Source organism: Coturnix japonica, chromosome 3 (assembly GCF_054131305.1).
Source record: "Coturnix japonica strain WE chromosome 3, WE-NBRP24, whole genome shotgun sequence".
NCBI lineage: Eukaryota > Metazoa > Chordata > Aves > Galliformes > Phasianidae > Coturnix > Coturnix japonica.
Window position 1 is genome coordinate 54766795 of NC_140665.1, and position 124631 is coordinate 54891425.

Here is a 124631-nt window from a genome sequence, read left to right on the forward strand (position 1 = left end):
ATCTGGCTGAACTTTAGTTTGAATTGGGAGACTGACAAACCTATATTGAGTATTTTTCACACTTGTCTTTCACCTACTAGTATCCAACAGGTTGGAGCTACTGTCTTTGAATTCCCTCAGTATGTACAGAAAGAAAACCCTTCCTTCCATGTTTAAACTAAAAAGTGTAAGTGCAAGTCATAGTCTTGGAATGCTTGTTTTATTTGTGTTAAAAGTGTACCAAACTGAGGTCAGAGATTTATTTGGGATGAGGAATTATGGAAGATCCTGCTGGTAGCACCCAAATTTCAGTTACCTACAACCAGCTGAAGACCTGGGCTGAATGCCCCCAGCTGGCTGCAAAAATCATCATTTGGGCTGCTTCAGCCTTCATGTACCCCAAGTAACAGGAAATGGATAGCATTTAGCATATAAGAAAGGAGAACTCTGAGTCTGGGTTAATGGATCGACATATAGAGGATTGTCCCTTAAAAGTGCTGAGGTTCTTTGTGTCTACTGACATGACAAAAATTAATTACTTTATTCAGCATTGGCTTAATTTTCAACTCAATAAACTAACTGAGCAGAGCAAGTGCGCTCTTCTAGGCTTTTATTTCTAATTAAAACTAATGAATTGTCAGGAGAACAACACAGACCAGTCATTAATTGAGTCATATACCAGATTTCTAAGCAAACAGGCTATTTGGCTCCCTCTGGGAAAGAGTTCAGCAGCATGTCATTCATAGAAGGTGTTGTACTGACAGGTGACATTGACACTTTTGTTATTCAATATTTAATGCTAAAAATCATAGAATGGTTCAAGTGGTTGTTTAAGTTGTTGAAGTGGTCATAGAATGGTCTAATTGTTTAAATGTTCAAGATGAGGTCAGAGCAGAAGTTGAAATCTATGCAGTTTTTTATCTCCTTTCAGAAGTGGAGGAAAGAGCAGTGTTATATCTGGAATTTCCACAGATCCTGAAGTCAGGCCAAGCCTGCAGCCCTGATTTGACGGAAAATAATCCCATTGTTACCAAAATGGCTATTTTTAGTCAGTAAGGTCTTAGTCAGACTATATTTTAAAAGTGTGTGAGACAAGATTAATGGTTAAAAAGACAAATAAAAAGAGAACAAGCTCCATACCTGTCACTGACAAAATCCTTGGAGGTTTTAATGCAGAGGTGTATTTAACTTGCATCTTTCATGACAAACTCTCAAAACAGAAGAATGGAGATAGAGACGCAATAAAGGCACCAGTGCTGGACTCAGAAGCCAAAGGAGTTCTCTATTCCTTTGTCACTGGACTGCAACATCCCCGGTTCCCCCAGCTGACGATCCAGTTTAAAATGTCACTTCCTTTGCAGGAAAGATCAAAGGTTGTGTTGCAAGAAATTCACCTTAGTTTCTGTTGTGTTTCTCTATGGTACGTTTGGTTTGATCTTTTGAATGCAGTTCTGCATCCAAGAAGAGCTGTGTTCACCATGAATTGTTGACCATTAGCCGTGTAAGTTTGGGGAAACACATTCTGTCTGCATTTCTTGATGGTTGCAGCTATTAGCTGATGCAATATTCTGAACAAAAAAATGGAAAGCTCAATAGGGATTATCGTTTTTGCACTGAGAATCTGAAAAGTGCCAATTTTCTTGTGTATAGAACCATTACTTTTATGTGTATTTAACTACTTTATTTTGCTAGAGTGTAATATACATATGTCTGTGTTCTGGTGATCCTTGCAGAGATCTTTTGGGTTTCCTTTCTGCTTTATTCATTCTTCCTTCTTTTCTGTATTTAATGCTCCTTAATCTTTAGCTTTGTCTCAACCATTTTAACAGATAAGTAAATTTTGGAAGGATACATCAATACAGCCCTTTACTGAAGGTGCAGTAAAATGCAAATAGACATGAACAGTGCTTCACACTGGGAGAGGAACAAGAAGTGGTTTAAGAAGAGAAAAAAAATCTCATTTTCAGGTGGAGAATTCTTAATAAAATGGAATAGAACTATAAGATCCCCTTCTGTTTTTTTAAAGTTAATTGAGTCTATTTTGAGATGTCTCAGACCAAAAGCACTGACAGAACTCTCATTCCTTAATACCTAAATGTCTCTCCTACTATTCAGCTTCACAAGTTTAAAGATGACATTATGCATTTCAGCTACATGTTATCTTCAACAGAAACCAAGACCTGGATACACCACTGGACTATGAAATACCAACACAGTACAGCCATAAAAGAAGTTTCTGAAGATAAAGGAAAGCATTGTCACAAAAATATACAGATAGGAGCTGGCTATTTATAACCACAACATGAAAACTTGGAGATCTGTAAGCATCAAAGCCGTGAAGTGTTGGCATGCTTTCCCACAGGAATACCGAGGGAGAAAACTCCACTTGCGCTTAAAAGCATCATTTGCAAACTTTTCAGGAGGCCTCACAAAGTAACATCATGACTTAGAGACTATGTCCCAGGAAGGTCCTTGGATCCTACACCTCCTGGAGAAGGGGAGACACCATAAGACACCAGCAAAATTTCTGCAGTTTTTTCTCTTTATTATTCCTTTTTTTCCATCCCATTGTCTCCATTTCTTTTCATTCCAGTCTGACTTTTCATCACTTGTTACCCCTTCCTTCCCTCCCTATGAGGCAGGAGTACGTCTGGCTTGAAAATAAAACAGAACGTATGTTGTGATACGCATTGATGTCTGGCATGGCAAGATGCCCCAGAGTGCCAGGAAGCATTGATCAGAACTGCATTCAGCCACATGCAGGCACTGGTGCTGGGCTCTCTCTGTTCTTTCTTTTCTTGGTGGCGAGGAGCCACCTGCTAGCACAATGCCTTCATTGTCAGAACACAAAGGACAAAATGGCATGTTTAGCCTGATTGGTAGTGAAACAAATCACTTGTACTTATCAGATTGCAAGGCTTTTTCTGGGAACAGAAATTTGGAGCTCTTCAGAGCTCAAAAGAAAAAAATAATCCTCAATGAAAATAGCAACATTTGGGTGAGCCAAAATAAAGTGAGCTAGCTCTGCATTTGGAATTACGGTGTCTGACTAGTTGCTGTCACAAATTCATTCATGTAACTAAGTATTACAGAGCTGGGTGACACATCCAGAGAACTAAACTGTAGGAAAGCATCTCTCTTGTCATTAAATACCTGCTTGCAGTAGGTAGATCCTTACTGAGTACAAACAGATTTCTCCTTGTTAGGAAGGTAGGTGTGAACTAAAAATATAGGGATTTTAACCCAGGGCAAGGCTAACCCAGTGCCTTCCCTTAAACTTTTTCATGCCAGAGAAGTTGACAAAAGGCTGTTTCACGGAATCACAGAATGGCCCAGGATGTAAGGGGCCTCAAGGATCATGAATCTCCAACCCCTGCCACAGGCAGGGCCATCAACCTCCTCAACTAATACTAGACCAGGCTGCCCAGGGCCCCATCCAACATGGCTGTGAACACATCCAGGGATGGGGCATCCACAACCTCTCTGGGCAGCCTGTTCCAGCACCTGTTGCTGGTTAACTGCTCTCCAGTGTATTTCTTCCCACTCCCAGCACTTCAGTTACAATGGGTGTCAGATGATGACACACAGAAGAGCTGGATGTATGTGTCTTATTGAAATTTTCCTGGAAGTAACAGAGAAACAATAAACAGGGAATGGCCAGTGTGTGTATTTGTTCTGAAACTGACTAGGCATAGAAGAAAATATATAAGAAGCGGATCACCTGAAGCAGTTGCTGAGATCCTCAATTCAATGACCTTGGCACTCTTCTTTTCTTCCCTCTTGTATTATTTCCAGGCCTCTGAAAACAACAGTTTGATAGTTACCAACTGTCTTCTCCCTGAGTATGCTATTATATGCTGCTGTTATTTTTGTGTTTGTTGGTTTTTTTCCCCCTAAGCTTCAATAATACTGAGTTTTGTGCCAAAAAGCCTCACAAGCAGAAAACTGACAATTGCTCTCCTCGTTTAGCTCCAAAAATAATCTCCTCTCACCCAATGTTTTGCTTTTCTTGGAGTATGGCTTATTTAATGCAAGAAGTTATCTGGAGCAAGTAGATTTAAGACTTCACAGCCTTTTGATAACCATAGTATTCACTAAAAACCTTACATCTAAGTACATCTAAGTATTTTTGCTCTTCAGCAGAGCAAAGAAATAACTACAAGAAAAAAAACAATTATTTTATCTTCTTGTTTAATTTTTTTTAATTATTTTTGTCCTTGACAGTTCTACTTTGCAATAACTCAGTAAAATTCCTCCAGAGTAATTCATAACCATTCTTCAGCATGAAAAAAAAAAAAAAAAAAGTTAATATTTGGATAATTAGGGAATAATCGAAGACTCAATATATGCATGAAGAATGTCATAGTAATGGCTTCCTAAAGACTTGGCTAGGTCCTGCAGGCAACCACTCCTTCTGGCTGTGATGTCTGAAAGATACCTTGTCTTCTTTTCCATCCTGGAAAAAAACATTCTTTACAGATTGTCCCACTGCACTACTTAGATACATTTTACTACTTCCACAAAAAAAAACAAAAACAAAAACAAAACAACAACAACAACAACAACAACAACAAAAAAACTGGTAAGGGATGTGTTTAAACCTGATGGGTATCGTTTTATTTGGCAATCTTCTTATCCCAGCAGCTGAACAACTACAGCCTGAAAGTTTTACTACTGATTTTTACAGGGCTTTGTAACATATAGATCAGTCAGATAGAATGATGTGCAGCTCTTAATCTGTTCTCTGTATATTTGTAGACATGTCTAATGTGTGAAGGATTATCTTTTATGTATTTAATGATCTTTCATAGTAAAAAGACTTAACTGCACAAACCAGGTGTTGATTTCCCCATCTATTCTTGACCACTGACTTGGCAATATCTTCCTCATTGACATGGAAGTGCTGGACCTGGAATAAGCATTTCAGGAGGATACAGAGACTATATAAGCTATTTGGTTTGATTAGGGGGCCACATGAAGTACGTGTACTCACCTGTTTTTATCAGTACACTCACCCCTTGAGGACAGGAGAAATGGGAAGAAACTGTATCACAGCAGTGTGACTCTGACATTCTTCCCAGTCTGCAGGCTCAGTAGTGCATCAGATCTTAGTACCACCACCCTTGCCAACACCTCCAGATTGCAGAAAAAAAAAAGAGAAATAAAGGAGAAAGGATATGAGATGCAAAGACAGACAGGGATGCTCATGCTCTGAGATGCTGCTGCAGAGCCAGGCCTTGGGCAGCTCATGTTGTCTCTATGCCCATCCCAATGTTCCTTGACTGCGGTCATGTGAGATATGAAGAGTGTTGGAGCTGGCCTAGAAGCATTAAGATGGGACACTTGGGACAGCGATGGATCAAAAGGCTGGAGTGAAGGGTGGAGGCAATGAGAATGACTGTGGCCAGTGCCCAAAAGGTAGGGAAAAAAACACATTTGTATGGTTTGATGGGTAAGCCCAGAATAACAACAAGAGTAGTATGACCCAGACAAGAAATTGGTGAAAGAAACAGGACCATACTAGCAGTGCTGTTCTTTAGAATTGGAGTGACCAGAGAAATGAGGTTGGAAGAGCTGAAAAGGGGGGTGTGTGTGTGAAGAGAATATGGATGGCGAAGAAAGGAAAAAAATGAAGCTAGGAAGGGTAAAACTTAGTAAAATTGGGGAAAATACAGAAAAAATTGGGCACAGAAAGTTCATGCAAAAATAGGCTTTCAGTACAGATTAAAACAACATCAAGCCTTGTACTTTTGTCATCAGTGAATAATTACAAATTCATAAAAATATGTACTCCCATCTTCTTTTAACTGATGTTCTTTTTAGCTGCACTGAGATAACCTTTGAGAAAAGCAGTCATTTCATTATCCTTGAGCTGACTGAGCTCACAGTCCCCTTATAACCAGAGTTGAAAGAGCAGGCTTTGAATAGAACGAAGGACACAGGAGAGCAATTTCCAAGCTAGGGCACGGGCTAAAATGAGCATTCAGAGAAATTCAGTGACTGTCATGACCCAGGTTGTATCCTGCATTGGGCTTTTGTATTCATCGTGCTTTTAATACCCCTGACAGTGTAGGTATTTGGGCTGAGATCTGGGTTTAACTTCTTCAGCTGCAGCAACAAATTCTGGTCCCTACTAACCTGATTCACGTTTGAACCAGTAACCCAGAGCTGAGAGGCTGCCTTGCTCATTAAAAATTCCCTGTGCGAGTTTCCTGACCCAGTTCCAAAACCACAGAGAAAGCTGTTTAAGTTGTTTTTCAGAATTCATGTCATAAAAGATTCAGGCAACATATGGAATATTTATTCGCGTAGGGAATTTTAAATTGCTGCTTTATTTAAAAAAAAAAGCATCTGATTTCCAATACTGTCCTTATTTTGCAGCTATTCAGCAGTTACTGAAAGAGCAGGTGGAGGAGGAAAGGGGGAAACTGGGACAAGGTCTTGAGTGCTACTGCAAGGAACTAATCATTTCAGATCTTGTGCCAAGCTGTTTTAATGAAACATTTGATTTTCTACTTGCCTGTGAAAGTCAGAAGGCCACAATTATTATTTCAGCTATATTATTTAGTTCTTTCTGTAGAAAGAACCTACCCCGTTCTCCATACAGGAGTATTTCAAATTAATCAGAGAACAAATTCTCACTTTTTTTTCTTATGCAGAATGTCCTTTATTTTAGCCAGACTTTCAACACAAGTCACCAGGGACCAGTCCATTGAAGACACATTTTCTGTCCTGATTTGTACCAGCTCCAGCTTCACTCCACACTTTAAAAATGAAAATGTACGGAGGCTCACAGCTTCCTCAAAGCTATTGCTCTTGGCTTCAGGTTCTATATAAGTCCCCTCCTATTGCAACTGTAATGCACATCAAAGTCTTCTAAAGGAAACCGAAGAGAAAAATAGAAAAACAACAGCATCACTGCAGACAGACCTCAAGCAGGCTGTCGTCTTGCTCCAGAACATGAGCTATGTCCAGTTACAGGTTCAGACAACAAAATATGTGGGGCATTAGGAGTCATCACATTGGGATTGTATTGTAGACTTATGGCCATAAGCATCTTCACATTTGATAAGGGAGGGTACCTGAATTCTTCCCTAAAGAGAGAAGTGCTAAACAGCAGAAGAGACACAGACAAGATCATAGAATCATAGCATATCCCAAACTGGAAGAGACCAATAAAGTTCATGATGTCCCTCCCTGATGTCCACAGGCAGGTTCAGCTCTGAGGATACAGAAGCAGTGCTGACCCACAGCCACATCCTCCCCATGTTCTGGCAGCCTCCCCACTCTTCCCCTGTTCTTCTGGTATCGGATGACTCTTTCCACTTATTTAACCCTCAATAAGACTGATCTGAAGCCAGAGGGGCGTAAGTTTGATTTCCAAAAATTTTCAGCATGAGAAAAAAGTGGGAGCTGTGCAGTGGACCAGAATGCATTTGTAAAGCTGATGTCCCACAAACTGATCTGTGGCTCAGATATTCCAAAAATAGACTGACTGAAATCATGTCATAATTAGGATAAACATCTACTGCTGTACCATAGGAAAAAAAATCAGCCACGTCGACCAATTTTCTCAAACAAAACAAACACAGCAGTCTATGTCATTATAAGCTTGATAAACTGAAACTTATCCCAGGTAAAACACTTTGCTGCTGATAAGGGAGCAAACTAATAAAATAGTTAAGAAGAGGTGGTATATTTAATTCAGAACAGAGTTCAATTATGAAAAACTAACTTCTTATCTGCTGATAATATGATGAGATTGAGTGCAAAACCTTACAGGGGTTGTTGTAATAGACTCTGCAGGGTGTTTGATGTGACAAAGCATAGCATTCAGATTAAGATGCAGGGTGGATTAAAAACTGGTTGGTAGGTCTCAAAACGTAATGCGGATTTCTGTTTTAATGGTTGCATTTCTGCTGATTCCCACAGAGATCAATTTGAAGTACTATGTTGTTTGAAACTGTTCCCTAACACTCTAGAGAAGTCCAATAGTCTGTTAATTAAAATAAAATGATGATAAAATCATAGAATCACAGAATACTCCGAGTTGGAAGGTACCCATAAGGATCACTGAGTCCAACTCTTAGTAAAATAAAATAATAAAGTAAAACAAGAAGAGATTAAAACATTCTGAGGAAAACAGACCTCTAATACTGAACAGCATGTATCTCAAAGTAGATGAGAAGCAAGTAAAGAGCATTTGAGTATGGCCTATAATGAAGGTATATGTTTACAAGGACTGCGTACTGGGGAGGAGTGCAGGAGAGTCTGGTGGTCTTGGTGCATCATCTGTTGAATATGAGTTTTACAATGATGATGGCAAAACCACCTGATGTTGCCTTTGCTCTCTTCTGATGATAAAAGTAAAAAGCCAAAGTAAAATGAGTTTGTGTTATGCCTACAGGGAGGCTGCTGCTAAAATGTTTGTCAGGTCTGATGCCTGAAAATTCAAGGAGGATGCTGAAATTGTAGAGGATTTAGGAAAAGAAAAATACATTTTGGTGGACTGGAACACGTCTCTTGAGAAGGTGATCAAGGGTTTTAGCTTATTTTGTTTATTCAAAGTATGTTTGGCAGGGTCTTGTTTCCTTATTAAATATTGGGGATTGCAAATTGATGGTCAGTATTCAAGATAACAAACAAACTCAAAAGCTGGAAGATATATCAGGCTAGGTATAGGGTATTTTTTCACATGGTTTCACAGTCTCCACAACTGGGGATATCCCTCCATCCTTCAGTTCCATCCCTTGTTTTCTCTGCTCCTCTCCCACTGAGGCAAGCTTAAAATGTTCAGCATGCTTCAGCATCTTTGCCCAGTTACAACCAAACATACCATAGTGAGGCAGCGGGAAAATCTCAGAGATATGGCAAATCTTTAAGTGCTCTGACAAGAAGAAATAGGGCAGAGTTGTACGGATTGATTTATGCTCTCACACAGAGGAAATCAGCTACAATGATGCTTTATGCCTTGAGTGCAGATGTGGGCTGGCTGGACAGTGCACGCACACAGCCTGGCCAGCCTATGCCCTATTTGGCCTGGATGAGATTTTTCTGAAGGCCTGAGCAAGTGTATAATAACAAAGGCTGAATTGGAGCAGTCCTGCAGCTTGTGTGTCACAGAAGATCAGCAGAGAAAGCAGTGGCAGCAGCATTTCTGCCTCTCACAGCCTCAACATCCACTCAACATCAACACAAAGAAATAAAAGCTTGTGGAAAAAAAAAAAAAAGTAAATGAAAAAGAAACTATAACCTATAGGATTGTCCAAGGGAAATATCCATGTCAGAGAATAACAAGCACTGTGAATGCCTTGCTCCAGCTCAACAGGAGCCACTTGAGTCTGGCTGTGCCCTGTCCTCACTGCTCAGAGCTGAGTGAGCAGGGCTACCAGGGAAGCACTAGAGAGGTGTCTCTGGCATTGTCTCTCCCACAGCCATTTTATCAGGCTGGGTATGCTGTCTGAATAGCACACCAGTGCCTACACACTTTGAGCCCAGCAGAGCCATGGCTTGTGAAAGTTCACTGGCATACATACAGGCCCCAGAAGATACCTTGCAGAAGACCTGTGGGCACCTGTCCTGCCACTGCTGGCTTCTCTTGCACTACCTACCTCTCTGCAAACACCAAAGGGAAAGGGCTGCTGACTCTGTTCCTGAAGAAACTATGGCTCAAAGTGCAGAATTTCACCTCACAGAAGCCCAGAAAGCATGAAGTAAATGCAGAGACCAGTTTCTGTGCAAGGAGAGGAAGATATTTACAGAGCTTGTTCCAGGAAGAAAAGAAAAAGCTCTGGGGGTGGTGCGGGAGAGGTCTCAAAGCACTGAATAAGGTTTTAATAGCGTTATATCTGCCTGAATCAACACAGCCAGCCAACAGTATTGCAAAGTTAAATACCACACTGATTTCCTTCATAACTTTCTCCCTCTGGCCCTGGCCTTTACTCTTCCATCTCTGCCACCTGCTTTCTGTGTTTCGTGCTTTCTTTTCCTACCCAAGTCTGTTCTGCTTTCCCTGTTGTAAGCCCACATGTTCCCCAGAAGAAAATACCAGATGCTCTTTGGAAGTCCAAATGAGGAGTTGTTGGGGAAAAAAAATGAAGCTGAAGCCAAATATTTTGTGACTGCTAAAAGGCACTAAACCCAGCCCTGGAGACTCACTGCTTTGAAGCTCCAGGGCTCCCTTGTCAAAGCTGTCAGCCAAGGCAAAACTTACATTTGTGAAGGAAAGGCTGGTGGTCTGTGTGTCACTCGCAGCTGGGATGCTGCCAGTTTCTCTGTGACTTGAATACAGTAGAAGGCGGTGCCCAAGCTTCACTCTGCTTCTCTCTGGAAGCCAGAAAAAAACTCACATTGTAAGCAGTTATTCTACCTTGTGGAAAGGACTCATCTATGTCCATCTTGGGAGGTGTGTTAGTGAAGGATCAGACCAGGGCACCAACACTTTGCCTAAGTATGCATCTAATTATCTTAGTGGAGTTAGGAAGATTCCGTCACTGAAGCAATATGACGTCTGTGTTGGGCCTCTGAAGGGCTTTGGTGAGGAGGCTTCAGTGGGAATTGAGCTATGCAGCATAAAGCATAACTTCTCACTTTGGCAGCACGGGCAAACTTAGTAGCAAATCCTGTCAGCATTTAAGGATTCAAATCCAGAATCAGGATTTATTATTTAGTTGACAGCACAGACAAAATTAACAGGGATAAAACAGAATTTACAACTGTTACGCTGAAACCTGTATCAAACTTGCTTGTTACTGGAAGCTTAAACTACAAATCTGCCAGGTTGTCCTCCTTTTCATCGCAGAGCAAGTGAGTGGTGTTTTTATAGTGGTGAGATCTAGCATAAGAATAAAGCCTTTTTTGCATTCATCTTCAATCACACTGATGCAAACATGCAGAGGAGTCTGTGTGTTTAAAGTGAAGAGCAAAGAAAACTGCCACGCATGTGTTTTTCTTCTAGACTCCCAGGAGCTATGAGTCAATCACAGCTGAATATGCATAGAAAGCCCCTGATAACCTTGCTGGAATTTCATTACGAGCATTGAGTGAAAACTGCACATGAGCAGAAGTTCGAGCTCTATAAATAAATCCTTCTAACTGTTTCGATGTTAAACATAACGCCAGTGAAAGCAGAACGAGCCTTCCCTCTCTGCCTGGAGGGCTCACAGTGAGGGTGGTCCCTGAGATGCGTCATGCATCAGTCCCTGAGAGGTGCCCAGCCCTTTGGGTGCTGCTCACTGTGTCCCACAGAGCTGCACTGCTGCAGCTCCCCCCAGACTGCTCTGCCCCCTCGCATGGTGGAGGCAGAAGTGCAAAAACATGCAGTGGCAAAAAGTGCGGTGGCACTAACCCAGCTTATGGCTTTAACAGGGTGGTGGGAGGATGGAAACCCATGGAAGTAAAAGAGCTGGCACTGCCTGTGTCCTTGTCCCCTGCTCAGCTGCATGGAGCTGCATTTGAAGGCTGCGTGGTGATTGCACTGAGCTGTAAGCAAATACACTGAGAAATAATCAGCCATCCAGGTTGTTTGGCTGATTTTCTCGTTTTTGCCTTTCCTTGGTGCTAAGTACCATCCCTAAATAGATTAATGAAGCAGAGCCCAGGAAACTCTGCTATTAATTTAGTTGAAAAATATGCCAGCTTCATAAGCCAGTAATATATTAATTAAATAAGTTATTTGGATAGCAAGCCATGTGGATAAATAGATTTATTACTGAGCTGGAATTTAGAAGATATGTGAGTCATTACGTTCTGTCCATAGATATTTCTCCTAAATTGTCATGCTTGTGGGGCACATATATGTGCTATCATATTTTGCCAGGCCAAGTCAACACTGGTACCAGCTTGAGGGACATGGCAACAAAATAAGGCCAGTGTCAGACTGAAAGGTGGCTGAGGGAGGGTAAAGACACCTCTTCCAACACTAGCCCAGCCTTTACTCAGCCTTAAGTTATTTCAGAGAAAACCATTCAGCCAAGCAATGTGAGAGTAGTCATGGAGCTTCCTCATCAAAGCAGTGGCTTGTACTGGGTCACATATTGTACAGCTTATTGAAATAGGTGTCTGAGCTAAACTGAGAAAGTACTTATCTTTAATATACCAGGGCTGCTCAGAAAGCAATGCCTCCTATTTTATTATGTTGGCCCACAGTGTAGAGGTGGGTGTTGGTGATATGGTAGTAGGGACTGAAACTTCCCATGAATATTCCATTAAAGATGTGTAATTGTATTGCTTTGTGCAGGAAAAATATGCCCTATGAAATAATGTTATTGTGTTTTTTGTATCTGCTGTAGTTTCCTCAGAAATAAATAGGAGGCATTAACTTCAGAGCAACTGATGTATCTGGCTCAGAGTTCTTGAAAATGCTATTGAGAGGTTATTTTCAGCTGCTGGCTGAGCAAAGGTGGTGGTGGCTCAAGGGAGTCACTTGCAGAGCAGGGTTTGCAATTGGTAGTGCTGTCAAATGACATTTCCTCCTTTAAATTTGCTCCTTCAACATGTACTATCATATAGACAGCCAAAAATACTATAAAATCTCAGCCAGTTTTTCTACTCTTTGCTGTTCTTCAGTTCACAAATAAAGAGCAGAAGAGCAGGAAGAGAGGGAATAAAGGAAATGAAAGGGGAGATAAAGGACTTTCAAAATGATTCTCTGACCTGCAAGTGAGGGATGAGAAAAGAGTTTTTTTCTCTCATTTATGTAAATTAGCCTGCTGCCTAGATAGAGATAACTCTGCAATGCAACTCCATTCTTGCTGAGCTTTTCTTTCCTTTAATCCTGCTGACTAGAAACAGTCTATTTTTGTACTGTAAGCATCATCTACTTCCACTGAAAAGCTTTAATTTAATTTTTCTAGGCATGACTGTGAGGTGTTCCTGTGACTTTCATTATGAATTGAAAAAAGCCTAAGTACAGACTTTTTCTTTCCCAAATTAAACATGGTGACTAAAGATTTAAGTCCTATGAAATTAGGCAGCACACTTTTGGTTCCCCCGCATCATCTTGAGAGATTCACAAATGTGACTATAGTTTTCTGGCTCCATAGAGAGATTATAATGCATAAATCAGGCGCTGAAGTTCATCTGCATTTCATCTGTTGGGAAGGAGGAATGAGAGAGGAGTGAAACGAATCTCCATGTGGAGATCCATCTGATAACAAAATCAAAGATGAGATGAATGCATAGCAGCAGCAGTTGTGAGATGTGGAGTGTAATGCGGAGTACAAAATACACAAGGCAAGCTCATAAACTAGTGATAATTGGCTTAATTTTACCCAAGGTACTGGAATTATGCTCAGTTTTCTCCACCTGAAAAGCAGAAAAGCAAAAAGCTTTCATCAAGAAAAGTGTGAAAACGTATTTCACAGAGAAATAAATTTTTCTCAGTTGGGAGAGAATTATTGACACAGACTGACACATCACAGACACCTAAATAAATCTCTTCAGTATCTCTATATGAAGAGATGGAGGAATCATTAAATGGTGATGGAGGGGCCAGAGACTCAACACTGCAGTGCTGAAAGTAATATTTCATCATGGGACCCACTGCCACAGTTATCCATGCAAACATAAACCCAAACTGGCTGCTTTTCCACTGCTGCTGTCGGTTTGGGAAGGCTCTGACTGTAACTCACTGATGGTTGGTTTCCCCCCCGCCACTCTGCTGCTTGCGCATCAGTCTCCCAGCCTCTGCTCCCTCTGGCGATATATTTATCAATTTTTAATCTCAAGTGTTTGCTGGAAGTTTCTCAAGCGTCTTTCAAGTTTAGAAGTGTGCCTTTTGTTCTTGTTTTTGTTTTTCCTGCATTCCTCACACAAAGTCCCTCCAGCACCTGATGCACATTTTAGAGGGTGTAAATTATGCAGTTAATGGCCCAATATCGGTTATGGACATCATAGACTTGTCAGCAGCAACACACATGCCTATATCTGTAACATTTATTATAAAATATGGATGCTGCTCATGCCATCACAAGGATCTTATATTTTATGCTTGCTGCTGGGCTGTTTTCATGTGTGGCGGGAGTTCTGGCCTGTTCCTGCACCATGGCAAGGATAGGCCTTGCAGGGCGGCTCAACCTGGCCCCAAATGATGTCCTTTCTTCAGTTTATTTGTAAACTTCCACATGTAATGGAAGAGAGCTGATATCTTGACTGGAGACATCATGGTAGTTGTAGACATGGCAGCATGCTGGTACCTTAATGAGGACTTGGGTTTCAGTCCCATATAGCTTCTAGCGTGTGATTGTTTTGTTAGAGACCTAATAGTAACTGAGAGACAGGAATGTAATATTTCCCTTTCCTAGATCTCTTTTGGTGGACATTTTAGACCAGTGGTGCCCAAGTATTTTTGTCTGCTCACCTTTATCAGTAATATTTTTTGAGCAAGTACACCCAATATGTTTGTATGTGTTTGCCTTTAGTTATGTGCCAGTGTATTAATATAATATGAACATTATAAAACATCAAAAATAAATTAAAAAGTGGATGAGATGAAGGTGAAAAGACATCCTCTCCCTTCTCCACTAGAGACCATGGGTGTCTACTTCACACGTGGTTACCTTCTCCTCCCCACCAGAGCAGTTCAGCACTGTACTGTCTCAACTTTGCATGTTGTCACACTTCTGTTGTTAATCCTGACAACAATACAGCAAATGCCTTTAGAAATCCCCTGCCCTGGGCACCTCTGCTAACAGCTCTAATGCTGCTTGTATCACAATCACTTAAGCAGCAGGAGCTGAGATTTTAATTACATTCACAGTATGTTCAGCCTGTACAACACACAGATGTGCAGCTGGGTGTTTCTGTTTTTTTTTGTTTTTTGGTTTTTTTTTGTACTTGATATACCCATCAGTCCAAACTATTCTAAAAGCACTTAATTCAGAAGAATGAGAAAAACATGAAGGCATGCTCTTCTGATTTTTTGTTTGACTAATGTTATGACAATAATCTTTGTGCCCCAAAATATCAAGCTCCTTCATTACTCACTTCATCCTGACAAAGGAGATCTGCCCACCCTACTTCTGAAAATACTTCTCATTTCCTACTGTAATCCTGAAGCCCCCATCTGACATAGCTCAGCTACAGCCTGCAGAGACCTACCCTCCAAATCAACTGGAAGGCCTAGACTAACACAGCCAGATACTCTCTCCATCTCTGCAGCCCTCAGAGGGAATAATTTTTGTGTCTTCCCAGTACTCCTCAATGGAGTTGGGCTGGGAACTAGTCCTTACCCTGAGAAGAGGGGAGTCCCCTGGCTCTCAGGAGCACTGGCTTTCTTCTTTAACTCGCAGTGCACTACATGATGTTATGACGTGAAATACCAGTTACCAAAAATCATAAAACCATGACATTCAGCAATCCAAATCTTCCATGCTCTCAGATGGAGATATTATTACTCAGGAGCATGAACTAAGAAGAAGTCTGGTACCGTGCACTTTTCATAGCTGTCCAGGCCCACTAAAATCTAATATCTAACCTGGGATGCTGACTGAAGTCTGCAGCACCTGAGGGGCTATGGAGGCAGCTACCTTCAATTTCAGTCCATCTTTTCACTCTTTTCTTAAGGGTAATCTCTGCGTGGATAGACAAGATAATGATTGGTGCAGAAAATCAATAGCTTTGAGAACTGAAGACAGTGCTGGAATTTGGAAAAAATTACAGGAACGAAAAAGCAGGCAAGAAAGAGCAGGTATTTTTGTTGTCTCTCTTTCTGGTCTTCAACGTGTCATTCAGGCCAGGTTAGGACTTCTTTCAACTGGGAATTAGGAAAGCTCTATCCTTGGGAAGCCAGGTTACACCCAGGCAGTAACTGGAAGGGAAAGACTCACAGTGTTGTCTGTGGGGGACAGAATCCTTCATGTGCTGGAGCAAGGACTCCCTCCCTCCTTAATTACTCCAGTTTAGTCTTAGAACCATTTATATGTTTCCCTAACATCAGACAAACTCTGTAAGTCAGTTTCTGTATCAAGATGAAGCTAATGGCTGTTACGGAGCCCATTAGAAAATGACAAGGCCAGGCAGGACCACTGCTATTGATTTTGAAGTTTAGACAACATGTACTGAAATAATTTTCTGGGAAATATAATTTTTTTTCTTTTTTTCTCAGAAATATTTATGAAGAGAATTAAATTTGTAAAACTAAAAACGCTGGTCTCTGACAGAGCTGTATTCTTCCAGTATCTTAGAAAATTATTTTCAGATGCTTTTATAGTGAAACAATATGATTAGTTCCCTGAGTCTTAGTTTCTCAGTCACAATGATAAGGTGATAATCTCTGCCACTAGTAAATGGGGGACAGACTTGCCTCATTCTCTCCCTCTATTGGATTTTGAGGTAACAGTAAGAGTATAAAACTTTCACTGCTTTTATGGTTGGCTGTGCTTTAATAGCTGTGTCATTGAAGAGGGCATTTCTTTTTGGCGTCTAGCTGAAAATATCAAACTCAAAATTCTCTCAGAATGCCCTATTTGTCCTCTGCTGATAGCATTTTTATGGCACGTGTTAATAATTCATGGGGAAAAAATAATCATGGTTAAATTTCTACTACTAGCTGCCTAAAAGCAGTTTATTGACCCTTCAAAGGCTTCAAGGCTTTTCTTTTTCTTTTTTAAATTGACTTATCCATACTTCTTTTGAATGTTGAGCTATAGAGGTTCCTGATGCAAAAACCTGTTTCTTGTTCGTGTAACAGTGGGTAAACTTGAAGTGCCCCAAGTCAAGATAAATTTCAGGAAGGAGAAAACAGAAGCAGCAAACTGAATGGTGTCTCTTAGGTGCATGGAATTTGCTTGAACCAGCAAGCTGAGTACTTCACAGCGGGGGATGCTCTTCTTTCAAGAATGTTTTGGAATCTTTTCCATCATGCAGAAGCGTGTCATCAGAAAAGATGAGCACTGACTGGGAACAGTTTGAAGAAATGCCTTACCAATGGCACTTTACATCCAGAAATATACAAAGACTTCACATACATAAGTTCTTGCAATAGAGCTGTGAAGCACCAAGATTTTCCTAGCTGCACATGAAGGTGGGTACACCGAGCTTCGTTTCCTTATATGAAGCCATTGCTGTGAGTACCCTGCATTAAATTTCACTTTTTGGTCACCCATTGAGATGTCAAAAAGACAAATGGAAAAGTAAAGCATCTCCTCGGTTTTGACAGCTGCCTCATGCTGCTAAGCACACTGATGCATTTTGAACAAAGTTCTGTGGGTCTGCTCCTGAAGTTACAGCTCTGGGTTATTTAAAGTAATGGAACATTACTCCCATGGTACATGGGAGAAGCAAGCACACAAAACCTGATTTTATAATTTTTTTTGGAGGGAGAGATGGGGAAAAGGGGGAGAGAAAGAAGGCATGAAGGAGGACCAGGTAGTCGTAATCTGAAAGGATTTTTTCCTTGAACTTTTCGTATCCTACATGTGATCTAAGGTCACTTTTTGTTTTCCTTCTCTGTCCCAGACTATGCCTTACAAATTAAATAGCTTATGGACTGCCTGTGTAGAAAAAAGGCCCATTAAAAAGCTCCTTTTTTTTTTTTATTCCACATAGAAAACTTCTGGTTCCACTTCCATATTATTATTCATCTGCATGACTGAACAGTAAGGAAGAACTTACTGTAAAAGAACCAACATTCAGATCTGTCTGGGTCTGGAGGAGGAAAATGTCCTGATGAGCCATTAACATCCATGGTACCAGCAGAATTTACACTATCTGATGATCAGTATTCTGCAGTCTGCTCTCAGCATTGTTTTCTTTCTTATCCTTCCTTCCATTTCCCATGTTATTGAAGCCTGACTTGGACAGGGTCCAGCTCTTCCCTGGGAAGCTGGCTTTGCTGTGTTGGAGACATCAATAGAGGCTTCAGGCTGGTATCAATTCAAGTTTTGCTTGTTCTGAATCTTCTTCCATCTCTGTCTTTATAAAGCATAGCGAGGGATGCTGGCCAACAGGAGCCCCACTAACCATGCTGACTGCAAGTTTCTCATAACTGGGTAAGTAAATAAGAGCCCTGTGTGTATAACCCCAGTCTATAGGCGCAAGTCAGTTGTTTTCAGTCCATTCAGCATCACACACACACACTGCCCCAGGGAATTAAGTTTCATTTGTAAGGCTGGGGATTAGCCCGCTGTAAATACACCAGACCCAGCAGTAAAGCTAACTGTTCACAGGCAATGCTGTACTATCACAGCATTAATTCACTAGGCTCATCACTGTTTTAATCACAAGATCCAGGTGGCTTTTTTGAGCCATGGGATTATTAAAGCACAGTGGAATTTCTTATACCCATTGCCTTAATTTTCTTCAATAAGCAAATATTCTGCAGCAACAATGACTTTATTTCTTACAGCAGCTAAATGTTGCAAACTGCTGTTCGTCCTCATTAGAGCATGTTGGATTACATCAAGGTCAAAACTGCAACGGATTTCATAGATCTGCAGTGCAGAGTCCAGCAAAGCAGAGGAGTAAATAGTGATATTAAGAAATTAAAAACAAAATCATGTTTTCTCATGGCCTGGGAAAACATTTCCCAGTTCAAGCAGTAGCATTCTCCCTTTGTACCCAATCTGCAGGCTGAAAGCACCCAGTTTGGCACAGGAGCATAAGGGATGGAAGCGGGAAGACCAGGTCTGACCAGCTGCTGCCAGGTGATGCCCAGTGCAGTGCCACCACTGCATCTGGTGCTGCATATCTACTATTAAACTGGGGAGGAGAGTGGAGAACCATGAAGATGCCATGTGGTGCCAAGCACACAGTGACCTGTATGGCTACAGAACTGTTGAGGAAAGGTAAAACAAACTGATGTAATGATGTGCATCATCTGAATGTGGTCATGGAACCAGGCAGAGTGCAGTTGAGGGTGCTGAGGGAAAAAGGTATCCCATAGCACAGAATTTTACCTAGTCCTCTTCACATTCAGATGATCAGTTAATCTGCCATGGAGAAGAATCCTCTGTATTTGCAGATATTTGCAATGAGGCGACATGTAGACCTGAACAACTTCATCTAAGTCATGATGCTCTGGAGCTCCTTCTACCTGCAATTGTTCTGTAATCCTATAGCTCAGGATAATAGATAACAGGTAAAAAACAGATAAGAGGCAATACTTTTTTAAGGAGATATTATGGTCTCTATGGTTACAGATACTGATGAGAACTCTGAAAAGTGGCAGGGTTCCTCCTTCAGTCAGCAACACCATTGAAGGAAAACCTTCCTATGATCTCTCTCTTAAAAGTCGTATCTCATACTGTGTTATTCTGAAAGAATAAGCTCTTATTTGCATTTTTATGTGATCATATTTTATGGCTTTTCACTGAAGTGCAATACTAGGCACTGATATACCAGACTAAATAAATATGAACTAGAATTTTGGCAGGACAATAGTTAATCACTGAGCCTAATGTTCGGATCTGCTAGAAAAGTGGTTTCATAGGGAAAAATCAACTTTATTGCATCTATTGGAGTGATAGATGTGAAGTGGCCAGACTTTTCCCTTTGGCTTTGACAAAAACTATCACAATTTCCCTTCCATGCTTATAAGGTACTCCACTTATAAGGTACTCCAGTAGCTGCAAGGTCCACCAGGTTCATGATGGACTCATTAAGTGTCTCTGTCAAACACTGTATTATATACCCTATAGATTTAATCTGCCCCTACTATCCCTCTTTTTAGAATATCAGATGTACCTCTAGCCTACGGAGCTTTATAGAACTGAAAAAATTTTATTGACTTAGCACAGAGGAAACTACTGCAAGTCAATTGCATGACCATGGATGAGCTAGAAAGCTGCACTAGGAAGAGATGATGGAATACATGGGTACACAAGAAGGAACAAGCCCCATGAAGATATACAGGCAGTCTCAGTGGTGGTCCTTGTGCCTAAAGACAAGGAGATGCCAGACTGTAGCAAGAACAACATATCTTCTGGCAAACACAAGTGGGAAGGTGCAGACAGCTTAGGAGACTGGGAGCCAGGAAGGTTGCTCAGGCATCCAAGCCCTTTTATTTCTGAGTAGACTTTTTAAGTGATGGTTTCTTTTGTTTCTTCCCATTTTCCCATGCCACCTGGAAGGCTGTGAGAACTGTTCTGCATCCTCTTCATTGAAGGTTTTGGCAGCTCAGGAACCAAGGCAGAGAAAGGCAGATGGGAAGAGGAGGAACTAATGGAGCATAATAATCATAGTCATATATATATATATATATATATATATAATTTAAAAAATAGAAGAAAACAACAAAAAAGTTGCTTTTAAAATGTTTTCTCTGATCTGATCTTCTTCAAAAATAAAGGAAAATAGTTCATGCTTCTGTTTCTGTTTCTGCCCTGGTTTTGCAATGCCTCCATGAGTTTCTGTAGTACCCACACTATTGTCACATAAACCTATTTCAAGAGCAAGGCAAGTGGACACTGTGATTCTGCTTTGGCAACTTCCTGCACTCTCTGCCTGTATCAGATCAACAAATCAATTTCTTTTAATGTGGGCTTTTCTATTTAGTTGCTGTAGACAGAGCTAAACTGACGTTGGTGTATTTAGCATGTGAATGTGAGCCAGCATAATTGTCTTGAGGAGGACTGATTAAAGAAAAAAATCTTAATTGTTCCTAATAAAGTTAGAGCTGCTGCTGCTTTAGAAAATCCTTCATTGGAAAGAAACCCCTTGTCTGAACCCCTGTTTCAGAGCTGAGCACAATCTGCATTTCAGGATATCTGATGGCTGCCTTACATCACTTCACTGCATCAAAAGGGTCAAAATGAAACACTTCAGTCACCATTTTACACTGCTTTTTTTGTTGTTATGAACATATTTTAGATTCCTACTGATGCTAAAAACCTGCTAACAAGGAAGGGGTCAAACATTTGCTTTAAGAATAAAAAAGAAAACCTTTCTTCCATTTCACTCCACCCACAGCTGGGGACTTAGACTCCGGAGCACTTTAGAGATAAGTGTTACTAAAAAAAAAAAAAAAGTAAGAATAATAGTAAAAAGTAAAGAAGCTTATACCTAGACGTGATAATAGTTTCTAGGCAGAGTTAATCTTTCCTTGAATAAAGTAGCTTAGATAGAAAAAAGAAAAAAAAAAAAGAAAAGCTTTTGGATACATAAACCCAATCTTGGAATATTCTGGAGGTTTGGGGTTTCTTTTGTTGGCACCTGGTTCCTTGTCTTAAGAGAATTTAGGAGATGCTTCCCAGCATCCTCTTCTCCTTCCGATGCCTCAGCTCAAGCACTCAGAAACTCATTTAAGAACTGTGTTAGCACATTAAAACAGATTAGCCATATAAATGGTGTAGTTAGAAGGACACCGTTAAGCTAAGTTGTATCTTCTTAAATTTCATGGTCCTTATTAACTTCTGAAGGAGCTCTGCAAAAGCATCCAAGGGCACACTTCAGTGTTTGAAGTGTAAATTTACCCCTCCCCATCCCAGCAGAAATCCCTAGTGTGCCAATTTGCAAAGCCTAGAAGTAGTTTTTCGCATCTTTTTGGTAGTACATCCTGTAAATTGTATCTGCAGTGGCAGCATTATTACCTCTCAAGCGGCAGTTAAAACGTAAGCCACTCACAGACCTGCTCACAGAATGCATCCAGGACACAACCCCAGTGGAGATGAGGCTCATTCCCCTGAGGCTATTGGAAAGACTTGAGAAATCGGTCGTGCATTTCAGTGGACTCTGCAAAGAGTGGGATGAAAATCATCTAGAATTATCCTCACTGCCAAAGGGACTAATAAGGACTGTTGCTTTTGTAATTGCCACTTCATTAGACATGTAATATTTCCATGCCTGAAGAACTTGAGGAGCAAAGCTGCAAATACACTTGCAAGCACACACTCTTTGCTCTCTTCTGCTAAAACTGCATGTTCTGGCAACATTCCCGAGAAGCTGGAGGATTAATAAACCTTTCTCTGGTTTACTGAAAGAAATTTAATACCTCCACCATCACATCCTTGCTCCTCAGCAATGTATGCTTTAAGCTATGTGAAAGAGAAGCTCAAGCACTTCAGTGCTATAATAACTGTATTGAAAACATTTGAAACATAAACAGACAAAGAAAACAGAAACAAACAAAAACAAACCATCTTATGTGCTGAACCAAAAAAAGAGGGGAGCAGCAAATGGAGATCAAGCAGTGATCCTTGCCTATTTCTGATCTTGTTACAAGGAAATCATAGATTTATAGAATCATAGAATTACTCAGGTTGGAAAAGACCTTAAAGATCATCAAGTCAAACTGCAGCCTAACCATAGTACCCTAACTCTAACAACCCTCTGCTAAATCATATCTCCAAGTACCACATCCAAATGGCTCTTCAACACATTCAGGGACAGTGACTCAACCACCATGATTGATTATGTATTTATGTATTATTATGTATTATTGTCTCACAGTAGGAAAACAAACAACAAACACCTAGGTTGTCCAGTGAAGGTCCTGCATTTGTCCCAGTGGTACAAGAGCCAGCCCTCAGCAATGAACTGAGTCTATGAGGTCATATACAACCAGAAGTTTTGCTTCCCTTTCCTTACAGCTGCTCCCAGCTCACCCAAGGCTCACAGCTCTGGGCCAGCTCTATCACACTGGCTGCTCCTAACCTATGTTTCTCCTCATCCATCACCTTGCATCTGGTTGTTCTTCTGAAAGCCCAAACCAGAAGAGAGCTGCTTTCACAGGGTTAGCAGAACATCTCACTCCACATAGCGTAAGCATTATATCACGTTAGATTAATTAGATGGGATATAAGAAGTTTTTTACACTAAAGGTGGTGAGGCACAAGAACAGTTTGCTCAGAGGGGTGATGAATGCCCCTGGGCACATTCAGTGTCAGGCTGAAGGTGCTCTGAGCGCCCTGATCTAGCTGCAGGTGTCCCTGTTCATTGAACTAGATGGCCCTTACGGGTACCTTCCAACTCAAATGATTCTATGGTTCTATGATTCTACGATTATTTTGCAGCACAAACTGTCCAAACTGTCAGCATTGCATGAATTTAGCAGCAAGCCCTACCTGCCTATTCACATCCACTTGCAACAGCAGGACTTGCAATACATGTGGGCAAAGGGCACATCAGAGATGGAAGGATGTACTACTCACCTTACAGAGAGCAGCAGCACTCTGATGTCCTCAGATAAATGCATAAATTCTTTCTGAAAAATACTGGGTACATCAAAGAGGGTTATTCTTATTTCTGAAGACAAAAAAGAAAAAGATATTGTATTTTAAAAAAAGGCATTAAGATGTTAAAATCCACATATTTTTTTATAATACTGGATGTGTGACTGAGCTTTCCTTACTCGTTAGCTTTTTACAGACTAATAACTGTGTTTATTTTTCTTCCCTGAATGGAACCCTGAATAGCTTACTATGAACAGCCAGAAAAGAACACCAGCTCAGCATTCCCCTGAATGACTTTCAGGAAAGGAGGCTGTCCCTGCCCCACATCAGGAGTCAGGCACCAAGGTTCAATCAGAAACCAATTGGAGCCTCAGGCTTCTCATGGCTGCTGTGGCTGGTGTCTGCACACAGCGGCTCCGTGGGGCTGGAGCAGAGGGAGAGAGAAGCAAGCTGGGCTGCCTGATTTTGTCTCCCTGCAACCTAGTGGCAAGGAAGTATTTTGGGAGCACACAGCTGCTGTTACACATGGCACTGGTTCATGTTTGAAAGCAGACAGAGGTGCCTGCCTAGCCCGGGGGATTTCTGTCTGGCAGTGGGAAGATGTGATTTCTCTAACCCTGACAGACATATCCATGGCAATTCATCCATCCGTAGCAGCCGTCCATTTTGATAAAGATCCTTTGCACCCAAAGATGGTTGGGACCCTAAATCTGCATGGCAGTGCTCATTTACGCTCTGGCTCTTACTGCAGAGAGCTGCCACGTGACACTTCTGGCACCATTAGTTCTCTAATGAGGAGCAGCGATTGCTGAAGGTGCTATGAGAGTCAACATCTGGCCTTTTATTCACGCTCCGCTTGCTTTGAATTTTCCCTTTTACCATCCCACCATGCAAAGCTGCTTCAGCCACAGTGCCCTGTTCCCACAGCCTGTCTGGAAAAGATCCCTTACCCAAATGCTCCCAGGTCCTGCTGTTACTTGGGACCTGCCCAAGGATAGACCTGCAGCCTCTAAGGGTTCAGCTGGTGCAGTAAAAGCCCCCGTGGGCTCCACTTGCTGGGTGGCTGACAACCCTCCTTTGAGATAGGCTGGGCTTACACTCGCATCTGCATTGCCTTCACCATCAGGGGGCTGGTGTGTGGGAAAGCAGAAGCTGGGAGCAGACAGGTTTGCCTCACCAAGTCAACTGGTGGAGGCCAAGGTGACAGACAGAGGCACTGAAACGTGGAGCTGATGTTCTCCAGACAGCTGGGCCTGCTGCTATCGGGGAGAGAAGGAACAGGCCTTGGATGCATGCAAATTTAATTGTGAAGCCTTGTAATGGATTTAAATGGGTTTAGCTATTCCAAAGCAGCTTTCATAGATGCCTTTCAGCAGCAGCGTGCAGACCTCTGTGGAGAATTTGACTTCACACAAACCAGCTTTGTTGGTTTGTTTGCGCAAGGATTTTGGCATTTTAGATGTTAAAGGAGCTTTAAAACACTGCTGGCTGCAAAGCAAAGGAGCCCATTGACCAGAAATGGACAGAGGCAATAGCTGATCTGTCTGATAAGAAAGCTTAATTCAAAATGTAATCAGTCTTGCTTCGGGCTTATCACACAAAATACTCTCCCCAATCATCTCCCAAATGCCAAGGCAGGCCTGTGCTCCAGGATAAGGACTACAGAGGAAATAAGTACCTTTTAGGTGGAGGAGGCAGAGAACAATTGGGTCACAGTCTGCTCCGAAATCTTAAACCAGTTGAGTCCATTACAACTTCCAGCAGTGACAGCAGGGAAGGTCTTTTCTGAACTGCACCCACTACCTAAATGTGCCCATGCTGCTCAGCCCCTGCAAAGGCGTATTCACACCACTGCTCCATTTCTTCTCAGGACAGCAACTCCCAAGTCTGCCTGGGAGGCTGCTGCCATCTCAGTGTAACACGAACATCTTTTTCATGCCAGGCTTATCTCTCACAGCCCTGCTTAGGCTGGCAGCTGCATTGACCTTTGCTATGTTTGTTACTGTTCAGCACTTAAGTAGCGCCATAAATTTACACAGCACTTTACAAACACAAATACATCATTCCTGTTCCAGAGAAGGACCCTATCAGTTCAAAAAGGGCTGTGCCATGAGAACAGCCAAACCAAGGTTAATGAGCTATTCAGTCATGACTGGAGAGAAGCCAGAAGCATGAGGACCTGGGTGATTTTATTGACCTCAGCCCAGCCGAGCTCAAACTAATGGCACACTCACCTACTGCCGCCAGGAATAAAAGCTTTCCATAGGAGGCTTTCCCTATTTCCCCTGGCTGTATGAGGCAATGCTGAAGCCCTGTGACCCACTGTGAGGCAGTCCTCAGGGCAGGGAGAGCAGAAGATCTCAGTTTGCTTTGAATTTCTTTGTCATTGCAATAATCTCTATGTAAAAAGCTGCTTTGTGCTTCTGGTGCCCATGTGTTTTGCCTCTGTACTTTCTCTGGAGCAGCACAATGAGTGTCCTGGGCTGAGGCCTTTTCATCGTTCTGGAGCTCAAGCATTTGCAGAGGTTTACTTCAGCTTTGAGAAGGATGTAGTTTTGCTGTGAATATGGAACAGACTATAGTGCACAATTACCTACAAATTGCCATCAGATGGAAGCTGATTACAGTAAATAAGAACTGAAGAGTCTGTACGGAAGCAACCTGAAAGCAACGGAAATGAAGCTCATTTATGTTTTCTCAGCCTGCCTCCAGTAGCTTTGTTGCATACACACTATGTCCTCTACCCTGACTGAGATACAAATTGCTTCTATGCAGGAAGGTCTAGTGAGAACTAAGAATACCATTCAGCTGTAGATTTGGTAATCATGTATTTAAAATGTAATATTCAGACAAAAATTAGGTCATCAAGCCAAGCAGCTTGACCTGAACAAATGAAGGGGAAGCACCTTCCATGAGCAACCTGATCCAGCTGTAGGCATCCTTGTTCATTGCAGGGGAGTTGGGCTAGATGGTCTTTTAATGGTCCCTTCCAAATCAAATGATTCTGTGATCTATGACACCCCTATGGGGGAAGCCTTGGCTGCAGGGTTGGTGTAGGGGAGACCCTGGTCCCTTGCCCAATCCCCTCACACAGAGATGGGATGGGCTGTGCAGGTACCAGAGAAGAAAGCATGAGGAGAGCTACCAGTGGTGAGCCTCAGGCTGACCTTGAGCAACCCATCAGGGCCACCTTCTGCAATTTGCCCTTTTACGGCCTTACTTCTCTAGTGCTGCAGAGCTATGGATGATCTGGAAGTCATTGTTTTTTTGGTTGCTTGCAGTGAAATTGTGGCCATCTTGGTGAGGAGTGACAGGACTAGTGTTACTGGTGAAAGCACCGAGATGCGTCTTCTAAAGAGGATGAAATGTTACAGTTCCAAAAGAGAGGTGGCAAGAGGTAAAAAAAAGGCAGTGGTGAGGTGTGGGTGTCTGGCAGGGAGTAGGTGGGTGCTCCTTAATTTTTACAGTGCAGTCAGTGAGGCAAGAGATAACCCCATGATGCTTTGTTCCACACAGTGTTCCTCATCAGCAATGGGAAAAATGGTGAAGGGCACTCGTATAACTGAAGTTGCTACTTGAGAAAACACCCTGTGCTGCCTGGCATCTGGGTGGCATCTGAGAGAAGAACTCAACTTGTACAGCTCCTGCACATTCCCCACGTTCTGCTCTACCCCCCCTCACCCTTCTCATTCACAGCTGTCTGCAGCCACCTCAGCACTGAGGGGGCACACTCCAAATGTGAGGAAATGCAACACTGCAACAGATATCCTGGAGCAAAACAGAGTCTGAAAGCTGTAGATGTGTCTTGACAAATGTTAATTCTTTTTACTGATAGCTCCAATTTAAAGTGACAGGTTTTAAGAGGATTTTGGATCTGACTTTCAAAGTGGCCCAAGCCATATTTTTTCCCCTTTGGGCCATGACAGATGCAGAAGCAATGCAACGAGTGTTGACTTCAGTCCTGACTCAGGCTTGAGTAGGATCACAGTGGAGACAAGCTTACCAAAAAAGCTGGAGATATTCACAGTGCTTGCCTACAGAAGTTCCTGTTCCCGTTCTGAGGGTGAATAGAAGATCCTCATGTATATGAATTAGCGGGTTTTGCTTATTTATTTATGATCAATTTCCTGGACAATAAATGCCCTGGGAACTTGCAGATTGTGAAGGGAAGATTTCTGTGGAAACATTCAGTAGGACTGCTCCTGCTGAAAGATGAGATGAGGAGAGACAAATGATCTCATAGAGAATCCCCTACACAATGTTTTTTTGTGTTTTCCAATTTGATATTATTTTGCTGTTCTCATACCTGGATCTTATACTGTAATTATGACTTATGATGCCCCCAACTCGTCCTCAGTACGTATTCTGCTCCCTCAGTTGCTTCTGCAGTTGGTGAGTAACAAAGACTACAGCATCCAGCATTAATAATGAAGCAAATGCCAGGAAACAGCCGATGGTCCCTGTCACACCTAGCAAAAAAGTAAATACTGCAGTGTGGGCTGGCCTGTGCTGCTATTCACCATGCAGGAGGCTGCAGTGATGCAGTGGCTCATGCTTGTACAGCCAGGCTGAAAGCGTGGATAGAATAGCCAGGCATGTTTGTTCTGGGAAATGTCACCTGGATTTGTGCTCCAATGTGAGGAGATGAAGGAAGCTCAGAAGGAAAGGGCAGTATGATAGACATGTGTACTCTTTAATTCATAAATATGACCCACATAGCCAAGATTCACAAGCAGTGGGTCTGACAGTTTCAGGCAGGATGGACAGAGCTTTGCAGCAGAGATCTCTTGTGTTGCATCACCAAAGGGGCCAGGCATCAGCTGGAGCCAGCCAGCACCAAACTCAGGTCTCCCCTCATATAGGGGTCTTGTCACAATTTTTGTTACGGGGTCAGAGTGCAATGTAGTCAATGGCTTCATCTGAGTAATACTTTACAGATTTCACAGTTTTCAGGCATTAGAAAGTAAGACCCACCTTCTCTGCAGGCTCCATGTGAGAACTCCTAGCATACTTCAGGAGAGAGATGTATTTGATGCAAAACAAAAAGGGCGCATTCAGAACTTAAGAGTTCCACCCAGCACTTAAATTTGAAAATCACTGTAACCATAGTGAACCCACACAAAGTATTCCCAAGGTGTTGTGATTGATGGGAAAACATCAGTATGTCATATTCCCAAGGTCAGAGCTCAGATCTGCAGTTTAGCTGCAGGTCTTCAAAACACATTATTTGAAACAGCTCTCTGGTCCTTGAAAAGCTAAATAGGTGACCAGCAAGTTGTTTACTCATCCACAGTTATTTAGATAAATATTTCAGAGCACATAATGCTTTTGTGCTACTGTTGCTGTTCCTCCGCAGATTACAAACATTGATCTTGTCACTGCTTACAGGAAATGCAGCTGAGATTTTTTCAGCATAAAGGTATTTTTCTTCTTTTTATTTTTGTTCTACAAAACGTAAGGTCTGAAGGTCAGACACACTTTGCTGTGCATCCCTGAAAGCCCATTGAACACCAGGGTTATTGAATTCCTGCAGCTGTGTGACACAGTGCTGCAGTGCCCAGGGACAGGCGGTGGTCAGCAAATCTGGGTCTGGGAGAGGGCTGGAGAAGAAGCCTCCCAGCACACTGCTCAGGGCTGCCACAATAGTGTTATCCTTGCAATAGAAGCCATTGACTCAGGAACAGCAGGGATCCTGTCAGGGCAAACCCTTTTAAGCGAAGTTAAAAGCATCTGAGCTAAAGTAGGCATCCCTGTTCATTGCAGGGGAGTTGGACTAGATGGTCTTTAAGGGTCCCTTCCAACTCAGGAGGATGATAAACTGATGAGGCATTTATGGCACTGTAGAGATGGTAGCAATGCAGAAGTAATCTGACTATTTCTTGGCTAACTTGATCATTTGAAGAATGTTATAAAAGCGACCCAACTCATCTAACCATTCTGTGGGAGGAATAAACTAAAGAAACCTTAGAAGTCAATTGGAAAAAAGACTACTGCATTTCTTTTGCCCACACTCCCTCTGTTTAATGAAGGTGCTGGATGGGGAGCCTTGCTTCTCTTCCTGGCATCCTCTCTCCACCTGCAGAGTAGGCATCTCTGCTCACCGAGTGTACAGGGCTCCATACATCTCCTGCCCAGGTTTTGAACCTTTCACTTATTTCAGGGGCATAAAGCTAATTATCCACAGGCAGCACGGGAAAAGTTTTCTTAGGGCTTGGCAAAATTTATTTCCTTTTCCTCTTTAGGAGAGAAACCACGTTAGTAAAAGATTACAAAATTGGGTTTCTATGTGTTTTGATTACAGGAAACCAACTGAAAAAAAATCTTATATTACTATATGCTCTATTCAGCTAATATGTTTGTATAAATATTGGGCAAGCTTTCTCTACTTCTCTAATATGTAAAACAGACCAGGAAACAAAAAATAATCCAAAGGCAACTGTCTGTTCAGTGTTCCTGAAATTTACTGTGCTTGCACTATTTTCCTTCTGATGCCTATAGCCATGGTTTGATCCATCACAGTTATGCATATTCAACGATCTGTCTCTCCTTTGATGTTGCTAAATAAGATCTTCAGATATGAATTAAATTGTTAAAGGCCCAAGGGTCTTCTACTACCAGTCAGTTCTCTTCATTTTATCAGTCCTTGCATTGAGTTCAGACTAATACTATCATAATAATTTTAAAAGAAAAAAGGCTATTATTCATGAATAATGCCATAACACACCCTGGGTTAGGTCTTTGCCATTAGAGACAAAAAAAGTACTTCAGTCCAGGTAAGTGGCTGAAGTAGGACTGAGGCAGCTCAACACAGTTTTAAAAACTTCCATGTTCAAAACAGATTCTACTCTGTATTTGGAAATAGGGGAAGCTACCTGGACCCTATTAGGATGCCACTGGAAACTCACAGAAAAGTTAAAAATATTCAGGAAAAAAATAAAGAATCGAGTAGATGTAACTAATCTATTCCCACCTTAAGGGGATTTTCAAAGAAATCTTTTCCCCATTAACAGCAAAGAAGTTCCAGATGATGGAGCAGGGTGATAACACAGTGCTGATAGTTCTTAAAAGACTGTCAGCATGAATAACGTAATACGCCTCAACATGAACCCTAGGAAAAATGATAATGTGAAATAATAATGAAGAATCATTGCTGATAAAATCCGTTCGGTCCATTTCAGCTGTCATACAATGATTACAGCATATATCTTTTCCAGGTACAAAATAAAAGACGTAGAGAACTTCTTTAGTCTATCAGAGAACATAAAACAAAAAATCCTTCCCGAAAGGTAAATCCAGAGGAATTCAATTAGCAATTAGGACTACATTCTTTCTAGTAAAAGCACTTACAGAGACAAGCTGCTTGCAAAAGTGAGGGACCTTCTTTTTCATGATGTTTCCCAGGGCAAGCTGGATGTACCTGCTTTTGGAGCAGGCCTGGGGCCCACAGCAGGCATTGGCAGTGCTAAGATAGAGGACTGCACATGCTTCTGGGTGTAGACATGGGGATTGGCCTCATTACATACCTCAAATTTCCATTTCAGCTGCTCACTGCCTGCACATAACCTGGTCTCTTTCAGCACCCTGCTCCATAATAGCTAGTGCTCCTTCAGCCTGCTGGAAAACAGACAGTTTCCAGACCATGTTAGGGTTCTCTTCTTCCCAATATAGGCCAGAGATACCGGTACCATCACTCTTTAACTATCAGTATTAGCCAATAAATGCCTTTAGCCACCTGAGGAAAGCCTCTCCCTTCCCAGCCTAGAATTTGGTTTAATAGATGCTGGGAGAGAGGCAGGGAGGAGAAGAGATTTACTAAGAGCTCAGTGGAAAAGAACTTGCCAAGCCGGGTAAAATTGCTTAGAACGTTGTTTTAAATAAAACGTTGCTTTAAGTGCCCGTAGGCAAGATTAGTGTCAAAACCATCAAAATGCCATAGAAACAGTAACAGAGTTTGTTAAATCGTAAATAGCAAGAGGAAATGCACCGTTCTCTGCACAGTGGGGAAGAAAAGGAACCGATCAATAGCAGACTAATGAAAGTATTGAACAATTAAATTGCCTCTGGCATTGCAAATGAGGACTGCAGATAAGTATACATCTAAAACTCAATTTACAAGGTCAGAAGAGGACTCATACAGCATACAAAGTGACAGAGATATATTAAGAGTATTATAACTGAACAAAGACTCACATCTTCAAAAACCCATTAAGATCTTCTCTTGGTTTATCAGTATTTTAATCATTTCTCTGGGCAAAGACATATCGTTAGTTACAGAAATGTTACTTTTTGTTTTCAACATTTTTCCCCTCTCACAGGTTCTGTTAAACTATTTGCAAAGTATTTTCAGCCCAAATAGCAATGGAAAACCCCAGTGACAATAAAGAAAACTTCCAGCTAATCCAGCTAGTAGAGTTAGGACTTGGGTTAGTTGCTTATCTAGTCACCTGTTGTTAACTCTGAGCAGATTTTCCAGGATTACTAATTAATGGCAGCTGTGATATCTGGAGGCATAAGCCTATTGCATTTGCTTAAAATTTATGTTGAACACTAAGACAACCACAATCCACAAACATAAGTTCAACATTTTTACTCTGGTAGATGAGGAAGAGCACACTGTGGAGCACGTCTGAATACACAGATTTCTTTTTATCACTGGATAAATCTGTTTCTCCATTAGTGTGGAAAGAATAATCCTAAAAGTACATTTTCAGGTAGGCTTGTACAGAATAAACTTTAGTCAATAAAACTACACTGACATATGCCAAAGATCTGCTCCAGTGCTGAGATCTGCATTTGAAAATAAAACTTCCTTGAATTACTGCAGCTGTTGCTCCTGCCACAACCCTCAGAAAGCTGGTGGGACCTTGAGCCTATTGCGGTTTAAGCTGTCCGGCAGCTCACCACCACTCAGCCATTTGCTCAGTGCCCTGCAGTGGGATGGGGTAGAACCCTGGAAAAAAAACCCAACAAAGGTAAAACTTATTGGTTGTGATAAATACTGTCTAATAGGACAGAAAAGTATTATCATTAATAGTAATGGTAAAAGAATATACGAAACAAAGGTTGCATAAGCAATTGCTCACCACTTTTTGACTTCTGTCAGCCAGTTCCCAAGCAGCAGCAGCCCTCCTGACTAACTCCCACTTGGTAAGGAACATTCCTTTGGCCAGCTTAGGTCAGCTGTCCTGGCAATGTCCTCTTTCAGCATCTTGTGCAACTCCATCTCCTTGCTGGTAGGACAATAGAAGGAGCTGAAACATCCTTGGCTCTGTACAGCACAGTTCAGCAACAGCTACAACACCAGTGTGTTACCAGCCTTATTCTCATCCTAAATCCACAAAATATCAGAATATCAGCCACTATGAAGAAAACTGGCTCTATTCCAGCTGAAATTAGTGCAGAATCTTTCAAGTTCTTCTTTTTTTTTTTTTTTTTTTCTTGCAGTGCCAAAATAACAGGCAGCATTGCCACTACACTTTGCAGATGCAGAAGCAAGCCATGGGGTGAGTCTTGGTTCTGTTTCTGGGGATATCAGAAGGGGATCACAACAACAGGATCCTTGCAAGGATGTAGCAGCTTGCTCCTTAAAGAAACAGAATATCTGGAGAGATAATCTGATATTGGAAGCTCAGTATTTATTCTATCCTCACTATATCATTTTTGTAACCGAATTCTAGAGATCACTGCAACAAAGTCAATGCTTTCACAGCAGCAAAAATAATTCCTGACTGAAAAGTGGAATTTAATAGTGCAAAACAGCTTCAGCAGGACAGAAAATTAAAAAATAGCTTTCTTTTTGAAGGCCAAAATAAATCTTCTTGTATGAAACAGTGTTAAACATGTACCTTCAGTATGTGGGGTTTCCATTCTTCTTAAATTCTGTCTTTCTTATACTTTTCTGTCTCTCAAATTGTCAGAGTAAATACAGTCACTGGGAAATGAGTGTAGACCAGAGCTATTGTAAATGCTTGGAAAATTCTTCATATTTTCCCTCACACAATGAAGTGCTGCCTGGCTTTGTTGCCTAATTTCACCTGTGTAAGCCTTAGCAAAGGATGAAAGGGGAAGAACATCCAATTTGGCTTTCACTGGTAGCACTCTTTTTATTCACAGGGTGAGGACAAGCTCACCCTGCTCGGCAGCTCTGATCAATCAAACTATTAATCTGAAAGAGAAGACACTTTTTTTGGAGGGGAAAATAATGGGGGAAAAAAAAAACACAACAAAAAAAGAGTAAGCAGATTTTCCCAAAATAAAGACTGCCACTTCAGGTGTTCATTAAAAAAGGAAAAAAAAAAAAAAAAAAAAAAGGATGCCAAAAAACTTTATAGAAATACAGCCCAAGATTCTCTTTCTTGTGAGCTCAAAAGTTGGTAGCTGCATATGAGCTCAACTATTTGAGTTTCTCATACAACAAAACCAACTAATCCATATGAGTTTTGTAAAAGTTGGACTGTGAAACCCCGCTACCTGAGTGTGAAGCATTTCTGCTTGACTCAGCCCTAGAATGGTTTGAAATGACGAAGCCATTGAATGCCCCTCCACTCTACTGCTTAAATTACCTCGGATCCCAATGACTGGAATAAAATCAATGTGCTATCAGTATTTCATAATATCCTTCAGGGGAATTTTGAGAATTACAGGAAGTTAAATCTGCCTTCTGTATGGAACAGATTAATAGTAAGCATATTAAAAATTTGAATTAGTGATTTTATAGATAATCATGTAAGTTATAAAGGGAATTACTTTTAGAGTAAAATCTGTTGGAATTATTTGAACATATCAACAAACACAGTTAAGGATGAAGCTAATCACCAAATCACTTTAATAATGTATCTCCTCATAGAGCCTTAAAGAAACTAAGAAATTATGCATATAAAAATCAGCAAATAGAAAATCAAATAGCTGTATAACTCCATAAAATGTCTGTAACTGAACATAAAAAAAACCCCAACAAAACATCAATTATTATGAGAAAACAAAATTTACTGATGATACTGAATTATTCACAGTGGTCAAAGTTAAGTTATAAAGAGTTGTAAAAGGACTTTGAGAGAGCATCAGTAGATAATGCAGTGGTTAATGAAATTCAATCCTGATAACTATAAATTACTGCATGAAGGAAAACCAACTCTAATTACACAGCCACAATAATGTCCTCTAAATTACCTATTACCCAGGAAAAACATCTTGGTATTGCTATGAATACTTCCCCTACTCAGCTGTGGTGAGGATACACCTGTAGCGTGGGGTCCAGTGCTGGGCTTTGCAGTACAAAGGATGACAGATCAACTGAAAATAGCCACCAAGATGATGGTGGCTCATTTGTCTCACAAACTGAAAGCGTAGAGTAGGGAACAGAGGAAGGAGAGTCCTCCTCTGGGCAAGAAGCCCTCATTATTGATGTGCCTGGTTACATTCCCAAATAAAAGAGAAACAGCAAGTAGCTTACTCGTGTTGGTAAAGAGCTCTAAATCAAAATAAGTGGAAAAGGATGAAGAAGGATAATTCTCTGTGCCAGCAGTGGGAAAGATCCTAGTGAGGCGTGAAAATCCCCTCAGGCTATAAAAAAGAAATCTGCACATACATATTATCACCTCCAATAGGCTATCCTGAATTTACTCACTCTACAGTTATATTTTTACAGATAATCTATTTGAAGATTGGTAGTAATGTTTTTTCCTGTAGTACAACAACCTTTCAAACCCCAAGAAGTACAGGTAACAAAGCTCACAGCTTTTACACAGTAGCTGAATTAAAAGGTTAAATATTTTTTTGTTATATGTTTTTAAAAGCATATTCAGTGATTTAACATTTTAGAAGAAATGGAAACACTGTACTCTATTCTTTGTTACTGACACTCTCGACATTTGATAGGAGTAAGACCAAGGCTCTAGAGAGTTAATGTCCTGTATCCAAGGCTGGCAGATACAGAAAAAGAAGTAGAAAAGGAGTAAGAATATAAATTATTTTTTCTTCCATCAATATCCTCCCACCTAATTTTACTGGTGCAGCTTTACTCAATTGGAGATGGTTTCCATACCAATCCACAGAGGATTTCCCTTCTGAGTATTCCTCCAGTAGGCCTCTCGAGCCACGTAAAGATTTTCCATTAGCAAGAGCCTTCTGCATTGGGTTCCATAGGTCAATTATCTGTTGGATGATAAACCCCTTCCTACAATTATTTTGAGGCTCATTTCTGCTAGCTTCTTCTGATGCTACTCATTGAAACACAGTTTACTGCAAGGGCCTCAGCTGTTGAAGCACCAAAGAATAATATGTCCCTAGCTGGTTGCCAAGTGTTTGAAACAGATAATAATTTAAAAGAACTTGAATAGAAAAGGCACATAAGAGGAAAGGAATATGAATAATACTTACTCAGTAATACTTTCTCTCCATTTAGCAGATCTGGTACATGAAGAATCAGACTCTTCTGCTAGCTGTGGTAATGCTATTCCACCCCCAAACTGAGTGGAAAAAACAAAAGTGCATCAGGCCTGAATTTCAATTACAATTAGCTTTCATATGACATTTCTCCTGACCTAAGAGTGCTGTAAGAACATTGTCTTTCAAAGTACAACTGCAGCCAAAAGGCTGCTCTGTGTTAGCTGTTCTGCCTGACATACTACATTTGACCCTCTGGCCTGGCTGAAATGCATTAGACCTGAGAAGGTATAAATTACCCAAACTGTTCACCTGTGATAGGGAGAGCTTGTTAATAGTACCTCATCCATTCTGTGCAGAACAATGTGACTGCTCCTCAGCCAGTGGCCATGGCCTTTGGGTTGTCTGGGTGGCAAGGATTTGAACCTTCCTGTTAGAAAACCAGTGCTGCCCACATCCTCCTTACACAAGAGCCTAATGTTTCTGATCCAGCACGGTAATAAAAAGCTGATCATCTAAGTATTCAAATGCTTTGGATGATGCTTGCTACATGGTGCTAAGGTCTGTGATACAATATGTGCTTTGCCACTTCCTGTGCATGCTGTGGTGGGTACGTGTTTACAGCATATGTTCCCAAATCAGGTCCATCAGCACTTTGCTTTGGTGAGAGTTAGGACGATACCAAACAAAACTCAATTCATCATTGTTAAACAGAATTGCATTCTTCTCTAGCTCATTAATTCCCTTATGCCTCCAACTGTCTTTTATTATTCTCTCCTTATGTCTTTTCATTTTCACTTTTTGTAATCAGACTTGTAATCAAACCCTCCAGCTCCAGACACAAACTCCCACTCTCAGAATCCCTGAAAGGCTGATTGCAGGAAACTGGGAGGATCTGCAAGGGAAAGAAACACTCAGCTGCCACTACTTAAGCAGCTACTGCAGCTTATTGTCACAGGTGGATTTCTGCTTTAATAGAGCTCCTATATTTGTATGAGCAAAGTGTATTTGGAAAACCTGTGATTCGAAACAATGTGTATTTGCATGAGAGCTCAATGAGCAGAATACCTGCTAGGGTAGGGGCTAGATCACATTCTCACTTAGCTCTGAAATGCTTTAGGCAAGGAAACTCAAAAATGAAGGAAAAAACACTTCTCCAGTATTTATTTGACACAGGACTGGGCTGATTATTTACGCAGTTTGGTGCACAATGATTTTTGAGCTCGTTAAAGAGTAATGTCACTTGAGGAATGAATTTTTTAAGATGTCTGCAAGTCCACTTCTCCATCATTTATCTGCGTTTACTGCTGCGGTTCAGAATAGAACATTTGCCCTAAAGCTACTGTTGTTTTTGTTAAATGCCCCACCTTGGATGCCTTTTTCCTGCAGACCATTGGGTGAAATTACCTCAGTTGGGTGACAGTGACAGTTTTTAAGTGTTACTCTAAAGTAGACTGGAATACTACTGCTACTACTGCTAAAAGTCCTCTATTGTTCAGTCAGTATCTCAGCCTATGAACAACTGCCCAATAAATATTCCCTGGTTCTAGTCTGGGATTCTGCCCCTATGCCCTTTCTCTCAGTGCAGAAACCTGAGTGATCGAAGACCCTTTTGAAGCATGCTTTGATTTGAAATCAGTTTTGCTGACTTTGTTGTTTCCCAGTCCATGTTTGTTTGGCTTTTGGGGGTGCTGTCAATATAAGCTTCTTTTTCTCCCTAGCAGAGAGGAGTGGGAAGGAAAAATCTCCTGGTACCTGCACCTTTCTTCTTATAAAAGCCTCTGTCTCTGCAGGGGAAAGTAAAGAGAACACAAGTGAGTATGTGAACATCCATCCCTCAGGGTTTCTGACTGATTTTGGCCCCATGCCCCCTGTGCCATCATGACCGATCTCCTGGGCCCAGCTGCAGCAGAAGGAATCTTCTCTTTGGCAAAGGAAATGGGGTAAGGGAGCGCCCAGTATTTTGGCAGAGCAAAGCACTAAGGGATTTCTTCAAAGGATAATGATTAACAAATGTTAACAGTGCTCTGAAACCTCCTTTCCTAATTCTTACAAGGACCAATTGGAGGCTGGAATATTAATAGTAATGTTAATGTGCTCATGTGTTAGCTAACACAGTGTTTGGTGGAAATGCCTGCTGGTAGCAGGAACAGCTCTGCTTAGTGCCCTGGGCCTGGCTACTCCACTGGCTGCTTTGCAACTACATATGTTCTGTGAAGCAGGAGTAGAGGGATGAGGCCCCACAGTGCAGGCTGTGAGCTTCCCCTGACCCCATGGCCTGGCATGGCTGGCTCAGGTATGTGTGCTGAGCATCAGGCTTGGCTGCACACCTGTGTGCAGATCCAAGCGTAGCTGGCTTTCATCTCAAGTGTTTTTTTGGCTCCCCTGATGGATAAGAGGCTGCTTACAACCAGTCTGAGCTGCTGTACAAGGCATGGTGTGGGGAGATACAGGATCCTGATGGCAGCAGTAGAGACTCCTCACCTCCTACCCCATGCCCACATGATCATTGGCAAAATCTCTTTGTCATCAGTTGAAGATGCCCAAACTGAGGCAAAAGAGAAATGTTGTGCTATGATCTATTCATGTTCACCTTCCCACCCTGGTTGTCTTGTGCTGTTGTAGTAGGTTGTTCACTCAGCATGACAGGACACATCTTTGCTCCTCTCCATGAAGATAGAAGGCCCCTACACAGGGCCCTTTATTCAATCTTCATGACCCTGATAGATTAAATGACTACAGCAAAGACGTTTGCTTTGATCCTGCAGCCTCCAGGCTCTGTTACTCCATCAGATCCCCTAGTGTAAATTATTATCTTACATAAATTATTAATTCACATTGATGATCCAGAAATGCTACATGAGTAAAAGAGCCAAGAGCTCAGCCAGTGATTATGAAGGAGAATCCCCATAGTTATCATGGATATAAATTAAATGTACAATAGTAACAAGACAAAATGACACAAACTGATGTGGGCGTTCTCCACAGGGACCTTCTTTAGTGGGACTCACTAAATCCAGTAATGTCCAGTAATACGTTTAATCTGTGTTATTTTGGAAATAATAAATCTTCATAAACTGGAAATGCAAGAAGTGTCTGGGATAATATTAAACGAGCTAATTCCCAGTCTCTCAAAACAGTGCCTAATTTCATGTCCTTTTATCTTCCTTTAAGGTGCAAGTTAAGGGGGTGTCCTCTGTATTTTAGCCCCCTTGTAGTTAGTTTGATGAACAATAGTTCTATATGTATGCTTGATTTAATACTGAAGGCCACTTCAGTTATGTTTCCTTAGAGATTTTTTTATATTTTTCACATAATGCTACAATAGTCTTTAGATACCTGTCCTGCACTTGAAGTTTTGCCAGGAAGGGTGAAATAATAAATATCTGTATTTACTTAAGAATTAGTCTGCTTTTTTCCTTTTCCTGCCTTCACTTCTGAAACTTTGTCTTCATCTTTGCCATATTATTTTTTAGTACGTTGGGCTGGCAGTTCCATACAATGACCCTTTTTTAGCAGTCATTCACTGCAACCAAGTGCAGCAATGTGTCTCATTTTATAGCATAATGGTCTTTTAATTTACGCAGTTACCATATTTGCCTGTTTTTGTAGTGACTGCTAATTCACCTACCTACACAAAGAACAGACATTTCATTTCCTCTTACATTCTGTACATTACAAGCATATTGTGACACAACTGGCAGCTTGATGCTGCAGTCGCTTGTTAGCATTTGCTTATAAATATGCTCCTAGAGAAGGGAGGGAGATGTGTTACTGCTCTGCTCTGTGCTGCCCTGATGGCTGGGAGCACAGAAACTCTAGGACTGTAAGATCATTCACAGTGAGACTGCACAGCTACCTGTGAACATTTGGGGACTTGGCTTTGATTTCCAAACACAGAGCTTCAGTGGACCTGCACTACGGAAAAACTTTCTCAGTGAAAGAATTTCAATAACACATCCTGCTTCTTTGCTTCTCCGGAGATCCCTTACTTGAGTGTGCAGATTCAATCTCAGACTTCTTTGTCTTGTCTTGTGGGGTTTACCCACAGGATTCCCCACACACCTCACTCCAGTGTTCTGCCAGAGAGGTATTACACAGCAACATGATCAGTCAGCCTTTCCTCGCTGATATATTTGATTGGAAAACATGTCCAGAAACAATGGCATTTGGCTCTACAGTGCATCTGAGTGACAAATGCAGGTGTGTCCCCCTCAGCTGACCAGATGCAGACAACACTGACAGTTTTCTTCATCTCACCACTTATTCTTCCGAACATTTTCGCTCACCAAAGCTCTCTTACTCTGGCAGCTGTTTTGCTGGTAGCTGATGGCTTTTTACCTTGACTTTGTTTTTCTGCTACACCTTGGTTGTCTGAGTTATGACTGAAGTCAAATCATGTCAGTATCTGTTATTTCTTCTTCTCTTCTGAATGTTTCAGAGCCTGAAGTTCTTTGTGTGGCTGAAAAGAATGAAAAAAAGGATTCCAAAAGTGCAATGCTTTCCATGATTTCTAATTCATAGCTGTAATTTTCCTCGAAACCCAGAACCTCCAGAGTAAGCTCCAACGTCAAAACACCCCTTTCTTATCTGAAAGAAAAATCTCCTTTTATTTCAAATAAGCTTCTGCTGAAATCCTGATGTGGTGTTTGTTTCTTAACTCTCTTAACTACCTTAATTCTTCAGGGACTTTAATTTCCAGTAGTGAGGACAGACCCTTGGAAGAGATAGTTCCCCATTCCAGTCTCTGCATTTTGAATCTGAGAATTGCTAAACAAAACCCAAACACAGCAGGAGCAGAAAGCAGACCCCAGCAGTCAGGCACATTGTGCCAACACTTGCTTATCAATGCCAGCATGCCCGCTTTGCTATGCCAGGAATGGCAGCCGTATCCCTTTTGGTTCTCCTATATACTGCTCTAATTACTGCTCCACTATGAGTGTGTTTTACTTCTCAGCCCGGCTCTCTCTCAGGACTGATTTTCATTCTGCACAAATGTTCTCATTATAAAGACTTAACACGAGGAGAATGTAAATGAGAAGATGAGTGCACACTGAGAACTTGCTTACCCAGAAATTGTATTGATCAAAGGAGTGGTGGAGTTAAACACATGCCAGCATTCATGTGCTCCCATTTACTGAGTTCAGTTAGTTTCCTTTCCCATAGGAATGGTGTGACTCTTGGCCTCTGAAGCCAGGCCAATTTGGTGACTTTGCTTAACTGAAAGTACAAATCATTTCTCAAGAACCATTATACTTGCCACTAGTATGGCAAGCAACAAGGAGTTCTTTGCAAGCAAAGTTCCCACCATGCTCATGCATGAAGGTTTATCATTATATGAAACTTCACGGAGGAACTGAAATTCCAAGAGGTGTTCACACATGAAGCCACCAGGTGAGCCTGGCTGGGAACAATCTCCACAAGGCTGAAACATCCATTGCTTCATCTGACAAGCAGCTCTATGGCTGGATTTTGGGATGTGCATCCCTCAGGAGCTGCTTTCATCCAGTATTTTTAGGCTGTCCCTACTGCCTCAGGATCCAACAGCAGCCACCTGAAGAGCAAGACTTCAAGCAAACAGCCTCCTCTGCCCCCTCCCGCCGTGAACAAGATTGGAAGTGGCAAAGACACAAACTTCTTTGGAATTTCAGCATCTACTTTTCCCCTCCTCTGTGGAGAGAGGAACTGCTGAAAGCCACACTGCCAGTTCAGCCTCTCCTTTTCTAAGGCTCAGACAACATATCATTAAGGGCTGGACAGAGGCAGGGGGCATGCGCAGATAAAGGGCTGCTTTGATGAAGACTGTGCTAAACAAAACCTCAGGCGAGGAGCAATGCTGCCCCAGGTGTCCAGCAACCCGGCTCCCTCTGAGGCCACTCCTGGCTTCCATTGGGCCAGCTCTGCCTCTGCAGCTGGTGTCTCATCTGCAGAGAAAAACTGTCAATTTACACTTAATTTCACCAGCATATTCCCAGGCACAACTGAATTTAAAATGTGCATGTGTATTTCTACTGAAGTTCAATTTACAAGCTCTGTTGAGTGTGGTGACCTCAGTGTTTTTGTTTTTCCTGCTGGCAGGTTGTAGAAATGGGTAGCATGTCCTCACGACTTTCACAAAATCAGAATTCTAATGAGAAGACACACATCACATCTCCAGGCTGACATAAAAATGGAATGGTATCGTTCTTGTCACTAGAACAAAGCATGGCTCACATACCTTGACTGTTCACTGACCTGATGTGGCCTTTAGACTGAAATAGTATACATGGAAGTGTGCAGTCAAAATCAGGAACGCCCATAAATACAGAAAATGAGGTCTCTTAAATCCTAACTTCCAAGTCGCATAACTTTAAGAAGCATTTTTACTGAAAGCATCTATGTTCAATAACTCTACCACTAGACACAGTATATTATCCAATGTAGATTCCAGTATCTGTGTATCTGGATACTCCGTGCCTGAATCACCCCTGAGGTTCCAGTCCCTATTTAGATTTGTACCACCCTCAGCCAACACAGAAGCACCACTAATTGTCCTCCTGCACATAATCTGCTGTGTGTCTCCTTGCAGACTGAGCATCCTCGTGCCATGTTCACCTATGCTTTGAGTCATTCTTTCTAAAGCGGTCTCTCTCACCACACCAGTGAATTCAAGTCTGTTGTCAGGACTTAGACATGATTTCAGGACTCAGACATGACAATCCTCATGGACCCCTTGCCTATTTGGGTTACATTATGATTTACTGATCTCCTTCATTACTCCTTCAACCCCTAACACCTCAGTTCAACAGTGCAGACAATCTATGGCATGGCTTGTTGAGGTAACAGAGTATGGCTTCTACCCGGAGCAAGTGTTAATATCAGACACCGTTCCTCAGAGGGTCACAGCAGCCCAAAGAGTTCCAGCCAGACTTGGAAGCTGCTTTGGAACCATCACAGACATCTCCATAACCAGCAGTACGGAAATAGTATGGAGCATGAACCAGAGCTGAAAACAGAACGTGGATGCACTTGCACCATCTGTTTTTAATGCCAACGCTCTCCCAGAATAACCTGTGCATCACTACCTCGAGACATTCTTCCAAAGAAGCACTTAAATAAAAATCAAATCGTTGTCTGAAGATAGAGGAGGAAGGCAACATATTTCTTCTGGTGCATGATGTTATGCTGCTCAGAGCTTCACCTTTCTACATGAGGTTCGGCCTCTGTGTAGCTGCGCTCTGAAGCGTTCACTCCACTGCCAGTGGCTACAGCAAATAAAGAAAGAAAGAAATGAAATCAAACCAAAACATGTCGTTTTTTTTTCTTTTGTTTTTAAACCCTATTTTGAACTCAATTTTGAGTAAATTAGCAATGGCAAAACAAAACAAAACAGAAAAGAAAGAACTTTAAAAGAAACAATGCTTTTGAAACAAAAGCCCTGTTTACTTCCATGGGTCAAAACACCTGAAAACCAAGGGTGGGGTTCACTTACTTTGATACAGACGTCTAGTATGTCTCTTAGATGCTCTGGGGTGGCCTCCAGCCTTTCCTGATCCAGAACACATCCCCCAGAGCCATGCTGGGCCCATACCTGGGCACCTCAAACAATATCAGGTGGCCATTAAGTCCCCTAAGATTAACTCTTTCAAGCTTCTATTCTTGATGATGGCCATAAGTACTGTAAGTGTGTGGAGCTTCTATCAGGTCACCCATCAAAGTGGCTGGATGTAGCTTGACTGAAACATTAATTTCTACAGCATTACTGGAAATCTGTGGATGTTGCGTGTTGTGCACAATGGTATGAAAAGGCACCTATTCATGGCAATGACTTGTGTGGATGAAAGGAAAGTGACAACCTGTGACTCAGACATCATACAGTAACTCGGTTTTCTGTTTTCCTGCTTTGTGTTTCCATTAGTAAGGTGTACTTAAATTACCTGATGCCATGGTAAAGAACTATCTCCGGATAAAGTAGTTGTCAATAGTACGTATCAAATATCATATCAGTTTGTAATGACCAAGATTTTAAACAGAGATACAGCAATTACAGCTTCTCTCTCCAGCTTTAGGCATCCTGTAGAATAAGAGAAAACGACAGGAACACTTGTGAAAGTTTGGACTTTTATATCCAGTAGAATCCCACAATCCAGTGGGGTTTATTTGTTTGTTTGTATTTTCATTATATTTGAGACCATTTGATAAATTCAAACTTAATTTTCTGAAGATTGGAAGAAGTGGGCCTGAAGGAAGTTGTAGCAGCATCTCCTTAAATCTAAACCTGCATCACCTGCATCGGATTTTGAAAGTTTCATCATATAAAATCTTGCCTTGGAAACTTTTCAATGAAATTAGCATTTAAAGGAAGGGAATGTGGGTAACTGGTGGCTTCTTGAAACAGCAATGACTCAGGATTAGCTTATCTGCAGGAATTTCTTCACATGATTTCAGCACTCAGACTCCAGATCGGTGTTTTGGCTCAACACCCATCGTCAGCTTGGTGGAGGTGATTCATACAAGCAATCGTTCTGTCACTTTTATTACTTGCAAAGTATTTCATTTTATTAAATTTCTGTTTGGAGATGGCTGAAAACATACACAGTACCAAGGAAGAAATACTTTATTGTGAGCATGGTTTGAGAAACGTACGACATCTCAGAATATATTGTTATATACTCAGTGAGAGGAAAAATGCAAGCCATGAAACATGAGATAAATGATCAGTGCTTGAGATCAATGAAGAATATGCACACAGCTGTTTTAGCAGCACAAAACCAATACCAATCGCTACATGTATTAAATAGCTTTTGTCATCAGAGGCAATTTTAAACAGTGTTTATAAAAATGTAAATATTGGACCTACTCCTATATTGTACATCCAAAGCTTTTCTGAATCTTGCAGGTGAATGGGAGGAATAATGAGAGCTAATGGACACGCAACCTCAGGCAGCAGAAGGCAGAGATGGAGGAAACATCACAACCCCGATACATAAAACACTGTTGTACAAAAAAAAAAAAAAAAAAAAAAAAAAGGCAAATATCATCCCAAGGAACGTTATTATCTTCAGAAGATCTTAATTGCAGCATCCTGACTCCATTAAAGCCAGCAAGTTTGCCCTTGACATTAGTGGAGCCTGAATTTTATTCTGAAATTTAAAACATTCTTGTGGTAGTGTAAACATCTGCAGAAACAGCCTATCAGCATCTAGACACGTATTCAAGTGCTGTTTAATAAAAATTACAAATAACAGTGCCAACCCAAAACGCCGGTATATATATAAAAGGCAGAGAATTAAAAGACCTTGTTTCAAATACACATTTTAAAGTATTTAAAAGCATCCATTTCTTTTTAAATATCCACATGTATGAGAAAAGTCTGAAGTATCTGCAATGATAAAGGAAGGGCACAGTGTTTGTTCAGATTTATTTGAAACCAGTAGTTTTCCACTTTGGAACTATGATGTATACCTGCACATTCAAAGTGTGTTTCAAAGCAGTGCTGGGGAGTGGTTGTATTTAACGATGAACTGCAATCCTTGTGTGCAAGTACTTCAGCATTATTCCTCATGAGTCGTTTACACCCATTTGTATTTTCAGTTTAAAAAAAAAAGAGATGAAAAGAAAGGAAAATACTTCTCATCTTCAAACAACCTGATGAGGTCTTATATCACAGCAATTTACAGTCACTCATTTGGAGATTCAGAGTTGATAGAACTTCTTTTCTGTTTATTGTTATGGTTGTGCCCATCTTCAAACAGTTCTTTTCTAATTTTCATGCGGACCTCGGCAGTGGATAACAGCTCCTTTATTTGACTCAGCCTGGATAACAGGGCCTGTGTTTCTCTGTGCAAAGCTTCCTTTACTAAGTCTGCTTCGTGGCTCTTTCCTAGAGGAAAAGAACAATATAGCATTTTATAATAACCAATGTCACTTAGAATCATTAACGTACAGAGACAGAGACCAATCATATCTGTTTTGGACAGTGTTGAGTGCTTTTTCCCCATTTTTTTTATATAAAAAGATACTCTGTCAAAAGAAAACATACAGTTTGCATCAACAACAGTTACCAAAAATACAGAACAGAAAGGTGTCGCATTTCAGAGAAACTCCTGCTATGTTACATACTGTGTAATAATATCTGTGATGAGTACCGGTAGTGGTAATTTTTAGCTCGGGATGCCTGCTGCTGACTCTGCAACAGCATGTGCCCTCGCATCCAGCGAGCAGCCCCATGGCAGTGCCAGGCTGTGCACTGCGCATTGTTTCCACTTGTGGCAAGGCCTCTTCGTGCCCATTCCTTACGATCCAAAACGCAAACACAGAGAGCTTAGTTTCTCTTCAAAAGCAAGGAAAGGACTCTTGGTATTAAGAGACCATGGAGGCTGGAACTGTTTCACCATTCTTGTCCTTTTCCAGCATTCAATAGATTTTCAGCAATGCAAGCGCTTATTAGACCAGCGGGCAGTGTCCCTCGATTCAGAACAAACTTCTGATATGAGCCTCTTAGAGCAGAGTGCCTGTCACCCAGCACCACTCAGCAAGTTTCAGCAGGGAGCTGGAACATGTTTTTGCCATTATTCTTGGTGGGATACTCGCTCCCAGTCTTCTGCACAGTGCTCACTTGCTGGTGTCATTGTTGCTCTCATTCTTAGTGCCACTAGCAGCTTCCTCAGCTTTCACAGGGCTCCCATCAGTCTGTCTGGCTTTGTTTTGCGTTTCTTCTAAATACTGCTGTACAGCCTTGAGCACTGCATTCTCCACCAGCCTTTTGCTGAGGCTCACGAGCTCTGCGTCATCCGGCTCTGCCGCGTGCTTTTCACCTATGTGTCACAACAGACAAGAGAAGGAATTCATTGCCATGGAAAGAGCAGCTGGAATTGCATCAGGAGGAGCCTCTGGCTGAGCTGGACATCTAGATTACAAGTTATTAGACAGTTCTAAGTCTGCCTCTTCCTGACTGTAAAAATAATTTCCCCCTCCAGGAGTTCTGAATCAAGTGTTTCATGAAGATGTACCAGTACATCAGACTAAAAGTATTTCATTTCTCATCTTTATTGTAACAGTCCTATATGCCAGTGGCTAACGTTAACAGCACCCGCTCAGCTCAGGAGTGTGCAAATTTCACTTCCTTTTCTCAGTAATAACACGTGCCTCCTGGGCACACACTGAATTTACATGTTAGTAAAATTCTTAAGCCTAGCTGCCCCTGCTTCGTGAGTTTGCTTAATAAATTTGAGAACATCTACCTTTCTATTCACTGCTTAAAATTCACATTTCTCAAGGGAAAAAAATTATTAAAGTATCTTGTCTGAGAGCAGGTTAGAAAATATGCTATTACTACTATTTTTCTTTTCAAATCAAGCACAAAACACGGTAAAACCATTTTGTGCCCCCGTTTCACCCTTCTGTCTTCTGATCTAAAGTTCTGACATTGATGTAAGTGCCAACTCTATTCATAGGTATCTACTGATAAAAGCAAGAAGCTGCCATTTCCCCACACCGAGTTCACAGGAGTAAACACATACAACCAAGTCACTGTATACATAACGAGGATTTACATATTACATATATTTTGAAGGTATATTTTTCCATGAATTGTTTTCCTAATGACTTATGCAGCCTACTACAGCATCCTCCTTTGATGAGGAACAAAATCCAGGCAAAATGCAATTTATTGTCCAATTTCCACAGGCTGTATAATTTGCACTTGCCACTCTGCAATTTCTTGCCCTAGGCAAACAACTGTTTCCCTGCACGTACATTTAAAAGTCGTATCTCTAATGTCCTTTTCTGGAGTTCGCATTCTGTAACCAGTAATAAAAGGCTGCTTAGTCACACACATCTGGTGAAAGAGATACTATTGTATGTTCTCAGTACAAAGCTTTGCACTGTTCAATTACCTACATTTGTTCTCTTTCATATATGTAAATTTATTCAAGTTTGCCAGCACATATAGATTATAGTTATAAAAGACTTTCATTAGTTTTCCTAGGGGACTGTACAACCTATGAGCAATTTCAGTGATAAAACACAGTTCATAGGGGAATTTGAGAGGGAGAGGTACACAAAAGCCTCCATTTCCAGAGGCAACGTCTTTGTAAGCTGTTAGCACGAGCATCCTGCTCTGGAACAGCAAGACAGACCTATGTCCTCCAGTTCTGTTCATACAGTCAATATGGTGCTGTTAAAACAGAACTGGAAGAACTGGGGGCTTCAGCTGAAGAGCAATCAGACTAGATGTGGGCAAAACGTTTCATTAGGCTTTGTAAAAAGATGGGGAAAAGCCTGAAAGATATTCAGAAAGGCATCTGTGAGGGAGGGGGGGAAAGAAGGTTAAATGAGAAATAACAAAAATAAAACATTAAAAACTGATTTTGCAGCTCCAGGAAGACACATTTCAGGTTAACATAAGAGTCACAGATACCCTTCCCAAAGCCACTCAGATGACTACATACCCTCAGGCACATCAGTTACCATGTTCTTCCATTAACTGCATTCCCTGGGTTTAAGTCTATCCTTTAACTTACTTAGAGGAGGGACTTAGTTCAGGCTCTTATCTCTTTGGAGACCTATGATATACATAAGCAGCATCTCCCTTCAGTTTCTATGAGATGATCCCTCAGGCTCCTCTGAATGCAGCCCTTTGATTCCAAATTTCCTCTGCTTTTATTAAAGATGCTCAGAACCGAAGCAAAATGTTTTGGTTGTCACAGTCTATTTATTCATTAGAAAAAATACTGCTTTCCAGTTAAGAGTTTTTTTATTTCTCAGAACTGCCACTGAATCACAGAAATTGTTACTCACACAGCTCTAATGATCTGCCCAAGGAACTCCATAAACAAAATCAATGGGAAATAGGTGCTCAGCAGCCCTGGCACTTGACCTAATAGTATTTAATATGCAGAATATGAGTAGCCAGCGACAGATGCCTCCAGGTAACACAAAACAGTTGTGATTACATTTATTCAGAGCCATTTTACTTTCACTAAATGATGCACTGTTTTTATATTTTATTCTACTTTGCAGAAAAGGACAGAGCTCTTCTCCCACAAATATTACAAATATTTCCTGTATTCTTATAAAACAGTTGTCATTTTTACATAGGTATCGAGTGAACAAATAAATAGCATTTTATATATATATATACATACATACATACATATATATATATATATATATATATGCATTTAGATGCAAGTAGGTGGTTTGCAGTGTAATTTCTGGAGCATGAAAAAGATTTAAAATATCTAAAATGAGCCTTCTAGTGTACACTTTAGAAAGCCACAGAACTACTTTTAAAATTTTATATATTTTTTAATATTTTGAGATGTTCATGTCTTACCAAAAGTCCTGCATTCTAACTGGGAAGATTTGCATAGGATCTGGTTGATGTATGGTACGTGGACATCCCTATATCAAGAGAAACCCTATATTTATCTTCCAGGCACTTTAGTGGCCTGGCACATGGGGCTATATGATTCACTAATGCTCTCTTTATATGTTCAGATTCCCTAAATAGCACTTTGTGTATGTGTGTGCATAATACTGAAGTTCATTGGCAAGGCAGCTGTGTACTCTAGCAGCATTCCTATTCATGACCATTAGCAAAATGAAATAGGTCAGGCAATAACAACAGGTATTGACCATTTATATTTGCTTAAATTGTTAATGTCTAAGTCTACTCCATGTATTTTTCTCCATGCTGCATCTGCTGCTTGCAGGCAAAAGTTCCTTTGTGAAGACTGTCATGAATTTTCTGAATATCAGCAGAAAGTCATTGCTCTTCTGCATGTTTTAGATTTAAAAGGGAGGTTTATGAATTCAGAATTACTTTGACTGTAATCTCAGTTCTGAAAAAGGGAACAGATCTACCACGTGCACTGTTTTTACATCAATATTATGTCTGTTAGTATGGACTACACGGCTACATTATTTTTGTGCCTGTGAATAAAAAAAATGCTTCCCATCTTGTATATGGCTTAGAATAGAAAAGAAATAAAGCCTCCATTTTATCCCAGAGTCTGATAATTTTTGGAAGATGAACACAAATTCTTATCCTGTGAATACGACTCAATGCATGCATCCTTTTAATTATTACCGAAACTGAAGCAAGCCTGTTGCCCTGAAATGGCCACACCTTTTTTTTTTTCCCTCAAAAGGGAACTACCAAGTGCACAGAATTATTCAAACAAGGATTTCTGATCCCACAACGTGCTGCTGCAGTTACGGATGTGAATAGGAGTCCTGAAACCAAATCCAAGTTTAGATTCAAACTCGCTGCTGAGTATCTCTGTGGGATTAGGTTTACTCTCCAGTTCTACACTCCCTGACATTTTTACAAGACCAGGAATTGGATTTTTAAAGATAGTACTGGAACATATCAGATGTGGCTTTCCTGGTCCAGTCTGTGTTAGATACATATGTGAGTACTTCAGGTTTGGAGAGAAGCAAAACAGTCACTTGGATCAACTCCTGTTTATTCTACTTGTCCATTTTTGCAGGACATTTCACCTAAAGAGCCAGCTATACATCCATTTTACAAGAAAAGACAGTTTTACAGCCTTTAATCAGCTACATTCTAAGAAAAATCCTTGCTTTATGGCCTTAACACACCCCATTTTGTTTTCGTTCCAAAAACCTTTCATCACAGAAGAACGTTGCCAGCATGGGGCAAGGAGACTGCTGGTAATTCACATAGGTGGATGAGACGAGCTGGGAAGTATGTTTTTTGAGAGCAGAGGTTACAGGCAATGAATGCCTTGAGGACTTCTGTGGTAACAGAAATGCCTCTGTCTCCCATTAGTTCATCAATTTCTAATACTCTTTACAAAATCTGGAAACAAGAAAAGCCATAAAGGACTCTGGCAACCTTTCAAAAAACTAAACTTTATGAAATTCCTCCTGAATGCTACAAAATATCATTTTTCTGCTTACATTGCACCTCCTGCTGACACTCAAATAGTGAGCCAAGTTACTGTTGCATGTGCACAGAACTTTGTACTTCAGCAAAAGAATCCCTTTCTGTGTGCAATCCTGCAATGACTGAGGAGTCCACTCTAAGTCTTAATAACCACTCACCATCAGCTGACTGGCTTTGGTCCCTCTGTACAGAGGCAAAGGATTCGCTAACATGCAGTATGGTGAGATTGGAAGGGAAGAGACAACCACCCAAATTACTGATGGACTAAGGAACTTTCAGCAGATGACTATAAATGATGTATATGATGGGTTTGGAGCAAACAGAAAAAGGCCAATATGAGCAAAGTCAGACAGATTTCAGCCATGTGAGTCCATGCAGTTTGTGACTTCAGTGGTTGTGTCTTTACCACAGTTCACTATCCCCATGTTACGAGGAGAAGATCTACACTCATGGCATCCATGTAAATGTAGACTACTGCAAGGCTGCCATGCCCTGCTACAATCTATGGAAGTACCTCATTCCTGCTGTGATACACCTTTGTGCCCGCGGAATCTAATTCAAAATTAAATTAAATCTCATTGACTTTAGTGGGAATGAAATTCTCATACTTGCACAAAGAACTGCAGTGTCCAGACCATTGTGCTGAACATCCTCTTTGCTGAGGACTTTCAGATAAGTTTGGTTGGCAACATATTAACAGAACTACAGCACTATAAAATACCACCACCTTCATCCTGCTAAGACAGAACCCACAGTCCACAATGAGATGAATTACAGGCTATGACCACTCACTGGACTGTATGCTTCCCACTCTTGTAGCAGACTGTGAATCATCCAGCACGGTCGAGATCATGGTTTTAAAGCAATGAACACAAACAAGAGCTTGTGCCCATATCTAATCAACACAAAAAGCATCAGCAGGAAAATCACAACCCTAAACAATTTCTTGTTAATCAGGAAGGGTTTCCATGAAATGTCTCCAGAGGTCACTTAAGAAATTGGCACAAATAAAGCAATGAGAGGAAGGGTGAAATTACAATGTTGTTATGACATTATGGTAAGGACACTGAGTTGCTGCATGCTCCATAAACGATGCTAAGCAGCATATGTGATATAGCTAGTTTAGCTCACCTTGGACACGTAAAAAACTTGTTTGGCTTTAAGAATCACAGAATCACAGAATGACCCGGGTTGGAAGGGACCTCAAGGATCATGTAGTTCCATCCCCCCTGCCTGGCAGGGCCACCAAACATACACATTTACTAGATCAGGTTGCCCAGAGCCCCGTCCAACCTGGTCTTGAACACCTCCAAGGACGGGGCATCCACAACCTCCCTGGGCAGCCTGTTCCAGGGCCTAACCACTCTCCTAGTGAAGAACTTACCCCTAACATCCAACCTAAATCTTCCCTCTTTTAACTTAAAGAATGTCTTTAAGTACACATAGAACTGCCTAACAAAGCAACACTAACTCTTCACACTGAACGTATAGGTTTCTAGTTAGCTAATTTATGTGATTTGGCCTACAATAAAATAAAACCATAAAAATTATGAATTTCAAGTGCAGAGGAAATTCAGGCTCTTGCAGCTGTTCAGGGAATATGATGCTTTTGCCAGTTTTTATGATGAAAGCGAGAATATCTGCAAGCTGCCTTCAGTTTGGAAGCTTAGTTAACTTGGCAAGATTTGTTTTGTTTCAGACAAAATCCTGCAAAGCTCAGCGATCTGAGATTTCTTACCATCTCTACTCACAAGTGGAGAAGCACAGAACATGCTCTGTTAAACCTGTTATTTCATCTACAAGCACTGAAGGATGTAATGCAAGTTATGAACTTTCCAAAAGAAAGGAAAAAAAAGGCCTAGTTTGTTAAGCAAATAATTCAGACAATAGCTTGGTTGTAAATAATTCTGTCTGTCACAGGATTTTGGGCATCTTGGCTATACGAAATCAGAGTTGCTATAGTTAAAGAGTAGCTAATAACAGCTAATAACTGTGAAGGTGGGATCACAGTTTGCTAACAGTTAACCTAATTCACAACAGTTCAGAAAGCGTTGTTAGAACACAGTGTAGAGAGATCACCTCATCTAAAAAAAAAAAAAAGGGAAGATCACTATACCATAAAACTAAAATTAATACAATCAACCCTTCAAACAAACCAACCAGATTAGGCTAAGACAAACAAACAAATCACATTTTCCTTTTTTTCTCCTATTTTATGTTCAATAATACATGTATCTTAAAAGTTCGCCAACAAGCATTTAATAATCAAACATAATTTTATTCTAGAGTCTGTTTTACTGTTAAAAATCAAGAATCACTGAGTTTTGACTATTTAAGCCAGTGTGCTTTATTGTTCACAGCTTCCCAATGCTAAAAATGAAGTAGCTGTAAAAACATTTTCTTTGTCAAACAACATAAAACACCTTAAGAATATAACCAATATTCTCAACCTAATTGGAACATTTCCTTCACAAGATTCATTACAGCTCCAAAAATGCACTTGTGCAGCAAAAGAATACTTCTCTCTCTCTTTCCCCCATATTCCTGCTTCCTTACAGTCAGTAATATTCCACTGGCATTTCTATGTAATGAAAAAACGTCAGCAATGACATAAACTGAACTAACCATCACAGCTTTTACCAGCTTACGCTCCATACCACAACACATTACTCACTAACATGCCGCAACATTCTGTTCTCTTTCCTCTCTGTTGTCCATTCTCAAGTGTTATTTTCTACAACTACACAGTATTCCCAACTCTTAGCATCCTAATAATAATAATAATTTTGTCCTTTTAGCATCAGTGGAGAACTGCTTATTCATGGTGGTCCTTTATTTCTGTCTGGTTAAACAGTTCTAGTCTGAAGTTTCATCTTTGCCTCGTCATCCCCTCTTTAGTTCAAAGCAATGTTTTTCACAGTCTTTTGTCAACTCGAGGTAAAGGAAATAAGGGTTTGATATTCAAGCTAAAAAGCATTTTTACATTTTTCTTCACTACATTCAGAACTAGCCTTGAAAAAATAAAGCAGTATTTTTTTCTTTAGTCCTGTTAAAGCAGTGCATTTGCTTCACTATGCCTTTACATTCTTCATGTCTATTTTTGGCTAGAAGGGCTAAGTGAATTTCCATAAAATGAGGATTAGGAAGAAGATGGGCAATGTTTCCCCTTAAGATCAGATCATATCATATCATTCACAGTTTTGGAATTTCCTGCATCAAAAGTGATGATGAAAAGCTATGAGGACAGGCACCTGAAGATCAGCCTGTCCTCATAGCCTGGGTGCAGCACCACGACAATCCAGCTATTCTGCCACTGATGTGAAAACTTGCACTTGGATACATCACTGATGTGAGAGCCTATACTTGGACCCATCTTACCACATAACATGTTTTTATCTAAAGTCTAATCCTGTAATGCCTTGTATAGAGATTATGGCTTAAGAAAAAAATAAAAAAAGGACACAGGGAATTAAATTAATCTTTCAAAACTTCATTTGCAACAGAGTTAGTATTATTATTACTCATCACACTGAAGCGGGCACGACAAACAGTGCCTCGGTGGCCTGGGCTGTGTTGTCCTTGTTGTTCCTGGCACCCACTCCCTATGTTTCAGTTCATTTGTAAGTGCAAACACCCACAGTGCATGAACAGAGCACACAAGAAAGAAATATTTATTTCACTAAATCAGAGCATCAAGCCTTTCAACATATGTGTGCGCTGCATCAGATTTCACATTAGCAAAAAGGATATCCCCAGACTTGAGGAAGGTGTTCCATCCCTGGAACTCACCTCAGTCTCACATTATACTATAAAAACAAACAAAGCCTCTTGCATTCTATTACTGATGTGTACATGAAAAGTAAAGGGAGAGTGGAAAGAAGAGAGGGAGAGAGAGAAACTGTTATGATTGCATTTGTCTACACTGAGTGGTAATGGATTTTTAAAGAGAGCAAAACATGCTTCTGGTTTGCTGTTTCCTCTCAGCCACAGAAGTGCTGCAAAACCTATGCCTGATACTTAATACGGCTTTGTTCAATCCTTGTGCTTTGTACTAAAGTGGAAAATTGAATAAAATGCCATTTAAAAAATTATTGCTATGATGTGAAACGGAATGAGTAATACCATAATAGACTATGACATAATACATTTCTCTTAGCGATACAAGTTTTCCAGTGCGAGTAAATGAATTATCCACATCTCAGTATTTTAACTCACAGGAAATGAAGCAAGTGGCCAGGTGGATTCCACCTGAGACTGGAAGATATTCAAAGGGATTAAGCCATCAGCAAAAATGATAAAGCTAATGGTGGATTTGGAGACTTAGGGGACTGGAATCCAGACAAGATACAAAATAAGGAGCAAGTTTTCTCTGTATCAATTTAAAACTTCAGATTCATGAGGGTTCCACGCAGGGTTATGGGCCTGACAGCATGTTAACATCAGAACTACAAGTCAAAAAGAACCACCCATTGCAAAAGTTTGGAACTGCAACAAGTGTGCCAAGATGTCACACTTCCAGGTAAAGGCCCAGGGATTTAGTCTATACTCAAACGTTTCCTTTGGTGGAGGGTAAACTTTAAACATCTGTGATATTCAGTCCATTTTCCTTTGATAAATGCAGAGTAACATCATATCCCTTTCTCCAGTATGACTTCCAGAGCATCAGCAACACCTCTCCAACACCCAGAACTCTCCCTAAATCTCAGTCTCTTCTGCTAGTTTCACACTTCAAGGTTAAGGGAACGGAAAAGACAGCTTTACCCAAACCTTAGGAATAGCAAAAACAATTAGAAACAGTACTAAACCAATAATAACTAGCTGCTGAACAATACATCACTATACTTTATTACAACACTTTACAAGATTCCTTATTTTCCCTAGTGTGTAACAAGTAGTAACAGGACCCTTGGACCAAGGACCCTTGTTTACCTTGTCTGCTTTGTTTGTCTGCATTCATCTGAAAATCTCAGTCACAATATTGCAAAATGTAGAGTCTGCTCTGCAGCCCAGCATCTGTCACTGGAAGGAAGCGTTCCCCAGAATATATACAAAATGTTCCCTCTTGTTCCTATTATGCATGATGTAATAGAAGTAATCCTGGGCTATCTTAACAGTTGCTTAATCAAATTAACCTCCTCCTGCCGTCTGGGTTTGTAGCTCCACAGCTCCCCAGCCATTTTCTGGAATTGAAGATCCTGAGTCGCTACTTTGCTTTTGGAGTATTACCTTCTGGTGAAAAAGCAACCTTTCTGACTTCTTCCACCTGAGCAGCCCCTCACACAGAGATGTCCTCCAGCTGTACCCTGCTCAGCCCTGCTTTGTGCCTCTGGAGCTTCCTGGACACAAGTGACTCTGATCTTTCCAGGGCAGACTTAATTAGTACCACACGCATGTCCTTTATGCTAAAATGAAGTACTAGGCCCAGTGACGTACTAGCTTGCTGAAGGAAAAAAAGAGAGAAGATCTGGGTTTTGTTTCCCTTCCCAAACATGAATATTTTTTGTATGGATGAAACCTGTTCTCCCCCTTTTTTCAAAAGGAGGCAGAGTACAGCCTCCCTGTCATTCCGGGTCAAAAGTTTGTTTGACAATCTGATGATTTATCCAGATTTCATTATCTAATAAGCCAAAATGAAGTTGTTTTTTTTTTAATTATATGGTATCTTTAAGAGAGACAGTGCAGGCCAGGCTTCTCGCTGTTGTTGTTGTTTTAATATTTTAAGGGTTTCTGGAATAAAGGTTAGAACACGCCTGGCTGTTTCCAAGAATACCACTCTCCACTAGAAAACAAAGCACACAATTAGCTAACATTAAGCATTACAATTAAGATGGAAAAAAAAAATACAAAACCACAACACTCATTTAAAACATCATGTTAGGAAGGAGCAGACAACCACTACATAATGGCCTTATAACACTTTTCCCCTACCAAGTGTGCTTTTCTTCATATGTTAGGATTTCTATGCTGTGACTTACTTTACTCTGAGCTCTGGTGGACCAGGCTACCACATGACCTGTCATTTAACAATACAACTGCAGAAGCAAATGAGTTTTGCAAATTGAGGTAGCTGTTTGTATCTGATAAGAGAGAACAGTATTCAACGTTCAGCATGTCACACTTCTTGTCCAGCCATAATTTAGGTTTACTCACACATCATCTCTGAGCAAAGAAGGAAAGTACAGCTTAGGGTTCTCCTTTGCTATTAGACAAACCATCAGTAACATGAAAATAATTCCCGCAGCCCAGTATCTGATTCAGACACACATGGCTATGTTGGTACAGATGAGCCGTAAAGTGCTAGCATTTGCTGTCTGGCACTAAGGCCAGCTTGGGCCCACACCACCAAAGTGACTCAGGGATGCAAGTTCCTGTGCACTGCCATGCATTATTTCCAAAAGCGCTTCTTCTCCAGGGCCAGATCTGGACCGTTCACCAGCACAGGCAACCAATATTACCAAGAACACTTTCACAATGCAGTGCAGCAGCAGTAATGCGACTGACAGAGGCAGGATTTGGCTTAAGACTCCAATAAAGCTGTGGGAACAACACAGCCAATTTCCTCTTCCATTATGATGTGATCCTTCTGCAGCACTTCTGATTTAATCTTCAGAAGTAAGGAAATGCAGAGGTAACATTCATTTCCCTTGAGGCTCTCTGACACTTCCTACTTTTCAGGGCAGGTCTGAGAGGATTTGAGAAAACATACTGCTCCTTCTTTTGTTTGGTGAGCTGCAAGTGGCACAAATTCTTTCTTTCAACTTGTACAGCAAGAGGAAAGGCACCATACCACAGCATACATACAGCTCAGTAAGCTGAGAAAGGAGTACGTGAAAATTAATAAGAACATGAGAAACAGTAATAAGCAAGGGGAGTTCCCTTAGAATAGGCCATTTGGACACTACTCTCTTGTCCTCACAGGGAACATAAGGCAGTTTCTAACAGTATCTGTGATAGCAACAGCCTCTCATTTACACTTTGGGGAATCAATACAAACACGTCATAGCCTTTGCTTTATGTAATAGTACATTAGAGTGAAGTAAGAACAGTTCTGAGCACCCTGCCTTGCCTTGTCTTCCTTTTGTTGCAGCAATGGTCTTACTAAGATTATCTTAAAATCATCTTAACGGCTTAAAAGAGAGAATATCCCATATCTAAGCATGTATGTGGTAGACCTGGAACATATTTTATCACTTACAAGCAGCACTGTTTGACCAGCACACTTGAAGTATGAGAAACTCAATACAACGCTTTCTCTGTTTAAACGGAACACCTGCACAGAGGACAATTATTGAAGTTTACCTAAAATGTATTTGTTTACTCTGCCGTCCTTCATTCTCCCTTTCAAACCCAAGAGGATATGGGATATCAGTAAACAAACAGCTTAAGGAAAACAGTGTATATGCAGAACATTTAAAGTGGTCTTACTCTCCTTATAAGTTTGCTCTCTTGTCACTTGAAGAACCTGTGCAGGAAGTCTCTTCCAGCAGCTGTGAGCAGAACACCAGCCTTCTTCAAAGGGAGCCTGACATGGTCTGCCTAAGGCTGAAAGAACAGTATTTTTAACCTGTCCTCCTCCTCTTTCTACGAAGCAGATTCCAGATGAAGCTGGCACTTTGTTGGCTTGCCATCTGAACTAGCCCTCCTGATACTATTTATAGAAGGCCAATTTTACATGGTCTTGCTGATATTCCCATCCATCTTGCTGCAGTCCTTGACTCCAGGGGCTGCCAGCAGACTGTCACAGCCATGACACTTGGCAGGCCAGGTCCCGGATTGGTATAAACCAGCACTATTCTTTCTTACAGCTGCTAAGGATTTCACTTGACATTTTCACTACCACTTTATTCATGCCCCAGATAATCTGTCTTACTTTCGTGGTTTTACTTGCATGTTTAACAAATACCCGTGCTGCTAATTAAATACTTTAGCTTAGGTGTCCTTTTAGACAGCTCCTGAGCACTGAAATATCTGAATGGTATATTAATGACATAATTATTTTAAATAAATATAACAATTATTAACTAACTGGGCATTATAATGTACATTGGCAATCTTTTTAATGAGTTTTTATCACTTGTAAAAAGCTATCATTTTTATTGCACAGAAGTAAGCTTGCAGGCAAAAGCACCATGAATACTTACGGTATGCTGTCAATTGACAGACATTAGTTCACAACTAATTATTTGGTGAAAGGATGTTATCCATTCCAGTATAATTAAAGAAATATTTATTTTCTATTCAAGTTTCTATTCTAACTTTATATGGGAGATCTACAATACACAAACTAATTGCAGCTGAAAGATTTTGCCCCAGGAAAGACGATATTCCCCATTCCTTGGTCTGTGCTACTGTTCTGGTGTTTTGAACCAAGCAGCAGCATAATTTGGAATATTAAATGCAATTGTCAGCTGTAATCTGCCATGGCAGCTGCTAGCCCACAGAAATGCCCAGAGCTGCTTGAACTCTACCTCAGCAGAATTTGCTCCTATTGCAAGCTACTGTAAAGCTTCCTTTTTCCTAAACAGCCATACAGAATGTTTCGGATGTATTCTTAGGCATTCTCTGCTTGCTGCCCAGCCAGGCAAGGAAGTGACCTACAGTGGATGGAATTTAAACTGACATCTTCAACCAAAGAAATTTAAAGCTCAGTTCTGTATCTATGAAAGTTTCCTGTTGCACCAAACATTTGCCAATTAACTGAAGGAGTGCTAAGTGTGCTCCGTAGACAGAGAATACACTATTTTTATTTTGCAATCTGTTCTTCCATTCATGCATTTCTTTGAATGAATTACCTACAAGAAACAATGAACAAAACATGTGTCTAATGTCACGGTGAGAAATGTCTTCGCATAAGCAAGTTTCCAGTGCATTACCTCTCCAATTGGACTGCCTGACCCTGTAGTAAAGCGTGCTAAAAAGTTACTTGAGCATAAATTTTGAAATAGAGAGCAAACGTAAGAAAACAAGTGACAGAAATAATTCACTGCATCAACCCACAGTAAAATAAGCATTAGGGAAGGTTCTTCTCCCTGATTGAGGATTCTCTTTTCTGTTCTTTAAAGTGCAGAATATACTGCATGGTCTGTGCTTGATTTCTGCCCAGTAAGAGCTCTATAGTCACAGTGTAATAAATAGTTCATTTTTCCCTATCCGGCTGATGAGTGCACTGAGTAGCTCCAGCAGTGGCATCCTCTGTACTGGCTGACTCAGATCATAGGCTGAGTTCACATAATCTATAAATAAAACAACGTCAATGCCATCTCTCATCTTTACTCAATGAAAAAATCTCAAATGACTAAACAGTAAATAATTTGTTCTTGTATAATTGAATATATTATTTTACCTGAAAATACATAAATGGGTTACAGAATGCTCTTCAAAGCAGAAATGTTTCATGAACTTGCTTCAGTCATTGCATTTTCTTTCATTATTTCAAACACTCCCAGACTGGCAAAACTGTGATTTCTTTCTCAATTAAACCTGGTTCTGAAATTCTCAGACAATTATGGTTTGGAAGATACAAGGAAGATGGAAAAGTACACAAATGTGAAGATAAAATTCTTGTGAAACACAGGTATGATACACCTTACAGAACCTTTAAGCCAGGAGAAGTACAGCACTTTATCTTTGGGGCTGCAGCCACGAAGAAATAAAACTGGTAGGAATAGCAAGAGGGAGACGCACAGTCCATAAATCTCTCAGAGATTTGTCCCTCCAACTATTCTTGTTGTACTTCCCAAAAAGCATTAGAACTACAACCAGTTGTTCTCTCCATCTGAGTCCCATCTGATGTCTATTGCAGAATCACAGAACTTTTAAGGTCAGCAGGGACCATCTGGTGCAATTTCTGCTTAACTGGGCCACCCAGAGCAGGGTGCCCAGGAACATGTCCACCATCTGAAGATGACCAAGGAGGAGACCTCTCAGCCACTAGTTTAATATTTATCCATGAGTATTAGCAGATCAGCCTGCACTGAAGCAAAGCTTAGTATTTTAGACAGTGTAAAATCCTTTTCATTGTGCTAAGGGATTTATATCTAAACATGATCACCAATACCGAGTCCATCAAGAAGACCGCAATGCCTGCACATCCAATCCTTCCCTTCTGCAAGGAACATTTCAGCTACTTGTCCTTGCCAACATCTGTCCTGGCAGCAACACGAAAGCACTGTTGTGTGCACATGTTCACAAGGGATCAAGGCTGCTCATTACTTTGCAAGATCAAGTCCATATACTTCTGATGTAACACAAAGGTATTTTTTAATTGATCCAGTCCTACACTGGAAGAAGTTATACATAGCTGCTTCTTATCATCATCTGCTCCACGGGTTTGGAGAATTCCTTAATTCACTTGAAGGAAAACTAGCTGGGTTAGTTTTGATCAATAAAGGAGAAGTGTTTCACTCCACTTGGGTGGTTTTGCTTTAAAGGACTGCTCACACAATGTGCTCTGCTATGAAATGATATATGGTATATGCAGCATACATCGCCACTGTATCACCAACAATATTGGCAATAATGACCATGTGAGATTGGTAAACACTTCTGTTGGCACTTCTGAATTTAGAAGAGAATGGGGTTTAATGGCCTTACAGCCATTATTGTTTGCTTACTTAACAACTGCCAGGCTAACAGCTTTGTTTCTATCAACATTAAATTGTAACAACAATATTAAAATGTGTTGTTAATAAGCACTGCACATAACCATGTATTTCTTACTAGAACTCACTGTAAGAAAAGACAGCTTCCAGTAATCCACCACAAAGCACTGGCAGGATTACCAACTAGGCGTCCAGTTTTCAACTCCATAGTCTTATCCAGGAGGTGGGCATGCCAAGTATCACACAATTCCTACATCTGGGCCAAGACGAATTTGATCATAATTAAGGCGAGCGTTAAAGGCATTGTTACACTACACTCCATTCTGCCAGTAACTTAAACAGATTTTTGGAAGCTAACACAGCTGTGGAGGTTTTCACATGGAAAGTAGCTTGCAAATAGAGGCTCTTGGCCTCAACATGGAAATCAAACTTATGATTTCAACACTATACAAGGAATCTATGCAAACATTTGTGCAAAATCACACGTGTCATTCAGAAGTAAAAAAGTCCTTATTTTGTCCACATGTTCACAGCAATGATTTGGCAATTGCACTTATTACAAAATGACAGAAAACTATTTACCCATAGATGCTTAAGCTAATGGTCAATGCTGGTACAAAAGACAGCAACAAACTGGCCACAAATAAATCCAGACGGGAAGTTTTGATAGGGTCTTCACCATCAGAACAGACATTTTCTGGAGCAGGCGCCCAGTGAGGATGGTGGAATAAAGAAACAACCAAGGTATCGCAGTAACAGTCTGTGGCACCCAGTGACCTCAGCACTTCTCTCATCTTGCTCTATTGAGTCACAACCACTTGGTGGCTGATTCTCTGATCATACACTTTTGCAATATGAGACCCCCGACTTCATAAAAGTTCATAAAAGTTTCAAATAACATGACATTTTAGCAATCTATCTCATAGTTATCCATCAGGTTTTTCTGAACTTTCTTACTACTCTTCAACCTTTTTCATCTCTTCTCATTGTGATCAAGGAGAAATGTTGATATGCATCCCACACAGAACTAGCCACCTGTACCAATTAGATCATACTGGTCTTCTCTTTACTACAACTGAAATCTCTTCCTAACTTCTCAGGGACATTTCTTCAGCTCCTTTAATAAAGATAGGTTTGGATAAAGGCTTCACTGAGGTTCCTCAGTGTTCAGCAGAAATGGATCGTTGTGGTCCCAAGCGCTTCCATGCAAGGCCTTAGGCTTCCTACACATTTTTATTTCACATATATGTTACATAAAAGGTTTGACTTCTAACCAAATCCACAATTTAAAGTATTTAAAAGCAGTTACAAATTACCCTGGACTTTTTTAGATTATGTACCTAAGAACTTTCTGCCTTTGCTCATGTTTCCACTCAGAAAAGCAGCAGTTCTGCCATATATCTAAATAAACTCTGTAATAAACACTGCTGTTCCACCTCCCACTGCCCCCAGTAACATAATTTAATATCAAGGCAATCACACTTGACTTGATTCATCTCCAGAATTCCTAGTTGTAATTCATTTAACATAAAACATCCTGACAGATATGTGGAAGGGATCCCAACATCTGCAGTCTAACACACTATAAAGTAAGACAGTCAGCTGGACCTTCACGAAATAGGAAAATGTAGCCTAGTTCTAAAAATAATACAGCTCTGTGCTCCAGAATTCCTTACACACAAATAAAAATCGACACAAAAAACTGAATTTGAAAAGCTGATTTCTTCCCATGGGACACTTGCACTTCTAGGACTAACATTTGTACTTATCTTCCCATTAAACATAAAGGGAGATGAAACAAAGAAGATTTTCTCTTTACAACCACAAGTCAAATACAGCTGAAACAACTATGGACAGTAGAAAAAAATTCAGCAACGTGTGTTCACACCTCATAGGAATACTTTCTAAAAGCAGTAAGTAATTATAATCAAATAATAGGGACATTTCAATTTGAGGGAGGACTGCATAAAGGTACAAGGATGCATCTAATGTCATTCTACAATCCTCAGTTTCACAGTCACCTTTAGTTTTACTCTACCATTTCCTCTGAGACATCTTGCAATGAAGCTGAACTTATCAGCATTATTAACCCCCTACTTTACCTCCCGTATTTTCTCTTTTTCTTCACTGATAAGTACAACTCCTCCTGCAGCCTTGGCTATCAACAAGCCTTGCTTAGGCTTTCTACTTTGATCATTAAGCCTAGCATGATGGGCAGAAGAAAAGAGTTTTGTGTAATTTCCAACTCTGACTTATAAGTACTGAACACTTAAGTTTTAGATGAGGCCACCAAATCCTAAAGGCACTAGCGACACGATCATGACACATTGTTCAGCATTGTACTGTAGTTCTTCACTGTTTGAGAAAGTCTATGGGATCGTTGTCTCTCACGCCCATTTTCTTACAGCAGAAAATGGAAGTAATGTTAGAAACCTCATTGTGATCACTCAGAAGCTTTATGAGTGGAAAAAAAGATAAATAATAACAACACCTAATTATGATTCAAGCTGTCATTTTGAGAAACACACGCCCCTTTCCTTCAAGCTGTTTGTTTCTTCATCCACATCATGCGTAACTTTGCTTGCACATATCTTCAGGGTGCAAGTGAACAGGTGTGTAGGAGTGGAAACAATTCTGCATAGAAAGAATGTTAAGACCAAACACAAGCACTAGAGAATGGAAGATTTATCAAGCTCAGCTAATGAGTGTATTTTCATATATAGGGAAGAAGACGGGAAAAGTGCAGGGCCTTCCTGGTATCTGAATGGCCATCACTTTGAGCTTCCAGCAGTTTAAATCTCAGAAAAAGTAAGTGAAAATGTCATGCACCAATACATGTGCTTGCTGGAAACCAGTTAGACAGCTTGGCAAGCATACAAGGACTGTTTAACAACAGAGACTGACTTGCTGTTTGTGGTAGGCAAACCTGTCCTGTTTCTCACGACAAAAGGCTGGACAATGCATCTTCTGTGTGGATGTAGTACAAATACAAAATAATTCATGTCAACCTCTATCCAACACATTAAAAGTTTGGTCAACCTGATTTAGAGTAAGAACTTTCAGAATTAATTTGAGTCTTAAATAAAATGATCACATTTTGTCCACTGACCTTTCACTTACTCTGGAAAACCATCCCCTAGTCTGATGTATTTTGGCAGTTTGGGTCAAACCCAAAAGAGCAAGATAGAGTTTTGCTGGCCTAGCTGCGTATTTCAGCTTCCCTTGTTCCCGCCTACAGAGTATGCAGCCCCAGTCCCTATGTTCATTTGCTTACTCCCACATCTACTTTCAGGTATTATATTCACTCTACATCATAAGTAATAATTTATTGCTTGACAGCTACTATGCACTAAATGCTTAATCTCATTAAATCAAAACACAAGTGCTCAAATTGTTATGCTCTGCCCTTTCAACTTTTACAGTGCAAATAAGTTTCATATTCTACTGTGATGATCATATCACTAATTATCTGATACCACGTACCTAAAAATTAAGAAAAGCTAGTTAGGACATGAGTTATTTAAAAGGGTTGTTTGGAAAGGACTCAGCATAGGATGTGTAGAAGAATAGACATATAGGCAGCATTTTGAGATGCTGTGTAGTATCTCTCCATCCTGACAGAGCCTTTGAGCCTTGCAGCTGTTACAAGACTGTTCCCTGAGACAGTGACACGAATAGGCTGTGCAGACCTGACATGCATCACCTACAGCAGTCCCATGGCTTCACTTGTCCTGCTGTCCCTCAGCCATCGGTTAGAACTGACATTTTTTTTGCTCCTCTGAAGAACACCATGGCTCTTCGATCCCCCAGACACCTTCAGTGTATTGATTTCTCTCAGGTGTAGCAGGAAAACTGCCCATTTAGCACTAGGCAAAGCAAACTGTGTTTGTTAGCTTGACTCTGAGGAAGCACTTCCCTACAGCTGCCCTTTTGCAGTGGTCTTATTGGGCTCCCTGTGCTTGTGATGCTGGGGAGAAGCACCATTCAGATGTTCCAGAACAGCCATTCTTAACATCTTACAGTAACCATGAGGCTTGGCTAAATGTTTTCCAAGGTTGTATCAGCATTTGAAGAAAACTGATATGAACTATACACTGTGTGTGAATACCTGTCTGAGTAACACAGCTCACAGCAATTTAATCACTGGCATTTGTCTGCTGGTTTAACCTGAGGAATGAAATCAGAAACAAGCCTATGGAAAGACAATAATGAATTCTGGGAATTTTCATCTTTACTGTGACTGACACAAGTAACATGGTGAGTGGTTGTTTCCTGCCAAAACTCGCCTTGAGTCAGAGTGCGCCTTGTTTCTAGTGCACAACAACCAGATGATTGCGACTGTCACTGGCCAGGACAACTCAGAGGCAATAAAAAGCCAAGGTTAATTTCCCAGTGCAATCAGTATAAAGGCCATCATGATAGCACCACAGAATATGACATACACACATGAATGCCATTCCCTTCTCCCCCTCATGTGCTTGTAGTTCCAGGCAGGGCTGTCACAGAGCTCTGATCAAGGAAGCAATCACTGACACAGCGGCTATGGAGGACAGAAACACACATGGCATGCTGGGCTCAAAGCCATGGGACATGGGAATCTGCACTGGCACATAGGGAGACAGCTCTGGTTCATTCTCCCCTCTTCACTAGGCTGTGTTGGGCTTTGCTCTCAGCCCAGCACATACTATCCCCAGCACATACTATCCCTGTCAAACACTTCTGCTGCCTTTCTCTTTCCAAGGCATCTCAGCACACCTCCTTCCCACACAAAGAGTGGTGCCACCTCTGTGTTTTTATCCCTGCATCAGACACCACTCTCTTACCTCAGCCATCACCAGATCTCCCTGCTTCAGTTCCCCACAGCTGTGTCCAGTAACAATGGCTTTTCCACCCTCCCCAGGGCGTGTGCTGCCCACATCAGTCACTGCAGGCCCAAAGCTTGCCCTTCCAACGCCCTTCTCTCTTTGCCACAGTGCAATCCCCAAACACCACTGTCAGACCACAAGCAGCTTCAGGTCATGCTGTGCTAAATGCCATACACACTGTGCACTGCTCGCAGAACCCATAGGAGGAAAGCTGGTGCGTGACAAGGGATGCCTGAGAGAAAGCATAAAGGTGGCAGCATGAGAGGACTGAGAGCAGTGGGATGCAGGAGGACCCACCCCTCGTGTATCTTTGGTTCTCTGTCAGCACGACAGTCTCAAAGTACACCTGCTATTGCTGTTTGTGCCCCTCCACTCCGTGCATTAGAAATGAGGAGCACTAGCAACTTGCTTCTCACATAAAGGAAGTCTATACTGGCTATATGACAGAAAAGAGTTATGAAGTATAAAATGTTCATCGCCACATTCCCCATGCAAAATTTATAACAGTTATCCTCATCCCCCAACCTGTTAAGGAAAAACACCTATAAATAGGAAACTCCTTCAGGTTGCCTTCTAGACATACAGCATCAGCGGTGTACACATGATTTTGACTGATGATACCACCTCGAATTTTATTTATGCCTGGACAGCATCCTGAGGAACAGAAATGAACACAAACCAGATCCATAAAATGGGATTCTCTAGCTCTACGGCCAATGCATTATGTGAATTCAGTTAAAACTGATTTCAGAAGGAGCATGACAGAAATTTGGCTGCATCCTCTAGAAGAAAGGTTGCAAATAATTCACCCAACAGCAAGTCAAGAGTGAGAATGTTATTGTGTAACCACACTTAAGACAAACACCATTTTCAGCACATAATTGAATAGAAGTAACACTCCAGCCAAATTAGCCAGCTTGACTCGGTGCACCAAAGGGTGAAGCAATCAGAATTGCTTCCTCTTATCCAACACGGGTTTGCTCAGCCAAAAGCCAAAGAGCAGCGCTGCGCCTGTTGGCCACTCAGACACGCTGGGTGGACGCAGACTGTGCTGCCAACCTTTTGCACGTTGGCTGAATGTTGCGTGGGCTCCCGCAGCACCCACACAAAGAGGACTGCTGGGTGCTGCCAGCCACCGGTGCCCTGCCCTGCAGTCACAGCCTGCCTGGTGCAGGGAGCACTGCCAGCCCTGTGTCATGCTCATAGCAGTGGGACCTCTGAGTCCTGTCCTGCCCCTCGCCTGTTAAATGCTGTTAACAAGGAATACCGAAATGTTCACTTAGACTGCTTTTGCCTATGGAAATGGATTGCCAGAAAGCGAATTCAATCAGATGTAATTACTCAGCTGTATTACAAAAAAATCATAACCTACTTAGCAGAAATATTGTCCAGTCCGTCCCCACCTATTCAGAAAGGTACAAATCCCACCCGCGGAACGCCAGCCGTTCTCCTCTGTTCTAAACTCCCCGACGCGGCAGCACGCCCAGCGGCACTTACTGATCTTCTCCTCGCCTCTCGAGAAGGGGAAGCAGCAGAGCTGCCCCATGACAGCGGCCACGCAGCGCTCCCCACGCCTGTCTGCCTGCCACGAGCTCGGCCGGGCGCAGACCGGAGGAAGCTCCGCCGCCTCCCACCCGCTCAGCTCCCGCGGCCGCGGCGCGGGGTGGGCGGAGGGACGGACGGGGCAGACGGAGCCTCCGCCCATTGACCCTCCCACCATCACCTGGCTCCGCCCACGGCCCGAGCCCGGCCGGAGGTGAGAAATAGCCACGGTGCCGCGGGCCTTAGTGCTGCGGATGCCCCCGGTTTGTAAAAGTTAAGCTCATAGTGCAAGTTCTACATTGATAGAAATTCTCTTCAGCTGTGCAGCTCCCTCATCTGAGGAGATGCTGTCAGCCCAATCAAGAGCAGAAAGAATGAACGTGACCCATATTCTGCTATGCAAGTGAATTAAACATGAATACTACAGGGCGTTCGTGAAGCCAGTCATCAAAGCACAGAGGCTATGTTAAGAGCCAGCGGGTCCTTCTGCACTGTTAAGGATCAAAACCAGAACACAGGCAATATTTTATGCAGGAAAATAAATCTTCTCCATTAGGAAAAGTTAAAAAGAGAAGCATTTGAGTAATACAGCAAACAAAAGCATACATTTTTCATTTTTATGCAGGCATAATCTCCTATACATCCTGTCTATGCAGTATTTGAATGGAGAACTCGGGGTGTTGTCATTATCTTTTGGGTAACGTACAAAGCATCACATGAAGCATGTGGTGTCAAAGCCTTTGCTGAAGTCTAAGTAAACCACATCAGCATTCTTTTTTTCATCCATCAGGCAGCTCATTTGATCACAGAAGATCAGGTTGGTCAAGCAGAATCTGCCTTCTGTGAACCCATGCTGGCTAGGCCTGATCCCCTGGTTTTCCCATACATGCTGTGTGATCTCACTCAAGATCATCTAATGAAAGGAGATTCAAGGAGGGCGCTGTCCAGATCAGCCTGTGGTGCTGCAATGCGCAGGTGAGAGCATCCATGAAGTCACCTTCACAGCTGGGTATGGTCCGTTTAGGTATCGGTGCACATATTCACTGCCAAAAGTGTAACTGATCATATATCAGTGCTTTGGCAGCTTTAGTTCATTCTGTTTTGACACTTCTTGAAATTTTGGTGAGATACATAAAGCTGTTACAGGCACAGAAATGTGACTGGATGTCTAATTATAGCAACTCTAGCCACATGAGGCCTGAGCAGCCACAGCATTATAAAAAGCAAATAGGCCCCACAGTACAGTGCTGTCTGTTTTGTTGAGAGGCAGAGAAGCTGGAGGGGCCTTTGGGCTGTAGCTGATGGGTGGTGTTTCTCCAGGGAAGGCCTGGGAAGGAAGCACCCTTAACAAGGATGCCTGCCCAGACTAGCCAAGATGAGCTGGTGCAGAACCAACAAGAGTAACTGTTGGTCTTTACCAATCAAAAATTGTAAGTTTTAATCTCAGAAAGTGTCTCTTTCAGAGCAGACTGAGAAAAACTTAAAGGTATTCATTCCAGGCAAAGATGATTTCAGCCTTCTTAATGCTTCTGTCCACACTGATCCAGAAGGAACGTAGCAAAGCTTTCTTTTTGGATTATGCTGGTCATGCAAATTATGGAAAAAGTGGTAAAGGAAGAAAAGCTGATGAGCATTTGAACTTAAGACTATTTCTGCACTCAGAACCTAAGCTGTTCCCAAGCCTGGATATCTCTCTCTATGTGTGTATATGTATCAGATGGTCTGTCACTGTCAGTTGTTGTTTTCTGAGAATCTATCAATTCAGGACTACAATCTCTTGTCAAGAAGAAAAAAGCAGAAACAAATGAGGAAGCTTTTAGGACTACATGCCTTCTGTTGGACTTCCTGAAATGCAAACATTTTCCTACTGTGCTTAACACTGCAGACTACACTTTCACTTAGTTGACACGTGGTTTATAATGCAGTATATAATTCTATCAACATTTCCATTGTGCCCTTCTGAAAACAATTCCATTTGATTATTTTTTTTAGGAGAGAAAAAGCTTAAATGACTAAACTAAATTCATTTTAAAGTGTTTGATTTTCTTATTCTTATGGTTTAAGTATATCCCTAGAAACATCTGCTACAGAGAAAAAAAGACACTGTGTTGGCATTTGCATTCTAAAATAGAACTGCCTATTTTAGCTTTGCTTTTTTAAACTACATTAAAATACATACTTCCAGGGAAGTCTCACCACTAATATGTGTTTTACAACACTGCCTTCTAGAGAGAGAATCTTGCTCTTATTCACTGTAAATCACTGCTTCTCCGACTTCCACTTGCTGAACATACGGTACCTTTTCAGCAAAGGCTGGAAACTCAGCCACTGATATGCCTGACTTCTATTTTAAGTAAGTGTAACCTGAAGGCAAGGCTCAAGACCAAATCTGCCAACTGCCCAGATTGCTTACCCTCAGGAATGCATTCAGAGCAACATTTGGAATGAGTCACACAGTTCTTCTGGGTGAAAACCTCAAATTTGGGAGTAAAGACAGCGCCCTTCCTTACAGTGTGCATGTCTATCTGTGGTGCATGCCCTAATGCATCACACCAGCTCTTGTGATTTTGCCTAAGCAGAGGGTTGGTGTATGAGGTGGGCTTCCTAAAGAATGCCAGCATATGTGAACAATGTGTAGATAAGCCCTGTGAGTATGACAATGTGAAAAGCTGGGACAAGGCACACCTCATATTTCAGGCTCTTTCCAAAGCTCACTTTACAAGCCTGAGCCTCTGAGTCCTTTCAAGCATTCCTTTAATCCAGAACTCCTATTGGCTCAGTTTGAGCGAAGGATACATCAGTTACAGACAGGAAAAAAAAAAAAAAACCAAACAAAAAAACCCAGAATCTTTTAGCTTAATAAAAATTACCAAATGCAATGTGAAACAACACTGGAATTTAATTCAGGGCAAAAATGCTTGCACCTGTGAACTTTTTCCTTCTAAGATTTCAAAGGTGATTTGAACAGCTGAGGCTTGAAAAGAGCTATGTTTTTAGCAGTAAGGAGCTAGAGACAGCTATCACTGTTCACTGATGGTTAAATAGGAGTTAACCTGACTATGAAGATACTAAAAGAATTTAAAGAGAAAATAAAGATGTTCCATTTTTTTTAATATATCTGATAAAGTAAAAAGATTTTTTCTACTGTGTATAGAAATTAAGCAAGAGTTTAAAAAAAGACAGTGGTGAGATTCTGAATGGCTATATTCAGATATCTAAGCAAGTATGCCTTCACCTCCAACAAATGTTTATTTGTTGGATAAATAAATAACTTATGCTGTATTTCTTTTAGAGGAGTTCTGATTTATTTGTTTGTTTGTTTGTTTGTTTTGGTCCAAGTTGTGTCTGGAGAATTTGCTTAATTTTCCTGATTATAGCCTTTAAAAAAACTTATTTTAATGAACAGGAAAACTTGGCTACCAAGTTGTTAGATGTTCTCCTATGTCTTATCTTGATTGCATCCAAACATGCCAACTTTCTACATTCAAAATAAAATGCAGTATCAATATGGCACAGTGTGATGTTCTTTGCTGTGCTGACAAGGCCTTCTTGCTTCAGCTATGAGGGGGTGTCATGATCACAAACTCTCATCTTGATGAGGGATTTCACACAACCCAGATATCTGCTGGGAAAGCAACATGGCACACTGCAAACAATCCAGCAGATTCCTGGAGTATGTTGAGGATAACTTCCTGGTCCCAGGTAATGGGCAGACCAACCAGAGGTGAAGCATTACAAAACCCGTGCAGAGGAGATCATTAAAGAAGTTAAGACTGGAGGCAGTTTGGATTATAGTGACCATGCACTGGTCAGGTTTGTGATTTTGAGGAATATGGGCCTGGCAAAGAGCAGTCAAGACCTTGAGCTTCTGGAGAGCATCTTCAGGCTGTTTAAGGAATTACTGGGTAAGGTCCCCTGGGAAACTGTACCTAGGGAACAGAGGTGGAAGCTCTTTAAAAGACACATTTGTGAGAGCACAGGAGCTCTCCATCCCCCAGCAGAAGAAATCAAGCATAGGAGGCAGGAAACCAGAATAGCTGAATTTGACCTGCTGGTCAAACTGAAGGAAAAGAAGGAAATGTACAGTCAGTGGAAGTAGAGAACATGCAGCCTGGTAAGAATACAGGGATGCTGTCTAGACATGCTGAATTGGGATCAGGAAAACCAAGATGCAAATGGAACTGAATTAGAATAAGGATGTGAAAAAATAACAGGTTCTACAGGTACAGTGGTCAGAAGAGACAGTCCAAGAAGAATGCAGCCCCTCTGATAAATGAGAAGGGAGAACTGGCTTCAATAGACTGAGTAAATCAACAGGCTTTTTGCTTCAGACTTCACTGGCAGTCAGGCTTCCAACAACTCTCATGTCTCTGAACCTCTAGCCAGGGGTAGGGGGAGCAAATCCCTCCCACTTCAACAGCAGAGCAAGTCACATGAGACTCAATGCATACATGTCTCTGAAATAAGACAATACTGGTTCGCTGAAATCTAACAAGTGCACAAGCTGTGCACTCTAGTAAACTGCACACCTTAACCAATCTGTTTGTTCAGAGTATAAAGCAATAAATATTTGGAAACAAAAGGATTAACCTTTGACACCCCTTCCTTTGAAACATGTAGGACATTCTATCTATCTCATAGTTTTCCATTCAGATTCTGAATGTGCTTAGCTGAGTTTCAGCTTCCTCCACACCCATGAGGGAGAATCTTCCCAGCAGCCAGACCTCCACCACTGCCAGGGCTTTGACCACCGCCTGCAGGCAAAATATCCTTGTATCACACACACAGTACTGCAGTTTCCACACTGCCTGCGTGTTAATCTATTGGATTCATTATCACAAATAAATGTGTCAGACAGTCTCTGGTAAAAGATCAGAGAGGCAGTAACAACTCATGATTTCCAAAGCAGGAAACTCACTCTAAATAGAAGGTAAAGGAGAGCTTGGAAAGAAGCTTTCTTGGGTGGCTTTGAATAGGTCTCCTTTCAGTTAGTCACAGACAGATTCCTGTAACTACCAAATTACAGAATTGCAGAATTGCTGAGGTTGGAAGGGACCTTTGGAGGTCATTTGGTCATATAGTTTCAAACACAAACACCTATGTAATTTGTAGAAAAAAATGATATTTTGAGAAAAATATCTTAATTCTTAAGGAAGATTTCAAGAACTGGGAGCTGTGACTGAGGCACCTATATAGACACCATAAGCAACTGAGCAGACATTCCTACTTATTTCTTCACCCAAAGATCACAGTGGTATTTATAAAGACAAGAAAAAAAGGAAAGGGATTCTGTACACATTGTCAAAACAAAATCATACAATATCTGTTAAGCAAAATAACAAACCCTTCCTCCCTTCCTCAGTCTACTGAAAATATTCCTTTATAAAATGTAGTCAAGCATTATAAAAAGTGAAATGGTTTCCTCTGCTTTGGATACTATTTATTTGTATAAAATCTTTGTGTACTGTAGAAACTAAAATTGCATTCACTCCTAGAAAGAAAAATCTTGTAGAGATCACTGGTTACCTTTGGTATAAATACCGTTATGTGCTAATTGATGGGATCTGTGTATTTATTTTACTTATAATGCTAAACATGAGCTTTTCATTAATATGCTAAAGAAGCTTCTAAGCAAGAATGCAAAATAAAGCATAGCTTGAAAAGTAAGCTCATATACAAAAGATAATCAAATATGCTCGTTTAAATGGACATTCACAAACATGTCAGTCAAGGAAACTCTGAACTGTTTCCAAGTACAAGAACATTTTAATGAATCATGTACTAACAGTACATGTGAGAAAGAACATCTGGGCTTTACTTAGTCCAAAGCCTGTATGTAGTGGGCAATCTGTAATCCATGTGACTGGTAGGAAGCAACTTTGGTGTGTCAAAGACCATAACAGTTCAACAGTCAAAGAATGTTCAAAAATGCATGCTTATTCAAATGCATTTCCTTTATGCTTTTTGTAACTCTCTCCATGTGAACACACCAATTCTGAGGTTCAGTTGCTTAAAAGATTTCCAGAGAGAAAAGAGCAGCTTAAAGGCAACTTTTAGTTAAGTAAACAGCTGCCTTATGATATACAGACATGCATGCATGTGCACATAAACAAACATGGAAATATACACACACACATCAACCCTGTATGTTGATAATTTGTCTTTAATGAATGAATTCCACTATAAGGGCAGACCAAACAGAGCATTCTGGTATGTCTGCATCCAAAAGTAGAATATAAATTCTACTATATTACATTCTAATAATTACATTCATAAATTCTACTATTATACATTCTACTATAGTCAAGCACTCGTGTAGCAGTACTCATGTTCATTTTGAACAGCCTAGAAATGGAGGCATCTCATTTTGGGACCAAATGTCTGCAAAAGATATTCCTTTCTTTGAATCATAAGTTTTGTTTATACACAGACATATAACACTTCTTCTGTAAGACAGAGTAAGAGGACTTGTCAACATAACCCACCTATCAAATGCAGAGCAGTAGATAACATTCATTCAGTCCATGGGTTGTATTTCATTGCACAAAGGAATGAAAATCTGTTTGGAGAACAGCCCTTAAGATAAGAGTCTGTAGAGAGAATTGTTAATACAAGTGCAGAAACAGCACAAAGTTTGAAATATAGTTGCACTGGTGGACCATTACATTTGAATTTCATAAAATTGTTTGAGTTGTTAGGGACCTTTAAAGGCCATCCAGTCCAACTCCCCCACAATGAACAGGGATACCTACAGCTTGATCAGGCTGCTCAGAGCCTGTCCAGCCTGACTCTGAGCATCTCCACAATTAGTCTGGCTCTATGCAAACGTACATTCAAGAACGTATGTGTGTGACAGAATGCAACACCTTCCATTAAATTAATTGAATTCTTCCATTAAAGTAATTAACAAAGACTAGAGTTCAAACAAAAATCACCTGTCATGATAGTTACATCTATAAAAAGTGAACTTATTAAATATCAGCAGCTAATTCCATGCATTTAAGAGTTGCAACTCATCTAAAAAAGAGGGATTTTGACATACAGTGCTTTGTGTTTCCAATATGATAGATAAAAATGAAGAAGGAAAAGTACAGCGCTTTCCTGCATTTGAAAGATAAGACAGATTAACACTGGCTGGGTGTTTTAAAGTACTAAGTGCCATTTCTGGTCAATTCCATATGTGAACACTCTTATTTTGGAATAAAAGTGCTTTGTTCCTGTTCAGTTTGACCCATTTTCCATGTGTATTTAATCAGGAACAGTTTTATGTGTAAAGAAGCCTTTTGTTTGTTCTCTTGATTAAAGCAGCAAAGCTCAGTACCTAGGCATCCTGACCTAAACATCTTTAAATAAATCAACAAGCTAGGAAAACACTAAGTGGGTTTTAAAACGCGTTTCCACTGTTTCCCTGAATAGATGATTTTAAAATAACAAGGTCTTTTAAACAGGCTTTGGTCAGCAAGTACTTTCTGCAATGATTGGTGGGCTGTGGACAGTTAGTCAGAACAATTGAGAAATACTGATAGTGTAACTACAGAATACTGTTTTTCTTCTCAATGTACGCCCTTTGAATTACTAAAAAGCACTCCATGCAGGTACTGCAGAACAGCTTAATTGAATTACAGTAAGTCAAATATAGCTTCCTGTTGATGTTACAACTATAGAATAAATATGCAGCAACAAGATGTGGCTTCCTAGCTTGGAAAATTGTAATAATAAAAAATTATTATTTTCTAATGGTATATTCAATTGAAAGAACACTAAATATTTTATTTACTCCTCACAACTTAGGCAGTTTATTTATTTCAGGCCTTTAAAATATCTTGACCTTAATATCTTACATATTTGCAACCTATTTAAAACACATTTAATTTAAGAATAAATCAGCTGTTTGGAAACCAATGTCTGCCTGAGGAAAAATGTCGGTAAAGCAAAAATACTTAACACACACACACACAAAAGATTGGCTGGTTGTTTTAAATTGTACTTTACAGCATGTTAGGCTACGTGATGAAAAATCAGTTGTCTGCTATTTACTCTACAAAATTTTCACTATGAGCCACATTCTCATTGATCTGAAATTCACTTTTGTACTTTCCCTCAGATTTACTTCATCAATTTTCTTCCCTTGTCTGCAAATAATTTTGAAAGCTATTTGTGGGAAATCTTATTTTCGCTGTCTCATCTGCTGGTAAAAGCAGTGGCACAAAACATCTCTACTTCAAACATCTTTTTGTTGGAAAATACAAAGACAAATACCAGCGTTTAGACTTCAGACAGCCCTAGAATTTTAATACGATATCTTTCAAAGAAAATTGCAACAACTGCCCCATACAAAGTAAATAATATGTAATCACAGAGTCACAAATAACAATCATGGAGGATGATGAGGTTTTACTTCGAGTGTTAGGAAATGCATGATTGAACACCAAGCATCACGCTCCTGAATTTAAGACTCTCTGTCACCTTCTAATGAAAAGTTTCTTATACATTTGCCTAGGTTAGAGTTCAAAGTTGGGGACATTAGAAGTTGCCCTTGAAGCAATTAAATATCATTCTGAAATGAAAATCTTTTCAAATCATATTTACAATGATTAATTTCATTTCAATCAACTTCTCACCCTTCCTATCTACACACAGTATTTATCACTATAGCTTTTAATCTATAGCTGGTATTACAAAGTTAACATAAAAGTGCTCTATCATTATGAAAAATGCTGTGCTATTGGTTAATGGTTCAATAGCATAAGGAGGAACTGTATACAATGTATAGCATATGTCACTAGAACTAAAGAGAGCACCCATCAAGTTTTAATGTAAGAGCTGAGAAAATGAATGACTGGGACCATTTTGTTCTCAGCAGTGAACAGAAAATATCTGATGTGTACAAAACTACTGGATCACCACTTTCTATCCACTGTCCATAAAGAAACTTGCTTTTAGGTTACAAAATAAAATGTGAGTGTTTCTCTGCCACACTTAAAGGATTCCCTATTATATGTTAGTATTTGATGACATGACACTGCTAACATATAGTGATTTTAAGAAAGAATTTACAAATTAACCCATGATATCTGTTGCTTGATATGTAGGCAAAGAGCTGTTTAGGATATTGTATGCATAAAACTGTAGCAGCCGTGGAAAAACTCATCACAAACAGTGAATGAATTACTAATTACAAATGTTAAAAAATAGCCCCTGTGAAGCTGCCCAAGACACTTTTATCCATTATCAGTACGAGTGCTGTTACTAATTAAAATTTAGGAAGTGTGCCAGAGATATGCAAGAAACACAAGAATGGTTAATCACATCCTAATGCAGCAGAGAAATTAGAAGCTGGCCTATAAATAGATCATCAAGGAAAGAAAAATTAAGAAGTGGAACGATATGAATAGGAATATTCAGAAATTATAGAACAAGAAGAAGGACAGATAACAGGCAAATTCAAAGGACGATTCAGAATTTTAGAAGTGATTCAATGCCATGCAATGATGGAGAGTAAAAGAAATCAACAAAAGACATGCATCGTTTTAAAGGATGTAGAATCTGGACAATCAAACCAACATTTACTTGTTTACCACTGCTGTTTCCAAAGTGAGAAAATGTTTAATTGCTGTATGAATAAAATCAATCACAGCTGGGTCAAACCAGCAGCCTGGCTAGCACTGTAAAATGTAATGTGGAAGCATAAGGTGCACCACTGCATCCTAAACCGAGGCTACTATAAAAGTTACTTAAACAATTCTGATGGCCTAAGAACAGTCATCAGCAAGAATATGTTGTTTGTAACATGTTCTGCTTATAAGATTATTGATCTCCCTCAAACACAAACCTTACAAATATAATGCATCCTTTAGTTGAGCATCTATGTATTTTTGTCTCTATATAATTAACCAGCAAACTAATTATCAAATACAACTGTTTAGATGGTGTTATCTTAGATTCACTTACTGCCCATATTAGACACCTCTTAGCTCTAGCCTGTCTGACATATGTTTTAGGATGGGATGAATGACTGTGCAGGTGTCTTCCACTTCAGAGAGACTGCAGAAAGCAGATTGGACTCCTGCCTTCTACATAGCTCCAGAGAAATAGAGACTGACACACCAATGCTCTGCTGTTTAAATACCCATCTGTTTGAAGAATTATTTGAAAACAGCATTTTTGTACCATATCCTTACGTTTTTATCCACAACAACTAAATGGTTGTCACCTGCTATTTCAATTTCCAGGTTGGTACTGCTAGATTGCAAGGGTTAAGTGGAGCTCTAATAGTACTTTAACCCCTGGCCTGGCACACAGTCCCAACACATGAGTTCTGGTTGGGCAGAAATTGAGAGCGTTCTCCTGAGTGGTTTCCACTAAAGAACAGACAACTGTTGAGGATTTTCTGTCTCAAAGATATCACATAGGAAGTCTCACATTTAACCTTACTACCAGTCACTCAGGAGAACCTTACCACAGTTTACAGGATAAATACAGCCTAGCATGTGAAAGTTTCCTTTGATGTATATATAATTTAATTTTATATTTTATTACTGTAAATACATTTTCTTCAAAACAAAAGTCTACAAAAATCTTAATATACAGATCTTGAAAAATATTTAAGCAGGATACTTAATATCAAAGTCATGTTTAACATAAGAAAATGTAATAATGAACCCTTTGATGACCAGATGGCAACTGAACATCTCTACTGTGACATAAAGAACTGACCCATCATTCCGCTAAGGGAGTACATATCGAGAAGCTCACTTCAATCCAGCATTCACTATTCTTTCAGATTTGAGGTGATGATATACAACAGGTGTCATAGTGAATAGTCTGCAGAAGCACTTTGTGCTGGCCTGCTGTTCTATTTGCTTTAAAGAATAAACTGATCTCTGCTTTGAGAATGAAGCTTCAACCCCATTGTCACCGTCACATCAAATTCTAACTTCTGAATACATACCCTGTGGGGCTAACATGCAAATGCAGAGAAAACTGGTGCATGTGTCCATAATCTATGCTAAAGATATTGGATGTTTCTCCGTAACATACCATCAAAGCTTGTTCACCTGCTGTGCATACTGTTATATCTCAGCAGGTGTTCCAGCTCTGTCTTTATCAAGCTTTAATGCTTCCTTTATTTTTAAATGTTTGTTGTTTTTTTTTTAATGTGCAGCTACCAGCCTGGTATGCGTTGTGGCATTTCTTAGCAATAGCAATGACAGTATGCAGTCCTTTATTGAGCATCGATTTGTATTTCTCTTCCAACATTACATCTGACCCTTTTTTAGATCTTTTCATCTTATTAGGTGCAGAAACTTGAAATTTGGCCAAGCTTTACGAAGCAAAAAGTAAATACTGCTTTGGCATTTTCTGTGCACTTTGAGGAAAAACAGAAGTGCTTGAGTGCATGTTTGCAGAAAGAACAGGGGCTGGGTATAGCTCCCGTCTGTAATTTGTTAGTTTTTCTATTTCTGATGTATTGATAGAACTGCATTGATTCCCACCCACGTCTATCTGAATGCCATAGCTACTTACATTAACAAAAGCCCCTATTCAAATAATATTCTAAAACATATAAAAATACTTAAAATACTGATTTTTTCAAAATTCACTGAAATAGTTCCTCCTTCTCTGAAATTAAACAGTGTCTTGAACTCTGTTCAAATGTAGCCATTTTTCCTCTACTGTTGCCTTTAGATAAATAAGTATTAATGTACACAAAACTAGAAAAGCAAGATGCATATATGTTGGAAAGATGCATCGACCCTCTCAGGGCCTGAGGAAAGTGGGGATCAGAAAGCTCCATTTTCTTAATGTCATGTCATTGAAGAACATCTACCCTCACTGCAAAAAAGACATTGAGGCCCTGGGACACGTTCAAAGGAGGGCAACAAAGCTGGTGAGGGGTCTGGAGCACAGGCCATATGAGGAGCGGCTGAAGGAGCTGGGAATGCTCAGCCTGAAGAAGAGGAGGCTCAAGGGAGACCTTACTGCTCTCTATAACTTCCTGAAGGGAGGTTGTAGTGAGCTGGGGATCAGCTTCTTCTCTCGTGTCATTAGTGATAGGACCAGAGGGAATGGTTTCAAGCTGCGGCTGGACATTAGGAAGTATTACTTCTCAGTAAGGGTGGTCAGGCACTGGAATGGACTGCCCAGGGAGGTGGTGGAGTCACTGACCCTGGGGGTGTTCAAGGAACGACTGGATGTTTTGTTGAGGGACATGGTTTAGTGGTGGGAGCTATTAGTAATAGGTGAAAGGTTGGACTGGATGATCTTTTAGGTCTTTTCCAAGCTTGGCGATTCTATGATTCTATACCCAAATATTACGGCTAGAAAAAGCCAAATGCAGTACTCATATAAAAGCAATTGAGAGAATTCTGTTCAGATTGTGAAAATTACACTTCCCATAAATTCCTTCAGCATTATCATGTTGCAACTCAGTTAAAGCCAAAGAAGCATCTGATTCTTGCTTTGAATACCAGTTGATTCACTGCTGTTAAGAAACATTTAATGAGACTCACACTCAAAAGCTGAAAGACTATCTCATTTTAGCATTCTGAAAAGCTGCAAACACAAAAAGTTCAACAAGTACAGAGATTTAAATAAATATACCAAATAATATTGTCAATATCTACCAAATATACTTCTAAAGAGCTTTTATCTGTAATGAGCTGTTTACCACATTCCTTAATCAGATACAAATTCCAAAACATTCTGAAGGATATTTGTGAGTAGTTGAACCTTACTTTAATCCTGTCAGCAGTTTACGGGCTGTTGAAAATGTTGTACCATGGTAAATAATCTTTTACCTTCCCTTTTTCTAAGTATTTGAAAATATATAAGTACCTAATTGGATGTGCAAACATATGCCTATGTATTAGAGAGATACAGACACATAGACATAGCTATAAATCATCCATAACACAAGTAAAAAATATTACATATAGTAAGAGAGAAAGAGAGATGTATAAATGAATCTAATTTTGGTTTTGACTCATCTGGACTTTGCAATATTGTTGTCGCTAATTTAAAGAGCCATCCTATATATTTTTTTTTAATCTGCACCACATTTTCTGTTTTGTAACAGGAAATCCAAACAAAGACGGCCCAAGTGCAAACAAAAGCATTATCACGAAATAACATTTAGGATTTGCAAAGTGTTTGGCATGCTGAAAGCGTTGTGTTTAATAATAATTACTCAAGACAGACCTGAGGACCAGTAAGAACTTCCACCATCAGTGTTGGAGGATAGGGAAACAAGGTACCACAAGGCACAAAGCCGGTTACCAACCCCACCCTACATGGGTTACTGGAAACACTACCTTTTAGTAGCAGTGTTTATGCAAATCTACTCCAAACAACAGATACTGAATAGATGGTAGTAGCTGCTCATAAACGCCCTTTGTCTTCTCCACTACAGGGTTAGTTTTGACATAGCATGAAGTATTAACAACTTCAGAAATTGAAGAGTAGGTGGAAAACAGCAGATGAGGCATACAAACCCAGTGTAGTTTTTATGGTGATGAAATAATAGTCTTTGTTAGGGAAAAAAATGGAGTATAATGAATTAATCCCATGTATTTCTGTCCATTTCAAGCCTTATGTTGTTGTAGCTTTCCACTGAAATCAGCTCAGACAGAAAAGATGCCTGTATCAGCAGTTTTCTTTTTTGCTCATTGTGCCTTTTTACAGAATTTGAGGATGAATGGACACACTACCTTTGCAAAGTTCCCATCTTATTGCAATTTCTTAGTCTTTAAGGATGCATCTTCAGAATATGCAGAATTTTTCTTGGTCCTTAAATATGAAGTTATGGCTTTCCTTTTGAACTGCTTACAATGAAGATGTTTGAGCTAGAAGGGATGACAGCAGTCTTGAAAGATTTTCCTAATGTACATTTTATTCTCTCTTTCTGAGGATTCCATCATTCCTTGGTCATGAATATTTTCATTAATAATGCTAGGATGTTTTTAAGTTGGAAAGGTTATATACACTGACTTGCTTGTTTGATATCCCCCTGGTCAATTTTTGTTAAGAATATTTCTGCTTATTACCAGAACTCTGGAAAATGCTGCAATGTATATGAAAATTAGTTTATCATAGTCTTTAAGTAAGCATTTTGTTGTTGAGGACACCTGTATAAGATGTTTTATATTTCTTTCTTCTTGTTAGAGGAACTGCACAAGAACAGATGTACTCTTTTTCCTTGAGTATGTCAAAGTGAAGACTTTGATTGAATAACATTTTTTTAAGACTGCCCATATTCTTGTTGGAAAGGAACCACCGCTCATTAACAACATGCAAAACAGAGTTCTGCTCTATTTCTGATTTTCTCATTCTAAAGAAAATACAAAGTTAAGTTTTCACATGAGCTTTTGGCATGAATGTCAGTATCCCACGTCTTCCAACACCACTACATTAAAACTGACATGACCCAGAATATAAAATCAAAGGTATACAAAGAAGAAGCGTAAGTTGACCTTCTAAGACCATGATTTCTGTTATAAACCTCTTCTAAGATTCACATCTGACCCAGCACAAATAAAGATCCTGCCTAATTAGGAAAGGGGGGAAAATTACAGTTAATATTAAAAAATTTAATTTTGCTCTATGACTACTTGCCTGTCATCCCATTAAAGACCTCCAAAGTGTGGGAATGGTGTCTTTCAAGTCAATAAATTACACAGTACATACCTAGATTGAAGGAGTTGACTGTATTTAAGTAAATATCCAAAAGATTTTCTAGGTATTTCACTTAGACTATTTAAAGTCATGTTCCTGATATGACTAACAGCAGTCTCAACCACGCTCTACCATCAGCTAGTGGGAACTAACAAAGGTTTACGACAGAGCCTTTATCCCATAGACTCTCGGTGCATAGACCTTCCGTGCATACTACTTGAAGTGCCAGCTATATATGATTTGTGGCAAAATTAACAAGTCATGCATAGAATAACTACTGAGATGTGAAAGTTCAAATACACAAATGTAATTTCTGGCATTGAAATGATCTACACAAGGTATCTGTACAACTTCAGAAGTACTGATGGTACTCTGAGAAGCTATTAAGTTTGTTATACCATTTACATTCTCTCAAGATATGAGTAAGTGAGGTCACATCTCTCCCATACCAGAGACATTTCACTTATCTTTCATCATCTATAATTACTGTGTCTAATCAAATCTGGTTACATGCACTGCCTTTGTAGTAAAGAGAGAGAAGAGCAGCCCTCACTCATTTTAAAATAAGGAATGGAACAGGGGATGGATGGTTAACCACAAGCTTTAGTTGTCATCAGGAAGCACTACACAGTGTGCCTGGAGAGCCTGGAGAGCGAAGACTTGAAGGACAGACTTCTGTCAGACTCCATGGATATTATTGCAAAAATTTCCAAACATACAGTGCAGAAAGAATGGCTTTTATCATAGATAAATTATAGACATCATTGATAAAAGAGGAAAATGAAGATGTACTTACCAAGAAAAACAGAGGACTCACAGTAGTAGTAGCCGTTGGGTTGCTTCTTTTTCAACATAGAGCAAAGATCAAAGCGATTCAGGATTTCATCTCCAAAATAATGGCTTTTATAATCTTCGTAAAGGCTTGAGTCAATTTTTTTCACCTTTAAATATTAATATAAAGTTCAATTGCAGATTCTGCTAGAAGACTGAATTTTCACATTTATGCCTATAGTTTTCATTTTAACCAGAGATATTGTTAGAATGGAAATTTACTTCCAAAGGAAAGAAGAGTACTGAACCAATGCTGTGCCAAATATTCTGTTTCAGCTAAGCAGTTATCTACTACAGAACTTAAACAAAGGATTAAAAATGTCATTACACCTCCTTTCTACTCATCCCTCTTCAGTCATGTAGCATACACAACACTGCAAGTGCTTTAATTTCAAATGGTTTGCAAGAGTCTTCATGGAACATGTAACTGTAAATTATTCTCCATATCAGCACCAGGCAGGTTATCACAGAGAAAAATCTCAAATGTTTGTCAAGGGCAGTTTGTTGTTTTCAATGTCATCAAACAGGAAAAAATGTACTGGTTGATATTTTTTTCTAACAGACTTGGCGCTGTAGGGACATAGGCTCTGTGATGGATGCACTTGCTGCTGTCCTTTGTTTCTCCCCTTCACCTGCACATTCCTCCATCAGTCTGCAGTCCTGCCAACTCTCTTAATATCCTGGACTCTCAAGGTTTACACAACCAACAGTTGCAATGTCCTGTTTTGCCTGTACTTTCCTAGCAGCCCACCAATTAGTGTCATTGTCAAGGTTTGCATCTTGGTTTCATTTGTGTTACATTTGCCTGACAGCTTTGTGTCTCTACATGTTTTGTTTATGGCTTCCCTCTTCCCCTTATCACCCCATTTGACAAGGCCTTCTATTAGGCAATCTGATGGAAATAAGTATTCCCATACTCCACACACTCAGAGCAATCACTGTGACTGACTAGGTTTAGCTCTTGTTGCTGTCTCCTTAGTCACATTAGTCAGGCTTGTGTCTCTATATGCCACTGTTTTTGGCTTTCTCCTTTTCTCATTATCCCCTTCCACACTGAAAAGGTCCTCCACCAGATGCCCTAAAACAGACAGATGCTCTCTTCTTCCACATCGCTTTATACTATATCCATTCATCTGAGCAGTACACATACTCATTTCTTGCAATCCCATCACAGTTACTCACATGCAATATGTGCTCATTGGAGGCATTTTTACTCAGTTTTTATTTCAATGAAAATTCACTTCAGGAGAACCTTGTTTCTCTAAGTACCTGAACATGTGGTTCTATCATTTGAAGTCTTGTTCAACAAGGTCAGAAATGTCTTTCCAGTTCCTTAATCTCTGAAATGATGACATCTAGTGGTACATGTTTTCTATTTAGGGTGCACAATCTCCTTGCAAGTCTAAGTGTATTCCAAACTCATTTTTTATTTAAAATATGATATTCTATGGCTAAATTAGTTCTTAGATACTAAGGTTATTTTGAATCTAAATCATCAATTGGTGCTCTCTGACTGACAGTTCTTTGAAATACGCTTAGTCTTCCATCAGTAATTTAAAGAAAGACCTTTTCAGCCAGGAGGATGCTTGTCAAAATGTGAAGCCTCAAGTAGTCAGTGAAGAAAATGAGGGAGAGATCAATGGAAGAAGTCACGATCATCATGCTCCAATAAGAAACAGCTTTCACAAGGGGCTGGGATGGTGCTTGTCAAAAACAGATCGGTCACGAGTGAATCAAATGCTAAATGGTCAGGAATTGAGTTTTGCTGTTGAGACATTACTGGAAGATATTTGGAAAACTGAATGATATTTGTAGTGAGTTGGAGCAGCTGATGACAAAACGATGTAACAATGCAGGTCATGATTCATTTACACAAACGTGTGTATGGATCAGCGGAGAAGAGGAACTGTTCCCACATGGTAAAGCTACAGACACTTGATTACGATGATATGCCGTACTTCGGTGCTCAGTGGGGAGGCAGAAAACACCCGGCCCCTGGGCAGCACCACAGGGAGCAGAGGCCTGTGGCGAGGCGCGGCCGTGCGAAGGGCCCGCACAGCACCGGGACAGGGCCGGGCTGCCATCCCAGCGGCCAGCGGCGGCGCTGCGGGCACAGTGGAGCGGTTCGGCCCCGGCGCGGGGCCTCCTTGACAGGCCGGGAGCCAAACTCCTGCCCGGCTAAGGGAAAGAGGCCGAGATGGAAGTCGCGGCCTTCACACGGCTGCAGTGAGCTGTCCTACGGTGAGAGAGGAGGATGCGTGGAGAGTAAGGAGGAGAAGAGCTGGAGGCAGAGAGCTGACTGTGACTGTAGCCTCTGTAGGGGAGACTGGCTGATCCCTTCATCTACTTGCACAGAAATTGGCACTTCCTGAAGAAGGAGATGCATAAATACCCAGGTAGGCCCAGCTGACCATTCCATGTGGTTGTGTCTTGTAAGGCACTGTGGTCGGTGTGGGTGGGCCTCCCTCTGTGGGCAGATGGTTTTGTATGCACGTACATTTGTGTGAGTACGCTACTGTATTTATGGGTACTTGTGCTTGCATATGGTAAAGCTGCACAGCTCACTTCAGTGAAATGCTGGGTGCAGATCAGAGTTGCTGAGGTTGGGAAGGACCTCCAGCAATCAACCTAGCTCAGAGCAGTAGCCTGCAGCAGGTTGCACTGGACCACAACATCAGGGTTTGAGTATCTCCTAAACCAGAGTCTCTGCAGCTTCTCTGACCTAATCCCAATCTACACAACCTAAAGACAGGTATTCTTTAAGTTATACCTGTTATGTCTGAGCTTCTGAGCTCAGTGCCTAAAGGTGGTTTAGTTTCTCACACTGTGGATTGTAGCAGAATGGTGCAGTGAACATTGCAAAAGCTTCAAAGGGTGTGACAGTACTTTCTAAGAAAAAAAATAGTCACGTGAAAAAAACACTATAATATGATTCCAACATTGCTGGTAGTAGCTCAGTTACAGTCTCCTTAAAAGCAAGATGCATCTATAGTTACTGGCTGCATCTTTTCACCTGAACTGGTAACACCAGGCTTTAATTTCTGTTAGCATCTTAGTTTCTACAGGCCTGGAATAATGAGTATTAACTTGTTGTCAATTAAAATTAGTTCTCAGGATATTCTGGATGAGCTGTGAATAACAATTTTGTTCTCCAACAGAATGAGTGCCACAGCAGCCACGAGTTGCCCCTTGCCACCACTGCTTGCACCTGAAGAAGAGGAGCAAGAGTGTTCTGAGACACATATGTCTGTCTTGTGGTATGCAGGGGAGTTTGCAGTCGCCTACTATGATACAGAAGATTGCTCAGTTTACTTCATGCCTGACACACCTGATAATGAAGGCCTCGAGCTACTACAAAAAGTGACTGGGGAAGTTCATCCCAAATGCATAGTGACAAGTGCAAAACAGGACCAGAATATTGCCAATTTCCTGACCAACCTAGCAGACAGTGACAGCAATAAAGGAAAAATAGAAATTGTCCTGTTTCCTAACATAGATTTTGGCCTAGAAGTCAGCAAGCAACGAATCCTATCTAGACAATTTCCATTTATCCCATTCCATATGACTGCTACAGAAAAAATTCTTTATTTGTCCTCAGTCATCCCTTTTGAGAGCCCACTCGTGATCAGAGCATTAGGGGGGCTCCTTAAGTACCTGGACAGGAGAAGGGTTGGAGTTGAATTGGAAGAAAGCAGTATTGTAGTTCCTGTTTTGGCCTTTAGAAAGTTTGTGCTGTCAGAAACTGTGAATATAGACCAAGACACTTACTGTGTCCTGCAGATATTCAAAAGTGATATCCATCCTTCTGTATATAAGCTTTCTAGTGGATTAAAGGAAGGATTCAGTTTATATGGGATTTTAAATCGCTGTAGGTGCAAACGGGGAGAAAAACTTTTGAGGCTGTGGCTTACGCGACCTACTCGGAACTTGACAGAACTAAATAAAAGGCTGGACGTGATCCACTTCTTCCTGTTGGCTCAGAACCACGAAACAGTCCTTACCCTTCAGGATTGCCTCAGGAATATAAAAAATGTGCCTCTTATTCTAAAAAGAATGACTCTATCCCATACGAAAGTTAGCGACTGGCAAGCACTCTATAAAACAGTGTATAGTGCACTGTGCCTTAGAGACACATGTCGCTCTCTTCCCCATAGTATCGAACTCTTTCAGACTATTTCACGTGTCTTCACTGATGATCTGCAATACATTGCTAGTCTAATCAGCAAAGTGGTGGACTTTGAAGGCAGTGTCTCACAAAATCGCTTCACTGTTAGACCCAACGTGGATCCCACCATTGATGAAAAGAAGCGAAGGCTAATGGGTCTGTCAGACTTTCTGACTGAGGTGGCACAAAAAGAACTGGAAACGCTGGACAGCCATATTCCTTCCTGTTGTGTGATCTACATTCCTTTGATTGGGTTCCTTCTCTCCATTCCACGGCTACCAAGTATGGTGGATAAAAGCGACTTTGAAATTGAAGGCTTGGACTTCATGTTCTTGTCCGAGGATAAACTGCACTACAGAAGCGCTAGAACTAAGGAGCTAGACAGCCTGCTGGGTGACTTGCACTGTGAGATAAGAGACCAGGAAACACTTATTATGCACCAGCTGCAGACAAAGATCTTGGAGAGGTCTGAAGTGCTTAACAGCGTGATCGAGTATACTGCACACCTAGATGTGCTGTTGGCTTTGGCAGTGATGGCCCGGGAGAACTCTTACTGCCGGCCACGCTTTACGCAGCGCCATGGCTTCCACATCAAGGACGGAAGACATCCACTGATGGAACTATGTGCAAAGACATTTGTGGCTAATCCTGTGAACAGTGGTGAGGCTACCAGACGAATAAAGATAATCACTGGGCCCAACTCGTCTGGAAAGAGCATCTACCTAAAGCAAGTAGGTCTTATAATATTTATGGCTCTAATCGGCAGTTACGTGCCTGCAGCAGAGGCAGAGATAGGAGCAATTGATGGGATTTACACAAGAATCCACACTAGGGAATCAGTTTCTGTAGGACTCTCCACATTCATGATTGATCTTAACCAGGTTGCCAAGGCAGTAAACAACGCTACAGAGAGGTCATTGGTACTTATTGATGAGTTTGGCAAGGGAACCAACACACTAGATGGCCTGGCCCTTCTGGCTGCTGTGCTGAAGTATTGGATCAATCAAGGAACCCAGTGTCCGCAGGTCTTTGTCTCCACTAATTTTCACAGCTTAATGCAGCTGGAACTCTTGCCTGACACACCTCTTCTGGAATACCTGGCCATGGAGACACACCAAGATGGAGATGAGTTGGTGTTTTTCTATCAGATCAAACAAGGAGTATCCACTGTTAGTCATGCTGCCAACATTGCTGCACTAGCTGGAATGCCAGCCAAAATTATTGAAAGAGGAGTGGAAGTGTCAGAACTGATTCGCAATGGAAAAGCTATCAAATGTATTGATCATCCTGCCAAAGGAGACCAGATGGAAAAATGCAAGGCTGTTGTTGAAAGGTTTCTTAGCCTAGATCTTGATGATCCTAATGTGAACTTAGAAGAGTTCATGCATAAAGAGGTGTTGCCTTCTGCAGCCTCAATTCTGTAGCATGGCTATGTCTATAGGCATATATTACAAGTTATCTGCCATGTTCAGTAGGGTGGTTTGGTAATTTCAACAATGGCTATGACTAATGCCTCACACTACATTTTACTTTTTAAAACTGTCTATAGTGCATGTTATTTCTTATTCCTGTCTAAAATCAGTATGGAAGCTATATATCTCTGTATGGTGCATGGTATGAAAGCAGGAAGACTGAAAGAGGAGAGAGAATTCAAGAACCTCTTCCAGCTGTTGGATCGTGCATTTTGAGCCCCTGTCGTTGGATTCTCAGACTGGAAAAATACTGTAGAAAAATCGAAATAGTTCTGCTGGTCTCGTGAGACTATAAAAACAAAGTGTTTATTGTTTTGTGTACAGTGGAAGTAATCATTTTGGTCATTTTAGGATCATCACCAATCGGATCACAGTAAGTATGTGCCTTGGACTCCCAGATCAGCAAATAACGTTGCTACAATACAAACCACTAAAGTAGACTCTGATTAATGGAAATACAGAAGGATCTAATGAGCTCTGTGACATTTAATAAAGCTGCATTTCTGGCCATAATGGCAGAGAAACTCCAAGAGTTGATATAAAAAGAATGGAAGTCAGAAACAGTGGGGTCTGACTAAAAGAGAAACGCTTTGGTTTCATTGAGAATAATTCTTTTCTGTTATTTCTGAGCATGTATGCAACACATATTCACGAACAGGTGAATAAAGAGAAGGCATGATATACAGTTACCACAAAAGTAATAACCTTCCCTGCAGTAGCATAAATGCCTTAGATTCATTATCTAAGTAAGACAGAAAGACATTAGATATCTGATTGACTGCCAAAGCTTGCAGTAACTGCTAACAATATTGCTAATCAGAGATAATCAGCAGATATATTGGATCTCACCTGCTCTACTTGTTTTCAAGAAGACAAGATTCCAGTACCACTATTTCAAGAGAGAAAAATTATATAAGGAAAAAAAATAGTTATATTCATAATTACTGGTACTAAACATTTTATCTGTTTGGTATGTTTCACTGAAGACAGTGAGGTAAATGTGAGTGTCCACCAAAAAGATCTGAAATCAGAAACAGTTCAGTGCAGGCTCAGTGCAGAATTTCCTCCTTTTATGGTGTGCATTTATGATAGTACAAAATAAGTAACTTTTGTTATCTCTAAAGAAACTAGGATAGTGACAAATGTTTAACATACATTACATGAAAAATACAAGAGTAAATGACTGCTGCTTTCAGTGTGATCATAATAACACTACCTGCAAAATAATATCTGACATCTTGGGGATATTACCGCTGAAGTTGAATGGTAGCAGTGAACAGCCATGTACTATACTTACTAGTGCTGTTTACAGATTTTTCTCACAAATATATTATCCTTTATTAAATACACATACTGCATTCTAAATATGTGCTGCGTAGAGGAATATCGTATGTTAAATATTCTTAAGTTATATTTTTTGAATACTTTCTTGTCAGCCTATGCCTGGACTAAGGATATACAGCTTTTTAATTAACCAGGTGCCATCTGAGCAGTGTAACTGTCATCTGCTAATAAAATTCATTTCATCATATTTGCAGTTCAGACAGCAATACGTACTAAAGGATTTCTGGATGTTACGCAGCATTTATCAGGTGAGCCTCACAACACTCCCTGAAATAAATAGCAAATGAATGAAAAACATAGGGGTCGTGACTGACCTACAGCAATGTAGCAGGATAGTGAGGGAAGGAGGAATAGAAAGGTTATTATTAAGTGCAAAACTCAAGTTACTTCTTTCACTGTGTTCAGTTGTTCTTTGTACAGAAGATAATGATACTAACCCAGTATTATCACCCAAGTCAGCTATGAAACAACTAGGCATGTGCAAGTCAGTTATCTCCCTTTGTCTCGTTCCAGAGGACACCCAAAGAAACACTGTGCCTGGTTAACCTGGGGAAGTTTTCCATGGCACATTTAATTTCAGGACTGTCAAACTGAATGTAAAGAATGAGTTTCTCCACTTCTGAGCAGATAAGAAGGTAACCTGAGAAGCTGAGTGGACACTCAGACATCTCCTCCCTTATCCACTTTATCTGAAATGTTATCCTTTATTAATTTCTATTTCCAAGGTTGTGCTTTTTGTTTTGTTTTTACATTTATCATCTTGTCTATGTTCAGCTTAATGCTGCAACTTCAAAGTGGAAAGCTGCTTTCTTCAGATGTTTCACAATTAAACTCAAAATGATAGAGAAGACTGATGCTAATGCCAGACAGTGGATTGACTGACAATACTTCCTGTTAATTTACAGATTTTCAATACATAATATCTTTCTAAATCTATACAATACTACGTGTATTATCCAGTATTATGGAGGACCAAGGAAGATTATTCGAAATGACACCGACCCGGTTCTGTCAGTAGCTGTGAATATCAGAACACAGAAAATATGTATCCTGGCCAATACTTCATGCAAGGTAGATAAATGCTTTAAAGAAACAAGAAAGAAAGAAAGAAAGAAAGAAAGAAACAACAGACTGGCAAAAAAGCACCTTGAAGATCTGAGATATTTTAACAAAACAGTTACATTGATGAGCAGCTGATATTCTGCAAAAGCTGTGGATTTTTAGAATATTTTTAAAAGCAGCTGTTATTACAAGCAAAAGCTTCAGCCTACGATTTCATGAGCTACAACACACCACCTACAACTGGCTGACAAGTCCTTATTTTGCTTCAGAGCAACTCTGCATTATGTCATGTCCCTGAAGCTACTTCATGTATCTCAGAACTCATTTCATCTTCCGGCTGATTTCAGAATATTCCTTGATTAAGATCTTCACCTTTCGTATTTTATAGTTTTTTTTTCTAATGAATAAAGTACTTTAATGCTTGCTGAATCAACTGACAATAATTATACTATGTACATAGTTTTAGAAAATATTTCTTCTGAAAATTACTTTCCTGGCCAATGTTGAAAGGTTACATAAAACATTTTATTGCAATGCTAGCAAAGAAATTTTATGGAGATATATCTTATGTTAATAATAATTTACTGTTAAGTTAGTGTGAAATAAAAAGCTAGACAACCTATTATTGCTTCTCTATATTTCTCATAGATATTGTAACTTATTTCTATGTTTGTCTACTTTTTCTTGTCAAAAAAGCTAATTAATGGGCAAGAAATAGATACTGGCAAGAGAATATGATACTATGATTTCATCACTAGTGTGTAATTCACCAAAACATATTCAATCAAGAGAAATGTTAGCCTGCAAATCATGCATAATCAACATATGAATTCCCCTGTTTATTTGCTTATTTTCTCCCAAAGGGGAACCAAACAATATCCACACAAGCAGCATATAAATACGGTGACAGCATTTCTAACTATGTAATCTACACTATAGTTCTAATTCTGTAATTTTGAACAAGTAATTCCATCTTTTGGCTTTGCATAGTTTCACAAAATAAAACAGGCTATGATTTTACTGTAATGAGAATATCCAGAGCATTAACCTACAGTACAGTATAGCACTACTTTTTACACAGTAGATGTACTAATAATTCCTTCTAATATACCTGTATTTTAAAGTCTTACCTCTTCAGCTGGGTACAAAGATGTAAAAACTGTGATGCTATAGCATAAGCAACTCCTTCGTTCATCTATAAATTAAACTTTCTAGATTGCTGCTGAGCTATATGAAATGTGAGCTCACCTGCTTACGTAGCTGTGTTGATTTTGACAACTTCATAAAGGTCAGATGGGGCTTAAAAGCTCTTTCTTCTCCTGCCAAGATGCCCTTTTCTTGAAATATCTTCCTCATAGTCTCTGAAGGGGGAAGAGAAATGTAGCGGAACTCAGAAATTATACCACAGAATGCTTAGAAGTGTGTTTCTGACTGTAGTGTGAATCACAACCATGCCAATATGGGGGGGGGGGGGGGGAAGCATCGAAAGGCAGAGAGATTTCTATCAATATGCCTCACGAATTTGGCATTAGTAAGATAATGGCAATTAAATAGCAGTCAGTGCTGTCTTCTTTTGCCATCAGATTAAAACAGTTCAGGAGTTATTCTCACTGAAAAAAGTTTTGCAAACTTCAGGAAAACTATAAACAAATAACATAATTTTCTATCTTTAAAAACACAGAATCATAGAATCATAGAATTACCAGGCTGGAAAAGACTTCGAAGATCATCAAGTCCAACCACAGCCTAACCATAGTACCTTAACTCTAACATCCCTCTGCTAAATCATATCTCTGAGCACCACATCCAAATGGCTCTTAAACACATCCAGGGACAGTGATTCAACCATCTCCCTGGGCAGCCTATCCCAGTGTTTAACTACCCTTTCTGTAAAGAAGTGTTTCCTAATATCCAACCTTAACGTACCTTGGCACAACTTGAAGCCATTTTCCCTCTTCCTGTCACCTTCACCAGTGAGAAGAGACCTGCCCACCCTCACCGTAAGCACCCTTCAGATATTGGAAGAGAGCAATCCAGGTCTCCCCTCAGCCTTCTCTTCTCCAGACTAAACAGCCCCAGCTCCCTCATCCTCTCCTCATAGGGCTGATTTTCCAAGCCCTTCACAAGCCTCGTTGCCCTTCTCTGGACCTGCTCCAGCACCTCAGTGTCCTTTCTGCACTGACATGCCCAAAACTGAACACAGTACTCGAGGTGAGGCCTCACCAACACCGAGTACAGTGGCAGGATGACTTCCCTAGTCCTGCTCACCACACCAGTCCTGATACAAGCCAGGATGCCATTGGCCTTCTTGGCCACCTGGGCACACTACCTATAGATATACTATAGATCTATGCATCTATGTATCTCAATCTGCTATCTGTCTATAGATATGAGGCTATTCACAAGATCAGCTTACCTGCCTGTATTATTTTGTGTCTGTGGGAAACGTTTCTATGTTTGCACTGAATCCCTGCTAAGCTATTATGCAGCTGTGCACACAAGTGTTCATGAACAACAGATTAACATATCAAAACAGATGACTAAATAAATGTTTGCTGCTTATTCAAATTCAGATGCAGAAGTTCAAATGAAGTCATTTAGTAATGCTACGCATGTATTTCCATGGCCAGCTTATTTTCTGATGTTGGTAAGTTGAGTAAATGCTGAATAAAGCATCAGACTTATTTAAAACTGAAATGGTCAGCAACAAACCCATTTTCTGCCTTCTTTATTCGTCTCTCTGGACAGCATTGGGGATCCTTTGACTTTGATACTCCAGCAAAGGATTAGTCTTACTAAAAACAAGTTCATGCTGCCCTGTGATAGTCTCATGGATTGTAGTCTTTTTTTTTTTTCCTCTCCTACAAAGCTCAAATTTACAAAGTTTAAATTTGATCTATTTACATGTGTATGTATGTGCCCATGTGTGTGTTCCCACAGTGATCAGATGTAACCTCAGCTTTGCTGTGGTATAGATCATTATATAAATTTTGCGGGCTCAAGAGATTGGCCACACCTATTGGCACTAAAATTAATTTCAGTTATATAGTTTTGTAGTACACTTTGACATTTTACAGGTTAAGGTGACTGACAAATAAAATTACCACCATGTTCCTTTCCTCAGAGACAATGAAAATAGAAAGAAATCTGAGGAGATGGAGGGGAAGAAAGAAACAAAGCAAAATGTTATTCTAAGAGCACAGGAAGGGTAGAAGATAATGTAATGCTATTAATATCTATGTGGCCCTCTGCAGAAGCGATCATAAGGAGGGTTTTAAAAGAATGGGGAAAGGAAGCATGGATGTTGTGGGCAGGAAAAATTTCCAGCCCTATGGGACTTTATGAAAGGGGATCTCAAGAATGAACAAGTACATGAAGGTTCAGCTTCATGATAAGGATTGCCTGAACTGAAAGCAAGCAGAGGCTAATGACAGAAACAACAGACAGACAACGCACATGGGTCTGACCATCTGCCATCTTTCCCTCAGACATAACATTACTAGCTAGACTGAAAAACTAACTGTATTTAATAACTGTATTTTCCCCTATTAGTTTCAGGGCAACCAGTGTTTGCACTTTCAAAGTATAAACTCAGAAAGTTAAGGCTGTATTTACAAGCTCTGTGACTTCCTAGAACAAATTTTTGGACAGCTCTCAGACCATCTTTCATGCAGTTTGAAGTACTCTGAATATCATTTTGTACATTATTCTTACAATGTCAAAATTACTGAATGTCATCTGCACCTTTTATACTGGATGTAGCTGAATCCATTAGACAACTGTTTTCCCATAATTAGACCTGAAATATGATACATGAAACTTGTCTAGAACAGCTATAAACTGGAAAGACTCAAAAATTCTAACGTAGATCAATACAGAATGATTCATAGAAAAATTGTTGTATGTGAACTGTTGGGTCATGGCCTGAACCACTGATTGATCCCCTGGGGAAAGGACCCGGTCAACACTGGGAGCACAGGTGAAGGCAATTCAGCTGTGTGACTAGAAGGGGTGGAGACTGGCTGCACCTCTCTTAGACCTCATTTAAGGGCTGAGCGCCCCTAGGGAAGGCTTTCTGGAGATCTTTCCTTGGTGAAGCTTTCCTCTGTGAGCCTGGAATCTTCTGATATGGGTGAGCAATCTTGATTCATAGCACCTTTCTATTGTGCTGGCCCTTCTGCAACCACACCTTTACTGATCTGTCAAATTGCTATAATTGTACATTGAATAATAATCCTAAATATCTCTCTTATTTTCCAAGATTTCATTAATTACAGAAAACTATTATGTACGTAGATTTTCTTCCAGTTTACTAATTTCTGCTTGTCTGTAAACCACATCCCCTAAATTAAAAGATTTAGTAGACATATTCCTGACTATACACTTAATACTGAAGACTCGGGGGAAGCTAAGCATTGCTAAATTACACTATTATAAATCTAGCACACTAAGTCATGTAAAATTTTTTAAGTAGCCAGTTGTTACTTTAAGAGAATATTTTTTTGGCTACTGCTTAGCAAAGGTTTAGATATTACAAATAAATTCTTCATGTCATCCTTACTTTCACAATAGTATCTAGCGTAACATGCTCATAAAGCTTCACAAGGCCCTATTTGCAGGCCAGTGAACTCTAAACCAAACACTTCAGATGATAAATTTATTTTACAAACTCAAGAGAAGTGAACAGCAAGCAAAAAAACCCAAAACCAACCAAATTGATATATCAAGAAATCATGTTATTCTTGGAATAAATAACTCCATACTGCTGCATCAAGCACTAAGTATCTCTAGTGCCTTTCAGTTATGGCCCCTAACAGGATTGGGTCAAACTGAGAAACAGCCCTAGCTACTGTTGGACAAGAGCTATTGACTTATCAGCAGCTCAGCAGTACTACAATCTCCTATGGAAAAAATTGGTTAAACTAGGATCAGTCATTTCCCTCATGTGCTTTTGTGCTGTAAGTGCAATGAGCTGAAGGGCAAGAGGCACTGCAGTACAGCATCACAAAGCCAGGCCCCATCCCAGTCCAGTGCTCCTCATATGCCCTTCAGCCTCTTCTGTTGGTCACAGCATTAAACATTCACTAATGGATAACAAGCTCTTGATCATGATACATTGTTAGTATGTAATAACTATTACTTACTGGAGTACAAACTCATAAAATTAACTGGTGCTAAACTGAGCTTTAATGGTGAATGTTTATTTTCACAAAAATGTATGTCTCTTTTGTCAGCATCTGTCTACTCAAAGGGCCTAAATTGAAAACTGGCATGTAGCAAAAGGCTTAATTAGAAAAGGCTGCATGAAGAAAACTGCGTCATATCAAATGGCATGGACAATGCTCAAATCTACTACCAGGTAGGTGTCCTGGCTCTTGTAATGGAATCAGCAAAACCACTGTTTTTCTCTGACGGTTGTATTCATCACATGATATAGCATACATGTATTGGCTGATATCTTGAATAGAGTTCTTAGGAACATGGACTAGCAGCTTTTTTTGTTTACTTTTTACAATTTAGTTATTTCAATGAAACACTACAACAATTCTGAGTTCATAATTTTTACATCATAAAACATGGTTTAAAAATAACTGACAAGAGACAAAATGTATTTATCCCAGCTTCAGCCATCTGGAAGCTAAGTGAACTAAATTAACTGAATTGGAGTATTTCTTTAGGCTCTCTGAAGTCAGGGCAACATAACTCATCCTAAGACAGATGACAAACACGTGGTTACGTAATCTTTAAAGAGGCTCATGCTCTCTAGCCCCAGGTCAGCCACCACTCCTGTCCTTTGTGCTGACAGTCATGCAGCATTTCAGTAAACTACACTGACAAATTGGAAAGCTTAAATTTACCTGGCAAAGGAAAAAAAGGTTAGTTTAATCGCAGCTGAATTCACTGTGTGATTGCAGAATCCCACAGCACAACAGGGAGCCAAACTGCTTTGGCATGGTTGTAATGCCATGTTATGCTTGAGTAAAGCTGTAATGCACTTAGAGAAACAGGCTGTGACTGCCTCTCCATTTCTCTCTCTAGTGGTGACTGTTACGAAAACCAGCTTAGAGAAATTAGACTAAATGTCGCTTTTAGAAAACTACAGTTAGGGGAGGAAGGCACACTACTTGTTTTGCCAGCCTAGTTACATTTAAAAATTCTAAAAGATTCTAATTACATTAAAATATTTAATCAAGTAATTCAACATTCCTTTGAAAAAACAAAGGATCAAATGCAAGTGAAACAATCAACTGTGAAAACATCAGTAATTCTTGTTCGTGGAATTCAGGCTCCCTCTGGTGACCAGAATGCAACAGGCATCATTCATCCGTAAAATCGAAACTATGAACCCTATGGGTATTGAAGAAAACAGGATTCACTCATTCACTTGTATCAGCTTCAAACAGCATTTTTCAAGTAATTGCAAAAATGAAATTTGTTTCATTTTTCAGAATTCACGTAGTACTTCAAATATTCCATGACATAATGCAGCACAAGAAATGACAACTTCTTTAGCTTTTTAGCTAAGGACTTCTAAGAGGGCTTAAGCAAAAAGGCATTTCAGTACTTCTCACGCTTCTCTGTTAATGCTTAAATAGTGTTATTTCTAGTAGATAATTATACGATCCTAGTAAGGGAACTATTGTAACTTATTATTTGTGGTTGTGATGGGATTGTTTTAAAGGACATCAATGAATTAGTAATGTTTGCTGAGAATTTTTATTGAGTGTCTGTAAACAACATAGTTTAAGTATAGCCTTGAAGATAGAAAAAGAAATCTCCACTCTACCTAGTTTTGTCTGCTACTTCTTGGCTGACAGTTATATGACTTTTCTCAAGGCAGCAGGAATATACAAATTAACTCTATTTTGGATGCATTTTATGCGACTGACAAAGACAGTGGCCTTAGCTCCACTGTTAACTGAGAGTTATGCCCTTGAATTGCTCATGCAGGTATACATGTGTAATGCAATGCATGCACCTGCAACATTTTTCACTAATTTCATAATTGCTAAACAAAGGCAATGGACACCAAACAAGCCACAGACTGGTTCCACAAATGCTCCAGAAAGACCCCTCAGGCTTAAGCAGCATGGACTCTAATTTGATTCCTCTGGCATATCAGCCATGTTCTGATTTCTCTTTATCCTCCAGAAGTAAAGTCTTGATCTGACTTTATGTACATACCTACATAAATATATCTAAGTATGTATACAATTGTATGTGTGTATGTGCAGTTGTACACAAGCGCATGGTGAGATCTAAGAGTGATACATTTTACATAGAGGAAACACAAAACTTAAAGACTCACAGACCACAGAAGAGGAACAAATACTGCCAACTCTCAGTACTCTGTTCAGAATGAATGCTAAAGAGATTTATGCAACTTTGTAAGATAAAGCGCTTATCACCTGAGAAACAATACACAGTGTTTGAACCAAAACAAGGTAGAGTCTTTTTATCCATCTATAAACTTGTGCCATGGTTTTTACATATGCTAAGTAAAAAGAGAACAGCACTGTAATTAAGGTTCTTTTCAAATATGTCGATAAATCAATTGTGTAAGTGCAGCAGTTGTTAAATTAATATTAACTAAATTAGCACCAATTTACTCATATTTGTATGGTCTAGATAAGGCTCACTTCATAAGGTTGTCAGAAAATCTTTAAAGCACTTAGGATTATATTCACAAGCTGTACCTGCTATTTCCAGAAGTAGAGCTTTATGATCATTTTCTGCCAACTGCACAAATCCAACTTCATTTTTGAAATGATCAACTCCTTGAAAAGACAAATCCACAGTTTTTCCTTTTAGGAGATCTTCTATGAAATCCTTGCTGTCAGAAAGAGCACCAACTGCTCTGTCAAGGGGAAAGAAAATACGTCTGTCACAGTCAAATATTTTAGTATTGTTTATATATTACTAATCTCTCTATACAAAAACTTTAAAAGCATTTTTATTATTAATTTACTATTTATTCAGGTACTTTTGTGCTACTTGCTATCAGCGCGGTCAGTATTCTCACTCTTTTGTAATGGCAAACTGGTTCACACACCCTGCTGTAAAACAGTAGAAACAGAAAGGAAGACAGACACAGGTGTAATTCCTGAACAGAATTCATCTGAATGACTAGATACTCAGATGACAGTGTCTCTATTACTCTGCACGTCACATTTAAGATGCTTATTCAGAAGCACCTGGTTTTCTGTTCTTAAAGTAGTTTCTTTAGTTCATGCCCTGTTATCTGAGTGGGTCGCTCTAAGATTCTGCTTTCTTCAAACATGCTACAGAATGTTATTTAAGATTATAAACAGATGTTAGTGACACTTTATGTGTAATATAATGATAAAATTACATGGAAATAACTATTAAGCTCATTAGAACTGACAGGAAAATAAGTACCACCAAAACTAATGCTTACTTTAAAAGACAGAAGTAGCAGGCACAAGTAATTCATGTTATTTAACAGCAGCAACACTCATAACCTTCTAATCATTTTAATTAGCCCTACTAGGTATGTGTATGAGAACATGAAACATTTGTTCTGAATTGTTTTCAGAATTGTTTTCAAAAACAACCCTATATTAATGTCTTCTAAAGACATCTGCTCTCATCTGCTCTTTACTTCTAGAATTGGAAGTTTTCACTAAACCAATGTTGGCTTTATAAACTCTAGATGGCAGCAACAGGATAAAAACTCTCAAGAGTTTATTTTACTCTTTTTACAGCAAGTGGATGAAAGACTTCAGTACGATTTCTGACATGTTTATATTTTTTATGCCTGCACATACTTATACAGACATCTCTACACACTTTTCCAGTGTGCTTAATAAGATGGAGCACTGATGAGAACTATGCATTTATTTGAAACCAAGGCCAGATTAAGAAAGCTACTTCATTTCAGTCAAGGATTTTTTGTCATGTAATACGAAACAGTGTCAAAACTCTTGCTTGCTTTGTTCACATTATTTTAAATTTTACATTTTTGGTTTTAGATGTAAAGTGTATTTATGAAGGCCAGATTGCAGCCTATCTGTTAGAAAGTTCCTATGCAAATTGCGGGTCCGGGTTCCTGTACAAAGAAAAGCCTACAATACATATCTTCCATTTCCATGTCATGCTCAAATGAATATTATGTTTAGAACAGTCTTATCACGTTTGGGCTCCAAATAGCATTCAACACATTTCAATTCTGTATACACAGGCACTATATGATAGTGTAGATATGTGAATAACTTAATGGGTCTAAACTTATGGATCTGTGAACTCTCAGCTGCCTAGATCACTAGTTGCAGTATTACTGTCACTCAACATTACACACAGGTTCTTTTGCCAGTCTGGATCTTGATTTCTTTCCATTAATATGGTATCAAAAATTGGTGATGAAAGGAAAATGCAACTTTTCAGTCTTGAAGTCCTCAAAGGTTATTAAAAAGAAAACATCAGTTACAAGGAAAAAATAAGAATCCCATATAATAAAAATGCAACCTAGAATACCTGAGGACAGCTGAACTAGGTAGCTGCAGGAAGCACCTGGCCAGGAAAGGGGAGAATCACTGGGGAAGCTGCTGCTGACTAGAGGACAGATCCTGTGTTCCTGGACTGTGGAGTTCTGCTGGGAGAGGCAGAAAAGAGCTCCATAAGCAAGTGCCCCGGTGGCCATCAAATAGCAAGAACTGAGGAGCTCAAGGTGTGGCTAAGGATACTGAATTTGGCAATGTTTGTTTTGATATGCAGCTTAGGACTGTATAAAAATAATTACTAATGACAAGGCATATTTGCCTTTGAGATAATCTTTCACACTCCCTTTTTAAAAAGTTCGTACTTAAATGCCTTCAATAATAAGCTTGTTCTCACTGTTTTCACCAATTCCCAGGTGCCACCACAGTTCCTTCATTAACCAGAGCAGGCGCGTCTGCTCCAGGACACAAATGGAACAGCAGATGTAGGACACTTTGCTTTGCTTTCCTTTCTGCACCTGGTTAGCTGCCTCTCTCTTTCCTGAGCATTGAAGGAGGAAGGTTACAAACTCATAACTTGAGGAAGTGGTAAGAACATAGAGGCCTCAATGATTTAGTATTACAGCACTCAAGGAAACAAGTGTGGAAAAACAAGCAGGGCAACTGATTTAGACATACTGGTATCTCATTATTTCTAAGTGTTAGATGTTTCCAGCCAAAACACCTTCCACTAAACACCTTCCACTACTTTCTACCTTGAGCATTTTCTTATAAGCCATCTGTACTTTAAAAGCAAAACTTTTGGGGGATAAAAGTAATATGCCACACATATTTAATAGACACGCTGTTTAGTAATTGTGTTACCATAACTCAAGCAATGTCTCACTGCACTTATTAATCACTGATCTAGATAATGCAGTGTATGGACCACATGGCTTTTAAGATGACTGAGATATACAGATGATGGAAGCACCCTGACAGACCTCCTCTTGGGGAGACAGAAAAAGTAGGGCTTTTCTATAACAGAAATACAAGAATATAATGAATTTTGATTCATATCAATTTTGTGAATTGCTCATGTAAACTGAACGATTCCCAGTTGTTTATAATACCAGCAGGCTATTTATCAGCATTTTAATTAACATCAGTTGTCAGCAATTTCATTTTTGCAATTAGTCTGCATGTATAGAGACAGTGTATATATATGTTAGCTACTAGAAACCACATTTATGTAGAAATTGACAAGAGAGGCCATGCAAAGCAGGACTGTGAAACACGATTTCATTTCAAGTCACAATTACAGCTAAACACGCAAACTACTATTCTAAACGTTTTATATTACAGCTGTATAGACTTGAGTATCATTTATATTAAGAACTTCACACTAACCACTGAACTCGTACCTTGAAGTAGACTTGCCTGAGAGCTTTACAACATGTGACAAAAAGCAAATGCCACCAAACCAGAAATTGCATTTTTATATAGCAAAGTCACGTATAACACTTACATGCATATGGCATTGTATAATACACATGCTTTTCTACAACTTTTATGCCTTCCGTATGATCAAACACTCAGCTATTTCCCTGAAGCATTATAAGGCAATATAAACACCTCTTTTAGTGTGAGTATATTTTGGAGGCATTTAGAGGCATAAAAAACTAACTGCATGAGACAGTATGTTGCAGTTAAAGCTTATTTCATTATAATCTTTCATTAGCTATTACTTACGTAGCCTGTAACATCTCCTGAGCTATGAAAATCTGAAAGTCCCTGTTAATCTGTTCAATATCCCCTACATCTGAAACACAGCTATGAAATAACTACTTTAGCAAACACAAGATTTTTGCATTTAAGTTCAGCATATGATGTGAAAAATGCAAGGAAAAGGTGTACTTTGAGCAGAGCTCATGACATACCATGGTATTAAAATACCTAATATTAAGATTAGCAATTTAAGAACAACATGAGTTAAATATTCAGTAACCCCAGTAGTTCAGGTCTAACAGAAAGCATCAGTTATTCATTGAAGTCTATTTGTAAACTCCACCAACGAAACTACTTTTCCAAAATACCTACATGCTAATTTCTTCTTTGCTGGATAAATGCATCACTAACATTGTGACGTGCAATGAACCGCAGTGAACCATTGCTTTGGAAAGCCTCTCATCCTTCTGTATTATTGCATCTTGGACAGCCCGAACATTGGCAGCAATCTGGGAAGACAGAAGCACAGAAACAACAGTTAGCCATTACAGTTACTGCATCCCATAATGCAACTGTACAAGAAAGCAAACAAACTGAAGTCAAATGTTTATGTAGAAATCATTCTTGCAGAAGGAATTTTTATCCTGCAACAAAGCTGTGCTCACTGATCTGAGTAAACTCAAAGCGAATACAAATACAGTGATTAATAAAGTGGACGCTCCACATCACAACAGGAGCTGCGTTCCCTAAGATGACAGATTCTAAGAACACCTTAAGATCATGCAGTTAGTTGTACGCTGACAGTGGCCCAGACCAGAGACTTCTTTAGTGAATTTCTCTCCTGTCTGTTGAATGTTTATGTGCTACATACGCACAAGCATCTGAAAAGTGGAAGAAGTCTTTGGAAGATCACAATCAGGCACATTTAAAACAGAATATTCTTATGTATATTTGTATATGTGGAGATACCCAACTTACAATTCTGATCTTCCTGTCCAAAAGAGAGTACAATGTACATGTTCTCTTCAAACATTTTAATGAATTTCTGTAACATTTCAGCAGATCTAACACCATCGGTCTTCTTTAAAAGTACCTGATTTGCATTTTTCTCCAGTGAAAAATACGTGCTTTATAAATCGTATCCCAACTGTTTATTGTGTTTGCAATTAGGATAGCTGTTGTATTGCAGTAATTTTAAAAAACATGCAGGAATGCTCGAATCTATGAGTAAATCAAATCTAATAACCTTGACTGACTGGCAAATTGAGTTACTTCTTTAAACCACAGCAAGCAAAGACCAATCAGCTTTGGTGTACATTGTCTAGAAGAAGCACGTAGAAACCATCAGTCTGATTTTTATTAGAAACTCACCGGTGAATTCTTAACAAATATATTGCATATATTGACTTTTATAATGAGCAGAAGGAGCTGTGAGGCTTAAAATAGCCATATTTAGTTATAACAAACATACATTTCCTGAAAAAGCAAACTGTAATGGGAGCAAGCAGTTACTTTTGTGACTCACATTGTTAAGATTGGCTTTGCTGTGCAGTGGTTTAACCTAATACATCTAGTAGCACCTTCATTAAGTATTTAGAACATAAAGCACCATATACGTTAAATATATATATATATATATATATGTATATAAGTGAATGGTATCAACCTAGGAAGAATGGTAAGGACAAAGGAAGGTAAAAACCATTTGCCAGAAAAAAAGTGATATGGAATCTACAAAACCAGAAGCAATTTTACTAGCATCACACACATGAATAAAATCACACCAACACTGATTACGTATCATGTTGTAACAAATTTCTTTCATGTAATACATTTCCTTCATGTGTCAGAACTTATCCTGGCTACATGACACATTTACTGTAGTCTCAGATGCAGGAGAAATATAAGCTGTACCCTGATGCTGAGGAAGATGAGCATTATTCAGCATTCGTATTAGAAGGCAACACCTCACGCTGCCTATATTATAATACTACCCATACTGTTTTCTGAGCTGTGCATCTCAGTCCTTTCCTGCCTGTGTCCTGAGCTCCCTGCACTACCACCGGTTTCCACCTCTAGCTATCATATCAAGCTGGCAATTTCATGCATCTTGAGGTTTCCCAGCTTAAAGAGATGCCTGTCCCAACTGTTCCCCTCGCAAGTTATTCTTAAAAATTTCCACTGAATGAGGACTTAAATATTGACTTCAGTGTAACCTCTCCCATGACTTAGAATACATTATTCTAAACAGCAGTAAGTAACTTAGTTTTGCTTACTGAACCCTACTGGGAAGTAGCTTTAAAAATTTAACAGCTTATTGCAATTATAATCAAGACTGAAAGACCCTCAAGGATTAATCTAGCCAGTACTAACATACCAGGTGACAGATAACTTTTATCAGAATCTTGGTACAATAATAATCTTTTTTTTTTTTTAAATTAAAAATACAAATTCAATGTAAATCCAAAATGAATGGAATGCCACATTTTGCTTCTAAAGATTTAAGGCACAATTAAAATGAAAGCAAGGAAAATGTTAAACTTCCGAGAAGAACAATTCCTTAAGTGTTTCAGAAATATCCCTTACTACAAAGTGGTTCTTTGTGTAAAGCTCAAAATACTACATAAGATATGAAAAAAGAGCAATTCTGCCTAAAACACTTGACTGGAATTAAATTAGATCCTCACAAAAGGAAGACCTCTGATTGCTAACTGAAATACTACTAGTAATTACCTGCCAGCTATCAAGAAACCAGATGTCTCAAGTCTGAATTTTGGCTACTGTTGCCTAAATGAATTTCAACATGTGTTTTCTACTTTGATAACAACTCTACATCTGAGGCAAGTGTTAACAAAACTTTCTAGCAGAGTCTCGGAATTCCTAAATGCTCTGAGATTTAATACATTTGTTGCATTACCTCCATAAATGAAAGATCAAATACACAGAAAAAAAGCACATTTAGTTAAGATTTTTCCACTCCATCAGTAATTCAGTGTAACAACTGCGAGCAGTAATTCTCAATTATCAGATTATATAACTCCTACATTAATTGTTGCTGTTAAAGCGTGGAAGAGACAGGACTATCATTTCAGAGCAGGATGGTATAAAAGATCACCAGCAGTTGTATTGGGCTATCCTAAAACTATCCTGAGAAGGGAGAGTTCTGCCATCTCTTCTTCACACAGCATTTTCTGAAGAATCAAAGACTGCACTGTCATTTCCAAAACTAGCTTACATTATTTGCATTGTAGGTTCTCTGCATTTTTGACTTTCACTGAACACACATAGTACGGACGCAGAATGAGTTAAAACTAGGTTATGATTAAAACTAGGTTACTATGAGTAACTAGGTTACTGTTAGGTTAAACGTGCTAATTGCAGGAGAATAAGTTTTGAAGACTTTGCTGCATTTCCACTTCAATGGCATCTCACTTAAACAGTAGCTTATTGGAATTTAAACAAGGTGATCAATTTTATGGGAAACTTATAAAACTTCAAAACATAAAGTTAAAACAGCAACGGATCCACATTTAAAATCTTGTGCATAGGGAGAGCTAGAAATCCTGCAGTGGTTTTCCTATTAACAGGAACGTCTCTCTTCCTTATTCCATTTGAATGGTAGGAATGCCGCTTGCAACACCGGAGTCCTGGGTTCAAATCCCCCCTGTGGTGCAAGTGGTAGAAGTGCCGCTCTGCTACACAGAGGCTCGAATCCTGGGGATTGGACTCAATGATCTCTAAGGTCCCTTCCAACCCACACGAGACTGTGAGACTGTGAGACAAAATAAGCAACACTGAAATAGTGCAGAGGGAGAAATTAAGTTTCAATCAAAATAATTTGAATTCCATAAGAGAGAATAAAAAGATAACTTTTCTCCAGTCTTTCCCAGGTGAGTAGTTTTATTCACAAAGATGTTAGTTTAAAAAGTTAAGTGACAGAATAGGCTGCTAATGTTCTTCTAAAAATACGTGGAAAAATGAGCTTGCTCAAGCTCAAACACTGCCCTCCTTATAAACACAAGCAGCTGCTGAAGTAACTCTAGTTATACCAAAGTACTGTAATAAAGAATCTCACCTCTGGATTAGTAATTGGAAGAGAAATGAAATAATTTGGCTGATATTGCTTTTTCTTTTTCTTCTTTCTCTCACTGCCTTCTGGAATTTCCTTTCCGGTAGCCCTCTTCCTTTTCTTTTCCATGTTTATTTCAGAGGCTGTATGCACTGTAAAAAAAAAAAGAAAAAGAAAATACTTCCAGCACATAGACAAATCAGAATAAAGATACACTTAATATCATACCCAATAATCCTTAATATCACTTCAGTCAGATGACTGGATAGCATTTTCCCAGGCATGTGATCTGCCCACGCACTGAACTGTCTGACTGGGATCCTATGCCAGCTTCCATTAACATAGCCACGCAAGTGGAGTACCATACTTGAACTAATAGTCTATTCATCCAGGCAGGGTTTATAAGCTGTTAACACACATGCATGGCTTCCAAACTACAGCTGTGTTTCATTGAGCCAAGTTGCTACAGTGGACTAGGCCAGCAAGTGTTCATACCTGACATGTCCATGGGCATGACTTCAGAGCAATTTCCCACATACTGCATTTTACAGTATCAAACAAGATGATAAGCAGGATTATTAAAGGAGAAGGTTGTGGTAGACTAGGAATGGCCAACCTACAGTTCATGGACCAAACCCAGAGAGTTCTTCTGTGTACCACAGATTACTCTTCTCCCAGCTTATTTTGTTTGCAGCCTCTCTCCACTGCCTAATAACAAGTGCATTTCTAGCCACATGCTGGGAATACACATCTGGAAGACAGCTCATAAAAGCCATCGCTTCAGCAGCTCATATATAGTAATGTGAATAGACGTATATGAGACATCTTTATGCTGTAGCTCATTGCTTCAATGAATCACAAAACAAATGTTTAACATGCTCAAGTGTCTGCAAGACTGAGGACTAATCACAGAATCACAGAACTGTAGGGATTGGAAGGGACCTCTAGAGATCATCAAGTCCAACCCTCTGCCAAAGCAGGTTCCCTACACCACGTCACACAGGTAGGCGTCCAGGCGGGTCTTGAATATCTCCAGAGAAGGAGACCCCACCACCCTCTGCAATAAACCTAATAAACCTCTGGACTTGGTTCTGTTTGCAGGGAGAATGTACTCAACGGGCCCAGCCTACCTGTGCATTCCAACAGACAGGATCAGGAACTGTGTGCACAGTATGTTTATGTTGTGACACTATGTCCATTTAAATACACTTACTAGCAAATTCATCTTCAGTATCTATGCCGGCAAATGGCATTTCTGCCATCAGAGAATCTTCTGAATCAGCATGAGGACATGGCTTTTCTTCCTCTCGTGTCCTTTTTTTATTTCCTTCAACAATTTCCTTCTTTTGCTGCATATTTTCCAGCCCATCTGTAATATATTTAAATAACACACTGGGTGTGAGTTTTCAGCATAAACACCTACATGACATTATACATAACCAATGTGCAAAACATAAATCTATCTAGTTCTCAGCAAATAAATAGTGACATAAATCCCTATTAAGAACGCTACTCTTCTTCCTTGACAACATATCAACAAAAACACTTCAACACTTTATGTGAAATAGCATAAAAAGAGAGTCCAGCCTTCTACATTTAATAACTTGTGGTTTGGATCCATTCTAAGCAAATGCAGTTAGAAGCAAAAAGGACGGTTATACTGACTATAAAACAATACGAATCTTCATATATCATGTAAGGCTCACTCTGGATAACAGTAACGGCATGTGAAATTTGGTGCAGATAAACACAAGGAGATTATTTCCAATGTAAACACACTGAAAACGAGGCATGAAGGAGCAGAAAGGGAATCCTACAAATTCACATAAAGCAAAGAGTTCTCAAGACCAGGTTGGACGGGGCTCTGGGCAACCTGATCTAGTAAAGGCGTATGTTTGGTGGCCCTGCCAGGCAGGGGGGTTGGAACTACATGATCCTTGAGGTCCCTTCCAACCCGGGTCATTCTGTGATTCTGTGATTCTGTGTGACTATATCATGCAGGAATGAGATGATTATTCTAGTCCTGCATCTCCCACACAGTGCAATATGTGTATTAAACTACAGCTTAAGAAATGCAAAATCAGTATCTCCTCTAGCAACAGAAAATGTACACATAGCGAGACATCCAGTAATACCCTCCTGGGACAGCTCCACAATGGGATTACTGTAGTGGAAGAAGCCTTGTGTCAGAATTGCAGTTTATCCCAGGACAGCTCATTATGACAGACAACACACTTTGAAAGCTTCTCTTGTGACCACTGCAGATAGTCCAAATCTGGCCCAAGGGGAAAAACTGGCCTCAAAAGTGCATATGATGTTATTGTGGCATGCAAAGCTCTGCTACATGTGTAAAATCAACAGTATAGAGTATGAGCTATTGGGATGATAAGCGAAAGAAGAATCTGGTTACATGCTAACTCCAGCCTAAGGTAGGAAGGCATAAATCACTATGTTGCCGTAGTCTGACACCTACATTTATGCCAAAGGCTAATATGAATAAACAAACTGGAGTGGCTGCTTGTTCCCTCTGCAGACAATAAAGAACTATATATGACAAAGAGATGTTAAAAGCAACAATAAATTTATTACCTAACACTTAGAGTTAAGCTTACATGCTGGTAATGTTTTCTCCTTTTAAACAGGTCACAAACTGAAGGACAAGACAAAAACCCATGAGACTGACAAACAAGGCAGAAAAGTTGCCAACAAGATGCAGAAATGCAGAATTAAAAGCAAATGGAGTTTAGTATGGAAGCATCAGCTGCGGAACAAGGATTCACCTAAATCTGAGGGGTGTGTATTGCAGATTACGCCCTCCTTCTGCCCCATAGACACAAAGCACAGTATGTGATGAACAGCAGCAGGTGGGCAGAGCAGGAGCACAGACATTAGTTACATCCCTTCCCAAACAACACAGGCACTGCTTCTCAACCCTATATATCGAGATCCCGATCAAAAACTCTATCCCACCTTTTCCTGAATTAAACTTTAAGGAAATCACCAACAAAATCCAAGACTTGTATCCTAGTCACTAAAGCAACCTTTCCAAATACCTGGCAAAATGTTAATAATCTGAGACCTATGTAACTAGAAGAGCTTCCACAGCAACTCTTACACCACCAAACTACTGAAGGATAAATTTTATTCTTAACTGCATGAATTTCATATATGAAAAGGGATCTATGCCTTTCCTGTATTTGTCTTAGAGCAGTTACTGATCTATCTGTCATAAAGCAGTTACTGATGCTCATGAACATGAGCCACCTGTTCCCGCGGGGAAAAAAAAGAAGAAAACAAAACAAGCTACATATGTCTCATAGAGAACACAAAAGCAGGGAAAAACACTCTCATTGTACTCCCTTCTCAGGCCTCCTCTCTCCACACTTAGTTGCAGGAGCAACAGTTTTCCACTCAAGACCCGGACTGTGGGCACTGTTTGCCATGTATAGTAACAAATAATGATTGGGGTTGGAACTGGATGGGCTTTAAAACCCCATCCAACCCAGTCAGTTCTGTTATTCCACAACTGAATATAACACTGCTGTGGAAATGGATGGCCTTTCTCTCTAGGCTTTGTGAGCTCTTACTACTAGCACAAGCTTCACACGCCCAGAGAATTGTAGAATCATAAAGGTTGGAAACACAAAGATCATCTAGTCGAACCATTGACCCATAACCACCGCACCCACTAACCAGGTCTGAAAGTACTCTACATATTTCCTGAACACCTCCAGGAACAGTAACTGCACCACCTCACTGGGCAGCCTGTTCCAGCACCCGACCACTCTTTCAGATAAGAAACATTTCCTAATATCCATCCTGAACCTCCCACCGTGCAACTTGAGGCCATTCTCTCTATTTCTTTTGGTAGTTACATAGGAGAAGAGGCCGACCCCCACCTCACTACAACTTCCATTCAGATAGTTGTGGAGAGTAATAAGGTCTATACAAGATGATCCAAGGGCTGGAGCACCTCTTCAGTGAAGATAAGCTGAAGGAACTGAGTTTGTTCAGCCTAGAAAAGAGAAGGCTGTGGGGAGACATCATTGTGACCCTCCAATATTTAAAGGGAGTTTATAAACATGAGATAAATAAGATTTTTACAAGAGTAGATAGTGATAGGACAATGGGGAATGGTCTTAAACCAAAGGAGGGGAGATTTAGATTAGACATTGGGGGAAGTTTTTGCTGCAGACAGTGGTGAGGTGCTGGAACACATTGCCTAAAGAGGGTCTGGATGCCTCATCGCTGGAGGTGTTTAAGGACAGACTGGATAGGGCCCTGGACAACTTGATCTAGTACTTCATTGAGAGCTTGGTGGCTCTGCCTATAGCAGGAGTGTTGGAAATTGATCCTTGAGGTCCCTTCCAATCCGTTCTAATACAATTCTATGATTCTAAGGTCTCCCCTGAGACTCCTCCAGACTAAACAATTCCAGTTCCCTCAGCCACTCCCCATATGACTTGTGCTCCAGACCCCTCACCAGCTTTATTGACTCTCTCTGGACACACTCCAGGACCTTGATGATTTTCTTGCTGGTGAGGGGCCAAAAACTGAACGCAAGCACTCAAGGTGCAGCCTCACCAGTGCTGAGTACAGGGGATGATCACCTCCCTGCTCCTGCTGGCTGTGCTATTTTGGTACAAGCCAGGATGCCACTGGCCATTATTAAACAGGGTCGGCCCCAAACTGACCCAGCTGAAGAAATCTCCTTTAAATGCTAAGGCAGAAATCACAGAATCACAGAATGACCCGTGTTGGAAGGGACCTCAAGGATCATGTAGTTCCAACCCCCCTGCCTGGCAGGGCCACCAAACATACACATTTACTAGATCAGGTTGCCCAGGGCCCCGTCCAACCTGGCCTTGAACACCTCCAAGGACGGGGCATCCACAACCTCCCTGGGCAGCCTGTTCCAGGGCCTGACCACTCTCCTAGTGAAGAACTTCCCCCTAACATCCAACCTAAATCTTCCCTCTTTTAACTTAAAACCATTTCCCCGTGTCCTGCTATTGTCAGCCCTCTCGAAGAGTTTACTCCCCTCCTGGGTGTAAGTTCCCTCCAGGTATTGAAAGGCTGTAATGAGGTCACCCCGCAACCTTCTCCTCTCAAGGCTGAACAAGCCCAACTCCCTCATCCTGTCCTCATAGGGATATGTGTAGCACTCCGCACGGCCAGACGGCTGCGCAGTCCCGCCTATGCTCGCACATCGCGCTCGTGGAGCAGCTCATCGCCGCCCCGTACCCTCAGCAGCCGCACACCCCGGCGCCCTCCCGCCCCCGCGGCGCGCCTGCTCGGCCCCGCCCGCAGCCCGTCCCCGCAGGCCTCGTCCCCCTCACCGTGCGTTGGGGTCGAACCGGTTGCGACGATCGGCTCTTCGCCACCCCCCGCCTCTGCCGCTGCCGGCCGCAGCGCCATGGGACGGGCGCGCGGAGCGAAAAGGGCCGCAGAGCAGGCGGAGCAGAGCGCGGGGAGCAGCCGGCGTAGCACACGCTGCATCTCCGAGCGGGACGAGCGAGGCCGCCCGCCGGCTCAGCGCGACACGGACGGGACGGGGCCGGGCGCAGGCGCCGCGCCCTTCGGCCCGAAGAGAGAAGGGAAGCGGGGCCGCAGGCGGGACTACAGCTCCCAACGCGCAGCGCTCGGCCGGCACGGAGCGAGGCATGGCGGGAGGCGGGAGGGGTTGACGCCGCTCCGAAGCATCGCCGTGTCTTGGGCCTGCACAGCCCGGATCCATAGTTTTCTGTCTTTTAGTTGTGGTCCGGGGAACATAGTCTTGCTGTAAGCAGCCGTTTGTTTTTTATGAGACACCAGAGCGCTCTTACTGGGGCAATAATGTCCCAGCTGTGACTGCACGGCCTCCTGTTGAGAATCTGCCTCTGGGCTGTACGTGGGAGGCTGCTCCTCTGAGGCCATGGTCTGCTTTTCTGCTTTAATAAAAGACTTTGTGCCCCTTGGAAACAAAACTGGCACTATGTTCTGTGGATGGCACCAAACCAAACCCTGCCTTTTGCAGAGCTGTCTGCATACAGACACGATCTGAAGGGACTGGATGTGTATATATAAATGCATACATAAAAATCAACTCTTTCTCGCCTGTTCAGCAATGATGGGTGAAGTACTTAAACATTTGACTACGTGAGGTTACAGATCAAATACGAAGAGAGTATTTATTATATTTATTTTGTATTACATTTGTAGAAATGTGAATGTGAAACGCAGTGTTTGATCTGAAGTGGCTCCCAGACAATTCATTAGGTGGCTTGAGGAAACCCTCAGTGAGAAACAAGGTTTCTGTTTGTACAGTGACAGAGGAATCTAATGCAGTGCTGGATAAATAAATAGGAGCCAGGAAAGTGTTTTGAGGAAAGATATTCACCAGAGGACTAGAAAGCTGATTTTTCTGCCCGCCTAAATACCACAGAAGTCACTGACCTGGTGCCCGTCTGATGTAAGCCAGTAGGTATTTTGTTGCAAATGCTTAGGTTTGGGTTAATGCCCAAGTTTCATCAGCTTTCTGTGGCCTTGTCTTTGTTAAGGAGAGTTTCTGATTAACCTCACAGTGAAACAGTTGTCCTTTTGAGGAGAGAAAATCAGAACTCATGACAGCTGAGTGATGTTAGCAGACAGAGGAAGCACAAGCAGCTCCACAAATGTATTTGTGCCTACAGCCACATTGCCTGTGCATATCATCTTCTTACCTGGCTGTCTCTTAATCCATCATCTAATTTAAATCAAATTTAGTAGAGGGTGAAAGGATTCCGAGGCACAATGTTCCCATACCTTTCCTGAAAATGAGTGTTCTGTGAGAAAAGAGATTCATTTAGCTCCCAAATGAGGAGACAGTACTTTGCGTATGTTTTTCCTGCAACAGTGGCAGCTGGCCATGAGTACTGGTCAGAGCGTTAGATGATAGGTCACAGCACATTTTATCAGCACAGATGATCTCTTATCTTAGTCAAACAAGAGAGATTTGGGAGCCACGAGTATTCAGGACGCGGTTCACTTGTGGGAGGTTAGGAAATAAAGGGGCAAGAGCAAAATGCATTTCAGGGAGGCCTAAGTATTGAAAGAGGATATTGAGATACTGTATAGGATGTGGGAGGGAGTCGATGATATTGTAATGGGAGGGCATCAAGACTGTAGGGGAAGCTTTGGCTATTGTGATAAGATGGGAGGATGTAACTGATATGAAACAAGGCTTTGTTACAGCCACTGTTGATAGAGCAGCTTGTTTTCTCACAAGGGAAGAACAGACTGTGATTTGATAGTAGGAAGAGACTTTCTGTAGGAACAAAGGAAAGCATAAGTTGCAGAGCTACAGGTACTAGAAAATGGGAAAAAGACAAAGGTGCCAGGGTTAAAGTAATTTAATGCAAAGATCAAAAAGCAAAACACTAGGGTTTCTTCAATAACCATATAAAAGGAAAAAAACCACAGCGATGTTGTATACTTATGTACTTAATGAATAGAAATGGCATTTGATATCTAGCATGAAGATTAAATGGAAATTACTTGTGTGGGTATTTGCACGATCAGTTGACATGGTAGTTTATGTGCATTATTGCAGAAGGGAACAGAACAGGAGAATCAGATGAAAAATCAGCTGATTATCCAGAACTGCATTTCCTTACTTGCTACCCTCTGGGTAGTGACCTGTTAAGAGAATCACCTGGTGAAGGTCAGTCTGCATGCTCAAATGCTGTTAATGTCGATGTATTGTTCTGCTCACTTCCACGTACCTCTGGGCTTTTGTGATGGCAGGACTCTGAGCATCACAGAGCAGACAGAGGACTCACCTATCAAACTGGGGCATGAATTCACCACTAGGTTTGCTGGCCTTTAGGCTGGGTTACTGAAGGATAGAGACATAAGCTGGGAGAGAATTGTCCCAGGTGTACTGGCAGAGAGGTGGTGATAGATGGTGGGAAAGCACGTGCAGGACGATGTGGTGGCAGAGGCTGTCCCTCTCTGCCTTAGAAAGCAGCGTGTGTGAAGCTGTAGCACTCAGAACTGGGAGAGACCAGCTGGAGGTCTGGCACACATCTGGGAGGACCTCAGCTGGGTGGAGAAGTGGGACAAGAGGTGCTTCATGAAGTTTAACAGGGACAAATGTAAAATCTTGCATCTAGGACAGATGTTTTTGGCAAAAGCGTCCGGATGCATTTCTGCATTATTTTAGGACCCTGACGTTTTTTACACACTTGGATGAGCTCCACATTGAACATTATTATTAGGGTGTAAACTCTAGCCTGAACTCCTTCAACCAATTACCTCACTGTAGTGTTTTTCTGAAAGCAGCTATGCTTTATGGATTCACTCTTACACAGAAATTCTTTACAACTTCAATTAGACCCTATTTCTGTATGAAGACTGCGGTGTTGTATTTGCCTACACATCTTCTCAGCCTTCTTTCAGCACAACTCCAAACAGCCAAACTTGAGGAGATCCTTCTGAGGCCTTTAGGGCTTTGCAATAACAGAAACAGCAGGAAGAATATCTCCAAGTAGCGAACATAAATTTGTATGAGACATATCTATTTAAGAGCCGACTAAAATATTCATTTAATTTTGCTTCACTGGATCAGACTGAAATGACACAGGGTCACATTTGCAGGAAGACATATACCCCTAATGCAAATGGAAGAAGATACCTCTGAGAGAGCTAAGACTTAAATGCAGGATTAGACATACTGAGTGCAGAGAGACTGGCTTAGGACATAGCTAACCCCACAAACACATAAATATCTTACAGATCACTTTCGGGGTTCTACTTACATCATTTTCAGTTTTCTTATGAATTGCGTTCCTTTGGGGATGGGGAATTAGGTGGGGATACATAGAAGACTAATGGCCCCTGTTAAGAGGCTACAAGTTGCCAAGCAAATCTAGTTTTCCTTGTTCTTTCTACAGTCCCTGTTCCCTGAAAAAGATACAGCTCTTAGTTGTTTACCCATTTGCCCTGCATATTGTATCTCATTGGCTAGTTTGAATATTTCCTCTTAAATACTCGAAGCAGAGGGTGCAGCACATGCTTTCCTAATCTAACTCTTCTTTCACTCCTCAACACTAAATAAATAAGTAAATAAATAAGAATGCACCAGAAGTCCTCCAAGTAAGCACTCATTTTACAGCAAACCTGTCATGCTATTGCTGACAAAACCAGTTTTCCCTGTGTTGCTCCAGCGCTGGGTTAAAAGAAGATGCTCATTTCTATACCTGTCTCTGAAGCATAAATTCTATTGCATGATTAGACACACAGAAGTTTAGTTTCAAAAATGCAGGGTGACCATAAAACAAATAATATCAAAGAATGCGTCTAGTAATTCATATTTTACTATCATTAAATATTTCTGCACACACAAAAGTAACTATAAAACAGAAAATAAATGATTTTGATAGCTACAGTCTTGTTCCTCTTATTCTTCACATGTACCATTCAGTTTTATGCAATAGGTTTTGTGCAGTGGAGACCATTAATGGCCATCTGCAAAGTGAGGACACCATTCAATTTGATAGGAAACCGCTGTAGATGTGTACATCGAAATAAAAACATGTTTCTCTTTTAGAGCCTTTAATCAATGTAGTGGATTTTTTAGCCCCAGAGGTCAAGTAAAGTTTGGTCTGAAGCCTCTGGAGTTCCGCTCATTTTCTGACTGAAATAGAAACTTAGGAAAAGTGTGTGGATGGAAAGTGTTTAATCTAAAAAAGAAGACGCTGCCCTCAGTTTGAGAAGTTTGCTTTGAAATGCAGTGAATATTGCCAAAAGCCATGCGGAAGTCACGCAGCTGAGACACGAGATCCTGCATTCCTTGAGCAAAAGACACTTTACTGGGAGTCTTAGGCAAGTAAAGAATGCAGTTCTGAATCCAAAATGCATATTATTCCAAATGTGGGTGGGGGAAATATGTATTTACTGACTAAACTGAGAAATCTTGATTCTCAGCTGCCTATCTGTTGTGTGTCTTGCTCTCTTCTCCCTTCTTGTTCATCTGTCTGCCCTCTCTTCAAGCCACAAACTTCTCTTTCAGCCCTGACTTCTTTACCTTCCCAAGCTCCAAGTATTACAGACACCCGATGCATTTGTCACCACTGTGCAGGCTTTGTGAGCGGCATTGTATCTTTTTTCCCCTTTTTATCTGTAGACTATTTGTAGGGTTAGGATGTCTGTGGGATAGAGGCAGTATCTTCCATGCATGTTCACTGTGCTCAAAGTCCTATAAAAAAAACCACCCGAGCTTCTTGTTGCCAGCACGTAGTGCAGCCCCTTGTGACATGGAGATCATCACTCCTAGTCCAGAGGCATTTCTGGTGCATGCCTAAGAGTTGCTCTCGAAATGCCCTTCTTTCTCCACAGATGGTACAGATGGCCAGAACAACTAGACAGGAGCCCTGCTGAGCGTATCAGTTAAAAGGCACAAGTTGGGCGTAATGAATCCAGACCTACATTTTGCGATAGGCTGGTTTAGAATTAGGAAAAAACCTTTGTGCTTTGGCTTGGTATTTCTGTCTCTGGCAAAGCCTCTTGGAGCCCAGACAATTAAATTCAGCATCTACTCCCTAAGTGGAAACACTCATATCAAAGCAATGTTTCTGGGATGTGACACTAAGCCAGGCTCAGTTGGAAGAACCCAATGAAGGCTACTGCCAGTGTTGCAAATCTCAAGCACTCAGAAAACTTCAGGCAGTGTAGGCTTTGGGACCCCTCCAAGTCAGAGCCTACATAGGGAGAAGTAATTAAGTAGTGTTGTTTTGTGTTAGATGTGAATTTTGAAATTGATTTGCCCCTGGTGTGGCTGGGGCTAGATGCACAAAAAAATCCCACCCACTGCTTTCACATCAGCAGTCTCTTAAGATGCTTGTTTATATTTAACTAAAAGAATAAAGGAAAAAAGCACAAAACAAATGTTGTTCAAAATACCTTTCCTGTGAGCTATTCAGGGAAACAGTAACTTACTGTCTGAAAGGGAAAAGGGTCCTTGACCTAAGAAGCGAGAGGGCTCAGTTCTAACATTGTTTTAGCTGCTGCTTACACCTGGACCTGGCATCCAGTTTCTGCCACTGAGCTCCCTGGCAGTTACTGGATGTCCTGCTCCCCGGGTGACTGCCAGCTCCTTACTAACGATGAGAGGTACTGATCCTCTACTGGAGGCTTAAGGTTTAATGGACAAGTCTTAAAGGTGAACCAATTCAAAGCTCCCACATTTTACAGTCAATATTTTAACTTAGATTAAGTGAAAGACTTAACTTGTCTACTGTTATGAAACAGCCTGAAAAACATTTAAGGAAACAAGTACAATTAAAAACACCACCTAGATGCATTCTAGTTAATGGGAAAAGAAATTGATTCTAATTTTCCACCTTGCACATTAAATCTCCTACATTCTAGTTCAATCCTGCAGCCTTTGCTGAGCCACTTTGAATTCTTACTCACCACACTAAAATGAACTGCAAGATCTGAAAGTGTACAGAAACCATCACATTTTGTCTGGTAAATCTGGTTTTGAGCAGTATTTTGACCACGCCTATGCCCAGGACCAGATCTGGGTCACTTTATCAGGTATACAATCTCACCTCTTAAGTCATTACTGTGTCCTTTTGCACATGTCTGTGAAAGTGAGTTCACAGTTGTTTGATAGAGCTGGTATCAACTGAGGAGAATATGAGGGAAAATGTCTCCTTAAGAGCTGTCTTTTCCAACCTGAGCGATTCTATGATTCTGTGATAATTTGTACTCAGCTCAATATATTTCCATACAAACTATGCATCCATTCGGTTTCGATCAAATGTTATGATAAATTCCCATGCAACAAAGCATTACAGTATGGCTGCTCTCTCTGATTTCTGCTGATTCCTGAAAGCTTTTATCATCATTGTGAGCAAAACAGGTAAGCATCAATGTTGCAAATAATATGAAAAGTTTAAATAGAAAATGGACAACACTATGGAGCAAGAAGTTGTCTTACTGTTGTGTCCTGGTGCGACAGTGCTATGGCTTAACCCCACCTGGCAGCTCAGCACCACACAGCCATGCACTCATTCTCCCAGTGTGGGATGGAAGAGAGTACCAGAAAGGTAAAAGTGAGAAAACTCATAGGCTGAGATGAGGACAGTTCACCAGGTAAAGCAAAGCTGTGCGTGCAAACAAAGGTAAGGAATTCATTCTTTACTCCCTATAAGCAGGTAGGTGCTCAGCCACTCCAAAGAAAGCAGGACCCATCAGACCTAGCAGTTACTTGGAAGACAGCATCATTCTGAAAGTTCCCTCCCCACCCCCATCTTCCTTTCCCCCAGCTTTTCCTATGTAGCACATGACACTGGAGGGAATGTCCCTTTGGTTCTTGCTGTGTCCCTTTTCCAGCTTGTGTGTGTTCTGAGCTTTGTCACTGGCAGAGCAGTAGGAAGCAGCAAAGACTCTCTGTGTTATCAACAAATGAAACATAGGTGTGTTATCAACACAGTTTTTCATCACAAATCCAATACATAGCACCATATGAGCTACTCTGAAAAAAATGAACTGTCCCATCCTGAACTGGTACAAACAGTGCCTACAGTATTAGGAAGAGTGTACAATATTCCTCAAAGTGTGGCTAGCTGAGACAGGTCAGCTGCATGGAGATTTGCAAAATGAGTAAATTCTTACCTAGGAAATGTTCACATCATAGTTTTGGGGCATTTTGGAAGGCAATGATGGGATCCCTCACTTGAGGGTCATTCAGTGGAAGAAATCTTGTTTTCTGTAGAGGCATAATACAGCCAGGATCCATTCCTTCATGTGAAGAAGAGCAGGAGCAGTAGAAGAACATGGAGGGAAAAAGGCAAGCAGAACTGACAAAGGAAAAGTTGAGTTACGCATTGCTGAAATCTATGTGTGGATATAGAGCATGTGTTACCAATTATGTGCTGCATTTGGAAGACTCCAGAGACTCATGGGAATTACCACTAATGACAGTTGACTTGTCATATCTATGTCATTAGAAGGATAAATTGGGAGTTTTCAGAGCAAGAGAGAGCAAGTAGATACAGCCTACTGACTTCCTGTGAGAACCGTCTGCCTCAGGGTTCTTAGTCCCTTTGATAATAAGTCAATGTGTATTTGCCTTCCTAGATGCGTTTTACACATGCAGCTCTGGTCTCAGCTAACACGCTGTTTACACTCACCATCTGAATCCTCAGTGGTTTGCTGACTCCTTTCAAATCATGCGGCCAGACTTCTCCCACCAAAGACCCTCTTGTCTCTCCTGTTTTTCACAATTACATTCACTCACAATTCCCCTCTTTTTTTCAGCATTACCTTTGGGGGGTTTATCTTACTTGTCTGTACCTTTTTGTCTACCCTTCACCCTTGCCTCCTGTCATCTAAAGCAGAAGTTTGTACTGAAGTCACTCCCCAGTCTTTTGTTCCTTCACGTGTGTTTCTTTCTAAGGAAGGAAACAAAGGACCAAATTAAGGTCTCAGCCTGACTTTGACATCTGCATGTTGATGTCTGGCTTTCAGCCCACGTGCAACAGCATTAAAGAGAGTTAGTTCTTCCACCTTCTTTATACTCTTATTTTTTCTCAGTCACCAGGGGCCACAGTTTCCTGCCTGTCAGTTAGTTCCTAACAAACAGGCGGTATGTTTGTCTCAAAGCTTTTATGTCAGTCTGTGTTGTAGGATGTGTTATGCAGAAATTAACATTTTGCCTAAGATAGAGTCTTGTCATTGTACATGACGATACTGTTTAAATTCTTGTGCAGATCTTCAACTTATGTGTCAATAGTGGAACAAAATCTTTGTTGCCATGTCAGATGCAATTTAATTCCCCTGTGTAGACATCTAAGAAGTCTTCAGAAAGGTATTTCTTTTAGAATTGCCATGTCAATAATGACATCTGTCTCTTCAGGTATGTCCACAGCTCGCTCATCTGAATTTTAGCAAATGAGACTTGGTTGTTGTGATTTTCACTTCTGACGTTTGACACATTAATTATCTTTTATTTAATACTGAGAAGGTCAATTTCTTTTTTTCTGAAAGGGTTAGAACTTAATTCCTGGATAGGAGTTTCCAGTAACGCCTGTATAGCTCATGAGAAATACAGCCTAGATCTTGACAACTGACATTGGGTACTGGAAGTTGCACAGCTGGGTTATTGCATCTGTACATCTGGATGAACGTGTGGTGCTTCCTAGCTGGGTACAGAGAGTGCTGCACTAATGGTTTTGTTCTGCTTCCCGTGCCACGTTAACTCATTCAGAAGCAGCTCTAACATCTGCGCACATCACTACACAGCAGAGCGCAGACACATAATCCATCCATGTTTTTTCTATGTTCCCTCTTACATACTGACAAACTTTGCTGCCAGAAACAGCGAAACTACTTTGCTGTTCTCCTTTAAACTGTTATTTGCTATTGATGTCACCGGACAGAAAAAAAAAAAAAAAAAAAAAGATCCTGAACAACGACAACAATAATCCTTGCAACTGCTGAGCTAGTAATACTAAGACAATCTTCTAAGCTGTTTAGCGCTTGTCTTACAGCTCGCCTGTATCTATCCCAGTCTATCTCAGATGGACTTTGTTTGCTTTAAAAATAAAATGAGAACTCCCAAACTCTGTGCAATGAAAGAGCTGGACGAGAAGCTGCTCATGTGATAGTTACCATCTGTTCAAGACCTGACAAAAAAAAAGATGATATCGCTGTGTAAAAATTCATTTTAAGATCTGATTATCAGTTATTGGTGCGTCACTTCACAAAGAATCTGCAAGAATCTGGGTAAATCCTTTCTCACAAAATGCACATCTTTCTAAAATAAAAGCTCATTTCTGAGTCCTTTAAAACATTATTACCCGAGAAATTTGCTTTTCTCCATTATATTTGCTAATATTGATTTCTGAGTGATTCATTGCATTTTGTGCTGTTAAGAATTATAGCGTTTAATTACACAAGGCAACACATGGGATGACAGTGACGTTGGTGGAAGCCCAGGATGAAAAGCTATATAAAATACGTGTATAATATGATATATGTATACACCGGAAAGTGTTATGTAGATAATATCTTTATTTTCTTTGAGTTTGCTTTTTTTGAATGCAATGTTTTTTCTGTTTGCTACCATTAAGAGAAAATAGGGAGAGGAAAGAAAGAAAGTGTGTACATTCCCAGTACCGTGAGGACACTGGAATACTTAATCAGTTCTTTGAAGATCAAAGGGGTGTACGCTGACAGTGATTCTGCTGGGCACAAATATTTTTGTGTGATTCTCTTCTTGCTGGAAATTGGTAGCAAAACAGCCCTGCTTCTTGCTTAAGTGTTCCTCTGAGGCTACACCAGCACAGTGAGTGGAGATGGCAGCCTTTGGAATACCAAAAATGCTGTTCCCCTTAGGATCGGAAAAAAAAGAAAACACTGATGCTGCTGTGTTCCTGCTTTCAGCCATATTCTATATGTGTCCAGCGATAAATAAATGTTCAGCACAAATGCATTTAACACAGCTTATTATAGTTTCTTGTCTTCACGTCTGGTTGTAAATCAGAAGATGTAATGACAAAACGTATCTTTCCTCATCAAAAGGTGTATTATGCCGGCTTTTATATTTCATTGCATTTACATTGTTACTGAGTTTTCTTGGCAACTGATTGCTCTTGGTGTACTTTCCCAGGGAAGAGGAATTTTTGTCAGAATAAGGACATGATGAACAGGTCCTGTACATTATGAACTGGCACACACAAGGTCAGTGGGAACTGGCTGAACACTGAAAGCTGAGGCTGACAATTATCCTTCTCTCTCTGTGTATGTTGCCAGCACCTCCTTTATTTTCTCACATATCTGAAAATTATATTTTTAACATTGCCAAACTATATGGAATTCTAGTTTTCCTACCTGTCTGCATTGATAATATTAAAATTTCATGAAGCAAATCACAACCTCCATTCATTAACAATGGTTTAAAAAGAAAATCTTACAATGAAAATTTAAATTCTCACATAAAATAGTTGTGTTAACTATGAATATGAGTGTAGGCACAGAAAATTAAAAGTCATGTGTATCCATACCCATTTTCTACAAGATCGGGACAATTTAGTCTGGGGCAATATTAAGTTTGTATCTTTTGTCCTTTAATGAGCCTTCTTGCTTAGTTATGATTGGAATTTGTGGTGGCAGGGGAGGTATTGGATAAAGTTTCACCGGTTTTGCTGCTCCTCGAGCACAAACAGAAACACAGATTTCGGAGTTTAATCAGTGCCAAGATGTTGAATTCATTGGATATTTCACTCCTGATGTCGGTAGGGTGTGGATTCCTGCCCTTGCCCTGTGGCTGCACAAGATGAAATTCTATCTGTCTGGCAGTACAAGACAAACTTTCTAGTATCGTCAGCCAGGACAGAATTTCACATTTCAAGGGTATCTCAGAATTTCTTGTCTTCTGGTGGCAGACCCAGTTTAAGGCTGATCTCCTACCCCTCCTTTCCTCACTGCAGCTGTGCATGTTTGTCCCCGATCCACTGAAGAGATGAGCAGGAGAACACTGGAATAATTTGGGTTAACAAGGCATTAAAGGATTTTATTTTATTTTATTTTTTAGTTTTATTTTTTTTCAGTTGTGGTAATTTCAGCAAGCCACCTGGCACCAGGTTCTGCAGACACCTCTGTTGACACAACCGATGCAGATGCAAAACGCAGGGTGGAGCTGATCAGATCAGGAGCAGGCATGTTGAATGGAGGGAGCAGATAAATTATCTTGATTGGAGCTGTCTTTGCTGCCCACAGGCAGCACGGATCCACATGCCTTCACCTGTAGTGTCAATTGTACACAATGGGAAAAAAATGCTGCATTCTTCTCATGGTATATGGAGAAGGAAGAGAGGTGGACATTTTGGGTAAGGTGATGGTGCTTGTTAGATGGTGCTTTTCATTTATTACACTCCTTGTCTATTCTGGGCAATGTCAGAGAATTGTGGATGTTCTGAGGTCAAAAATGCTGAGAATATAAGATATAAAAACACATTGGAAGGGGTTTGTTTGCCCAGTTTCCTGAGGCTTCTGTCACTGAGCTGCCAGCCGTTGCCCTTTAGCTTTTGCCAGTGACCAATTTCAGCCATATGTGCAAGAGGATAGTGATCTTAAAGACAATTAACGTCTTACAAGCTTTGCAAAAACAAAAACAAAATCAACAACAGCAACAAAAAAACCCAACCAAACAACAACAACAAACCCCAGCAGTTGGCTGAAGGAAAAAGGGGAACGATTTTCCAGCACGGGGGTAGGTGGGCAGAAGTCAGCTGCCTCCCTTCCCCTGTCAGCCACAGCCTGTGCCCCCTCCCAGAGGGGACCCGAGATCGCCGCAGCAGGGAAGCGAGCGGCTTTAGGAAACAAAAGACACAGGTCTTTATTGGACCTGGCTCTATTGCTTGTGCTGCTCAGCAAAGTGTTCGTTGTTTGCCCATCAGCAGCTACCAAGCTTTTCTGACATACAGCTGAGAGCTCGCTAGCTCAGAATTCTCCGGCAATGCCAAGGATCTATTTGGTTTTCATTATGAGGTCAAAATAAAGCAATTGAAAAAGAAACTGAGAAATAACTTCCTAAATAGGAAGGAAACAGGAGAAAAGAACTCCCCCCCCCCTTTTTTTTTGCTTCCCCCTTCAGCGGATATCAGGCTCCCAGTACCCCGGAGCACAACACCTATGAATGGATGGAACATGATAGCTTAATTTTAATTACCTCCTTTATTTGCAGATCTGCAAAACAAAGGAATTCGAAAGCCTAAAGCCAAGCTTGCAAAAGGAAAACCTAGGTGTTCTTAGGGCTGAATTCTCCACTCTTCATCCTCTCTCTGCGCTGGCTCCTTTTCATTCTGACTTTTGAATCTGCCCTGATGCCCTCATCTGACACAGCAACTACATCAGGGAGAGAGAAAACAGGATAGGCTTTCACTTTTGTCTGGCAGCACAAGCTTGCATTCTGTGCTTCGGAGGTTTTCAGAGGCTCTTTATTCCATGCAATGTTCCTGGAGTGGAGAAGCGTATCTTTTGTTCTTCCTTATAAAGGGATATTTTTATACACAAAGATATACAGTACACTGAATGACAAGAGTTTTTTATGTTTTGGATTGCGAGGCTTTAACGTAGAAATTTGTTGCCATTCTATAATATAGCTTTATCCAAAGCATTTAACTTCAAAACCTTTAAAGCACAGATGAATCAAAGCCTCAAAATCCACCCAACACATCAACTAGTTGTAGTGGCATCAAAAACAGAGCGAGACTCTTAATTTAAACAGATTTCACTCCCAGCATGTTAAACATGCTTCCCGCGTCTATCTGCTAAGCTGTATTATCTTGGTTTGTGTATGTATGGCTGTTATATACTTGGAAGTAATTAAGCTGAAGGAGGGCAGTTGTGCAGTTTCTCTGCAAATAGAAATAAGTATTTTATGTTTAAGAGTATCTCTTGTTTTAACTGCCTTTTTGCTGTGGAGCACTTTATGCCCGAAGTG

The 124631-nt window shown here is 40.4% G+C and overlaps 3 protein-coding genes and 1 long non-coding RNA gene across 8 annotated transcripts; 1 reads left to right on the forward strand and 3 right to left on the reverse strand.

The window, feature by feature from the left end:
* Nucleotides 1–31659: 31659 nt before the first annotated feature.
* Nucleotides 31660–40731, reverse strand: LOC107311706 (uncharacterized). Of its 2 annotated transcripts, none has more exons than XR_014944046.1 (3): nucleotides 35466–40731; nucleotides 32171–32317; nucleotides 31660–32037 (listed from the first exon to the last, which is right to left on the reverse strand). It is a non-coding gene; the product is annotated as an uncharacterized LOC107311706 (long non-coding RNA). The 2 variants fall into 2 exon arrangements; XR_001554199.3 differs by having other exon boundaries at nucleotides 32171–32415.
* Nucleotides 40732–44049: 3318 nt separating this feature from the next.
* Nucleotides 44050–70172, reverse strand: LOC146761412 (uncharacterized). Its single transcript, XM_085541629.1, has 2 exons — nucleotides 67331–70172; nucleotides 44050–45333 (listed from the first exon to the last, which is right to left on the reverse strand). Exons 1-2 carry the CDS (start codon nucleotides 67551–67553, stop codon nucleotides 45131–45133), a joined length of 426 nt encoding a protein of 141 aa, XP_085397755.1. The 5' UTR covers nucleotides 67554–70172; the 3' UTR covers nucleotides 44050–45130.
* AKAP7 (A-kinase anchoring protein 7) lies at nucleotides 44050–112599 on the reverse strand. 4 transcript variants are annotated; one of them, XR_014944047.1, is made up of 9 exons: nucleotides 111496–112599; nucleotides 107370–107525; nucleotides 106163–106308; nucleotides 102460–102596; nucleotides 100418–100535; nucleotides 98620–98780; nucleotides 92171–92283; nucleotides 82845–82989; nucleotides 44050–46267 (listed from the first exon to the last, which is right to left on the reverse strand). XR_014944047.1 is itself a non-coding variant. In XM_085541627.1 (8 exons), the coding sequence occupies exons 1-8, from the start codon at nucleotides 111653–111655 to the stop codon at nucleotides 46065–46067; spliced, it is 1221 nt and encodes a 406-aa protein (XP_085397753.1). In that variant the 5' UTR covers nucleotides 111656–112599; the 3' UTR covers nucleotides 44654–46064. The 4 variants fall into 4 exon arrangements, 2 of the variants coding, with proteins under 2 accessions (XP_085397753.1, XP_085397754.1); XM_085541627.1 differs by lacking the exon at nucleotides 100418–100535 and having other exon boundaries at nucleotides 44654–46267; XM_085541628.1 differs by lacking the exons at nucleotides 44050–46267; nucleotides 100418–100535 and adding an exon at nucleotides 81593–81704.
* Nucleotides 85955–88556, forward strand: MSH5 (mutS homolog 5). Its single transcript, XM_032443616.2, has one exon. The coding sequence runs from the start codon at nucleotides 86039–86041 to the stop codon at nucleotides 88466–88468; it is 2430 nt and encodes an 809-aa protein (XP_032299507.2). The 5' UTR covers nucleotides 85955–86038; the 3' UTR covers nucleotides 88469–88556.
* Nucleotides 112600–124631: the final 12032 nt, after the last annotated feature.

What these genes read in the sequence shown, in the direction of transcription:
- AKAP7 (XM_085541627.1), bottom strand. Translation starts at nt 111,655, where the DNA reads ATGCAGCGTGTGCTACGCCGGCTGCTCCCCGCGCTCTGCTCCGCCTGC. An exon ending in TCTACTTCTGGAAATAGCAG is followed by an intron (nt 92,284 to 98,619) that starts GTACAGCTTGTG and finishes TTCCCCCTTCAG; the next exon opens with AGACTATGAGGAAGATATTT. An exon ending in CAACACAGCTACGTAAGCAG is followed by an intron (nt 82,990 to 92,170) that starts GTGAGCTCACAT and finishes TAATATTTAAAG; the next exon opens with GTGAAAAAAATTGACTCAAG.
- LOC146761412 (XM_085541629.1), bottom strand. Translation starts at nt 67,553, where the DNA reads ATGGTGGGAGGGTCAATGGGCGGAGGCTCCGTCTGCCCCGTCCGTCCC. An exon ending in GAGAGGCGAGGAGAAGATCA is followed by an intron (nt 45,334 to 67,330) that starts GTAAGTGCCGCT and finishes CTTTTCCTCTAG; the next exon opens with GAAAGAGCCACGAAGCAGAC.
- MSH5 (XM_032443616.2), top strand. Translation starts at nt 86,039, where the DNA reads ATGAGTGCCACAGCAGCCACGAGTTGCCCCTTGCCACCACTGCTTGCA.